This window comes from Passer montanus, unplaced genomic scaffold (assembly GCF_014805655.1).
Source record: "Passer montanus isolate IOZ18808 unplaced genomic scaffold, ASM1480565v1 scaffold94, whole genome shotgun sequence".
NCBI classification, from domain to species: domain Eukaryota; kingdom Metazoa; phylum Chordata; class Aves; order Passeriformes; family Passeridae; genus Passer; species Passer montanus.
The window spans coordinates 1,199,121-1,309,129 of NW_024374812.1; the positions used below are offsets into that span (position 1 = coordinate 1,199,121).

The 110,009-nt window shown below is 39.6% G+C and overlaps 3 protein-coding genes across 3 annotated transcripts; all 3 read left to right on the forward strand.

Annotated features, from left to right (window-relative positions):
• Positions 1-46,057: 46,057 nt before the first annotated feature.
• On the forward strand, positions 46,058-56,705 carry LOC120496018 (cysteine-rich venom protein TEL1-like; the record flags this gene model as incomplete). Its single annotated transcript, XM_039696048.1, is given in 9 exon segments — positions 46,058-46,106; positions 46,109-46,225; positions 49,206-49,267; positions 50,593-50,712; positions 51,180-51,267; positions 52,403-52,548; positions 53,314-53,408; positions 55,004-55,092; positions 55,775-56,705. Coding segments are annotated over 9 exon segments (777 nt in total), but the record flags the coding sequence as incomplete, so codon positions are not given.
• A 19,176-nt stretch (positions 56,706-75,881) lies between these two features.
• CRISP2 (cysteine rich secretory protein 2) lies at positions 75,882-80,486 on the forward strand. The gene is made up of 7 exons (XM_039696017.1): positions 75,882-75,941; positions 76,748-76,879; positions 78,074-78,164; positions 78,566-78,711; positions 79,296-79,390; positions 80,077-80,165; positions 80,359-80,486. Exons 1-7 carry the CDS (start codon positions 75,882-75,884, stop codon positions 80,484-80,486), a joined length of 741 nt encoding a protein of 246 aa, XP_039551951.1.
• Positions 80,487-93,025: 12,539 nt separating this feature from the next.
• On the forward strand, positions 93,026-108,217 carry RHAG (Rh associated glycoprotein). Its single transcript, XM_039696003.1, has 10 exons — positions 93,026-93,235; positions 97,813-97,996; positions 99,755-99,905; positions 100,093-100,240; positions 101,091-101,248; positions 102,070-102,207; positions 102,432-102,553; positions 103,274-103,359; positions 104,212-104,285; positions 104,955-108,217. Exons 1-10 carry the CDS (start codon positions 93,103-93,105, stop codon positions 105,030-105,032), a joined length of 1,272 nt encoding a protein of 423 aa, XP_039551937.1. The 5' UTR covers positions 93,026-93,102; the 3' UTR covers positions 105,033-108,217.
• The last annotated feature ends 1,792 nt before the right edge of the window (positions 108,218-110,009 follow it).

Sequence of the window (110,009 nt, forward strand, 5' to 3'; positions counted from 1 at the left end):
TGTATGTTGTTACAAGTGAAAACTTGTAGCACCCACCCCCCCCACTCCCAAGGATGTGGATTCTCTTTCTAGGTTTTGCAGCAAACCCACACGAGTTTTCACCCAAATGAATAAGATCAAGATGATATTTATTTGAACTTTAATAGTAATTCGCATCCCTTCTACTGATGTTAGTCTAGAACAACTCCATTTTCCTGTCATGTTCCACAGAACAGATATTTTCCTTTCTACCTTGGCTGGCTGTCTTTGAACTCTTTTTTTTCCCCCTTCTTTTCTTTTTTATTTTTTATTCTTTTTTTCCCTTTTTTTTCATATTACAAGTTCCCACACCTTTGAGACCTTAGCAACTTCAGGAAAGTTTTATTTATTTATTGAATAAAAAATTCAGTGGGAAAAGAACACACACTCACACGTACCTGGATGGTGGGAAGGGGAGGGGGTGCAGAATCTAGGGCACAGCTTGCTGTGATGAAAAAGATGACAGGTGCCCCCCACTGCAAGCGTGGGACTGAGAGACCGTGGCTTGAATTTAAGGAGGATTCGAGTGACTTCAGGGAGAAATCTTCTACCTGCAACATTTCCTTGTAGTTAAAATACACAGCACACTGCTGCAGCTAGTTATAGAGACAGGCAAGTGTGAAAATTAATTTAAGAGGCAGTTACACAGATTTTGGGTGAAGGTCTGAATAATGAAAATAGCACTGCTAGGGACATATTTTTGGCTGATTCCAGTGCTGAAATACACTGTAATGTTGGCTGATCTCAATTTAATACAATCCTGCAAGCAGGTGTCCTTGATGGTGCTTCAAGACTTCTTGCAAATAACTCCTTATGTCGCCACTTTTAAAATATGTGGGCAGTATTGTTGGACAGAGCTCATAAAATACAAAATAAATGAAAAGAAAAAAAAAAAAGACATGGCATTTGCACTGAGGAGTGAAGAATATGAAATAACTGGGTTATGCTCTAACAAAGAGCATGGTGGGAAATGTAGCTCAGCAAATGTATCAGGGAAACTGAAATAAGAGTTAAATTAAAACTTTCTAGGTTGATAAATATGCTCTGGGTCACACAGCAGTGATCAGAATAAAAGGTTGGATGCATAGAGAGAGTTACTGACTCATTGTTATTTCCCTGCAGTCCCTTGTATATAAAATATTGCTATTTGCCCTCTGTGTCTTCTGTTCCTATTTTTTAAATTTTCCTGTAAATATTTGGGTGCTACTGCCTTTGGCTCTGCAACTGCCTCCATCCTCATAGCAATTTGGGACACAGTTTAATTGAATAGGCACATCAAATTGCCATGCTCAGAACCTGAAACCTGAAAAACATAACTATAAAGGAAGATTTCTGAAAATCAGACATATTAGGCACCATTACCAAAAGACAGGATGAATCCTTATTGCTTCAGCTCAGTAAATCCAGTCACATTGGAATTTTCACATCCATGTTTATTTTTCTAATACTTGTGTGCTCACTATAAGCTAATCATCAATATTTCCTCACTTTTAATAAAATGGGACAGCTTCAGAGGAATAGTCTACATTAGATATTATATATTATGGTATGATGAATAACTCACTTAGGATGGCTTTTATTTTTCCCCATTGACAACCTCCTCGTTCTGCTTAGCTTTCAGACCACTATGTTATCAATGTACTTTGAATTAGTAACATTCCTGCATATCTGAATTTCAGTTAATTAAAAACACACAGATAAACCCTACCATTCTACCACCTTCAGCAACAGATTTAAAGCTTTTCTTCCTTTATTTATCAATCTCTATTATTTTTTATGGTAGCAAATACCAGGTTTGCAAAAGAAGCAGAATTGAATGCAGTCCTAAGCCTTGATTTTTCCCAGAAAGAATACGTGGAATTTTGCTGCAGCAGATGCCACAGTTGACCATTGAGTTAAAATCTTTCTGCTTTATGGATCTAGTGCAAAATTGAATCCAATCTGTTTGATTAGCAAAATCCAAGCAGTTTAAAAGCACAATCACCTGATCTTGGAGTATTATAATAGAAAGGATTTTAGTGTCTGGAGGAGCAGAGCTTTCCAGGAGCCACCAGGGATATCTGTACTTGTGACAATGGAGAGTAGATAATCTCATACCATGAAAATTTCTTCTGTTACAATTGGTGGAAAAGCAGGAGTGGAAGAGATGGAAGCCTTCACAAGATTTTTGCCCAGCCTAGTGCTTTACCCCAAAGAATATTTCTTCTGCATCGACAGCTGCACAGCAAAAGCAGCTCCGTCTGTTAAAATATGCAAATGACCAGCAAGCATCTTTCCTCCCTCTCCTACTGGGCAGGGAATTCTGAATCTAAATTTATGGTGGAAAAAAATCCCAGAGAATCAGAGTGAAGTGAATCTCAAACTGGGGGACTGCAGCGCATTTGGTTGGATAATGATTTCAGCAGAGGGAAACAAAAATGAACAGGGACAGGCATACTGCTTCTAGTAAAGAAATGCCTCAGTTTAGACTGGCAGAATCAGTGGACAAGACAAAAGATCACTAAATTTGGGGCAAATTAACAAGTAAGTCAGAACACTGAGAGCTCATTGAAAGAAAATTTAATTTTGCATTCTCAATAAAAGTACAATGAAAGGGAATAAACATAAACTGGTGAAATGGTCTAAGCTGAACAAGAAAATTCAATTTGCCCTAGAAGACAAAAGATTTTATTTCTTAATTTATTCATTTATCAAAGAAGAGATCTACATTGACTCCACTCTCTGTTGTGTGTTCATTCATTTTGCCTTTTGGTCTATTTGATTACAGTTGATGTAAGAAATGGTTTAAGCAAGGTAAGGGTACCTGGTCATGGCAGTTCAAGACACCCAGTGCTGGTCTGTCCTTACAGCCACTAACTGTGGTGTCTAACCTCAGCATTTATCCAAAACCTTTATTCAAAGTCTTAGCTATAAATTTTAATATTTTCTGAAAGAGGAGAAGGTTAAAGATTAACACATTACAACTATGAGGAACGTTTGGTCTCTCTCTAATTCAGATCGTTGTGGTACTTAGCATTACAAATTCACATCTTTATTCAAAGAATAACAAATTAACAAGCTGGAACATGTTAATGATACATCTGACCACTCAGTGTAAAGTTATATCACACTTGACTTCATAATAAAGAAGTTTATTTTTCACTGTTCTTTATTGTACCATTCAGAATTTACTCATAAACCCTCCACTAAATTAATTTGGATCTTGTTATTAACCTCATTAGTCATATCTCAAAAACTGCTTTCCAGAGTCATATTTTTGACTCTTTTTGGAAAGCTGACAAAGAAAATCCAAAATGTTTTTCTTGAAATCTGGTTATACTCTATTGTCTGTAGTTGTCTTGTCCCAGTTTCTTCCAGTCCCTCTAAACTTTCCCTTACCATGATTTTTAGAATATTTTTGTCTTTGCACCCTAGGTCTCAGCAGGTGAAGGGGGAAATGCCAGAGGATTCTGTCTTTGTTTCCATGGTCACTTAGACACTTTGGTTAGAAGAAATAGAAAGGAAAAGAATATTTTTATAGTAATATTTGGTACTTTCCTAAAACAGTGATCTTAGGCATTTATTGCACCCTGGATATGTCACTCCCTGAGAGAGCTTTTCTTAGTTCCTTAGAATACTGAACACACTCTAGTTCATTCTCTGGTTTCATGGCATTTTTTTGCATGTCTCAGTAAAGTTCTAGATCAGGACAGAATTTTCTGATCCCTATAGTAATAGGTAAACTAATGTTACTAGTTTACGCTTTATTGGATTTGTATAAAAAAGAAAACAGTGAAGGTAACTTGACAAAAATAATGTTTAGGCTCTTGTTTCAAGATATAGGTAATGTCCTTTATCCCCAACAAATTCCTTTTCAACCTTAGTTTAGTCATGAAGAATTGGATTTGTGGCCCTGTTTTACTGATGGAAAAGCAATGGCACATAATCTATACAGCTGTGCATGCAGTATCTGGCAGAGGCTCAGCAGTTTTTCACTTGCCAGCAAGCCACAGTTTTGGCTGGAAGAGCCAAAGTTGTCCCAACTTTATTGGCCTTAATCACACCAATAATTCTGCATTGCAGTGAGTGGTGCCAAAGTCATTTCACTCCCTAGCAATGACTTTGTGATCTAAATTTGTTGTCCTTAGAAATGATTATGTTCATAATGCTGACAAAAAACCTTTGCTGACATACAGCATTTTATGTCAGCAGATCTCAAGGTTCTTTGCAAAAGAGGTCAGGAATTTTATGGCCATTCGCAAACAGGGAAACAGACATAAGCAGGTGGAGTGTGTTTACTGAGGTTTTATTTCTTTGTAAAATATATATTAAAAAAATAGAAGAGAACAGAACCCAATTGCCCAGACTACATCTATACAAACAAGCAAACCAGCTCCATGACACAGATTTGAGCTGGGTCCCACAGCCTTCCCACCATTTGTTAGCAGATTCCTGAGCAAAGCTTTGTCTGGAAGCAACAACCATTCCATAATGCCATGTCCCTCTGGTGAAAGGTCCATTTTATTTGCTGGTACTGATTTATCCCTTAATGTAAATCCACACCTCTCCTTATAATGATCCCTATTTTCTCTACACAATCAATGGATTTTTTTTTTTTTTTGCTTGGCTTGAAATACGCACAAGAATTTTTACAACTCTCCAATTCACAGAATCACAGCATGGTTTGGGTTGGAAGGAACCCAAAAGATCATCCATTCCCAATATCCCTGTTTGTCTTTCATAAACATGGTTGTCTTTGCCAATGTTGTCACACCTTTTTTTTTTTTTTTTTTTTTTTTTTTTAGCTCAGATTTTAATCCAGAACAATGAATTTCAGGATAAAAATACCAAAATGAAATAAAATAAAACTAATGTTCAGGCCCAATGTGGAAAGCAAGAATAAAAGACATCAGACCTGAAGAGGTGAGATCCCATGAGAATTCAGGTCCCTGTTTTGCTGAGAAAGCAAGAAGCATGTGTGAATAAATCTTCCATGTGGGAAGAAGGCAGCAGGTAGTTCGAGAAAAGGAGGTGGAATGCCTGAAAACAAGAGCTAAACTGACAAAGTGTCCTTTCATCAAGAGTGACCAAACTAAAACTGGGTTAAAAAAACAAGAGGAAACATAAGCTGCCATCCAAACCTTTCCTGCCCCCTTTCCTAACAGCCATATATTTTTAGTGATTATGTTCAGAAATTTTCCAATTGAAGCTTTTAATTGTTTCCCCTCAGCAGAATATTAGAATATGCCAATTTCACAGAAGCATATTTTTCAGTGCATGAGAAAGTATAATTTTCAAGGATTTTTCTATCTCAAAAGCATTCCAAACTGTGAGTTAACTTGCCACTTAAGAATGTGTAAAAAAAACCTGCTTTGGAAACAAAATGCTTTAAAAAGATGAAAACAAACATTGTTTTTGACCTGATCAAAAATAGCATCTATTTTGTTTTATTTTGTCTAGTAAAAAATCTTTGCTGCTTCACTGTCTCATTTTGTACCAGAATTGGGAAAAAAGTGTGATAATTTAAAATTATCATGGTTTAGAGGCACTTTTCTGCCAATTCTGATTTTGAGTTATTCACCTCTGTCTCACTGCCATCAGAGAGAACATAACAAATCCCCATTGCAGTCTTAAATATTCAATTTATTTTATATGGATTAAATAAATTTTATATGGAATTAGGTAAGTACAGGCCAATTCCACCTGCTGGGGACAATTTCTCCTGGGTTCTCCATGGAAGAGTCACTTCATAAACTGGGAGCAAAGTCCACTGAAGTTGAAGCTCTGCTCATGCCATCATCAAAATAACCCCTGAGTAGGGGAGATAAATAATCCTGAATTGCTTCTTCAAGATGCTGGGGTATCTACATATTCAATTTCTTTGAATATCTAATTCATTTTTTTCCCCTACAGAACTGTATTGGATGTAAAATTCATCTCTAAATCTGAACGATGAGTCCAATTTGTGATACTTCCTAGCCCTGATTTTTTAGATAGAAAAGGTGACAGTTCCTTGACCTTACCTGGAGCTGATATTTTCTATTCTAAGAAAAATGCTGTCATCACAGCTGACCTTCAATAATTTCCCAGTCTCAAGAACAACAATACAAATACAGAAGTGTTTAATTATATCTATTATAAAGCCCATAATGCAAACTTAAAATGACAACAGTAAAATATTTTACCAGCTCAGCATTAAACCAAGATTATCAAGTTTGCTTGATTAAAGTTATACATTTAAGTCTACAGAAAAATTTCTTTCAAAACATCCCTTCCATCCCTAGAAATGTTCAGGACTATGTTGGACAGGGCTTGGAGCAACCTGGGATAGTGGAAGGTGTCCCAGCCCAGGGCAGGGAGGTGAAACTGGAGGACTTTAAGGGCCTTTCCAACCCTTACCATTCAGTGATTCTACAGTTCTATGATCCCTCAGTTTAGCAGCACTTTTCAAGATTCCATGGATGGTGAATAGTTTTCTGTACAACACTTCTATTTTGTTTTTGAGCTATTTTGGCTGAATAAAGTAAAATGTAAGCATTGTAAATTGTTTGGCTAGTATAAAAGTTTAAATGCTTGAGCTTAAACATCCAGATGCCAGCAGAAATAAATCCTGGTGTTACCCCTAGCTTTTTATGCTACCTCAGCTTTTTGCCAACTTTGTTCACAATTACTGGATTAAATAAAATTCAGTTTTAGAGACTTTAAAAAAGATTAAAATCTCAATAATAGAAAAAGAACTTTCTTTTATACGTTAATAAATACTGATTTGCATAAATCAGACACATATTTGTACCTTAGATCTAGGGCTGACACCTATTCCTATTCCTCATCAGAGACATTTATTTTAGATGGGTGTGGAATGTGTGTCTAATCCTGAATCATGTCATTTCTACTTTCTAAATCACATCAAGATCCAGATCCTTAGGCATACAATATACTGTGGTTTTTTTTTAATTATTGTTGTTGATTTAATCTCAATTCTTTGCTATCAGTGGGCATTTTGCCATTGAATTCCTTGAGCACTGGACAAACCCCTCAAGGAATGGGAGTGTGTGAAGTCTTTACTGAAGTTAACCCAAGCCTTCCATTTCTATGGCCTATTAACCACAGGAGACATAAACAAAAATACAAATCCGTCTTATAATTCAAGGACCTGCTTACGCAGGGGTGACTTTCCAGTCTCAGTTGTAGCTAAATGCACCATGAGATTAAGAAAAGGCTTTTCCCAAGCAGTTGCTGTGCAGGTACTTCATCCAACTGTGACGTGGCAAACTTTGCTGTTGGTTTACACAGTCCATGGTTTTAAGTATTTCTCAAATACTGCGCGACAATAATTAGCAGCCAGAGGCAAAATAATCATTGCTAGATTCATTTAATGCTAAATCCAAAACTAAAATATTTTGTGTTGGTTGAAATGTCAGACCTTATCTGCATTATTGTAAGATCAGATGGAAAAATAGGAGTGCTTTTAAACATGGCTTAGAATAAGCCTCCAGTTTGTAAATACATTAATCAGAATGTAAGGTGTGCCTTCTAGTGGATAGAGAGGGACAGCTGAAATGAGCAGGTTGAGCTAATATGTCAGCATTACTGATTTATGAGGGAGAGTTAATAAATAAATCAGAATTAAAATTAATAAATTGAATCAATATTGAAATAATTTGGGTAAACATGAATATTTTAGCTCGATTACAGTCATGGGAATTTTTTCAGCAGAAAGTGGTTGATAATGCTTCTGGTCAAAATTTCTAATAGAGCAAAAATAAACCAGAGGAGATCTTTTCTTAAGGCCCATGATTTCCCTGAACAATTTCACTTTCTAAAGATTTCTAAACTTTAAGCCATCTTTTTGCATCTAAAAAGTTTTAAAAAGTTGCTTGCAACTGTTTTATGAATCTTGAAGTCTCATCCACACATGTTAGAGAAGCTACATAGGAGAGGAAATCTTCCCCCAGGTGGGTCCAAAAATGTGCATGACTGGTTTTCCTGGCCATTACACCACTGGAGGAATTTCATAGAATTACAGGATCTTAGAATGATTTGGTTTGGAAGACACTTTAAAATTCATCCAATTCAACCCCCTTGCCATGGGCAGGGACACCTTCCACTAGAATTTGTCATGTTCTACCTGCCAAGAAGGTTCTCCACTGAATTATGGTAAAGGACACTGAAGGATGTCAAACAGCCAACTTCTGCTTCATTGCTTTTCTTGTTGGTAGATTCGGAGCATTAGAAGTGGCTGAACAGATCTGATTTTTTTCTTTAAATTTTGAAAAAAAAAAAAAAAGACATGTTCATCTCAGACCTTGTATGCCATGTTTCAACAAGGAGTGAATTTTTACGGTCAAATTACAAGCCCCTGAAAATAGGAGTTTATAATGGAAAGCCTGATACAACCATAACTATGGTATTGCAACTGCATCACTATAAGAAAATTGGTTTAGATAATATACCCTTCTGGAATGACTGCAGTTCTAAATGATCCTGCATCTCCATAAATCTAAGCTAACTCAGTAATTCAAAATTACTAAAATTTAAGTTTAGTACCAATAAGCAATAAACTTATGGCTATTGCTATAATAACCACTGGTCTGTGCTCCTTTATTTCACAGCAGGTGGTCTTTGGGCTGGTTTGCAGCCAGAATGAAAACACTTCCAACTAATTGAAAACTAATTCCTAAAGTTGAGCAGAGGCACATTTCCAAACTTTCACACAATTCCCTTTCACTAACAAAGAGCTTGGTTGTTTGGAGGTTTTTTTCCCCTTTCCCCTTTTCTCTTTAATCAGTGCCTAAGCATATTGTCCCTTTTTGCACTGTTTTATACTAATATATTATATGATGACAGCTGACTCACTGTATTTCTGCAAACTGTCAAGGGAAATGCACTGAGGAACATGTAAGTTCCTCTAAATACACTGGGTGCCTTTACATCATCCTGCTCACCCCCCAGTCTCTTATACACCTAAAACTCCAAATGCTAAAATCTCATGCCTGAGCCTCCTGTCAGACTGATCAGCTTCATGCAGGCACGACTTTAGTGACTGATTCAGGCCACCAGCAAATCAGAAGAAATGAGGTTAACAAAGTCTAATTCCACAATTTAGTAAAGTTTGAAATCTCATTTCTCTTCCTCTGAAAGACATTGAGGGGATGGAGCATGTCCAGGGAAGGGAATGGAACTAGCAAAGGGTCTGGAGCACAGGTCTGATGAGGAGCAGCTGAGGGAGCTGGGAAAGGGGCTCAGCCTGGAGAAAAGGAGGCTCAGGGGGATCTTCTCATTTTCTTCAACTCCCTGACAGCAGGGGGAAGTCACGTGGGGGTCAATCTCTTCTCCCAGGTAACAAGTACCAGAAAGAGAGGAAAAGGCCTCAAGTTGTGACAGGGGAGTTTTAGGTTGGATTAGGAAAAAAAACATTTATAGAAAGTGTCGTAAAGCACTGGAGCAGAGTGCCCAGAGAAGCTGGGGAGTTGCCATTCCTGAAAGTGTTCAAACAATATGTGGATATAGCACTTAAGGACATGGTTTCATGGTGAACATGGTGGTGGTCCAGTTGGGCGGTTGGACTGCGTGATCTTAAAGTTCTTTTCCAAGCTTAATTAGAATGATTCTATGATAGAAGCAATACCCAGACTTTCATAACAGGGAGAGACACAGAATCATAGAATGGTTTGGGCTGAAAGGGCCCCTAAAGATCATCTCATTCCAACATCCTGCCATGAGCTGGGACACCTTGCTCAAAGCCAGATTGCTCAGAGCCACATCCAGCCTGGCCTTGAACACTTCCAGGGGTGGGGCTTCTTCTTGCTGGTATCCAGCAGCAAACTTTTGATAAATTGGCTCAGTTATTTAATCCTTCAAGATGCAACAATAAAAAAAAAATAAATAAATACATTTGGAACTGGTTCTTCCATTCTTTAAACTCATGTATGTTTGTTTTAAGTGCTTCTTGCTCCTTGCTCCTTGCTGCTCCTTGCAGCCACAATACAACCCCCCAGGAAGCAAAATGTGAATCAGTAATCTTGCCAAAAAATAATTTAAAAATGGGTTTTATTTGCTGCCAACATTGCATGAGACTCTGTGAAATACACTTAAGAAAAACCTGTTAGCTGTGTCCCATCAGGCTGAGGAAGGTGATCCTGCCCCTCTGCTCAGCCCTGGGAGGCACATCTGGGGTGCTGTGTGCAGTTCTGGGCTCACTGGGACAAGAGAGACATGGAGCTCCTGGAGTGGGTCCAGCGCTGGGTGGCAAAGATGATGGAGGGCCTGGAGCATCTCCCTGAGGAGGAAAGGCTGAGGGAGCTGGGGCTGTTCAGCCTGGAGAGGAGACACAGCTGAGAGGGGCCCTCAGCCCTGGGTGTCCCTGTGTGCAGGGAGGGCTCCGAGCAGGGCACTGAACAGATTGTCCAGAGAGGCTGTGGAGTCTCCCTCACTGGAGATATTCCAGAACTGTCTGGACACAATCCTGTGCCTGGGTAATTCTGCTTCCAAGCAGGGGCTTGGACCAGATCAGCCACTGTGGTCCCTTCCAGCCTGACCCATCCTGTGTTGGGATAAGCCAGCAATGACTCCTGCCAGAGTTCTGCCTCTCAGACTGACTAGCTAGAAACACTACAGGGTCATTTTTATTTCATAAAATCATAGATTTATAAAATGTGCTGAGTTGGAAGGGACCCACAAGGATCATTGATTCCCACTCCTGGCCTAGTACAGAACACTCCAAATCCCACCCTGTGCCTGAGAACGTTGTAAAAACACTTCTTGAGCTCTGGCAGCCTTGGGCTGTGACCACTGCCCTGAAGAGCCTATTCCAGTGCCCAGCCATCCCCTGGGTGAAGAACTTCTTCCTAATATTGAACTTAAACCTCCCCTCACAAAATTTTCAAGCTACTCTCCACTCATCCTGGTTATTATCCTCATTATTTTGTTCTGTGGTTTCCGGAGGAAAAGAGCTGCTGCAGTTTGACTCTAGTTTACAATTTATTGCCCATCACACATATGTTGGCATGAGGGAGGGTGGGAGTGTAAAAGGCTGGGGTAAGGATGTTCTGGCAGCAGCACTGTGCTGTGTAAATGAAAGTGATCACTTTTTTCAGGGGACCTTTCTAAAAAAATCTTGCATGAGAACTTATGAGAATCTTATGGATAGCTGGGAATGCTCCAGGTAGTTATTTTCTGAATTCAAAGATATAGAATTTTCTTGTTTGTTACAGAATAAGGCTTAATCCCATACTCAGAAGTCAAAATATAAGGACATTTTCAGACATTTTCAAAGCCTCTGAAGGCCTGGCTCTGAACCTCAACCCTACAAGTGAGTAAACTGTGTGGTTTGACCTCCATGGAAGGAGTTCATAACAGTTACCATGGAATCATAGAATCACAGAATGGCTTAGGTTGGAAGGGACCTTAAGGATCATTTTGTTCCACCCCCCTGCCATGGGCAGGGACATCTTCCACAACCCCAGGTTGCTCCAAGCCCATGCAGCCTGGCCTTGGACATTTCCAGGGATGGGAGAGCCACAGCTGCTGTTGGCAGTCTGTGCCAGGCCCTCACCACCCTCACAGGGAAGAATTTCATCCTGCTATCTAATCCAAACCTGCCTTCTCTCACCTTAAAGCTATTTGCTCTTGTCCTGTCACTCCAGGCCCTTGCAAAAAGTCCCTATCCAGTTCTCATGGAGCCCTTTCAGGCACAGGAAAGGGCTTTAAGTTCTCTCCACAGCCTTCTCTTCTCTAGGCTGAACAACCCCAACTCTCTCAACCTGTCCCCACAGCAGAAACAGCTCTTTGATCACAGGGGTGGCCTCCTCTGGCCTTGTTCCTGCAAGTGAGCATCTTTCTTGTGCATGGCCCCAGAACTGGATGCAGTATTCCAGGTGGGGTTTCACAAGAGCAGAGCAGAAGGGAAGAACTGTTGGGCATTAAATGGAAAACCTTATCAAACTGGGCTCATTCTCTGTGAAGTCTTCCCTTGTTGATGAACCACAGTAAGACTTTATCCTTCTCTCAGAGCCTCTTTTCCCCTCCTCTAGCAGGATGAAAATCTGGGGAGGAGGAGTTTAAATAGAGAAAACTCTACATAATTTAGAAGACAAGTACAAAAACACAAGTAGGAGATTCGTGTAGCCACAGAAATAAGAGTCTCCATAAGAGCCAAGGTGAATGGCAAAGAAAGCCCTAGGCTGGTGAATCATCTTCCTGTTCTTAAATTGAAGACATTTGCAAAACCCAACTGTCGGTGCCTGGTTGGTGAGCAAAGGAGTCTGAATTCATCAAATGTAAGGACAAATTTTCTACCAATGGAAAACCACCATGTTGTTGACTTCAAGTCAAACTGTGCCAACTTGTGAATTCATCCCAAACTGGTAGCTCAGTTCTCTTTGGTAATGACCTTGAATAGATTCAGATTGGTGTGAAATAGATGGAAAATGGTCTGTAGCCTGTTATCAGTGCATTTCCCTACTTCCAGCCTTTAATCCCAGGAGAGTAGCAGAAGCAAAAAGGTTTCAAACTTCTTATGAAAATATTTTTCCACCATGCCTGTTCCCTAGCCCTGTCTGTTCTCCTTTCTCTCTGCATAAGCAGTTTTAGACTTTATTTAAGTGTCGCATTTCCAAGCGTTCACGACTCTGTACAAAGCTCGTCACACATCACTCATGCCTTATTTCACGGGTTGAGCTGGTAATTAGCATATTTCACAATTAGCCAGTGTATTTGCTTTGCTAATTTCATTCCATGATGAAGGTGCTAACTTGGCGTGAAGCTGTAATGTACTGGTTGATTTATTAAGCTTCCTCTGATGGATGAAAATCACATGCTGTGCCTTTACTGTCGGGGAAAGTTAACAACATCCATTTGTAAGAGATGGTATTTGAAAAGTGATGTTGGTGTGATTGAATGTGTGAATCTGTAATGAAGCCAAGTCAGATAGCTCCTTCCCCATAAAATAGTATTCTACTTCTGTGGTGGCTCCTTTTTGAAACTGGGCTTTTCTGCCCAGATTCCTCCCCTGAACTATGCACGTACCTAATACTCAGCAGGTGTTTAGCACTCAGGTTTGTTTCCAGCTCCTGTTTTCCAACAGCTGTAGAGAAGTCAAGTGCCTAAACCCTCTAAGAGTCACAATCCTAGAATGAGAGCTGACAGGACAAAGCATTTGCTGTTCTTTTCCTAACAAAGCTGCACATAAAATGAATAATTGACTAATCAGTCAATTTATCAATCAGTTCTCAGATTTTCAAGACATCTTTTTGAGAGAGAACTCCCTTGTCCATGGTCTTTAGTTGTGAAACCTGGTGCAGTTACGTCCTTCACTTTCTAAAGAAAAAAATTATTTTGTAGATTTAACTATAATGTTAAATTAATTTTGGTGAGTCAACTCTTTCTCCACAGAGCCCACGGATAGACAACACAGGAGAGGGCTGGCATAGGGAAAGCTGCTGTGTTTTCATGACCAGTGTGTGATGTGATGTAGGAATACACGTGATGCTGGGCAGTGATGATGGGAGGAGCAGCTGAAGTGATTTTTTTCTCTGCTAATTCTGCATTTTGCTTTTTTAGGATTAAAAGGATCTTTTCTACTCCAACCTGCACAGTTAGCCAGTCTGTATGTCATAATTTTTTTTTATCCATACTTTAAATATTCCTGATTTTAGCACATTCCAGAGAGGATCCACACTCACCTGAAGTGATGATTCTTGTAGAAGGATCCCAAATCACTTCATACTATTCTGTGGCTTATGGCTGAGCTATATTAAGTCCATTCTCCTTTTAGTTTCCCAATATTTTTCTTGATTATTTTAGCACCTCTAAAGATTATGTGTTGTCTGAAGAAATGTTTTTGAAAGAGCACTTTGAAACTTCATATGTCTGTACACCCAGACGGAACAGATTAAGTTCAATCTTTCTCTTAAGCCATCACATTTTATCTTCTATCTGCGTTTTCTCCGTGCATCAGATATGAGCTATTTACAAATCAGTATTAACCTCTCTTGTCAGCAGAATTTAGGGTTTCAAAGAAATCAGATTGCTCTGTATCAGAATTTGCATGTTTCACTACAATGGGAAAGCAGAATGAAAAAGGAAAGAAAGGGTTGCTAAGGCGAAGATCACAAGAATTAAGCTACCCCAGAATGAGAATTAATTTCATTTAAATGTTAAGTAAAATTCAGCAGATGAAGTCAGCATGAACTGATGATCTTCATGTTTTGCTCTGATTTTTCTGCCTCTCCATTCTCTCTGTGCTGGGTTCATCTTTGCTTTGTAAAGCACACACATGCGATATTGTAACAGTACCAATAAAACCAAAAACTTGGATTCAGGAAAAATTCAAGCAAAATCTAAGATCTGTGTTTGCTTCTAAGGATGTGTGCACCTCCCTAGTCAAGAATGTGCTTAACTGATGGCACCTTCAGCAGCTTAAAGACAAACATAGATTCAGAACAGGTTGTTTTACTGGATAACATGTTTGCTCCTTCCTGAATTATATTAGCAGGTTTGGGACCAGGGTACTGCTCCCCTGCACAATTGAAAGCAGTTCAGTGGGGACATATCCAATCTTTCCCAGTGAAAAGCAAGGGAAATGTATTGTATCAGGACTATTACTGTCCTTATTGACTCTGGAATGTCCTTCCACCAAAATGCTTTCCTGAGTCCCTTGCTCCCCTTACTCCTGTCTCACCATCCCATCCTTACCCCTTCAAGCTCCTTTTATTCCCTGGCTCAAGCTGATTCTGTAACTCAGCAGAAGGCAGGAGCTGCTGTTTCACACAAATGTCGCCTCAGTTCACACTTCCAGCTGGGCTTAGAGACCACAGTCATTAATTACTGTTACTCATGTTGTTGTTTATGCTCCAAGACCTGCTTTTTCACCCCAAAAAGAGTTACAAGAAGCTTAAGAGATGTCACTTGGCCAAGCTTGTATTGCCAAGGAGTGTGTGTGTCTCAGTATATTAAAGGTACCTTGACTGTTTTTTTGACTGATTTTTTGCACTGCTGATTAGATTTAATTGGCCAGAAACCTAACCCACATACCAGATATGAAGTATTACGGAGAAAGAAGGAAATAATTTTCTCTAGGTTATGGTAAATGCAACTTTAAAAAAAATATATAACCAGGAGTTGCTTAATTAAGTTAATCTGTCCAAGTGTTAACTATGTGCTGTTGTAATTATATAACAGTCATATGGACAGAAATATTTTATTTAAATATTTTTAGATTTAAGACAACCTTAAATATTTTTCTGTAATTAGCAGGTAAGCAAGGTATATTCCTCCTGCATTTTATATGAAAAATAAGGACTGTTTATGTTCTTAACTTTCTTAACTTTCTTACAACTTATTTCTTTATAACAATTTCAAATCACATCTCCATAAAGAAACTGACCTATCCCTGGGGCAGCCAACAGGCAAGGATCAAAATTCATGGGTTGTCAGGTCTGAAGGGCATCACTACCCTTCTTAATTTTTCTTAGTCCATTAGCTGGACATGTATTACAGAATACATGTAGAAGCAGAAGTTCCCTGGACTGGCAAGACCAATGATTTCCATGAGATTTTGACATCTTTTGCTGAAGAAACGAAGCCCAAGCCATTGAAATGAAGCTGAATCCAAACTGCTTTGTGTGATCAGGAGAGGAATGTGCTGGATCTCTTACTGAGACACAAAATAACTGGGAGAAAAACTAGAATTACCCCATAGCCAATACTTTTGTTAGAAGAAGGACTTCACTATCAGCATTCCAGTACCAAGCAGAAATCCTTTTGCATTTCTCCTGCACAGAACACAATAATACAGTACTTGAAAATGCATCAGAGAACATGGCGGGGGGGGGAGGGAATTTCTGAGACCTCACAAGTTTAATAATGATCCCAATTGCAGGTTTGTTAATGATCCAACATTTGAAGCTGCCCCTTGATGTTTGCAATCAGCAGGAAGCAAGGCTGGTAATAACAGGTGATAGGGGCAATGCATGATACAATATCTAAGGAACTGAATAAAGGCAGAGAGATGGATCAGATGTGTAGATAGGGATGCCTGCTTGATAGAAATTTTAATGCATGTGCCTTCAAGTCTGACCAAGCAGTGTGCATAAACTGAGGTGGTGAAGGCCTGGCCTCTGGTTCCTGATCTTCTTTTCCATCATTAATCTACTACCCAATTGCATGGTTTCATCATTCCAGTATTAATCTCTAAGTGCCTTAGGCCTGCACCATTTTAGAAGCAGGGATGGGAAATGGATGGGAAATGCTAGACAATAGAACTGACACCATGACAGGACAGATACAGTGATATAGCAATAGGACAAGGGGGGATGGCTTTAAGCTGAAGAAAGAGAGATTTGGATTAGATATTAGGAAGAAATTCTTCCCTGTGAGGGTGGTGAGGGCCTGTCACAGGTTGCCAAGAGAAGCTGTGGCTGCCCTGTCTCTGGAAGAGCTCAAGAGCAGCTTGGACGGGGCTTGGAGCAAGGTGGTCTAGTGGAAAATGTCCCCGGCCATGGCAGGGGCTTGGAACTGGATGAGCAACTTTATTTAAGGTCCTTTCCAAACCAAGCCATTCCATACGTGTTTCTAGAGAGTGAATCTCCTGTAAGACAGGTGAATCCATAAGTCTGTTGGGGTAGAAGTAAAGGGGTTTGGTCAGTCAGGCTGCCAGCTGGGGAAAGGTGCAGACCAAAGCTGAGTGCTGTGTCTGAAGATGTGTATTGCCACCAATATTAACATATCCAGTTGTGAACCCTAAAATGAAGGTTGGACTTTATGATCTTGGAAGCTTTTTTGTCCTGAATTATTTTGATTTTAGGTTTTATGATCCTATGACTGACTGAATCTTGGGGCATGGGAGAAGGAGGGGTCAGGCAGTGGTGAGTGGGCAAAAAGGACATTTCCTGTAGCTTGAAACCTTTCTGCAGTACCTCAGTTCTGGCTGAAGCTTTTACTGGCAGGTTCTGGGACAAAAGCATGAAATTGTCACTGTCCTGTTTGTGAGGAGGCAAAAGAGTACTGTGGGGGACAGCAAGGTATAGAATCTGCAATGAAGCAGGGTTTGCTCTTCTCTGCATCTTGCAAGCTTGTCCTTCATGAAGGAAGCATCTTTCAGCAGCAGCCATGGAGAGAAATGTCAGAGGTAGGTGATGAAACTTCTGCTGGCTCTGACTTCAGTTTATCAACTCCAAATTGCATGAGGTCCAACTGGGAGAAGTGCCAGGTTCTATTTTTGGGTCACAACAACCCCTGAAGTGCTACAGGCTGGGCCAGAGTGGTTGGAAAGCTGGAAAAGGACCTGGGGGTGCTGGTGACAGCAGCTGAACACGACCCAGCTGTGCCCAGGTGGCCAAGAAGGCCAAAGGCACCTGGGCTGTACCAGCCATGGTGTGGCAGCAGGGCCAGGGCAGGGACTGTCCCCTGTGCTGGGCCTGGCTGAGGCCACACCTCAAATCCTGGGTTCAGTTCTGGACCCCTCATGACAAGACAGACATTGAGGGGCTGGAGCGTGTCCAGGGAAGGGAACTGAGCTGGGGAAGGGTCTGGAGCACAGGTCTGGTGAGGAGCAGCTGAGGGAGCTGGGGCTGTGAGAAACAAAGACTTCAGGATCTTCTTGTTCTGTACAACTCCCTGACAGGAGGGTGCAGCCAGGTGGGGGTCGGGTTCCCTTCCCAAAGAACAGGAGAGAGGACAAGAGCAAATGGCCTCAAATAATGCCAGGGATATTTAGATTGGATATTGGAAACAATTTCTTCATTAACAGGGTGGTTAAGCATTGGAACTGCCTGCCAGGGGAAGCGTTGGAGTCACCGTTTCTGGAAGTGTTTAAAAAAACTTATGGATGTGGCACTCGATGATCTTAGAGGCCTTTTCAAACTTTGACGATTTTATGTTTCCAAACAAACCAGAATTGTTCCGTTTCCCGTAAGCTCCCCCGGCGCCACTAGATGGTGCTTTTAGCTGCTAAAACCCACATGGAACATAATCACACAGGAACTCCACAGCTTTGGGGAACAGGGATTTTTACAGGACAGAAAACTTATCCCGCATGAAGACAGCCAGCCAGAAACGCGGATATATGAATAAAATAAAGTAAAAAATTGAAATGAAATGAAATAATAAAATAAAATAAAATAAAATAAAATAAAATAAAATAAAATAAAATAATGGAGTTCTCCAGGTACCCTGACAGCTGCTGCCAGCGGGGGATAATCTGGTCTGTCACAGCAGCGCCTTTGGGTGGTGGCACTGGCCGGGGCTCCACTGGAGCTGCTCAGGCTGGAGAGGCTTGGATCAGCCCTGGAAAAGCTGCATCAACACAGATTGCCCTGGAAGAGCCCGACCTCGTGTATTTGCAGCCTCCCAGCCCATCTGGCTCCCAGCTTGGACAGCATCCAGCGGGATGCAGGGGCTGGGCAGCCTGGTGTCCTGCAGCTCTGGGGCCCAGAATGTCCCAGAACCACCATGGAACCACCAGGTATCCTGAGCAGCACAGCCATACCGGGGGATGAATGTGCATTAGGAAAAGTCTTCAGTGCTCCTGTTTACTCAATAGTTGGCAAGGAATATGTAAAAGCATCACTGGTTTCTCAGCTCTCACTTCTTCTCTCAGGTTGTGTCCCGGCCTGGCTGATGCTGCTTCTCTCCAGTCTCACTGGGCTGGACAGAAGATAAAATTGCAAAGTTTAGATCAGGAGGCTGGTGTTTCCTACAGTGTGCATCCATCAGTTTTTATTTCCATGGGCAGTTCAATATCAGAAGAAAATATGACACCTTTCTTGAGAGCCATCCCTCTGCAGAGAAGTATGGACTTGTCCCACACTGGGGAAAGTTCAATAAAACTGTTTATTTCACTGCTGCTGGTTGTAAAAGAGGGGAAGCAGATACTGTAGTCAGAATGGCTGGAACTGTCAACTTAATCTGATTAAGATTTCTCTGGAGAGAATAAGGAGTTTATGCTGTAACAGGATGGGGCTGCCCTGATGTAAGAACAGCTGCTTAAATGCTCCATCCTTCTCAGCTGACTCTGTCTAGTATCAGGTTAGCTCTGTCACACCCAGGTAAATTCTATTAAATGATACACAGCATTGCACTGGAAGCTGGGTCTGCCCATGCCTGGAAGTGTTCAAGGCCAGGCTGGAGGGTGCTTGGAGCATCCTGGCCTAATGAAAGGTATCCCTGCCCATGGCAGAGGGTTTGGAAATAGATGATCCTTAATGTCCCTTCCAACCCAAACCATTCTCAGTTTCTGTGATTTTGAGATTCAAATGAATCACAATGGTATACAGTGGGTAATTAAATTACTGTATTTTGAAGATAATTTTAATTTCCTTTCTCAAGAGTAATACAAAAAAATTCTCTTGATGTTCAGAACAGTACACCAGTGTCTTTTTTATTTCAAACAGAGGAAACAACTCCTTTTATGGAAGCAACATTTCTGTTGTAGTGATATGTTGCTCTCCATTTCATATCACTTTTCTCCTTTCATAAAACCTTCCAAGATAAAATATGGAGAAAAATAACATTTATATCATGAGGTCACAAATAATCAGAAAGTATTGCTATTTTACAGATGTCCTGAGCATAATCCCAACAAATTAAGACTTTTACTGTTGACTTTGGAATTTTATAGATTTATAAAGGGATGGTTACAATTTCTGACATCTTTTGTGCAGTACAGCAATAATATCTCAATATTAATATGCCACTGTATTATCCTAAACCCCCCTGAAGTTGAATGAGAATAGGTATCCAATAAGGACAGCCTGATTTAAAGGCACCAAGATGAAATATTAGGGATGTTCTGTGTTAATGTGCAGTGCTCTGCTGTTATTAGTCTGGCTTTGTCATGGACCCTTTATTCATTGTTCTCCCTTGCTCAGCTGAAGAGAAAATAAATTCCATAAAGGAACATGGAACATTAATTTATTATTTATTTTATAACTGGGTTATAGACCTCACAACATATTCAAGCCAACTTGCTAGGACAGCAACAAAGGAAGCCTGAAGGAGATAGATATTTTCTCATGTTAGACTTTTCTACAACAGTAGAAACATTTACATGGTAAAGACAAAGCCACCATTTACATTCCAAATTCAAATAACAGTAATAATATTTTCTGGCTCCAGATTTATGTTTCCATCTGGCTGAAGTGACTTGGCAACCAAAAGCATAAGCTTTGTTTCAATTCTTGGTATCAACAAGTACCCTTAAGGCATATTAGGGAGGTATGACAAAAATCTAGTGAATGCCAAAAGCAGTGAAGCTTATAAATTGGCTTGCCAGCATGAGAGAAATATAATCTGCATTTTGTAAGTATGAATATAGAACAAGCCCTGGCATTGCAAGCCGCTGTCAGTCAGGAGGAACTTCCTACTTCTTTTCAGAATATATTTTATTTTATGCCAATTTATTTTTGCAGCGTGATTTACTGAACAGAGGATTAAGCACAATGGTGTGGCATAAAACAACCTATGTGTAGTCTTTGTATACAGATTTTCTTATTCCACACCACTGCACTTAGCCCAGCATTCCTTGGGGAATGGATAACTAAGAATGAGTTAATCTCAGAGCTTTCTTGGGCATTAATTTTGTTATCCTAAAAGTGACTTAAGAGTATTTAAAAGCCTCAAGTAATTACAAGACCTTCATCCAGGGTGTCTGTGTATCAGAGGCCTTGGCCTTGGATAAAAAATCTTCATTGATGCCTTTGGCAGAATTTGAATCAAAATGTGATTCAAATAATAAATGGAACTCATTACTGTGAAGTGGACAATAATGAGTAGGGCATTGTGCTCTGGGATGACCCTGCTTGAGCAGGAAGGTTGGGTCAGATAAACCCACCAGTGGTCTCTTCCAACCTTACCCATTCTGTGATTTTGTGATTCCACACTGGATCTTCTCCCTTTGTTTGGGTGGGTGCGTTTCTTATGTAAGCTGTTCAGTTCAATTCTGCTTCCACAACTTTCTACACCATGTTTTCAGAGTGAAATGGCTGTGTCCTGATTTCTAATGGCTATGGAAGCAGGCAAGAGGATGAACCGAGGCTGGAAGGCATCAGTAGGTAGATGGAACCTGAAATATGGGTATTGCAACAAATTTTCTGAGGCTTTTTTAAGAAAAACCCATCAGCTGTTTGATCTGTCATTCTGTGTCTCCTGAGCAGTGCTGGATGAAGACATCACCTAATCTGCCATGGATTTGCGCTGGGTGAGCACTGCTGGTTAGTCTGGCTCTGCTGAAAGCAAATGAACCAGTGGAAGCTGATGGAACTACCACTGCCAAATAGTCCAGGAATTTGGCCACATATCCATGTTCTCATCCCATGATGTGAAGCTGGACACATGAATGCCTTGGTATGTGACATACTGGGTCTTGGAGCCTGGCCTCCTCCATTTAAAGGAGTCAGACATAAAATAGTTCCAGATGCTGATTTTTGTTTTATTGTTGTTTTTGTTGTTTTGTTTGTTGCGGGGGAGGGGGCGTGGTTTCTTTTTTGTTTGTTTTTAACTTTATCTTTCTCTGAGTTACAGGACTGATCTTCTGTTGAAGGCCTCCCTTTTCTCCTGTTATTTAATGTAAGTTTTCCATGCCTTTCATCCGAAGTCACAATGGAAAAAGCTTAACACAACCATCTTTCCCCTTTGACCAAGTTTTTATTTTTGTCAAGATTCACCTCAAAGGACAGTGATGTGGCTGAGATCACCTATTGCACCAGGAGCCTGAGCTATGCTTGCTGTCATTTCCAGGCTGTGGCCCTGAATGCAATGAAACTTTTGTGGGGGTATTATTTTCTTATTATGCAATTTATCAAATCCCACTGAACAGACAAACTGCAGCACATTTCTGAGTTCATCAGGTCCAAGTAGGCTTTCAGCCTTCTGAACTGTTTGGAGGTGGAGATTATGGAAGAAAAAAACCAGATTTTGAAGTCTGAGACAAATGTCTCTTTCCCTTTCTGCTGCCTTACAGTAGAACAAGTGTCTGGACACATTTCTGTGTCCCTCTCAGCAGTGCTATTGTCATTGCTGTGCCTTCTCCTGGTCTGAGCCCAGTTTCCAGGGCTGTCCCAGGCTTTGCCTACAACCCTTCTCCCCATTCCATTGTTCTAAGGCAGAACCAGGCAGATCCTTTCCCAGTCTTCCCCAGAGTGATGGAAAATCAAGAGTCCCAAGGAGTCAGTCCTGGGAAATTGCCTTCTGGGCTACACCACAAGAAGAGTGGCCAGAGAGTCAAGGGAGGGGATGCTCACCCTCTACTCCACTCTTGTGAGAGCCACACCTGGAGCACTGCACCCACATCTGGGTTCCCAGGTACAGGAAAGACATGGACCTGTTGGAGTGGGTCCAGAGGTCCTTTTCCTATAAGAAAGGCAGAGAGAGTCTTTTCCTGAGGGCCTCTAGTGACAGGAAAAGGAGCAATGGACAAGGAGCAATTGTTTTAAACTGAAAGAGGAAAGCGTTAGATGAAATATGAAAAAGACATATTTAAAAATTAGGGGCTTGAGGCCCTGGCACAGGTTGCCCAGAGAAGCTGTGGCTTCCCCATCCCTGAAAGAGTTCAAGGCCAGGCTGGCTGGGGCTTGGAGCAACCTGGGATAGTGGAAGTTGTCCCTGCCCATGGCACAGGGGTTGTTACTTAATGGTCTTTAAGGTCCCTTCCAGTCTAAATCATACTATGAGTCTACATGCCTATAAAGGAATGTTAGAGATAGAAAGTGCTTTTTGGAGACAAAGAGACTGCCAGCCTCCTGAGTGTTCTATGGTCCCACTGCAACTTCACAGTGTGATCAGCTGTCAAGGGGAAGTTAAGGAAAGGAAAGGAAGGGGGAAAGGCAGTTTCGACCATGAAATAACTTCCTGAAGTCATTCACTGCTCTTCAAGTGTTCATCATAACTTATTGATCTCACCCCTAAGCCCCCCTTCACGTCCCTGAAACTTCCTGCAAACCCACATCTTCCTTCAGAACCCCACTGATGCTTCTTGTCACCCATCATCACATCGATCTCCATAAAAACCTCCACACTTCTGTCACAGCCACAAAATGCGATTTTTTTTGCCTAAGACATGTCAAATCAGCTGCGTACAAGGCGTAGGAAAAAGATTTAAGATGCCACAACAGCCTTGGAGAAATCACTAACAGTTGCAAACACGGGATATCAAGTGAGTACAAGTGCTCCTGAACATCTGTATTTGTATGAGTGCATGCACAGTGGGGTGCATCGTACAGCCTCTGTGGTAGAGACTGATACTGCTCCAAGACTTGCCTTACCTTTCTAATTAAGTATTGAGTAGTACAAGAATTAAATTGTGATGGTTTCTGCACCTGTTTGACTTTCTTCTTTATGACAAAACCCAGATCAGTGCATGTGGGTTCATTGAAAAAGGGACTGGTCTCAGTTTGGAAGAAAATATGGTTGGTAAAATCAAAGTTTCTTCATTCCCTTTGTTTTCAGTCTTCCAGATGTATTTTCTGCAGCTGGACAGAGAAATACAGGAAAAAAATCAGATGTGCTCCAGGAAATATCCCTTTCACAGTGATTCTGCAGCCAGTGTACAGGAGCTCTTTTCTGAACACTGACTGAACTAAAACTGAGAGAAAATTTAATTTGATGTATAAATAAATGATGTGTAAATAAAATTTATTAGCCATCCAATTAGGATTATATTAATTGAAACCAAGAGTTCTCTCTCCCTGACTGCACAAAGAGTCGAGATTAAGAACTTAAAAGAGCTTTACAGTCCATGTCTAAAGTACAGGAAATGGATCCTGCCTTCAATGACTCTCCAGATGTTCAGTTCACAGCCACTGAACCAGCAATATATGCTTAAAAATACGCTCAAAAGAATATGAGTTGAAATTTAACTATAGCATAGATATGTTAAAATGAGAGAAAAATGGGAGGGTGGAAGAAATATCACCAAAGTCATAGGATATGAGGATTTTCATTGACTATTTTTTCTAAAATTTAATCACGATTGAACTGCTAATATTCTGGTTTTATTACAACAAAATATATTGTTTACTTTTTTTTCTTTTAGAGGCTCAGGTGTTCTAGAAGGATTTAACATGAAAAACCATTCATCCAGACTTCATCATGCTGAAGAAATAGTTGAGTTAATTCTAGTCAAATACTCCCAAATGCTCCCTCTCTCTTGCTCTCCCTCTTTCTCTGTGTATATATATATATTTATATTTATTTATTTATTCATCTATTTATTTATTTATTTATACAAAGTAGTTTGCTGCTATAGGGAGTGATACAGCCACAGAGTATAGTATGGCTACACGGAAGTAAAATGACATTAAAATAAAGCAGCTTTTCCAGAAAGGAGAAGGTCATTACAGATTAACCAAAATTTACAATTAAATGGGAAGCCCTGGTCAATGTTCCATGTTTCCCTCTCTTTTCTAACATCCACCCACTCTGCTGAGCACCTTACTAATGTTAATTTATTCATCCTCACTGCAATACTGAATCCCTTTCATTTGAGTTGGGCACTGAGCAAGCAAAGGGACAAGTTTCTACAGGGACACCAGGATGAAAATGAAATCAGGAGTCAAAAGCAGAAATTGTTTGTACTGGAGTTGAAAATATCAAACATTTAACCTTCCATTTAGGGGGAAGAGAAACACAGCCCTTTCCCTACGCATCTTTTTTTTCAATATATTTTAGTCACTGAAGTGCCATGGGGAAGTGGAACATTGCCAGCAGCATCCAGGGGCTTCTGTTGCTGATATTTATTACTTTAATTACACTTAATTTCATTAAAATAGCACCCAGGATTCCCTGTGGACTACAGTCTCTGTGTTGCACATAAAGCACATTCAGAGGATGATGACGAGGTCTGCTTCCTTAAATGACAGGGCAAAGGAATGGCATATTTATGAGTCAAACCTGAACTAGTCAGGAATTCCAACACTAACTCTTCTGTGATTCTATGAAATGGCCATTTATCTGTTTGTTTGTTTTATGGTGTACCAGCCTCTGGGGAATTTGATTGTTACAAAACAGAGACAGCTCTGAAATTATTTTAGGTTAACTAGAGAGGTTGGAAAAAAGAATTTTTAAAATATAACCAGTGATTCTTTGTAAGTTCCAATTTATAAATGTAAAATAGTTTCTCATTTAAACAAAGTGTGTGCCAACACCCACTGGCTTTGTTTAAAACACAAATGAGATTTTGTTATCTGTGAACCAAGATGTTAAAATGGACCAATTCCTTAAAACATCTCCTAGTTCTAATTATAGAAGAGGATCACAGAATCATTAAGGCTGGAAAAAACCTCCAAGATCATGAAGTCCAGCCTTTGTCTGAGTATCACCATGAACCATATCACATCTGCTCATTTTCTGAACACTCCCAGGAATGGTGACTCCACCACTTCCCTGGGCAGCCTGTTCCAATCCCTAACCACTCTTTCAGCGAAGAAGTTCCAAATATAAAAAAACATCATATAAATCTGGAGATTTATATCTGGAGAGGTTTATCCAAGCAGTTTTCTTGTGTGATTAAGCAAGAAAAGACTCAGTTTTCCTTGCACTGACTTTAAAGAAACGAAGTTGATACTTAAAAATAGGCAGAATTTATATTTTCCTGTCTCATGAAGAAATTCCTAATATATATAAAGAAAAATCATATAAGTCTGCAGCTGGAGAGGTTTATACAAGCAGGTTTTTTGTGTGTGATTAAGCAAGAAAAGACTCAGTTTTCCTTGCACTGACTTTAAAGAAACGAAGTTGATACTTAAAAATAGGCAGAATTTATATTTTCCTGTCTCAAAGTCATTGACTGGTCAAGGTTAAAATCATGGTCAACATTGAGGTGAGCTAAATTCAATGGCCAAGATAACAAGAGTTTTAGCATTTTCATAATTTCTATGTAGGTTGGAACACACTTATCCAAGTAGTAAAAGCTGCTAGTTTTGAACATAGAATAATAGGATGGTTTGGGTGGAAAAAGAACTTTTAAAAGTAATTTAGTTTAGCTCCTAACATTACTGCTCTTGTTATCAAACCTTGATCTCAACCATATTTCATTTTCTACATAAAATAACCTTATAATATCTTTAGGATCTTCAGGTATCAAATATGTGGGTGATATTTCAATGTATATAGAAACAGGAATTTATTAAAGTTATTTTAAAGTTTTTTTAAAGCCTTATTAGAGTCAAGGACACCAAGAGTTGGGTCAGAGACTAACTTTTCTCATTGAGAAAATTCCTGCTCAATTCCACAATTAGTAGGAGGTTGGAGTGTATGACTCCAGAATTCTTTGTGTCAATACCTCCAGAGAACATTCATCCAAACAAACAAGACGTCAGCCAGGATATCTGATGTTCCTTTTCCACCTCAGTGATTTAGTCACTGCTCCTACCTCACACTTGTTCCTATGTCCTAGGAGCACCACATTGCTGACACAGATGATAGCATCTCCTTTTAAATTATGTTTTCTTGGGCTTTTTTAAAGAGTGGCACTGGTAGTTATAGAATACATCAGTTAGTGGGGGTTTGAATATTTTTTTTCTTTCATCCTAGTAGCACAATTAAAAAAAAAATTAAAATCAAGTCTAAATCATGGTGCTCGTTCATCCAGAAATTTCCCACATCAGAAAAGTTTCTTGCGATGAGGGTGAACAGCCTTCTGCTACATGTCTCATTGCAATGATTACATCCCAATTCCAAAAAAAAAAAAAAAAGTTTGAGGAGGAACTATTCTCCACATTAAGGCAATGAAGAACAATGTTGTATATAAGAAAGGAAAGAAAGGAAGGAAAGGAAAGAAAGGAAGGAAGAAGAAAGAAAGAGAAAAAGCAAGAGAAAGAAAGAAAGAAAGAAAGAAAGAAAGAAAGAAAGAAAGAAAGAAAGAAAGAAAGAAAGAAAGAAAGAAAGAAAGAAAGAAAGAAAGAAAGAAAGAAAGAAAGAAAGAAAGAAAGAAAGAAAGAAAGAAAGAAAGAAAGAAAGAAAGAAAGAAAGAAAGAAAGAAAGAAAGAAAGAAAGAAAGAAAGAAAGAAAGAACCTACCAAAAATGATCTTGAAAATGTGGTTTGAGGAGTTTGTGGTTTGTTTTTGGTTTTTGGTTTTGTGGGGGTTTTTTTTGTTTGTTTTTTTTTTTAGTCGGGATGGAGGGTTGTAAACTTTTGTGGTTACATTTTATAAAAAAAGTAATGTTTGAGCTTAAAGATTTGAAATTAAAAGGATAAAAACTCCCCTTTAAAATGTCAGTAAAGAGGAAACTGTAAAGTCCATGTATGTGTATATACTTGAGTGTATATATATGAACACACATAGACATACTGGTGACTATATTTAATTTATAATTAGCAGGCTGATGTTTCTCTTACAGAAAAAAATTTCTCTTACAGAAAAAAAAAGAACAGCTAGTTCTTTAAATTTCTGTCTTTTTGCTACGTGATTCAGAGGGAAGCAGAAGAGAATAATTGCTCTGTACTTAGATGCTACTCTTCAAGTAATTTGCTTGCACAGTAGCCCATTGAAGTCAACTCTGAAGGTGCAGCTCCTGCAGTTCTGGAAAAAAGCAAAGTGAAAATCCCTTTGGAAGCCTCGTAATCTTCCTGTTGTGGTCAAAAGAAGAAATTGGTATTTCTAGATTTTAGTTCATCTCATCCTTCAGGAAGCACATGTCCAGTAAGAATTAGGCCATGACACCTTTTCCCCATTCACTTCTAAGAGAAATCAAGCAACTGATGCAGGGATCTGTATTAACAGGAATGTCATAACAGAACTTCGGTTGTGAGCTCTGTTGTTGTGTTCTGCTCCAATTCAAGTGATTTTATCCCACTCCTTTTATTTGTGATGATGTCAATGTTTTTGATGAAGTCTGCAATATTTACACAGATAAATCACAGAAGTGCAGAATGAGTAGGGTTGGCACAGGGTGCCCAGAGAAGCTGGGGCTGCCTCTTCCCTGGAAGGGTTCAAGGCCAGGTTGGATGGGGCTTGGAGCAGCCTGGGACAGTGGAAGGGGTCCCTGTCCATGGCACAAGTGGTGGTCTAGGTGACCTTTAAAGGTTTCTTCCTACACAAACTATTCTATTATTCTATTCTAAAATGACATATAGGTGTCTTTATGTGCCAGCTAAATCCCACCCGCTACTTCAGCTCCACTGCTCCCAAAATTGTTGTTTAGGAGTGAAAGTGCTGCAAGACAAAGTTGTCAGCTAGAAATATCACTCTCAGTTATGAGAGATATTACAAAGGTGAAAAAAAAAACCCTTCAGTTGTCAATACAGTGTTTTCCTGCCCAACCACACAAGCTCCATGCCAAACAGGAGCTACAAAAATGTAGTTGTGCTATTGCCTCATTCAGCACTAAAGCTGCAATTGATAAATCTAATTTTTCTATTTAGGATGCGTTTGCAATAATCAGCATAGTAGACTGAGATTATAATTAAGCACATTCAGTTTTGCAGGATCCAGGAGCTGTTGGTTAATGAAGTTCAATGTGATACTGTCAGTAACCAACATGATAATTGGTTACAGAGAAAAGGCAATTTCAACAAATGCTCCTCATGCAGGTGGCTGGGAGAAATTGCTTTCACTCAATTATCTCTTCAATTATTTTGCATGAATGAGGCAGGATTCTTTAGCTCATTATAAGCCCACTTCCACAATAAGTAAGTAAATATTTTGACACAGTGTTGAAACTTCTGCAAAAGCATCTATAATATTTATAAGCATTGGAGAGGTCACATATTGTATTATCATCATTTGGTGCATTCAGTGCCAACTAAAAGAAATTAATGGTTTCAGTAGCCAATATCACTGGAGTAATACTGTAAGTAGTCAGTAGTTTTCTGGAATATTGTCAGAGATTTTATGGCTTATAAATACCCATGTCTAGTATCATCTCTAAGAATGGAGCATTAAGCAATAGGACACATTTGCACTGGTTATGGACTAAACTATATGTTATCATACACTGTGTTAAAAAAGCCACACCTATCAAATTAGGAGTAGAATTTGATATTAATTTACATCAAAGACAAGACTATATAAAAATATAAGAAAATATGAAATATCAGATGATTTATTTGATATGGTTGAGGTCCAAACATTGTCATCTTCTCTTCACATCCCTGTTCATCCTGAAGGAAGAACAGATTTCCACCACTCTGCTGGCTGCCCAAAAAGCCAAATGTAACATTTGACTGGAGCATTTCAGAATGAACATCCACAGTCAAAAATTATTGCCAAGATTTAGGTAATCCCTTCCTGCATTTGCATATGTTTTTTTTTTTTATTAGTCACTCAATAAGATCACACTCTTTGATGCATTAATTATATTACTTTGTCAGAGGGTCTTATGGAAGCTGTCCAGGTGATGCAACTTGCAACACTTCATGGAATTACATTTTTTTTTTCTTTTCAGAGATGAGTCTACCACCTCTGTTCATCTAGCGAGGTCCTGGATCTCTTCTACCTCACACATGTATAAAATTTAAATTTGAGGTACCCCTCAGACAGCTAAGACTTCCTTAGAAGATTTTTGAAGAGGCCCTACATGTGGCTACAAGAAACACTTGTACCAGACACGGAAAATTTCAAGTATTGCTGGCAAACATCTCTCCCAGGCTGGCACCAGGAACCATGACCTGCTGATATTCAAAATCCATCTGTCCACCTGGGAAACTGGCTTTGGATAGTTCTGCTTGAGCAGGGAGGGTGGACAAAGGGACCTCCAGAAGTCCTTTCCAACCCCAACTGTTCTAAGATTCTGCATCTTCCAGACCCCCAAACTACATGGCTGCTCATTTTCCTTGCATTCTTGTATAATATTTATAATATTATAACGCCTGTTGAATTATAAAACAATTCCTAAAATTGATCTCAAAAGGAGAACCAAAGAGGGATCAATATGACAATGGACTGTCTCATGGAGTCTGGAATTCATGAGATATCCCTGTTGAGAATCCATGGGAAAGGGAAAGGGAAAGGGAAGGGGAAGGGGAAGGGGAAGGGGAAGGGGAAGGGGAAAGGGAAGGGGATGGGGGAATGGAAAGAAACAGAGGCTCCAATTTAGATAAAAATTAAATCCTTTTTATAACACAGAGACATAAGAAAGCACAGGACATCACCACTACAAGGAGCCAATGAATGTTTTTAATTTAAATTTTTCACCTGAACCAGCAAATAGATGATGATAATTTTGGTTCTTTCAGACCATGATCATGTCCCCAAACTGTTTCCAGTTTTTCAGCTGATATACGGCTGTTACAATTTCTTGTGCTTCTCAGGATATCTCTGGCTTCTGGGAACCCCAGCTGTACTTTAAGGAGGCCAGATGCAGTTGTCAGGGATGTTTGTAGTATGAAAGTTCCCAGGCTCACAGCTGCCAGGCTGGCTGGGAATATCTCTGCCAGTATTTTCCAGCAGACATTTTCTTCTGCTCCGTAATTTTCCCTCTCTAACCAGGCCACCTTTAAGGCTGCTCACACTGAAGCCTCTGCAGAGAAGATCCATTTTCATTATCCCACCTGCTTTCCTTTGCCAGTTGGAAATTCAGTCCCTCCTGAAAGGATGGAGTTGCCTTAGTGCAATATCTACCTCAAAAAAATCTAAGCTATTACACAAATTTAAGCAGGATTTAGGCTGGCTATACTACATATGCATGCATGATGTTGTGGAGCTGAAAGAGGTCAAGAAGGCAGAGGTTATAAGTCATCATTGGTCCTTTTCATAAGAAGAATAAAAGTAGTGATGATGATGATGAGAAATGCAGAAAATCTGGAGGAAAAAAAAAAAGGAGAGGAACTGCAGAAAACAAGGTCTGAAACTACTGTTAGCCACTGAACAAAATGTCAAGAGTAGCACCAAAAAATAATTTTAAAAAATAATTAAAAGAAAGAAAGAAAGAAAGAAAGAAAGAAAGAAAGAAAGAAAGAAAGAAAGAAAGAAAGAAAGAAAGAAAGAAAGAAAGAAAAAGCCTTTCTTTGGACTCAATAAAACCAATCTGCTTTCTGAATGGTCTGAAGAATTCCAGCATTCCTTGAGTTTTGAAGACTATTAACCTGAAAATATCTTTCTTCAATATGTATTGCACATGCACACAAGGCTCAATTTGCTCTTAGGTGCTTGTATAACAAAAGCAAGATCCTTGCAAAAAGCCTTGGAAAAATCCGTGCATAAAACAAGTTTCTAAGGTAAATTTTATTTTATCCTGTTAAATGTTTTGCCTCTGCCATGAGGTGCCTTGAAGCACTGTCCTCATGATGCACAAGGGAAATCTTACTCGATATTTATAGCAAATTTTGCATTATCCACAGCGAACCTGACTGCTTCCCCCACATTCCCAAGGATTATAAACTATGGATCTGCTGCTTCATATTGCTTGACTGAATGTTTAGGTGAATCAGTTTCCTTTATAGAATGTGAAAATGTGCTTTTTTAGCAGCCGATTGTGAATTTTCTGGGTTTTTTTCTGAGATTGTCTGTGCTTATGGGTGACAAAAGGAAAAGAAAGGATATGTGGGAACTGCAAGAAGTCAGAAACAAGGACTTGTGGGACTGCAGCAGATCGATTTATAGTGCTTACAGATTGTGTGCCCAGATAATTTCAAAGCACATGGTATGAAGGGGTCAGATCAGCCTCGTGCCAACATTTTTTGCAGCATCAGGCAAGACTGTCACTTAAGACCCAGCCAAGAGATTTACAATGTAAAATGGTTAGTGCATATGGGCATGAGATTGCCTAAAGTCCCCAGCTGCCAGCGTAGACAAAGCCTTAATTAGCCAATAATGCTGGAAATTTGTGCTTCTGTGGAAGTTTTCTTTATTCAATAAGCAGTTCCCCAAATAGTACTGAATTGAAAACAACAACCAGTTTGACAAGGAACCGAGGAATGTGGCTTAGGTCAGTATATATTAACTAAAAATTCAATCAGCTAGCTAAAGGTAAAAGCTTATCATTATATCTCCTGAGACATTTGGTACACTAAGTGACTGAGAACATGTTTCTTTTCAAAGATTAGATATATCTACATTTGGGGATCTAATTCCTTAGTGAGAAACTTGATTACATGGCCAGTTTTACAGATTCAGAGAAATGTAGTTTCCATGAGGCATATAGAAACTGTAAGCACTTTTTCTTCAGACAAGAACTGTCTGTCCACATATCTGGGCAAAGAAATGCAACAGGTTCCAGGGATTTAGACTCAGTTCTCAGCAGATATCAAAAATAACAGCTTTTATATCAACTTTAGGTAAAGCCACTAAATAAGACAAAATCCCTTCAGTGGCTTCTTTTATTGTTTGAATTAATAGTATTTGTTACCCTTTATTTTCTTGATGTATCAAATGATGCTGCTGCAAACAATGTTCAACCTTAAGCAGAGAAGTGCACTTTGGTTTGTAGTTTTAAATATGCATTATTTACAGTACAAATACGTTTGTTTGCTAGTCTTCCTTAAGTACTCCCTAACTTGACTCAGGTTCTTGACCTTCTTTTGCATGTAGGGAAAAGAAGAGCAGAAGTATAACGACATTATTTCAAAAAATACAAGAATTCTGGATTACTTGCTGTGCTGGTGCAGAGTCAAAGTGTATAAAGCATGCAAAACCAATCAGCCTAATGCTGATAAGAATTATTGAGATGTGTCCAAATTGGTACTTTGAAGCACTTGCTCGGTCTCATTTGTATCCTATGCTCTTTAATTCTCAATAAGGTCTCAATTGTTAACAATTTTCCTTGACAAAAGCGAGAAAACTCACATAATATATATCATCTGTATTTTTCATGTGGCTAATAATCCTTAATTGCAAGTGGGCACACCTCATGATCTTCTTCAATCCTGGACTGGTTTGGTAAAACTCAAACCTTCATGTTTAATGGACCAGCAACATCCAGGACAGTAGTGAGAAATCAATCCAAGGTGTTGTTTGAATTACAAAAAATATTCTGCACTGGGAGAAAAAACCTTTTGCTGTACCAAACCTTTTTGACTTTGCAACAGCTGTGTGCTACTAAGTACTATTAATACCTAAACATGGTTTCAGAACTTGGTGAATTATATTATAGTTAAGCTCTCCCTACAACAGATAAGGCATGGAAATGAGTGAGACCAGCATTTCTCTTCCAGCCCTAACACTTTATGGAAGTTAGAATTCAACTGTCTGAAAATTAGATAAGTACTAGATATTAGTTTCTCTCTTTGGGTCACAGCTGCAGTACGAGAGAAAAAGATTCCTTGTCTTCTTTGGAACAGATATAAAGAAAAGATTTTATTCCATTTTACGTCGCTTCAAAATTTGAAAGGGTAACTAATGAACTATGTTTACACTCCTTGTCCCAGAAGAACCACCAGCAGAAACTGTCCTCACGTTTGCAACAATGGACTAAGCAATAAGTGAGGAGTTGATAGGAATTTTTGTGGATGTTTGATGTGGCTTTAGCAGTGTTGACCTTGTGAATACATTACAGGTCCAGGGCAGGGGATTTGTCTTCCTGTTTGCTTTAAAAACAAGTGTTTGTATTACCAAATATCCTCATATTCAGTGCATAAAGAACTACCTGATATATCAACAGAGATGGGGTGTACTGTTATGGCCTTTTAAATGCAGAAGATATGTGAGTTTATATCTCTTTAAGGAATAAAACTGTTAAGTGGTAAATTATATGTCTGGAAGTGCAATAACTTCCCACTGCCCAAATGTGATGGCTCCTGTAGGCTTACACCACTGGTACAAAAGTAGGGTCAAACTGCTACAAAAGCAGTGTCAAATGAGCCAATTTCAGTGGAGCAAGTTATCTTGTCAGAACAGAACTTTGTGAAGTAAAATCTCATGTGTGTCTAAAAACCTGTACTGGTTCCTGTAAGGGCATCACTGATAGAAAACCACTTGTTTTAAGAGTGCTATGCAATTGGCATACAGGGGCTTAGTTCCTGTGGTACAATGCAAATTATCTGTATTAAAAATCTATAAAAACTATGTCTGCTTTCCTCTATAGTTACACTATGGCTATATTATAATCTTCCAGTTGGCCTTTCTTTGCTATTAAGTTTTTCTGCCTATTAACTACAAATATATCCCTTTCAAACCTCCTTGCCCATCTAATTCCTTACTGAAATGGCTAGACCCTCATAATCTTTTTTTTCCTCAATGTTATTTGCCTTGATACCACTTGAGAGAGCTGAAGAAAGATGCTCCTATTACAAAGCTGCTTCCAGCTTTTAATCACCATTGAATTCTCAGAGAATCTGCAATGTCTTGTTTTTCAGGTTTCTGAACACCTAAAGAAAATTCAAGGTATATTGCCTAACTGCAGATTTCTGGAGATGATCTAGTGTAGCCTTTTCATTTTCCCTGGATAAAAAGAATCTCTTGCAGAGAATATTTTATCCTACTTTTCAGACATCTGCAGAGAAGTGATGTGGAGCCTTCTTGCAGTTGTCCATCTCTCTTCATCTACTACATGGGGAGCCTACAGAACCTGTTAAATTGGTCATTTAATGTGAGAAGATTAATTTGGGTCTGATCAATTCTACCCTCTGCTGAACTACTGTATATTTGCATTTCAGTGAAGTAATTATGAATCAGATGAAAACCAGAACAAAGAAATGTGATCCAATTTCTGCAAAAATGTCTTTAAATATATATAAAATATCCTAATTTTAATTCTGGTGGAGTCAAATTAAGGAATTTTTGTACCATATAGACAAATGTTGCACAAGAGCACTCTCCAAACTTTTGCTCAGGCACAAATTCAAAGACTTGAAGAGCAGGGAAAAAAAGGAAGCCTGGAATTTAAGCAAACTGACATCTGTTTCATTAACAGACAACCTGGATAACTCGGGTTTGTGTATAAGAGGTTTTCATTTGTCACAATTCTTCAAACTGGAGGAACTGTTTAATCAGCTTCAGCAGAGCATAATCCCTTACCTTTGATACTTTCCCCTCACAGCACTTAGCAATGTAAGCAATGTTATGAATACCTGGAAGCATTGCAGCAGATTCATAATAGCAACCTGTCTTCGTCTGCCCAAGTTAAATTGTTTCTGGGACAAAAACAAACAACAACAACAAAAGTAAAAATAAAACTACCAAGAGAAAACGGCTGTCATTTGGGAAACTCATATTAATTGCCTACAGTCATAGTCAATGTGAACCCACTCAGCAAGGAATATTTAACATTATGATTTGAGCAGTTCCCAGAAAATCAGCTTCTCTGCTTTAAGTGAGCTGCACGCTTTAACAACTGGCAGAAGAGGATTTTCACTAAGACAGTTGCTCCATTGATCTGGAAATGACAAGATTTAGGACATGCATTTACATAGAACAGAGGTGGGGACAGCTTGAAAAGTTAACAGAGTATGGAAATTTTCAAGAATGTAAACCTGAGGTTTCCATCATGGACCATATGTGTGCCCCCAACAGGCACTGCCAAATAGGTTATCCTGGGTAACTAAAGCTGTTTCAGACTGGCAGTAACAAAGTCAGAAAAATGAAAAGTAGAAAGTGTTGAGAAGAAATGCAGGAATTATTCAAGCAGATAAAGTTTTAAACAAAATAAAACAACAAACAAAAGCAGAAGATCTCATCCTCTGTGAACATCTCTAGACTGCAAAAGAATCAAGTGAATCAATCTCTCGTCAAGATATCTGGAGGAAGGAGAGGGGTGGAAAAAAGGCAGAATAGCCCAAATCCTTCATATCAGCCAATGTGATCTCTGTGATTGTCATGGTGCTCTAGTTTCCTTAGGAAAACCAATATATGACCAATATATGACCCATGTGCTTCTGTTGCTACTGAAGCTTTCCCTTATCAGTGCATGGAATTACTCTCTTCCACAATATTAATGCTGATGAAGATCTCATTTTCCTTCCTCATAAGCTTCACATGATATATAAACCATGAGATGGGACTTTTTTTCCTCCACATCTCTTTGTCCCACCTCGATTTACAACACCTTTCCCTTGTGTATTTTTTCCTGTGTACCTGCAAGAGTCAAAGGTATTGAGGTAATCAATGCAGAATCAATGGCAATTCCTGAGCTTTTGCTGGGTATTTAAGAAATCAGTCATCTGGAAAAATTGTAACACCAAGTGAGCTCCCCTTGACATATCAAATCTCATGGAGATTTATCTCACTGAAACTATGAACTATTTCTGAGCATACCCACTGATTCCTAAAATAATTCACTGTTACATTGCAGCTGAATGACACAAGGTTGTGCAACTAATTAAGTGCAGAAAGTGTCAAGAACCTCAGAAGAAAATAGGGCATTTATCAGTGCTGGCATGACTGGCATGGAAATGGTACAAAAAGTGATTAGAAAAATGGTAAAAGTGGTTCATTCTACCTGTAAATAACTGTAAAAATTGTTGACTATTTAATATGAATGTGATTTTTCCTTGTTTCTCTGTTTACAGAGTCTTTCATAACCTTGTTCAAAGTTTTAATAAATTACTCAGGAAAAAAATTTATAAAAAGGACTTTCATCTGAGTTTAACAAAAACAAACAAAAGTACAAACAAACAAACAAACAAACAAAACCTCTCCAAACCTAAGTAGAAGGAAAAAATTTCATTCAAAAGTCAAAATTTTGAGAATTCAGGAGAAATTATGGTCTTTTACTTCAGTGATTTTTAAGACAGACATTTGTGTCCAAGAGCTCTGCCATCAATGTAGCAATGCAAGCATTTCCAAAAGCAGTAGGTCTGGTCTTTAGTTGTCCAAGTGGGTTAAATCCTGCTCTAATGGTGTCTTTTTCAGTCTAATCACTACAGGACATCTATATGATTATCTTAGACCAGACACCAGGCTTTAAAATAAGAAAACTCTGTTGAAAAATTATCTCACCATTCCTACCTAAATATGGTTATGCTATCCTTTGATACAAAAAAGAAAAATACCATCTGTTTTGCATAACTCTGATCAGTAATAAACCCTTGTTCTTTTCTAAATGGAGTGAAAATTAATATGAAGAAACATTTTTCAGTGCAACTGTAACTTATTTTGAGTAAGGAAATTTTGGGCTGCATGTGCAGGTCTGGTGAATACAAAGAACCTATTGAATGGTGAGACAACAGCAAGCAAGACTACAAAAAAAATTAATAGTGAAAGAGCTCACCTTTGTCTATAATTTAAGTCCCAAATACACAGTTATGTAGCAACATTAGGGCACAGTGAATGTGCTCTGTTATTTGCTTCACGGTGGGCTTTGAGCCAGGGAGTCATTCTGCCCGAGAGACAAAAGACACTCTGTCTGCACAGAGATCCTGCATCTTCCTGACACGTTTCCTCATACATTTTGTGAACTGTCTTTCCCCTCCCCTCTCCCTCTGTTATGTGAGCTGTGAACTGCACTGAAAATCTGTCTGTGACAGACACTTTCAGTATTTGGTCAGCTGTCAGACAAGCATGAGGTGAAAGACTTCAAATATGGCATTGGGCTCACAAACACACACGCACACACATAGAGAGAGAAACAGCCATCACTGGCTACTGCTCATGTCCAAGCATGGAAAAAACAACAGAACACACCAACCCCCCCCAAAAAAACCCAAGGGAGAGAGTGCTTCTATATAAGTCTGAGATCTTGCAAACAAAGAAAGCATATTTTATGGTTTTCACAGAATCACAGACACAATGGGTCAGGTTGGAAAGGGGCACAATGGGTCACCTGCTCCAACTTCTCCAATCAAGCAAGGTCATTCAAGATCACTTTTTAGTTTGTGCTCCAAGTGAAATATCCTCTCTGGGCCCTGTACAATAACAAAAGGATGTTGTCTTCTCCTACAGCAACCTGCAAACACAAGGCAATACTTAGGGAAACCAAAGTAAACATACCAGGTAGATCTAGTCTGAGACCAGATCCTGAAGAGCTTTCTTTGTTAAAAATCTCACCAAATAAAGCATCTGGTCTGGACTACACAGATGACACAAACTTCTTGATTTCTTTTTGACTCTGAGAGTGATATTTTTGGTCCCCTGGGACCCTGCAGGACTCTTTCAGTGTAATTTGTAAATCTAAACAAAAACCATGGCCCACATGAGTATGTCTAATATTCAAAGGTATTCCTAATGTCTCTGGATGCCTGTAGAAAACTGAATTTTGCTTCCAGAGATTACAGAAGTCAGGACATGCTGCTCAAGTGTAGACATTTACAATTAGGTGTGTGAATTTGAATCCTGCCATTGGCTCACTCCCTGCCACTGCAGAGATATAGGCACCAGCAGTGGGTGGCTCATCCTTTTTTAAGATTGAGAAAAAAAACATGTCAAATATAAATTTGATAGAAGTGTTCTGAATTTCATCTTCACTGAGCCCTAAAGTGAACTAAATGGCTACCATTTAGACAGCTGAGTGTCCATTCCTCTCCCTGAGGGTTATTCTTGGCTCTCTGAGATGCCCTGTCAAGTCTGAGACAGCCACCCAGGGCTGTCAGATATTGCAAAACATCAATGGGAAGCTCAAACTTTCTGTACCAGCAGCTAATGTTGAGGCAGAGTATTTTACAGCATCTCAAGACAGTGCCAGGCACTGGAGACAAATGAAATCAAATTTGAAGGAAAGTGACTGAATAAGACAGTGGGCTAAACTCAGCTGCCCAAACTTTCTTGTTTAGTATCATGTACCCCAAAAAAAGAGGAAGGCAGACAAAAATACCAGAACAACTAGCTCCTGAATATACTCAAACAGAAAAAGGAAGCAATTGGCAGACAATGCCTGGTAAATCCCCAGAGCTGGAAGCATAGCTGAGGCCAGGCAATTTGACTTACCACACACGAAATAATGGGAATGTGATTCATTTACCTCCATGTAGACATTTAGGGTTATTTTAAGTACTGCAGAATGTCCTACCTTGCCTCCATCTGACACTCCAGAAGGGGAGTCTCCCATACGTGCTGTGTAATACCTGTTAGTACCGTGCATATGTCTCAAATATGCTACAGCAAAATTGGCAACAGACGTCCATGTTTCAGCAACAAAATCCTCTCTTGCGCCTGCACTTCCAACTTCCCTGAGCATTTGGAGACCCCCACCTTGCAAGTTGTCACCCAAATAGCACAGAGGAGTGTCAGCCAGTGATGGCACAGAGCAGTGCAGTCTGGTGTGCAATCCAAGATACCCTCATTCCCAGGCACTGGGAGCACATGGCTCCATGAATGGAGACATTTGTTCCTTCTTTTCCAGCCATGAGGGGGTCGGTTTCTTCTCCCAAGTAACCAGCAACAGGACAACAGCACATGGCTTCAAATTGTGCCAGGAGAGGTTAGAACTGGATATTAGGAAAAACTTCTTCATCGGAAGGGTGGTCAGGCATTGGGACAGGCTGGTCAGAGAAGGATTGGATTTTAGGAAAACCTTCATTGGAAGGGTGGTCAGGCATTGGGACAGGCTGGTCAGAGAAGCTGTGGGGTCACCAGGCCCAGAGGAGTTTAACAGATGTGCAGATGTGGCACTGAGGGACATGGTTCTGTGATAGCCTTGGCAGTGCTAGTTGTTGATCTGAGAGGTCTTTTCCAACTAACATCACATCAATTCTGTGATTCTATGATTCTTGCAAATAATCCAAGCTTATTCAGAGCTCTCTACAGTTAATGCTGAGGACCTATCCAGAGAGGATGCTCAGACCCTTCTGATGCATGTTCAGCATACAGATCTACATCATGCAGTTCCCCATAATGACATTTTTTTCAAGAAAAGGTGAAAGAAAATCCTGGTTTTGTGTGCAGAAGTTGAGTTCCATCTGTGACTGAGCCACAACCTTCTTGCATGTGACAACCAACTCTTTTCCTCTTATTTCCTTCCTCTCATCCTGTAATCAACATTACTTCCTCTTTTCTGAGATTACTTGAGTGGGCACATCCATTGATTCTTATCAAATACGTCCAGAAATATCTTTATCACTGAAATTTTTAGAATCCTTGGGGGTTCTTGACAGAGAGATCATAATCAGTTTCCTCCTGACAGTGCTGAACTTTCTCACTTCTCTCCACCTCTGTTCCTTCTTATTTTTGTTTGTGATGAGCACCATGAATGCCCAGTTCATCTCCACAAATTCAACCTTCATGTAATTATAGAGTTTGCTTTCTTTTCCACAATTTAGCATTTAGTATTCTTTTCTCCTTGCTCTGACTGAATTTTATCTTTTCTCAGTCTGACTTTAAAAGTGTGTCTTTCCCCAGCATGACAAACCACACAAACCAGAGGGGAGCTGCAGAATTTCTCTGTGAAGAGAACAGAAAAGATGAATTCTCCGGGGATGTTCATAACTTATTCCCTTCCTTCACCAAAATTTCCTCAGCTTCTGCTGCATGTTAAGCCCAAGAAAGTGAACTTTTTGTATCCTTTTCATTAATAGGTTAAATGCAAATAATTAAAATAAAAATAATGAAAAATATATGAGACTTTAATAAGGCCATTCAATAATAATAATATTATCATTACAAGTGTGTCTAGGACAACATAAGACTTTGTTTAGACACTAACTTTGGGATAAAAAAAAACATGTCCCAAAAATGCCTATTAATTTTCAAAGTCTGTGAAAGGAGTCTTCCTCAAATGTAAATGCCTATGGTTATTTAAATTAAATCCATTTCAGGTGCATAAATGACCTTTACAAAGTGGTCTTGATGGTCTTTGCAAGATTCTTTCCTTCAGAATGCCTTGTCATCTTTCCCAGTAAAATTTGATTTTAGGTGGATTTAACAGGGATGTGATTATATAAGCTATCAATGTAGGATATGGCCACAGATATAAAGTATAGATTACAAATACTTCTTAAAAAAATCAAAATGCACAATTTGGTAGAATTATCTCTATTTCTTCCTTACACTGTAATCACAACTTAATTTTGACACAGAAGTTCTTTAGAACTGTATGTTGATAATGTTTATTGCACTTTGTTTGTCTATTAACATAGAATACCTGACCAAGAAGGTTTATCTTTTATTATCTTTATATGCATAGGATTCAGTGTGACAATATTAGTTCAAAGCCATTTGGGATTATGTCCAGGTACTTGATAGCAGGATATGATTTCAAACTTAGAAGAAAAAGGAATTAGTCCCAAATACTTTGGGGTTTCTCAATAAAACTGGAAGTACATTATTCACAGAAATCATTGGTAAGCTCCCCAACAGTTGCAAACTTGTTCTTGAACATTTTCTGTGCATGGTGTTAAGACAAGGCCTTTTTGTGGGAGGCAGATCAAAAAGATTTTATGGGTTTCCCTTCCTGTGACAGGCTACAAGGTGTCATTCTGCACTGCCATTAAGGAGGACCTAAATGTGTTCAGAAGAGGACTGGAGTAGCCTGGAGAACTACAAGTACTGGGGAAAAACAGATTTTCACTGCGAACAAAATTCCCCCTGTTCAGTGCATTTTCTTCTCCAAGTCAAGGAGAGTTAAATAAACACACACAGGGATAAAGAAAAACAGAAATACAGCTTGGCAACAAAATTTTCTGCCACTTAGATATCTTAACAGAGTAAATTTTAAAAATCTAATCCTATTTTCTTTATAAGGTACATCACTACTCTTAAACACAAGACACTGCTGCTCCTGTAAGGACTCTTGTTTTAGACTACCCCAGGGTTTGATGAGGCTAAAGACCTAAAAAATCACACTGGAAGGAAGAGAAACAAGGACTCCACTAGTCCAGTGCAGCAATCAATGATGAAACTGAATTTTGGAACTTTTCCATGGATGCACTTCAATGATCCATGCTCAAAAAAGGGTATGAAATGTGTATCAGACATTTATAAAAATCCACAGAATGCTTCCATTCTATTTTTTTTTCCAGGCACAAAATGCTTATCATAAACCTTGCCTTCCATGACATCTAACATTTTCTTCTTGACATTTTAAAACTAGAATTGGTAACAGCAGGCATGCTGGGAATTGACTGTACCAAAGATCTAAAGGAGACATTATAGAAAAGTGTGGTATGGTATAAGTATGTTACACAGCCTTGCTATACTGCTAAGATAGTGGCAAACAACATCTCACCCTAAACACAGAGACACTTCTTTCAGATAAATTATGCAAATTTAATTACAGTTTTATCTGCATTTCTCTTGTGATTGCCTGGTCGAGTCAATCTTTGAAACAGGATCGTTCTAAATAAATGCACTGTTGCTAAATGCATTTGCTATGGCAGAAATCTGAAAATATTAAAAAATTAATCTTCTTCAGAGTCCTGCTGGCTTAGAGTTACTGGCTCTGGGAAGAGCTACAGAAGAGCCTGGGGTCTGTGTCCTCAGTGGAAGTCAGGGATGAAAGAGCCATTGACTCTTGAAAGAACCAGTGTAATTTTTAGGCTGGAAGTACCAATCCTCAGTGATTGACTTTGCAGTCTGTCTATTCCTAGAGATACACTAGATACACTAGATAGAGAGTGGAGCCTCCTGGCTGCTGTTTTACAAAGGTTGTGCTTATGTCACAGTGTGTCCATCAGTTTTCTTGGAGACTTAAAGCCATGGGAAACACAAAACTGAGGTAGAAATAAAAGCCAAGGCATTAAGTTTCTTTAAGGATTATTAATATAGTTTGGAATTTCTGTAATGGACTTAAAATATTTATCAAGCCATGTAATCTGAGGCTGCACTGAATTACTTCCCTGAGATAAATGCAGATGATACATAGGAAAAAACCACACTTTTGTTCAAGCTAATAAAAAAATGATATGCTCTAATAATTGAGAAAATTCTTATCATATGGAATATGAGAAAAGAATGTGGCTGATTATATCTCAAATTCCAGTGGGAAAACTGCCAAGAAAGTCTATAAGAGCAATAAATGTATTGACCATTCCATTTGTGTAACAGGAATGGAACTCCAGCTGAGCATCTGAGTTTTCAGTTTGTGGTGGACAGAAAATGAGAAAACTCCACCTATTTAGGACTGAGAAACAGAAAGGACACAGGTAAAATATCTCAAATGTTTTGTGAAGGTAAAATATCTCAGATGTTTTGACATCTTTAATTCAGGTCTCTGCTTTATTCAGTGAACAGGGATGTCACCCAAGGTTAGTCTCTAAGATGAACCTGGATGTTACCCACCACTTTAAGGACTTAAAAATAATTTTTAGATTGATGGATTTAGTTTAGCTTAATCCTAACGTATTGTAACAATTATTTTTTTCTCCACTGGAAAAAAGCTAATTTCTTCCACCTCTAATTCTCTCCCTTCAAACATGAAGCAGAAATTACCAGGAGCATCTAGATATCTGGAAAGTGCCTCCCACATACAAAAATAACTAAGCAGAGTGGAGTTTCAGAGGCTTTTGTGACATTTATTCTAAGTCAGGGTCCCTGTGTGGCCAACAAGAACAGAACAATACTTTGAGAAGTTAATTTACTAAGATGGGAGTCTAAGACAGGAAAAAAAGAAAAGTTTTCTGTCTACTGAATATTGAGAGAATTTGCACACCAATATTGTGTTAGATATGTATCATTTGGAAAGCTAAAGATAGAGGAATCTAAATTCTTTATATAGTTTATTAGTGCTTTTTGTTCTTGCTGTGATAGGCTCTGGGAACCTGCTCTGGGAACTCTAGAAGATGCTGTAGAAATAAGAAGGAGCAGATGCTTTTTCTCCTACATATTGGATGGCTGGGTACAAAATAAAAGAGGAGTACAAATAAATAGGAATAGTAAATGGTGAAAATTTGAAAAAAATAGGTTTGATCTGTATATAAGACAATACCCACAGACTAGATCTAGTTTACTGCATTGAAATATTTTGTAGGCATCAAAACAAAGAAAATACAGAAGAAACTGCAAATGTTTATTAATCACTTTCCCATTAAAAAAACTAATGTTGAAGATTAACAGGTTAAATGCATCACGAGGTGCTGAAGGAGTCATGGTCAAAATGTGTAAACTGGGTGAAAGATGAATGCCAGGAGACAAAGAGGGGCTCTACATATCTGAAAAATGGAAACAGTAGCTTATGACTAATGAGATGGAGCTGGCATGAAAATTTAAAGACAAGGAATTGTATTCTTATTAGCAATGCCAGGCATAAAGAGTCACTACAAATGGCTGAGACTTAATGGGATTTGCTGGAGAAGAGAGGATTAATAATCAGCCAATTTGCAGGTGATGCAAACCTGGAAGGAGGGGCTCCTATAGCAGGTGGTTGAGCTGCTCTTCATAGGGACCTCAACAGGCTGGTGGAATGATCTTTAGAGGTCCCTTCCAACCTGAGATGTTCTGTGATTCTATGAAAATAAACTATGGGAACAACTTATGAGGTGTCATGACAGAATATTCGCAGAAATGTTGTTGGGGATAGGTTGTTGTTCTGAATCGTTTTCTCGGGTTTATAGGCAGCTCTTACACTTGAGTGGGGAGCTGATTCACAGGGTCTCAGTGTATGTCAGGCAGAGAGATGAATGACAAACATAACAGGATATATTCTTTACCTTATGATCCATTGCTCACTGATCTCATGCGTAGAGCTTTTCATTAGTAATGGTTATAATGATTATGCTAATAATGCTTGTTTTCTCATACAGCAATTAGAGGTTCCCACTGTAATGTGTTGAACTGTTGTATCTGTCAACAAATAAAAGAAGACAAGTCTCACTTTGTTCTTCTCCAGTGTAAGCAACATAAAAATCACACAACCTTAGAACAGTTTTGGTTGCACAGGATCTCTGAAGCTCATCTGGCCCAAAACCATGTTCAACCTCAAGTCTGTGTTGTAAAAGAATCAATCTCTACCTTATCCCTTTCCTTTGCTGGGATTACTCTGCTAAAGCCTTTCTTGTACTGGGGACTCTAAAACTGGGCACAGCAGTCCCAACACTATTTCAGAATTGCTCAAAATTGGGCTTAATCACTATTTTCAGTTCATGCACCATGCAGTGGTCAATCCAGTGCAGTTCATTGTTCGTGATGACTCTTGTGCAACTTCTCATAGAACCATTTACGTTGTGAAAGACCTCTCAGATCATCCCTGCCCATGGTGGAAGGCTTGGAAGTAAATGATCTCTAAGGTCTCTTCCAACCCAAACCACTCTATGATCAAGTCCAACCCATAATGTATTTTTGTAGAGCTGTTCCCTTGACAATTGTTGTCTCTCAATTGTTTGCTGTCAGATATTTTCTGTTAAATCACAGCTCCAGCTTTCTGAGATTCATCTGAATGACAGCCTTTTTATCCAGCATGTGGACTGCTCCCTGCAGTTTGGTGTCAGCCCCAAACTTGCTGACAGTGTGTTTCTCTCCGCATAATTACAAACCATCAACCACCCCACAGTCATTTCATCTGGCAGAGCCAAGGTGCTGCTTTCCCAGGTGTGGAAAAGCAAGGGCCTGTTCTGAAGGCACAACATGAGCTCTCAGGAAGGAGCTGAGTAACCAGGAGGAGGGGAGATCTGAATTTAAACAGAAAACCAGCAACATTTGATATAAAAACAGACAATGACAGCTGTTCTGGTCAGCAATTACTGGAGACTGAACATGGACAGAAGCAGTCAATGCACACACAAAAGCCCTTCTGATCTGGCAGTGCTCCCATCCATTCCATCTCACCCCATGTACCCCTAAATGCAAGAACAAATACGTGTTTTAATGTTAGTGCACATGGTAATCTTGCAATCTTTATCCAATACTGATTAAAAATATACATTACAGAATTGTCTTCATTTTTGGCTTTTACACTATAGGACCAATACAAAGAAGCCACAGCATGAACAGGATCTTGGCCCAAGGATTTTTAAACTCCCATGGAAAAATCAATGGGCAAGATTCCATCTTGGTAACAACAATGTCAGTCTGGAGGCAATGTTAAATAATAATAATAATAATAATAATAATAATAATAATAATAATAAACAACTCAGTAGCTAGTTGAGTGTACTTGCATTGCTGGAGATTAGGATCAAATGTTACTATAATTGGATGTGTCAATCATTAGCAGAGAGTGTTGTACCTGGCCTCCCCGCTGACTGCAAATTTCAAGTTTAAGATGTAATACATCCAAAAATCATTTCGGAGTATTCCATCTATTCCAGTACAAGAAGTAAGAGGAAATTAAAATGGAAGACAAGCAAACAACCTCTTTTGTGGATGAATTTAAGCTTGAAAAATATGCTGTTCTATCTGGTCACTAAGTGAATTTTGTAATACCTGTGACGTTGAATCACCTGTCCTATCAGGAAACAGGAGAGCTATAAATCAACCTCCAGTAAAGAATTCCAGCCAATTCCACAACTACCTGATGAAGGACAGAAGAAACTTCTGATCTTGGTGGACACAAAAGGTAGGATTCACCTTGATTCATTGGCTTAAATTATTGTGATTTTTTTTCATGCATTTAAATACGACCTATCATCAGAAGACTTCTTGAAAAATTTAGGACAGTCACAGAAGAGGATTTTATTCAGTGAAAAATAAGGATTAAATAGGGAATAGTGTAACACAAGCTAAAACAAAAAGGTAGAGAAAATAGATGAACAATCAAAAATACCAGAAAATCCACCTGTATCAAGAAAGCAGCATCTTAGCAAATTATTTGTCCATAGAGAAAGGGACAGAGAGACAGTCAAACACATTGAATACATTCAGCTTAGTAAGTTCTATTGGTTCGTGTTTCTATCACCACCTATTTTCAGAGTGGGAAAATTACCACCTTGTTTAATTGACTCCTCTTCTGCAAAGTGGCTGCTAAGTAACCTTTGTGCAGTAATGCTGTACAAGTGCAATGACAGAAACTTTATTCTATTTCAGGTCTTTTTCAAGGATAATAAAAAATAATTAAGATTTTTTTTTTTTGTAATGGTTATCCAATTAAATGAATAATTCAGGATACACCTTTTTATTTTTTATTTTAGAAGGAGAGATGGGAAAAACATATTCTTATGAGTTTGCCAAACTCATACAAACTAGGGATGCTAAAGCACCATCTTTCAGTGGCAGATCCCGGTATACAGATGGATTTGCAGGAAAGTCAGTAAGACTTGGCACATGTCCTGATTTATGTTTGATTGAGGGGGAGCAGGGAGGGGGAGAGAGAGACTGATTTTAGGACCGGTGCCTAGAAATTAATGCAGAGCAATTAAATTTACATCTCATAAACTGTAAGCATTTGGTTGAAATCAGTGGGATTGCCAAAAGTATGTTAATATCTTGGAGTGGGAAACCCACTGGGTCTTAAAAATCATTCCAATGGCATTTTGAAACTTGTATCATGTATTAAATTACCAATTATATTTAATTATAAGTTAATTCATAGAAAATATTACCGTGAATGAATACTTTGCCCATGTCTCTAAGTCAGCTTCTCCAGCTTGGTTTGCAAACTAGAAAGCTTCATCATTTCAGTGAAGAGTTTTTTCCTTTAATATATGCTTTATGCACAAAAAGGGCTGCTTTATACTTGGATCTCATCATATTTTGCACTCAAAAGACATATTTTTGCTTGTAACTTGAGTACAGCTAAAAATAGCCCAAATTCTATGTAGTTTCTAGTTGGTAAATAAGTGAAAAGCATATTTTCTATGATATTGGGAGTATAACCTTTTGTTGCTAAACACCTAAGTCAGACAAAGTGCAAGTTTTGTAATGGCTCTCAGAAATATGAGATAGAGAAGTTAATAAGAAAAACATTCTGTGATTCTAAAGCACTTCAAAGAGACAGAGGTGATGTTTAAATTTAAAGTAAGGGACATAAAGCAATACTAAGAGCAGGAGATCAATTACTTATTCTGTTAATTATCCATATGTTTTCCCCTGGATCAACTAGATCTTCCCTCAAATACAAGTGCTTGGAATAAGCCACCCTGTTTTGAAGGCTGTGAGAGTTTAATTGGACAGATGTGACCAGTCTTTCCAGCTTTTTGGCCTCTGAGCTCCAGCTGCCCATAGTCACAGTCCATGGGCTTTGTTGTTTAGCAGAGCTGGAGCAGCATCCCTGCCTAAGGCTGGGCCCTGTGGGTCACCCCCAGACAAGGTGAGAGGCTGGTGAAGAACTGGGACCTTCCTGTAACACCTGGAAAAGAATAGTTTTTCTTAACCACTTGTTCTCCACAAGTACCAGTGTTCTCCAGAGCACTGTGTTTTATATAAACTGGTTGCCTCGAGGCAAAGGGGCTTTGCTGAATATGAAAGGAGCAGCAAACCCAACTGGCCTCTCCCCAAGAATAATTTAAAACTAAAATCAGCAACCTCTCAAAACCAAACAAGGTAAGCTAATAATGTACCTCTGTGGTAACATGCCCATAAACTCCCTCGGAGTGGGAGGCTGGGAAAATTGCCAGAACAAGTAAATTCCACTGCAGTCACCTGCTTGCCTGCCAGAGGTAGGTGAGCAGAAACAAGCTAAATGTAACTCGTGTGACTGAATGCAGATACCTGAACTTTGTAGTGACCTCCTTGGTCACTGGAGTGGTATTTGAGCCTCCCAGGCAAGTTCAGGGTCTGGTGGATGCTTCTTCAATTAGAATCAGATATTTGTAGGATAACCTGAGTTGGATGGGACCCACAAGGATCATCAAAGTCCTACTCCTGACCCTGCATAGGAAATACCAAGAATCACAATGTTAGAGAGGGCTCTAATTTCTGTTGGCATTTCTTATTACTTGAAATATAATCAAGACTTGTCTTAAAACAAATTGAAAAAAAAATAAATTTCTGAAACAGGTCTTTCCCAGTTCTGCCCCAGCTCACATGCAAGATTTCATAGTGCTGGTCACCAAGCTTTGAGCAGGTTTTGGATTTTGACTCCTACACCCAACTGTAGAGATTAGATGGACTCAGTGTCTAATTCCCCTTTCAACCAAAGCACTCCAGTCAGAGCAGGCAAAGGGGAGCAGGGGAGTTTCCAGATTCACTTAGACACAGGAACAGGCTAAGAGCAGCAGCCCATCCCATTCTGCAGTTTGAAAATGAGCAATAGGCTTCCTGCTGGAAGGGCAGCAAAAATACCTGTGAATAGCTGTGGAGATATTCCATCAGGACTACAGCAGGAAGTATAAGATTAAAAAGCAGCTGATTCATAGAAATTTGGAAATTAAAATGAAGACAGAGAATTAATTTTATTATTTTAGTTCTAAAAATGAATGGGAAGGAAGGAAGGAAGGAAGGAAGGAAGGAAGGAAGGAAGGAAGGAAGGAAGGAAGGAAGGGAGGGAGGGAGGGAGTTGAAAAAATGCCAGCAAACACACAGGAGAAAGATGTATTTTGTATTCAGAGAAATGAAAGCTCTGTAAAAAGAAAATTAATTCCTCATTCTCACCTTTTCAGAGATGATTCTGCCAGTGGTGTTCCTGTGTCTCACAGCTGTGCTGCCTCCATCCACTGGACAGGTAAAATACCTATCTCTTGTTTGTAAAATTTGGGTGGGCCCTGAGGCACTTGTATACCAACTGAATATGGCTTTTCCCATGCACACTAAACATATGCAGAAAGAGTCTGATGAGATATTTAGGATCTGGAATGCATTTATTCTTGAAGTAATAGATATAGGATCTGGAAAGTGTTTATCCTTGAAGTCTGCTTCATTTCAAAGCAGTTGTCTGGTTCCACATTTGCACAAAAAAACCATCTAAAGATTCAGCATTACTTGTAAGTTGGGTCAGAGATAACTGTATTTTCCAGAAGTTTCCATACACAAATGCAATAATCTGGACCTCCTAAAGATTTAGCACTTTTCCCATTAATTCCACATAGGTTTACATATAATTTACTTACCTCACTTCCTTTCTTAATCTCAGGTCCTATTGCCTCTCTCTTTCCTCACAGTCCCATCCACTCAGCCCATATCCCTGATTTCCCTCAAACAGCTAAATTAACACCCTGAATTCACACACAGAGTGGTTCCTCCCAACCCAAACTTAGGCTGAAATCTGTAGTTTGCTACTTCTGCATCATGTGACCTATAGCTTGACTGCATTTCCCCCTAATTCTTCAATTTCTCCTCTCAATGCTGCAGTCTAGACTAGTTGGGAATGGATGTAAAGAGGAGGCTGAGTTCCTCACATGGCTATTTTTTAATGAGAGAATATGTGAAAAGCATGAGAAATTTTATCAGTTGTGACAGAATTGGAAGAAAATCTATGGCAGGAAAGGTATAAACATTTTCTGTTCAGTGGGATGTCCAGATGAAGTACTACAAGAGGCCTGAGATTAAACAACAGATTTCTTCAATAGAAAAACATGGATAGGAAAGTTTAAAACTAGACAGAAGAGAAACACATCATAAACACAATTCATACATTCTGATGATTTTTAGATCCTTTTTCCACAAAACCTCATTAGGAAATTATAATATTGGCAAATAACTCTGGTTCTGTTGCTTAAATGTACGAGTCTACAGGCACAGAGGCATTCCAGGATATCTCAGTCCTCCACAGAGGATTGGGAGATACAATCCAGGAATCTGGGTTATTACTGCTGAGCTCTGCACTGTGGAACCAGTGAAATGTTGCTCCACATGGCAGCATCCCTGGACACACTTAGGAGACAAAGAGGACCAAAGTCCTTCCTCCCTCACTGAGATTATCTCCTTGGTTGATAATAAAATTTTGCTATTTTAATATTTCCTACACAGGATGCAGGATTTCATAACATTCAAATAAAACAGAAATACAGCTTTTTTTTTCTTCTTCTTTTCATTTTTTTTTCATTTTAGGAATCTGCAGCTCTCAGTGCTCTGTCAAGCAGCAGAGCAGAGCAGCAAAAGTTGATTGTTGACAGACATAATGCCCTCAGGAGAGGAGTAAAACCAACTGCCAGCAACATGATGAAGATGGTAAGTTGTGTGCTGTAAATCTATTTTTAATGAGTGGTGGACTCTATGAGAGATACAGGACTGTATGCAGGGTCACATTATTTTACTTAGCCACAAATTCCTTCTTCAGACCTTTCCTAAGGATTGAGCACAGCCAACACCAAGAGAAATATAAGGCTGGGCAGGTGGAAGGGGGAAAAAAAATGGAAAATTTGGTGGTGTATCAACAGTAATGTTTCTTGTGAAGTAAAATTAAAAGGAGAAGAAATATCCATAGCATAATTAATTTCTTTCTGATGCATTCTTCATCAGGCTTTTCTTCCCTTGGTGCACAGTAACTTTGCTCCTACCTCCCTCTCCCCTCAAAAAATGGGATGAAAAGTGTTTTGTGTTTGACATTTTTCTTATTTAAATGTAATTTCTGTATGCTGCTCCTTTGTGAGGGGTTATTCATGAGTATGTGACAGACATTTTCTTCTTTTCTTAAGGAATGGTGTCCTGCAGCTGCAGAGAATGCCCAAGATTGGGCCAATCAATGTACTTTAAGGCACAGTCCTCCTAATCTGAGGAGAACCAGTAAGTGCAGCGTGAGTGGAACTGAACAATATCACGGATTATTGATGTGGCCACTTGGGGGTTTTGCTTGTTGGGGGAAAATGAGATGAAATTTTAATTCCATATTGACTGTTTTTTTGTGTAACAAAGGGAAATTTCTAGGTAGAAATCTACCAGCGAGTGAGAAAAGTTCCCATTCCCATCCCAGTTTTACATAGGTATATCCCATTTCTACAGCAGATGAAAAAATTAAATCATACTGATAAAGCATATTCTCCTAAAATATCCATCAGAAAAAAAACCAAATCTAGAGATCTAGAGCCAGCTAAGTGCAGAAACCAGCTTACATGTGCTGGTTTGAAATGTCTGGGAAGAAAGGGGCAAAAGGCAAAGGTGTAAAACTAGCTGCTGGTGCTAAGCATAGTTTCTCAGACCAGACTTAGAGTTTTTAAATCCCCGGGCAAATTGCAACCTAAAACTGTCTTTGAGGTTCAGATTAACACTTCAGTCAGTCACTGGATATTGAATTTACAGCTGTACCATGTTAACATCCCAGTGTGTTGTTGATGACTTCTACCCACACCATATCTAAGATGTGGACAGTCTTGTCAATATATTTTCCTAAAATCCAAATCCTCTGTTTTTTGCCAGGGTGAATCCCATTTGAGGACCAATGCAGTGGGGTTAGACCTGAATAAAAGCAGTAGATAAGAGCAATATAGGCATTTTCTTGTGTGCCAGGAGTAAAATTTGGGTTATTGGGATATTCCCAAGATTACTGGGCTGTGACCTGGGTAATGATTGTGTTGGCAACTTCCAAATAGCAAAATTACAGCCATGAACCTGTGATGCACCTGTGCAGGTGTTCCTGCAGTCATGCAGAATGTCTGCAACAACCAACCACCAGCCAAACAGGCCATGCTGCAAACTGGCCAAGTGACACCTTCAGTATTTACAGAGGGTCATGTCACTCAACTGGAAAAAAAACCCAACATCCTGCTGCCCCATTTAGAATGAGAATTTCTATGGGAATCATCCCGCCTTTTGCTGGTTTGTTTTGTTGTTGTTTGTTGGTTTTTTGGTTTTTTTTTTTTTTTTTTTTTTTTTTCTCATGTGTATATTAGCTATGCATTTCTCAGCACCATTCTCTTTTCAGATGTACTATGTGGTGAAAATCTCTTCATGTCCTCTGCCCCGTTCTCATGGTCAGATGTTCTTCAGGCCTGGTACAATGAGGAGAAAAATTTTGAATATGGAACTGGGGCAAAACCAAAAGGTGCTATGTTTGGCCACTACACTCAGGTAGATGCATTTTTTAATAAATATATATATATTTATTTATTTATTTATATTTCAAGCTGAACAAATATATGTTAGCTAAGCAAGTTGTACATCTTTAAAGGAATCTCATCTTTAAAGGAATCAAATACAATGGAGACATGAGAGTTATTCTGACAAAACAAGATGAAAACTTTAAAAGGAACAGAATTAGAATGACAATAATAGGTAAAGTCACAAAATTAAAATTAAAATAATGGTCTAAGTGTATGCAGGAGTAAAGAGTAAAGATACTGGTATTTCAAGATTTCAGGAAGCAACAACTTATATGTTTAGCACCTGAGAATTGCCTACATGCTGGAATAACAGGGTTATTACGGTGTCAGCAAGGAAATATAAATAGGTTTGTTGCAGTCAACAGAGTTCTTTTGACTCAGAGGAGCTGGAAAATGGCTTATCCTAAACTTCTCCAGTACCTGCATAAAACACAGGATACAGAATTTTACATCATCATTCCTACATTAACAGTTTCAATTGAATGCAGGCATAAAGACAAAATTAAAAGTTTTATAAACATGTGTCTTGAATTATTATTGTTATATTCCCAATATTCTTTGGTTGAATAAGGGTGAAAGCAGATTTTCAGTAACATGGGGCTCATATTTTTACCATAAAATGTAAATAAAGTGACTTAACATCATTGCACATTTCTGTGATGCATATTGTATTTAAATGACTTTTAAATGCATATTTTTCATACTCCCATGATATTTATTCTTATACCTACAGATGGTTTGGCACAATTCTTACAAGGTTGGATGTGGTTTCTCCTTCTGCAGCAACACAACGTACAGTTACTTTTATGTCTGCCAGTACTGCCCCGCGTGCGTATTGATTCTGATTTTGGTACTTGTTACATTATCAAAATTAGTCAGGAGTTGGTGAAATTTGTATCAGGGCACATTACTAATAACTGGGAAACAGGTTGGAAGACTGTATTAGGAATATGGAAGGACAGAAACACACTCATGAAAAGAGTTGTCAAACAAAGAAAGGCATCAAATATATAAAAGGGACACCAATTTTCAGATTAAATATCACTTGCCTAAAAATCCTAATTTTCATAATAGTTAATGAGAAATAAATATTTTGCACATTCTACTTGGAATGTCAGTTCAGAAAGGCATACCAATATGTACAGTACAGTACAGTGAAGACTATAGTTAATACCAAAATACTTTAATGGGAATGTTAAGGTAAAGTGATTATTTCAAATTGTGCCTAAAATTAATTTCTACATTCACAAGACCTTGTTGTGGGTTGAACTTGACTGACCCTCAGTAGCTCACTCAGCCTCTCTGACACTTCTCAACAGGATGGAGTAATTAAAAAATATGGCAAAAAGTTCATGAGTGAGGATGAGGTCAGGGGATTTCATTACCAAATACTGTCATGGAAAAAAGAGACTCATCTTGCGAAAATTAACTTCATTTGTGACTAATAAAATCAGACTAGGATAATAATAAGTAAAACCAAACCTTAAGTGCCTTCTACCAGCCATGACCTTCTTCCCAAGCTCAGCTGGACTCCTGATTTTCTCTGCCTCCTCCCCCTCAGCAGCACAATGGGATGGGACTGGGGCCTCTGGTCAGTTCATCATGTGCCATTTCTCCCACTCCTTCCTCCCCTTGCTCTTCCCCCTCTCCATTGTGGGTCCTTCTCACTGGAGAGAGACCTCCATGAACTTCAGTGTGGGTCCTTCCCACAGGCTGCAGTTCCTCCTAAACTGCTCCAGCATGGATTCCTTCCATGCTTCCATTCCCTCAGGACTGGACTGCTGCAATGTGTGTCCCCCACAGGGTCACAAGTCCAGTCAGGAGCCTGATCCAGTGATGGCTTCCCATGGGATCACAGCCTCCTTCAGGCATCCTCCACAGGTTGCAGGTGGATCTTTGCATCCCCATGGGCATCCATGGGCTGCAGGGGCACAGCTGCCTCTCCATGGGCTGCACCAGGAAACCTCAGCTCAGGTGCCTGGGGCACCTCCTGCCTCTCCTTCACTGACCTGGGTGTCTGCAGAGTGATTGCTCTCATGTATTCTCAATCCTTTCTTCTGGTTGCTGTTGCATGCAGAATTTACCCTCCATTGAATGTGTTACCACAGAGCCACAATCACCATCACATGGGTCCAGCTTGGAGCTGGCCAACACTGGCCCTGTCTGGAGCAGAGACAGCCTCTGGTGTCTTCCCACAAAAGCCACCCTTGAAAATTCCTCCCCCTCTCTGCCCATTGCCAAAGCATTTCCAAATAAACCCAGCACACATGAAAAAATTTACATATAACCAAGGACCAAGCATAAATGTAACCTTGAGTAACATAGGTAACTGAGTGTAAATCTAAACATCTTTATAATTTAATTTTCCTCTCAGATATGGTGTAGTGACATCATAGCTGATGTTGGTTACATTGATGTTTCAGGGGAAACCTAATAAGATCAATGAAGACACCCTACAAGGAAGGAGAGCCCTGTGGGGATTGCCCCAATGCTTGTGAGGATGGATTATGCAGTAAGTTCCAAGCATTTTAATTGTGACATGGGTAAAGTTGATGCTTAAAAAAACCCTAAACAACAATTAATTTCTGCATACTGATTTTTAAAATTATTTCCTGAAACACTAGGCCAGAAGCACTAACAAAGAATCACATTTCACCATGCTGTCTGCTTTACCTAGGTGAAATAACACTTTTCCATGCCCGGGAGAGATAAATCTCATCCTTGAACCTAAGAAATCCTAGGGAAGGAGGGGACTTCTTTACTTTTTTTTTTTTTCTTCTTCATCCTTTAAACAATGGTGGCAGATCAAATGGAAGTAGCAACACTCTTGATAACAGCAAGTGGCAAACCTGACTTTTTAGAATTCTGATAGGAAATAAAAACATATGGGCTAAGTCTCACAATGCAAGATTTAATTCATATCTTCTGTTATTGAATCAACCAAATTCTCATCACAGGCTGTAGGATAAAGAAAGCTTTAAAACACCTTTTTGGGTATGTAAGAATTCTCCTTGAGAAAGCCATTTATTTTCTACATGTGGTCATATTAGTGGTTTGGATGCTTCTGGGGAGTAAATGGCAACAGAGAAGAAAACATTACAGAGAAAATATTGTTCAAAAATTATTCTGAAAGGACATGATGCGGGTTTTCACTTCCCACTCATGATTAATTTTGTGTTTCAAATCATTTTCAGCCAAGCCTTGAAAGTTTGAAGATGCTTTTTTCCCACATTCCTGGCACAGTGTCCAGGATGTGCCCAGAGCTTCGTGAAGTCCACTGCTCTGCTCCTGTCAATGCAAAACTGGGATAAAAGAACAGGCTCAGTTTTTACCTTCCTGGACATCCATCTCCTTAATGAATTCTTCCACCAACACTGATTCCATCCTGCCTCTCCAACATATGCAGAAGGACTGGCTTCAGTACAGTGACTCACACCAGAAAGATCTGTAGGATGATGTACATATTCTATTTATATAATGGTCTAGACCATGGTAGAAATCTTTATTTAAATTTGTTGTTTGTTTGCCAGATATATTTAATTATTAGCTTTTCTCATCTTTCTTTTCCCAAAATGTTATCAAATAAACATTTTTTTAAAGGTCTGTGGTTCCATATGTTTATTATGTTCTTGGCATAGATGGATAGTGCTTGGTCATGTAACTACTTTTAACTTGATTGAAATTTTAAACTATTGTACTGTTAACAGGACCAGAAGATAAACAGGATTGCTTGAAATATGTAATTCTTAAAAGAAATTAGGAGAGCAGAGCAGTTTCCTGTAGATCTATTCTGGTTTAGAATCTGTTGCTGACATATGTTCTACTGTAAAATGCTCAGTTGTGAAAAAACACAAAAAATACCCCCAAAAAACCACACCAAATATAGTTAATTTAAATTAAAAATCCTGTTTATAGTGTAAGATTGCATTTAAATACAGGTAACCAAACTTGCCTTGTAAAGAAAAAGACTGTCTGAGAAAAAGGCTTAATTCACAATAACAGATAGTCAAAAGGCGAAGGTCCCTGCATTTGGAAAATTTATTTTTCATAACAAGTAGACATGTGTTTCAATTTTTTTAATATGTTCTTTCGCGGTATCAGTCATTAAATTACTCATTCTTCACTGACCAGTTCATCATAATTTTCATTCTTATTACCATGAAATAAAATGTTCTAAACTTCACCAAAGTTGTGACTTTATTAGCATTAGGTGTTGAAGGGAGCCTAAATATTTAGCAGCATGAGCAGAATCAGGTTATGTGAGAAGATTTCCTAAGCAAAAGCAGAAGTCAGGCAAGCAAACCTCCATCAGACTCCCCTTCAGAGAGAAATAACAATTTTCATAAATAACCTTCAATCCCCACTCGGTGACCTTTGGGATACAGGTGTTTTTCTGTGCAGTTAACAATAGGGTTAAATATTATTTCAGTCTCACCTTAAAGAGGTTGCACATTCCAGTCCCCTTTTAGTAAGGAAGCTGCTGTCATAATTAAGATTGCAAGTCCCAGAGCCCTTGGCACAGAATAATTTCATCACACATTTGACTCTTTCATTCCAGTGGCGTTTCTTCTAGTGTGAAAGACAAGTATTAAGTTAAAAGTTCAATTTCACAACTTAAAGTGCTTATTATTTGGGTTGGGATTTTTCCTCATTCATCTCCATCACTTTTCCCCTCCATGACACACTGCCCTCTCAGCTGGAGACAGCTCTAAAATTAAATTAAGCAATGCCAGGACAGAGGTGGGAGTCCTGGAACATGACTTAATACACTCTGAAATAATTAGCACAAGTCCAAGTAAGAATGATTATGTTGCAATAATTAATCCAGTGTTGTTATCAACAAGAAAGTGGGCAGAGCTATTACCCTCACTCACAAAAGACTCCTTTACCAAGAATAATGGGTCAAGAAATCATAGAATCATTAAGGCTGGAAAAGACCTCTTAAGAGCATCGAGTCCAAACATTTACCTGTCACTAAACCATCACTAAACCATGTCCCTAAGAACCAGAACTGCATATTTCTTGAGCACTTCCAGGGGTGGTGACTCCAACACTTCCCTGAGTAGCCTGTTCCAATGCTTGACAACCCCTTCTGTGAAGAAATTTTTTGCCAATGTCCAATCTAAACCTCCCTTGGCACAGCTTGAAGCCATTTCCTCTTGTCCTGTTTGTTACCTGGAAGCAGAGACTGACCTCCACATGGCTACAACCTCTTTATAGGAAGTTGTGGAGAGCCAGAAAATCACCCCTGAGCCTCCTTTTCTCCAGGCTGAGCCTCCCCAGCTCCCTCAGCTGCTCCTCATCAGACCTGTGCTCCAGCCCTTCCCCAGCTCTGTTCCCTCCTCTGGATACACTCCAGCCACAAGAATTCATTTCTCAGTCATTCATAAGAGGAAAAAAGTAGTGTAATAAGGTAAAAATTAATCATCACACATCTGACCCAGGGCATAAAGGTCCATAAGCCTAATTCAGATCTCCAGGAAGATAATGGAACAAAGTTTTTACCTGTCATTTTGTAACCATATCAGCATGGATCCTTCAGATGTACTGATCTTGCCAAAACAAACTCTCTTCAGTGAGTCACTCAGATGAGATGTTGTGATGGTTTAAGTAACAAATTTGGTGGTTCAGATGAAAGTACTAAAACACGCCACATCCATGCAGCTGAACTCACACAACCATGGATGCTTCTGAGCTGGGGAGGAAACAGAGACCTCTGGCATCTCAGGGTCCTGGTGGATGACAAGATGTCCATAACCCAGGAGTGTGCCCTGTGAACAAGAAGACCTGATGAAACACATCTGGAGTGCTGTGTCCAGTTCTGGGCTCACTGGGACAAGAGAGACATGGAGCTCCTGGAGTGGGTTTGGTGGAGGGTGATGAAGGAACTGGAGCCTATCCCTGACAGGGAAAGGCTGAGGGAGCTGGGGCTGTTCAGCCTGGAGAGGAGACACAGCTGAGAGGGGCCCTCAGCCCTGGGTGTCCCTGTGTGCAGGGAGGGCTCCGAGCAGGGCCCAGGCTCTGCTCCAGGGCCCAGCAATGGCACCAGAGCCACGGGCAGGGACTGATCCCAGTGAGTTCCACCTGGACACGAGGAAGAACTTCTTTCTTGTGCAGTGACAGGGCAGTGAACAGATTGTCCAGAGAGGGGTAGAATCTCCCTCACTGGAGATATTCCAGAAATATACGGAAACACAGTCTTGTGCTCTGTGCTCTAAGACCACTACTTTATGTGAGGCCCAGCTATCGATGTTTCTAGAGCATGAGAAATATTTAGTGACTGACTATGATAACAAAGTGCCATGTTGCAATCAATGCTGGTAAAAGACTTAAAAGTCACTATAATATGGCTAACATATTGCAAGGCAGTTTGCCTTGCCCCTGACAGCTCCTGTCATCACTGAGATCCCCACAGCAGAGCAGCTTTCCTCCAGCACATCCTGTTCCTGCTTCCTTCCACCTTTCAAGGAGATACCCTCGACACTCTGCCTACCTTTAGCAAGGATCCAGAGCAAACAAGGAGATTCCATGAAAAGGCCTGTGGAAAGGGATTATTTCCCATTCCCCCTTCTCACCTATTCCTGAGGGAGTTCCTTGCAGAGAGCTGGCTGCTCTGGGACAGGGCCTGAATTATGTCCCACATGATGGACTTCCTGGTTCACTGTGGAAAAGTACACAAGATGGATAGGATAGGATAGGATAGGACAAATTCAGTTAGAGGGGACCTACCTTGTGCAACTTCCTGACGGATTAATTTGGAATAAGTTCTGCTCTGAGTGCAAGAATCATCTCACTTGTGCAGTGGTTTAAGAGGAACATGTTGATGTGGACAATTCAGCCAAGGCAGTGTCCTGTTTCCTGCCATTACAAAGAGAATGTCTCTTAATGGCAGCTGGAAAATTTTTGTGGCAAGCAGAACTGAATTTCTTCTTCCTCTAGATTTGATGTCCTTTATAATGACCTTAAAAAAATGGGACTGTTACACTTGAAATATTAATCATCTGAGCAGAAAGGTGCTGCCTTTTCTCCTTGTATGGAGATAATCCTTATTGATTTTCTCTGCAACATTTAGCCACAGATAAGCTTTTTAGACAAGTGTTATACAGTTAAGAAATTAACATTGTACTAATTCTAACTGGGCCATTTTCAGATGGATTTTCTGACTCTATGTCACTGTCCATCTGCTCTGCTGTATCAGATTGCTGAACATGTAAGAAAGATAAAATTAAAAAAAAAAAAAAAAAAACAGAAATAATCTATAGATAGTTTTATATGTTTGTAGCTTATAATTTTATCATTTTGTAGCTGGAAAAGAAATCGTCAGGTTTCTCAGGAGAAGCATTTTGAGATCATAGAGGGGCCTGAGAACATCTGTGCCCCAGCTGATTTAAGAAATGCTCCAGAATCTGATGGTTTGCACCCTGAAATCCTCTGTGTGGCACCCAGGCTGCCCACACAGTGATTTACACAAGAGGAAAGTATCTCCAAATTAGATGCTAATTGCAACAAATGACTGAGCAAGAAGTGACCTATTTCAATTTAATAAGAATCAAAGTTTTAATCCTTCTCCTCCCTCCATGCTGGGGTATACACAAGGGTTAAAGATTCCCTAGGCATGGCAGAGTGCTATCAGAGGCAGTTAGGACCACACATTTGGATTTAAGCAGCTGTATTTCTCCCTGAGCTGTCTGTAGGGATCCTTTAATCTCAGTCTCAGCCTGTCCACAAACCAGCTCTTGCTGTAATATGTTAATAAAAAACTTCTTACTTTCTCAGCTTAAAGTGTCAAGCACTGCCTGTTTATTACTCTGCCAATAATGCATTTGCCCATAGTTTGCTGGGATTATCATTTAGTATCAAAAAATTGGTCTCAATTTTCCCATAAGTTTTGCTGTTAATGCTCACCACAGAAGTGAAGTTACCTGAGGTGGGTTACACAGGTTGGAAGAGGAAGACCATCCCCAGTGCCACCAAATTTCCTCCTTACTGAACTGATCTCACTTCTTAACCTGGCAGAAAATGATCCACAGCCTGGCTGGTACTGACACAGCCAGCCACAGAAAGAAATAATGCAGGACAATTCAGGACAAGAGGAAATGTCAAGTTTTGCCAGGGTAGGTTTAGATTAGATATTGGCAAAAATTTATTAACTGAAAGAATGATCAAGCATTGGAACAAACTACCCAGGGAAATTATGAAATCACAAAAAATGTGAAGATGTGGTGCTTAGGGCCATGGTTTGGTGGTGAACATAGAGCTCCCAGAAGCAGGTGCAGCCTTGGAATGAGGGACAGACCTTGAGTCTTTGGTCACACAAGACTCACACCATTGCCACCAACACTAAGAAGATGCTACCTTTCCCTAATCCATCCCTTTTCTCCCCCTCACCAAATCCATATCTGGTTGGGATAAGTAACCAAGGCAGTTTTATCTGTCTTCAAGAAAAGTGTCCTTGTGCCTGATTAACTCTTGCTGACATAAACCAGGACACTAACCCAACAGAAAAATATTCCTCTGGTTAGTTTCCTCTTAGAGGGAGTAACTGCTGTCCTCTAATCACAGCATCAAAGCTAAAAGCAGGACCTTAGGCAACTGGATGTGCTTGGCTTCCCTGTACCATGTAGCTGCTGGAATTAAACCCACATTCACACAAAGACACAACACTTCCTGAGGTACAGGTAGCAGCTAAACAAGATTGTGTTTCTGGTTTAAACGTGCCTTAAGGTCTGCAGCTGCAATGCTCGAACAAAAGAGAAAACAGGTCAAAAAAGCACTCGTTAGATGAAGCCCCTCTAGAGAGCTACTGCTAGGATTTTAGTGCCAGAGGAATACATTGCAAGGTCTGTCATGAGTTTATCTCCCATTTTATCAGAGGAGGGTGTCAAAGGAAACAATAAGTAAAAGATAAGCTAGTTTGAGACTGACAAGACCATGTTGTCTAGGTTGCCTGAACAGCGACGCAGCAAAGCGTTAACCAGCATCGTTAGCAAAATCAGGGATGGGAATTGCATGTCTGATGGCACTTGTGAGGAGCAGCCACCATCTAATGAGTGCCACGGGTCTCTGGTTAGTGCTGTGTACTGCTGGCTACATCTGTGAAACAAGGTGGAGATGAAAGATAAGGAATAATAAAGTGGGATGTCATTAATCGGCTTCTACAGAAGGAGTGTATCAGTAGATAGCATTTAATAATGCATCGCCCCAAGCAGCTCGGTGTCTGAGCCTGATCTTATCCTCTGCATAAAGCATCTCCCCTGAGCCCCTGCTGTCTTTGTTCACTTCATGAACTGCAGCATCAGACCTGCTTTGCAGGAAGTGGGTGGGAGCAAGAGGCTCATCCTGCCAGGAGGTGATACACAATGCATAGGATACCTTTCTGCTCAGTTTAAGGAAATAGCAGCAAATAACAAGGCCATTTAGGCTAAACCATAATAACTAGCTAGCCCACCCATTACCACTTAACAAGAATGAAACAAGATTGTACAGGTTGAGCACTGAAGGCTCTGCTTAGCCAAGATGGACCACACAGCTGCTGGGTTCAACAAAGCAAATGAGTTTGCCCATGAAAACCTCAGGAATATCAAAATGAATGAGTGTCTCCACACATTTCTGGGGAAGCAGTAGGCGTGTTTCAAAGATAAAACAGCAATTGTGGAGCATGCGTGAATATTCCACATATATGGAACATACATGGTGTGTGCAGCATGCCTGAATATTCTACATATATGGAATACCTATGGTATGTGCACTATTGTCCCTCTTCATGACCAGGAAACACATCGACACTGCAGTGCACACTCAAAACAGCCCTGAGATCCAGGCAGGAATGGGAGTTGTGTGTACACAAGTCTGCACATGTGCATGAGGGAGCTGTGAGTAGTTAAGAGCTGAAGAAGTGGAGAGATGTGATTTTGCATTGCTTCTCACAGAGGAAACACAGCCCATTTTAATCATTCCTGCAGACCCTGTGGAGACACCATCAAACAGGCTCCAAAGGGAACACTCTGATGAGAAGATGAATCATGTGTCCATTGCAGTTTAACACCTTCCCTGTGTATTCCAGAGGATACCTACACACTGTTGGTACATCACTGATGGCATTCTACAGCAGGACAAGTAAATCCTTTCTCCACTGCATGACCTGAATCAATTCTTAATTTCAGGAGTTTTAAAATAGATTTTCCTCTTAAACCGTTCAATCTATTCTTTTTTTCATGTCTGTCTGTTGTGACAGGTTACACAGAGTCAGAACACAGGTCTGAGCACTAAAAAGGTTTCTTTGCCTTTATAATCTTAATCCTTGACACCATTTTGTCTTAGACCAAACAGCATTACCTTTCAGAAAAGCCTTGGTATGTTTGACAGGTTAATAATTCCAAAGGACCTTCAGTATCTTGGAAGACATGGTTCAAGAAGCAGAGTTCAGTTCTCCTGACCAGAGCAAAACCAATGGCCTTAAGACCCAAAAAGTTATCACAGACAAATTATACCATGCATATTATTACATCTCCCCCAAACAATTGTTTTCCTCAACCTTACCTGAAAAGAGATATAGAACAGTGACTTACTTGACTCATACAGTGCTTTAAAAAAAAATCTTGGTGATGCCAAGGCAATTATTTGCCTTATCTGCTCATCCAGCCTGTTTTGGGCACCTGCTCTAAGAAGAAAAGGTGAAATACAGACCTACAGGTGTAGAAGTACCTCTATTACCTCTAAAGGCAGCATAAGGAGAATGGCTTTGAAGCAGAGACCTGATGAGTAAAATGCCACTCTAGCAGTCTGGATCATGCTCTGGCAGGGACAGGTTTTCCTCACCATCTACAGGCTCAAGAGACCTGTAGCTGTAGTGAGATTGATTTGGATGACAGCAGGCCTGGCTGGGGTGGAGCTGGAAGGTGAGGGGTCTGCAGAGAAAAAGGGTTCTGGATCAAAAACCAGGAAGAGAATAGTGGAGATGCAATCAGTTAAGCACTGAGACATTTTCTGCAGTGCGTCAAAAGAAGTTTAAAAAGTATTTAAGATAAGTAGTAGCAAAACACTGCAGAGGATTGAAATGACTGGTCCTATTAGATGAAACAGTTTCCCCACGTTCAAATCCTGAAGGCACAGAGGTCATCTGCTACACCACACATTCATAGGAGTTCCATACTCTCGATCTCTGATTACATTAGGAATGATGGATTTGGCCAGAGAAGACAGTGCCTGATGAATTTGCTGGAGCACAGGGGAGAGGAATCACCACATAACCAGGCAGCCAAAGTCACCTTTATACAGCCATGGAATGCAGACCTATAATCAGCTGGAGGGGAAAAACACTGTGGCAGACAGAAACCATGCCAAAGGTGTCCATAGGAAAAATACAAGTGAGAAGGAAGGATTGAAAAAATAACACATGCTTACACCTGAGTTAGCTCAGCCTGGTTCTGCCCTGAGTTCTCTCATCTGGGTGCAGTTTAACAGAGATGTTTCCTTGGAACAGAGCTGAGTGTGACAGTCTGATTCCAGGCTGTTCCTCCTCTCTGACTTAAGAGGAAGGGAAAAGTATTTACCTGATCAGTTTATGAGCAGCTGCAAGAATCTGTCACTTTTCACATGATGCTAGAACCTCTAAACTGCTCAATGCATCATAATCCCAATCTCTGGTTACCCTGTTCATCTATATTTTGGTCTAATTACCAGAAAATCTTATTTCCTCCTTAAACTGCCTTTCCCAACTATTTCAGTAACTAAAGAATGAACTTGATTAAATATATATTTAGGAAGTAATTCAGACTTGAGAGAGACTATTCAGAAATTTAGTTTACTCTTGTATACATAAATAAAGCAAACTACTAATTTTCTGAAACATTTTATTCAGAGCCTTGGCTTCTTAAATTTTTATCTCCACAAAATCATGCTTTCTCTTCTTTCATCAGTGAGAAAGAGATTTCTTTTCTTTTGTCAGTAAACAAAGTGCCTGGGTTTTCTTCATTCAAGTATATTACTTTAATTACTGAAAATCATTCTAAGAGCTAAAAAAGGGGTTTAAAAGCCCTGTAATATATGATAGGGATATATATACACACACATATGGGTATACATATAATATACATCTCTAACAGGAATGCAGTCCAGCTAAGCCAACAGATTCTTCAGTGTTTACAGATTTGACTGCAGATAGCTTTTCACTTTGTGTTTTGATGTAAACTGCTGAGTACCAAAACTACAAAATCAACCCAAGCTGCATCAACTGTGGCAGTGGCTTAATTTTTATAACAATGTGGATTTTTATGAGTGAAGATAAAACCACAGGACTGTGCATGGGATGGAATATTCCACTGAAAATACTGAAATCTGGTAACAGTTCTGGCGACACAAGTGGCCTTGTTGCTCCTCAGGAGGAAGGCACAGATCCCTTAATTAAACCGGGCCATACCAAACACCGTGTGTATGAACTGGTTATTTATTTTGTGTGCATCAGCCTCACATGGGGTTCAGAAGCCTGGCTGTGCCCCATCAGGTGGCAGTGGAGGGTCCCAGATGATGGACAGTGCTGCCAGATGTGCAACAAGGTCATTCTGCTCCTGCATTTTTCCCTCTCACAGATGAAATTGTACTGCAGGCACAAAACTGCTCAGTCTTGTTCCCAAACTTGCCTTCATTGAAAATATAGGAGTGCCCTCTGGTGGAAAACTGAGCAGCTGAAGCGCCAGGGTCACTAAAAATGAGCATTTTTCCTCAAATGAAAATACCAATTTCTTGCTGGTAAACCAAAACACTGACTATTTCTAGGCCAGTTTCATCACTCTGTGCTTTGTCATTCTGCAAAGAAGCTTCAGAGCCCCGAGGCTCCAGGTTCCAACCAGGGGCTGAGGTCCAGTGAAAATATCAGAGGAAGGATTTGGGTTGGAAGGGGCCTGAAAGATCACCTGGTTACAAACCCCTGCATTGCAGGGACACCTTCCACTGTCCCAGGCTCCTCCAAGCCCTGTCCAACCTGGCCTTGGACACTGCCGGGGATGGGGCAGCCACAGCTGCCACCCTGTGCCACCTGTGCCAGCTTGGAGTTTTCCTCTAAGGATGAGTTTAATCCCATTGCTCTGCAATCTGGAGCTCCATCCAGATGTGAGCCAGGGCTTGGCTGCCTCTGTCCCTGATACCCAGGGCTCAGGCACTCACACTTGACTCCTGCTACTGGGAAGGAGCAGATGGAAAGTTCGCAGAGGGTCAGAAAAGTAAAAGCAAAGAAATTAAGTACTGTTGAGATTTGTGTATTAGTTTCTCAATGATTTAAAAAAGAAAACATCTACATTTAAATGTAGAAAGGAAAAAAATACTTTAAAAAGCCATGGAATTGGATTAGGTGATAACTGGGAATCCCCAGGTTTTTGGGTGTGCTATCACAGCCAACGGTGTCCACAGAGCTGGTGGAAATTGGTATCATAGCAGTGCTGCGAGAAAGAGAGAGAGGGAGAGAAAGGAAGGGAAGGGAAGGGAAGGGAAGGGAAGGGAAGGGAAGGGAAGGAGTAGTAATTTGCTAAAAAACTCAGGCACTCAGATGATGACGTTCTTTCAAGGTAAATATACATTAACTTGATTATTTGATAACCTGAAGAGAGCTTTTGATTTGTTGCTTGGCACTAACAGTATCCTTGGAGCTGATGAAAAAATGGCCTGCTTTTGCAATATGGGATATTAAAGAAAAATTACTTTGGCAAATGGCAAGTTTCCTGGTAAACACTCTACACTCTCTGGCTCTGTGGGAGTGGTACTTCAGTGACCCAAAGTCTTTGCTTTCCACAGAGCAAAGGACAAGCAAGATGAAGGTCTTTGAGACTGGAATCTGCAGGTCTGTCATATGGCAATGTCACATGTAAAACTTTTTTTTATATTTATCTTCTAAAGCCACACAGACATGGAGATAATCCAGGCAGAGAAAATTAAATTTATACACAGGGAAATGCAATAAACCTCCACGTAAATGGTTTTCACTACAATAGAACAATGGGATGACAGAAGGGGAGTCAAGGCTGATGAAATTCTCCACCAATACCTAAAGAAATAATTGAACAAATCTTTGAACCATGATCAATGCTCAAGAAAAGGTTGGATGAGGTTCTAAGCGGCCTGTTCTTGTGGGTCTCATCCCTGCCTATTGCAGCTACATGGTCTTTAATATCCCTTGCAGTTCTGTGATTTTAACATCCAACTTCATGAAGACAATCATCACCCAAAAGTAATTTAGAGAATTGGCATGATGGATATGGAACTACATGGTCTTTAATGTCCCTTGCAATTCTGTGATTCTGTGATTTTTAACACCCAACTTCATGAAGATAATCATCACACAAAAGTCATTAAGAGAATTGGGATGATGGATATGGAACTTCTGCCCATAAAGGGAACCAAGGGAGCATTTGATTACTGACCTCATTGGATCCAGGGAAAAACTGTGAATCAAATTATTGAAAAAGCAATTCATAAATCCATGGAAGCTGTGCTGATGGCAAAACACATCTAATATTTCAAACTTCCATCAAGTAAGCCTGTGAGATGAAAAGGCCTCGTGGCAGCAAAGTCCTTAAAAGGGAACTTTTACATTTCTCTTTACATACCCAAAGCAGAAATGTGAAACTGTTACTCTGCTGCTCTGGTATGCAACCTTCTGGCAAACTTCTTGTGTTCAGCTGAAAGAATCCAGGCAAAAATAGAATTACATCAAGTGGCTGGGTATGGTAAAGTAAATACAATAAATATGGTATGCAACCTTCTGGCAACCTTCTTGTGTTCAGCTGAAAGAATCCAGACCAAATAGGTGGCTGGGTATGGTAAAGTAAATACAATAAATATGGTATGCAACCTTCTGGCAAACTTCTTGTGTTCAGCTGAAAGAATCCAGACAAAATAGGTGGCTGGGTATGGTAAAGTAAATACAATAAATATGGCATGGAAATGGCAGAGAGGTTTGGGTTGCAGTGACTCACACTTACTGTGTCAGTAATGCCATATATGGACAAGATTGCCACAGGAACACTCAGAAATATCTTGGTTTGGATAGACTAGGGGCAAAACTAAGTTCAGAGGGGGATATGGAATTAGGAAAGGAGATAATGAGGTGAAAGGGAAGAGAGGAGATGGGCTCTAAGAAAATAGGAGAATGAAGAATACAAATCAAAGAACATTAGGAAGTGGATCTTCTGGAAACAAGGACAGGGACATGTACAGACATCAATGATGCCAACCTGTGGACAGCTGAGGGCCACCACTGAGAATCCAATGTCCTTTTCATGAGGTCAATGTCTGAGTGAGTGGAATAAAACTGGGTCACAGTATTTATAAATTTGAAAGTGGATCTAGATCTCAATTTACATTTCAGAGATGTAATTAATAGCTTCATGGTTGCACATAAATGCCTGTATAGCAGTGAATTATTATACAAAGAATCACAGAATTGCTACACCACAGAATGGTTTGGAAAGGACCTGAAAGATCATCTCATTCCACCCCCAGCCATGGGCAGGGACACCTTCCCCTATCCCAGATTGCTCCAGCCCTGTCCCACCAGGCCTTGGACACTTCCAGGGATGGGGCAGCCACAGCTTCTCTGGGCAATCTGTGCCAGGGCCTCACCACACTCTGAGTAAAGAATTTCTTCCTAACATCTAACCTAACCCTGCCCTCAATCAGTTTGAAGTCATCCCCCCTTGTCCTGTCACTCCATGACCTTGCCAAAAGTCCCTCTCCAGCTCCCTTGGCTCCCCTTTAGGTGCTGAAAGGTCTAAGGTATCCCTGGAGCTTTCTGTTCTCCAGAGTGAACAATCCCAATTCTCTTAGCTTTTCATATTCCTCAAAGCATTAATTCAGTTGTGAGTCTGCAGCTTCCTGACATTCCTCAGGGTGTCCTGCCAGGGCTCCAGATAAAATCTGGAAAGGCAGAAGTCTTCCATATGCACTTGCAACATCCTTAGCACTGCAAAGGTGTCTTGGTTTATATGAGATGGTGCCAAGTGTCTCTTTATGGGCTGCTACATTGAGATTTAGGTCCTCACTAAACTGCAAGATCTCTCTCCTTCTGGTGGGAGAACTTATTTAGATGTAAGTAGAAAATGTAGTAGAAAGCTACTAGTTTCAGGTACCCTCTTTTAGTAAGAAAGCTGTATAATTGAACTGTATTTTATGACTTACCTCAGAATAGTTTGTTCATTGATTCATTAAGAACTGCATTGTATTTGCTTATCCCTGACTTGGCCATAGAAAAGCAGCAACATAAGCATGCATACTGAGATAACATTGATACTCATGTGAACAGCTGGATACTTTCCAAAAGCAGAAGGCTGTAAAAGTTGTGTATCAGTTTCAATCTGGAAATACTTTTTTCCTTAGCAATCATTTTCTATTGGTTATTACAGAACAATGTGTTCTAGGTTCATCTTTCTGGACTCTGTATACATTTTCTGTCACATCACATCTTTCTAAAGGGAAAAGTATTGTAGGACGCAGAACACAGCAATCTGTGTCTGCCTTTGCAGCACTTTTTCTCAGGGCCTTTCCTAGCAAATAAATGCCCTTTCTTCCCTTTCTCCCCATCCAGCAGCTCTGTGGCTCCTGGAAGCTTCAGCAAAGTGTATGGAAAGCCCTCTCAGTCAAGATATGCTTTGAATGGCTATTTAAAATACCCTCTGGTTATGTAGCCTCTATTCATCTTCTATCAAGTAATTTCCAGTTTCAGACTGTAAAAAAAGGTGAGAAGTCACTCCACAAAGCAGCTTGGCTGGGGTCAAATGTAGCTGGTTCAGGAGCTATTATGAGTCAAAATGCATTTAATCAGCAATATAATTTCCAAATGACTCTTCAAGCTAGGATTTTAAGTAGAGTTTCTATAAATACTTCTTTTCACAGCTCCAGATATTTCTCATTTCCTTACTGCAGCCAGTCCAATAGAATGCTCTGTGTGAGACTGACTGACTTGGAAATCAGGTTTCCCTGATTTCCCTGTTTCCTAACACATTTTAACATTACTTTTTGTTGCAAGAAGTTCAAGGTATTTTTTACCAACTGGACACCATTACAAGGAGATCAACCTTCTTTCTGCCCCCTCTACAACTCTGGTTTACTTTTATGCCACATACATGAAAAGACTAAAATTCTCATATATAAGCATTTAAGGAATATAAGCATTTTAAGGAACTAATTTCACACACACACTTTTTGAAATATTTCACAGTAAAAGGCCCCACATTGTCACTACTGCTAAATTATAGAAAATCTTCTTCCAGCAGCAAACAAAGGGGTGTTCATTACAGGTTCATACAGGTGTAGCCTGTATTTCTCAGACAAGTATGTCTGAAGTTATTAACCATGTAAATGGAACATAAAAACTGTTTTATCTATGAGTCATAAACAAATGCCTCCAGATGATCATTACATTTGGGCTTTCTGTGATAGTTTGAGTCTGCATTGCTTTGTGTCTTTCACTATTAGCTAGAGAGGAAGGGGTGTATTCTCACTTCCTTTAAATAACAATAAAAATTCATAAATCACCTATATCAAAATTCAGCTTAAATTCTTAGAAAAGTCATTATGGTTTGTTTGCTCTGTTTCCTGTTGGCCAGATTTAGTTCAAATAAGGGATTTGTTCTAGATGATCAGCTGGGCTTTGGTTTGGTTATGCCTGACTCTCACCAAGAAAGAAATATGTGAAAAAAAATAATGTTATCCTAATGGTTTCCACACAGAATTCTTCCCTGTTCACTTGCTGTATATCCCTTCACACTGTTATAATTCACTTACAACAGGCATTGGTTTATTTGGTTTATGAGAACAATATGATTGAAGGAATGAAGCTCATCTCTCTCGTTGACCTGTATTTGATATTTTCTTTTATTCTAATATAACATTTTCAATATATTAGATATGTTGCTCCCCAAAGGTGGCTTCAGAGGTGTGTTTTATGTATTTACAAGAAAAACTCAAGATAAAATGCAGGTGCTTTCACTATTGGGTTGTCACAGGAGATGGAATGCATTTTACCCCAAATTTATTTTCTGGAGTCAGATTCTTGTGTTCCATAGCAGAGATTTAGAAAATGTTCCTATTGACTTCCTAGATCTAAAGTGAAGCTATATTAACAATCCCTATATGCTTAAAAAAATGACAATTATGCATTTTTACAGTGCTCAGCTTTGCCCCATTTCAGCAAAGATTGAAAAGAGCATGAACACAGGCACATATTGAACTTTGATATGAGAAGTGTATGATTGTTCTGATTGAATTATTTGCTAATCCATTTTGGGCTTCATGAGAATGACTTTCACACACATGCACAAAATCCCTCCTGCAATTTTGTATGTTAGACCTTAAAAACTTTCTGGAATAATAGAACTGCAAAAGAATGATATTCATCACCCAAGGAAACCATGAAATCTCCTTGTTGCAAACTTTCTATAAATATATGGAAAATCATATCTAAGGAACAGCTTATTTTTTACAGATCACTTTCTGGGAGCACAAGAGAAGGACTAGAAGGACTCCTTTAAAAGTTTCTGGACAACACTTTTTATTTCATTATTCCATTATACTGTGCTTATGTACAGTTACTCTTACAGGAACTATTTGATTTATTGACTCTGCTGCTTTTCTCTCTAATAATAATAATAATGATAATCTGGAGTGGAAGAAATCAATAATGTTTCTTTTTGCCAAACGAAGTTAGATCTGCAAGGTGTTCTGACAGCCAAGAAAAAGATCTGTGCAATGTTCTGAACCACCCAGAACTGCATGGATTTTAAAGTGCTGCTTTTATTGTCATTGACTTCAGTGGAAATAAAGAATTGAAGGAAGCGGATTTTTGTCTTCATTCATTGAAATAAATCAGATTCCTGCAGTTCAGGTTTACACAAGGCCTGGAGGAGAACAGTCACAGTCAAATCACTCAAGCTGATCTTTTTTTAAGAACTTTCCATAGATTTATCTTTTAAAATATACATACGTTTGCAGAACTCCATTGAATAAATTCTTAATTAATTTTTTAATTAAATTACCTCACCCCTTCAGGTAACTCACATGAGGAAGTGGGAATTGCTATGCTAAATTGTTCTTTGTACCATGGCTCCGGATGTCAGTTTTATTAATCTTTTCTTTCTTCCCAACTATTTCAGCCACAGAGCATGAAATGTAGCATATCTGACAGTCATCCTTTAAAGAACAAATTGTTTTCACTATTCAAACAGGTGGGGCACGCTTTAAAGAAATACCTGTAGTAGCATAATTTCATTTTAACAGTACAAATAAAGCTCAGGTGACTGTTGTGAATGAATGAAAATTGTTGAGTTGGGTGGATGGGGTAAAAGAATGGAAATATCTCCCAGGGAATCTGGAGCTGCTGGACTGCCTCCCCTTACAGTCTACAGAAATGCAGTCAATAACTATGGTAGCTGTCTCATGAGGCTTTCTTATGGTCATAACCCTCGTCTCATCAAAATTGTCACAAGCACTTCAGATAAAAAAGTAACCGTGCCCTTATCTCAGAACATGGAAGGATATGGGAGACCTTATCAGAGGCAACTTCCCGTGAGTGCTGCCCGCTGTACAAAGGAAGAACAAAGGCAGCTGTGTTTTCCAACACGGGTTATAATACAATATTGGAATTCTGGCAACAGCAGACAGCTGCAGGAATTCTGCAGAAATCTGGAAACAGTGAGGCAATATTGACTTGCAGCATGGGCAGCAAGCTGCACCCAGTGTGGTGGAAAGGGTGCTCAGTGTGCAACACACCACAGCAAAGGCAAGGATGAGGAAGTGAACCAAGAAAGGAATAAGGAGATGTGCAGATGCTTTATGCCTTCTGACAGCAAACAGATTGCATGGAAGGAGGCAAGAAAGGTTGTGTTTGAGCAGTGAGGGTCTGTTGAAGCTGCCTTTGTGATATTTAACCTTATAAGAGAGTGCAAACAAAGATTCTGCAAGAAGGAAGGATGAGCAGAGTGATGCCAGGTTGGACAGGGCTTGGAGCAACCTGGACTAGTGGAAGGTGTCCCTGCTCATGGCAGGGGAGTGGAACTCGGAGGGTCTTTTCAACCCTGACCATTTTATGCTAGATCAGAGCACATGCCACACATCTCCCCGGACTGAAGATGTGAAATATCTGCAGCTGTTCTGCAGTAACTTAATCTTGAGCAACATCTGGGGTGAGTTATGTGTACAAGAATCACAGAATGGTTTGGGTTGGAAGGGACCTTAAAGATTACCCCGTGTTTGGGCAGAGACACCTTCCACTGGACCAGATTACTCAGAGACCCATCCAACCTTGTTTTGAGCATTTCCAGGGATGAGGTAGCCGGAGCTTCTCTGGGCAACCTCTTCCAGAGTCTCAGCACAATCATAGTCCAGAATTTCTTCCTAATATCTATTCTGCCCCCTTTCAGTTTAAAGCCATCCCCCTTTGTCCTATCACTACATGTGCTGGTAAAAAGTGATGCCCAGTGTCACAGCCTCAGTGAGCTAATGGAATATAAGTTTTATTCAGCAAATGGAAGTTCAGGAACAACTTGGAAGAACACATCACTGTGTTGCCCACAGTACAGGTCATTCTGTGTACAGCTAAGATGCTCACTTATGTCTCTGCTTCCAAATATTTATCCCATACTTTTGCCAGAAATAGGAAAGACAACTGTAAAAGAACCAGCTCAGAACTTAAGATTTTATCTTGTGAACACATTAGCACTGTAGCTTGCTGATCAGACTAGACCCTGAAGTTCTGCAAAAGGAGAGGTCTTCTGTCTTCTCTTTTTCCTTACCCTGGAGACAAGGAAAAAAAATCCAGAACAATGCAGCTGGATTGGTTCACTTTCAGTCACCTGTTCCTTAAGAAAATTTCTTCTTTGCGCAATGGGCAGCCCCAAAGCTGATGTCATTTATCAGCAATAAATATTGACAAGGAAAAAAAAAAGGGGAAATGTATATATATATAACCCTGGACTAGGGAGAGCCTCTCCTGCCACTTCCTCAGGTACAGAAGGATTCTGGTGGATGAAGGTAATGTATGCAGAACTGAATTTCAGCCTTAGAGATTTTATCCATGCAGTCTCTTGTTCGTTGTGGTACAAATTTTAGTGGAATTAATAGCTGAGTTGTACCAATAATTGATAATGTGATAATTGAAAGAAAATTTATACTTATAATATCTTAGAGAAAGACTGTAAAATAAAACATATCTTCTCTGAAACCACAATTTTCATGAGTATGAATGAAAAATTGCTTCAGTGGAGTCTAATTTCTGTATTTCTTTAGATCAAAATGTAACACTTGGACCCACTTGCTTCTTCCTTCAAATGTGAACATAAAATAATCCATTTTGCATGGGATTGTCAGTCATAGGAAATATTTTTCTAATGTCTTTTGAATTATTTTGGTGTTAAATTTATTTCATGTGACTATTGGGATACACCAGTACAGCTGAACTCAGAATTTTGTCATCTCTAAATGTTAACTATCCAAACTTTCAGGTACATATGCTGCTGAAATGTCTAATATATATTGTAGTATCTAATAAGCTGATTACCTTTTCTTAATGGACAGTAAATTACTCTAATGAAATTTAAAGAAGTTCAGAGAAGGTAGAGGAAAAATATATTAAAATAAATGAAAAGCAAATATTCCCACTCTGCCAAACTTTCATACTTGCAATGCCCTGAAAGCTGTATCAGATGGCAGGAGAAAGGTTATACTGAGGAATGAAATACCAGGATTAAATATAAAGACCATATTTTTCAAATAGAAATTTGTTTACAGTTTTGAAGCTCTCAATTTATTTTATTTGTTTCTACACTCAATCAAATTTTCATAAAACCTCAGGTTTTCAAGTAGAGCTGCCTAAAAGTGTGTTGCTGGCATTTGTTTTTCAGAAGCATAGAAGTGATTTAGTGGATTGAGCACTACTGAAAGGGAAGGAAAATTCTATCTGGGAACATCATCATTTGGCTTTAAAAGTAAAACCCAACAGATTTCATCCAAGAGATAGATTTGATGGTAGACTGTGGCAGATGTGCAGTAGTATTTAATCAACTTTAACTCCAGATCTAGAAATATTTTATGTTTCCTGTTGCAGTATTTAATCTGGGATGTCCCAAAAATCTTTTGTTTCTGTGTGTACAGAAGGGCAGGACAGCTCCTCAGTGTCTAAAAATATCCCTGAAGTTTAAGAATTTATTCTTAGTTGATATCACTGAGATCCCTTCCTCTACCACATGCAAATGATTTCCTTATGAAATCACAGCAAAACAAGATAAAGACGATATCTGAATGACATGATAGGACAAGGGATAGCGATTCTAAAGTAAATGGGGGGACAATTTTTTTTTTACAATGATAGTTTCCCTATCAAGCAGAATTTCCTAGATTTCTGTTGACCAGTCCTGCTCACACTCTGGATTTTTCTGAGAGGCCAGCTCTAAGGCATTTTGTATTTGTTGGGATTTGTTATCTCTATTTCCCTCTTGCCTGTCTGGTTTAAGGCAGCCTGCTGAGCTCAAAGCTAGTCTTCCTTGGGATTTTGCCACATATTTTTAATAACCAAAAAGACCTTTCCCCCCACATATCCTAATCAATACAAAGATATATAACTTCTGATTCTTTTAATGTGCAGAAAAAGCATCCTGCTTATATGATTTGGTTTCAGAGTGTCTGTACACCTGCATGAGGTGCCTCAGGAGTCAGAGTGCAGTAGCCAACATTATTTGTTAATAACATCATATTTGAAGGTTTTCTTTATGTCTAGGTGTTAGATGAAACATGAGGTGATCACCACAATTTGCTTGAGCCTTTATGATGGTGATTTAATGAGGAAATAGGGAGTGGGAAAGAAATGGAGACTATAGTCCATATGGTCAATGCTCCACTCCAAAGCACCAAATCTCACAATGGATGGGGCTTGAGAAGCACTCATGTGACAGTACTAAACACATTTATGGGCGTTTTTATATACAGGGAGGCAGACATGAAGAAAATGCTGCAAATTCAAGATATCTTGAATAAAGGAGTCAAAAGGGACTGAGCCATCTATTCCAAATACCACACAACTTTATGCTACTTACAGCCCCTGCTTCCATGCAAGGTGGAGTCTTCTCTCTGTAGGAGGCAGTGGTGCCTATGCACAGTTTCAGCACATCCATATTCAGGATCAACTAAAATAAACTTCTTTGTGCAGTCTTTACTTTGCAACAGTTTCGTATCTTGCTCACTTATCACATTATGCCATAAAATGTATGCAAAAGAGACTAACGGATTTTGGGGGTTATTTTTTGGGTTTTTTCCCCTGTAGAAATGGATCTACTAACTGCAATTATTCTCCTGGCTGCTTTGTTACACCAATCTGATGGACAGGTAGGAACATTCATCTCTGCAAGACACCCATATTTGGCTCCTTTGTATAGAAATCTGAGCTGATACATTCTGTGGTCTCTGGAGAATTATAGTTATGGGGTTCAAGTATTGTTAATGTGTTAATGTAACATATTGAAGATGAACTTTCATTTTGTACAGATTTTTGCATTATTATTATTATCATTATTATTATCATAATTATTATCATTATTATCATATCATAGTAGTAATGTACTGGTTGAGCACCCTGTTCTAGTGGAAGGTGTCCCTGTATAAGACAGGGACTTCAGAGCTACTGGCCCTGTGAGCTTCCAACCCAAATCATTCTGTGGTCTTGCCTATCAAAATTCTCTTCCCTTCACGGGGCTAATTTTAAAAAGACATTTTTCATAAATAAACTAATAATTTAAGATTCAGAAATCTGATTCATAAATCTCCTAGAGAGAATTAGGTTTGTAAGATATCTGCTATGCAGGTACTTGCATGAGAGGTATTTATCAAGATCTTCTTATTAATGAATGAAAAGAAACAAATACTTTAGGAAAGAAAATTATAATTTTCTTCAATAAATCTGACATTAACCATGTGATAAGTTGATACTTTTCTTTACCTGAGTATAGCTGCAGCCTAAAACTACTGGCTGAGATGTTATTTCTACCACCATAGATGTCTTAAGTTAAACAAGATTTATGAGACCGGTTATTGGTGTAGATTCCGTTGACCAAAAAAAAGTGACAAGAAGATCATAATTTATCTTGTTTATTATATTTCTGTTAAATGAGACCTTCACTGTTATTTTTTTCCAGGGTTTTCCATATAAAAGCGTGAAAGGTTTCACCTTTCCTCATTTTAAGTCTCAAAATGAAAAACAGATCCTTGAACTACACAATGAAATACGGAGATCTGTAATTCCCACAGCCAGGAACATGCTGAAGATGGTGAGCTATGAATTACAGCTAGCCTGCTTTTCTCTTAAAAGAAATGGTGGGGCAAACCCAGCATCAAAGGAAGGTGTGGGATGAAGGGATTAAGAGCAGCCTGATGAGAAGGACTTGGAGATGTTCATGGATGAGAAATTCAACATGAGCCAGCAAGATACTCCAAGGGCACTCCTGCTCTGGAGCCAGGCTGGGAGAGCTGGGGGTACTCAGCCTGGGGAAGAGAAGGATCCAAAGGGACCTTAGAGCACCTTCCAGTACTTAAAGGGTGTCTATAAGAATGAGGAAAAATACTTTATCAGGGCCTCTTGCAATAGCACAAGGGCTAATTGTTTTTGGTTAAAAGCAGGTAGATTAAAATAAGATATAGAAAGCAGATTTTTATGATGAGGGTGGGGAGGCCCTGGCAGAGGTTGCCCAGAGAAGCTGTGGCTGCCCCATTCCTGGGTGTGTCAAGACCAGGCTGGATGGGGCTCTGAGAAACCTGGTCTGGTTGAAGATGCCCCTGCTCATTGCACAGGGTTTAGACTAGATGATCCTTCAAGGTCCATTCCAACCCAAACTATCCCTGATTCTCTGAATCTAAGAAGAGAAGCAAACTCTGGATGAAGGAAAGAGCATGCAAAGCAAAGGGGGAGATGCAGCTTCTGAATCTCACACTGTCAGGAGGACAAAAGAAACCTAGATCTGCAAAACTTCTCCCATCCCTGTCACCCTTGATATCCTTGTTATCCCTGTCCCACGAGCAGATGATCTGGTCAGTGTTTTGTGGTTAATCCTGCGTTACAAGACCTGAAACATTCTCCAGGTTCAAAGCCCAGCTGATATTAATCACCACAACTCAGCTGCACCTGGGCTGAAAATCAGATTTATGCCACTTAGTCCAGTGCACCCTGCCAGTGTTCATTCAGAACAAAGATGAAGGAAAGCAGTAGTATGTTATAAAAATCAGTACCATCTGAAGATCAAGACTGTGTGATAGAACTCTGCAGGATAACCATCTTTGAAACTTTTAAGAGTTGAAGAAATGTGGTTTCTGTGCCCCAGGAGAGTAATCAGCACAACTCCTTTCTGTTGAGGGTCATAGGAGCATTCAGTGCTCAACACCCAAGCCATTTCCTATTTTTTTTTTTTTCCTCATGGGCTGCACTAACCTATCTGTGACCTGGATTCTTCTTCCTTTGTGTCTTTCAGGTTTGGAGTGACAAAACTGCCAAAAATGCTCAAAAATGGGCAAATCAGTGTGGGATGAAAATCAGTCCAAGAGACAGGAGAGTTATTAATGGTACTGATAAGCATGGAGCCTGAGCTGCTGGGTTGATGACAGATTGCAGATGACCCCTGTGAAAGTGAAATAGAAATAAGCACGACTTTAATCTGTTGTAGAATAGCTTTTTAGGATCATTAGATGGAAGGTGGCCCTGTACATGGAAGGAAGGTTGGAACAAAATGATCTTTAGGTCCCTTCCAACCTAAACCATTCTGTGATTCTGTGATTATTAAACAAAACCATATTTTTTGTCAGATAAACACTCTGAAAGACAATTTTTGCAAGTCCTTAAAAATCACAGGGGAAAGTGAATGGCATCATAGGCATTTTTTAGCATATAGCTACAGACTCTCTGTCCCACCTCCTGCCCTGTCTTTTGCTTCTCTCCTAATAAAATAGATTTACTTCTACTCCAGGTGTCACCTGTGGTGAGAATGTGTTACTGTCAACCTACCCAAGGACGTGGGCTGATGCAATTCAAGTGTGGTACAGTCAGTCCTCCAATTTCAAGTATGGATATGGACCAATCTCAAAAAATGTCAATGTTGAGAGCTACACTCAGGTAAGGAGACTTGAAACAAACTACAGGGATACACCAGAACCATAGGAGTACACTTAAGCCAGCTGGGAGCTATTTATAATCAGGAAAAAAATATCAATGTCATCAAACTACTATCTATAATTCATACTCTGATCCAAAGATGAATGATAAGCTAAAATTCTTTTCTATCTAATTACGAGGTGATGGAACCAGTATTTTGAAAGAGCTGTCCAAAAAGAAAATATTAGTCTGTAGAAAAACCTTTAATTTAGAAATGAATATTTTCTATACAGGAATTGAAATACGTGATTAAGAAGCGTCAAAGCCAAATACCTATGATGAAAATATTTGAATTTCAACTTCAGTGTCCTTCCAGAAACTGTGTTCAAAAACATTTGGAAATTGGAGGAAACTCTTTTTTATGTAAAATACAGAAGAATGTAAACTCATGTATTCTTTATAACAGCTAAACTTTAAATTTAAAAGCTGACTAGAAAAGAAATGAAAGGAAAAGAAAATATTTTCTTGTTCTGTTACGTTATGAAGTTTTGGGTTGTTTTACAAGAATTCACTCTGAAATAATGTGTTTGTTTTTTAATCTACAGCTAGTCTGGTACAACAGTTACAAGGTGGGATGTGCAGTTTCCTACTGTCCCACAGGCCCATACAAATACTTTTACGTTTGCCAATACTGCCCTGCGTACGTACTCCCTTCTTACTCAGTCGTGGTGATTATGGATATGTTTCCAAAACATCAATGGCTATAGGATAAATTAATTGCAATCTACTTTAACCATTTATACTGTTGAAAATACCAATGTAAATTGTGGGTTTAGCTGCATGCTGAATGTCAATATCTGGTTTATTTTGCATTGAAAGAGATATTAAGGAAATTTTAGCAGATGAACAAGGGTTTATCTCTGTCAGAATCAGGCCTCAGGCACAAATCATGCTGTAATTTTGACCACAAAGGAGAAAATCAGATGTAAAGTGGAAGCCAACAGCAAATGAATACTCACAGAGGTAACAACTTCATTTCAAAAGAGTTTTGCTGGGGTTTGGAACAACCTGGTCTGGTGGGAGGTGTCCCTGCCCATGGCAGGGTGTTGGAACTAAGTGATCTCTTACAGAGGTAAAAACTTCATTTCAGAAGGGTTTTGCTGGGGTTTGGAGCAACCTGCCCATGGCAGGGTGTTGGAGCTAAGTGATCTCTAAGACCTCCTCCAGCACAAAGCAGTCTGTGATTCTGTGATTTTATGATTACCTCAACCAGTTGAAATCTATTAGAGAAGCAGAGCTAGGAAGCACATACACTTTTTAATAGATGATGCTATACATCTACAATCAATCAATTAATTTTGTTCCTCTAATTCTTTCAAATTTCAGAGGAAATAACCCAATGCAAATAGCTATGCCTTACAGAAGTGGACCAAAATGTGCTGACTGTCCTGGCCACTGTGACAAAGGACTTTGCAGTAAGTTACTCCATTCTCCTTAAAAAAAACAAACCACATTCTACAATATTCAAGCCATTTTAATAGCAGAGCAAAAGTACAAAGTTTATATCGACATGGACAGCTGGAATTTCTGGAAAATGCAGAATCATCAAACCAGAGCTCAGTTTCCACATAATATTTCATGAGTTTGCTTCTCTCTCTTTTATTTTAGCCAACCCTTGCAAGTATCAAGACCTCCTTGGAAACTGCAAAAATCTGAAAATGCTGTTTGGCTGCAGCCATTCACTGGTGAAGAAGAAGTGTCCTGCAAGCTGCAAATGTACCACTCAAATCATCTAAAGTCCTGCTGGGTGTCATTACAGCTGCAGAGAGATTTTAAGGAAAGAGTAGGACCCACAGTAAAGTGTATTCACTCTCAGTGCATCTGCTCAGATTCACCTGTAGCTAATAATTTTATCTGAAATCTGACCATTACTTCAGTCTTAAATTAGACTAGTAGCTCAAAATAACCTCTGATGTTATTTTAGGTTTTGTAGAAATCATGTTTTAAGCTACTAATGTGTTACTTTCTTTGTGTTGTTCTTTGTGTTGTGTTACTTTCTAATGTGTTGTCTTTCTTTGAAGTGGATCTGCCAATGATTTATTTCTTTTTTAATGGGAAACCCACTTTTAAAACACTTCAGGTTTTTTGGCATCATTCATTAGATGCCACTAAATTTTCTTCTGTTAACTTTTTTTTCATTGTTAATGGAATGTCTTCCTGCTAAATAAACACATGATCTACCACCAGTTCACAAACAGAGCTTGTAATTAAACTTATTTATAAACAAAGGGGTGGTTTTTGTTTTTTTTTTTTAATTTGGAAAATTGCTTATGGAATTTTGAGGTTTTTTTATATTTCATGTGAGTGTGGATGAGAAAGGAAAATAAGTACAAAGCAAAAAGGGAGGCACACATTGTATCTGGAGCTTTTCCTCTGACCTAATCACAAAAAGTCTGCTACATCTGCCTGCAGGTGATAAATGATGACTTTATTCCTGTGGCTCTTTCCCACTAACCTTGCACCACATTGGGTGTCCCACCAGACCTCCAGCTGCTCCTGAAAGGGTCCTGGTTTTCCATAGCCCTTTTATCAGATAAACCAGCCTTGAGCAGGGCAGAACTCACCACTTTCCCTTCTTATTTCAGGCCAGTATAAATAATTTTCTCCACAAGACTGCAATTCTAGATAAAGACACAAGAGGGTGAGCCATACCCAGACATGAACCTGCATTACTTTTTCATTTTCTACCTGTATAGAGGATATCCCCTTTTGATAGATATTAAAGTTTTGGGCCTAGTCTGGCCTGGATATCTCCTTTTATTAGATATTAAAATTCTGGGCCTAGTCTTGCTCACACAAAGTTTCTTAGCTAATACTGGCTCAATAAATAATTAAAACATAAAGAAACATATAGTTTAGCAGTGGTTTCCTCCCCTCTATTCTTTCATCCTGTTTCTGCTGGTCAAATTACCATCATATTAAACAATTGAGAGTGTCAAATTACGGAAATTAATGGTTTCCAGGATATAAATTACTTCTGGTAGCCTTGATTTTGTACCTTCCTGCAGCTGAGTTTCACCCTCATGACCACTGGCACTGTTCAAGGCTCCAGAGAAGCTGGAGAGAGACTTTTAACAATGGCATGGAGCAGCAGGACAAGGGTGAATGGCTTCAAACTAAGAGGGGGCAGGGTTAGGCCGGATATTTAGGAAGAAATTCTCTCTTTTGAGTGTGGTGAGACCGTGGCACAGGTTGCCCTGAGAAGGTGTGGTTCTCCCATCCCTGGCAGTGTCCAAGGCCAGGTTGGATGGGGTTTGGAGTAACCTGAGACAGTGGAAATTGTCCATGCCCATGGGAGGAGGTGGAACAAGAAGATCTTTCAGCTCCCTTCCAACCTAAACCTTGATTCTATGATTTTTAGGGACTGTAATTCAAACTAAAGCTGGTGAAAATTTCCTAAAAAAGCTGTGTTTTCCTCAGAAAACACTAACCTGTAAAACCCCAATTCTATTATGGAGGGATGCATAATTTTGGCAAAACTCTCAGGTGTTTTCTGGGTTATTTTCCAAGTTTTTCCTCTTTCCTCCCCCTTTATCTGGGCCAATAAATGTTTAACAAGGAATTAGTTTATTATCAGAGATTTCCAATACAGCTCCCTTCCCAAAGAGCCAAGTTGCATGCTCTGGATATCCAGCTATGATGTTTGAGCATGGCAACAGCAGGAGCTGGAAGGGATCTCCTACAGCTTGAGGTGCCACCCTGGAACACATCTGGGTTACTGCAAGGTATCCAGGCACAGCCTTTGTGCTTTTGTAGGAGATTTCAAAAGGTTCTGCTTCCCTACTGATGTGGAACAGAACAAATAGGAGGCGAGATGAAATGCTGGAAATGCTGCCTGGATGTTCCTGTTTCCCAGAGCTGACATCAAGGAGTGCTTGGGATACTTCCCTTTGCTGTTCCCATCTCTGTGAAAGCTGAGATGCTGCTGAATATGGAGTCATCACACTCAGATGGGGCAAAAGCAATACGACATTTGCTGAGATCCAGCATGTCAAATGACTTTTTTCCCTGTTACTTGCCTGTATTGTCACAAAGTTATTTTTCATACTGATGTCTTGACAGTGCCTTCATTTTTAACACTAGGATGTGCTTTTTGGTTTCTGCTGTATTGTGCTACCTTTTAGGTGTTAGTCCAGGCAAGAAGCAAATAACAGCAGGAATTTCTTACATTTTCTATTCTGGTTCACAAGAAGAACACGTGCTGAGAGATGATAAGAGCAACTACTTCAGAACAAGTCCAAGCCTTATCTGTGGAGAGGGGTGTAAGAGCTCTTCAGCTGCTAACTCACATGAAGGGCCTTAAACACAGTTTTGAACAAAGGTTATGAAGTAACTTAACAGTCAGACATTTTCTGAAGAAAGAATATTTTTTTATATTTAAAATGCACCAATGGCAGCAGTTTCATGGCCAGATTTGGCCTCTGGGCTAAACCAAAGGGGAGGTCAACACTTCCAGTATCCCAATGTCTTGCTGAGTGCCATGGGCCAGTATCTCCCCTGTTTTTCTCCATCCATTGATATTTTAGAACAAATCTTCCACAAAACTAGCAGTCAGACAGTTTCTGAAGAAAGAATATTTTTGATATTTAAAATGCACTAACAGCAGCAGTTTCATGAACAGATTTGGCCTCTGGGCTAAACCAAAGGGGAGATCCACGCTTCCAGTATCCCAATGTTCTGCTGAGTGCCCTGTTTTTCTCCATCCATTGATATTTTAGAACAAATCTTCCACAAAACTAGTTTCACTCTTGCTCTTGACAAATCTCACCAACAGGTTAACATGAAATGACAGAATCATTAAGGTTGGAAAAGACCTTCACAATTGAACCATGGCCCCATGTGCCACTTCCCCATGCCTTTTAAACACCTCCTGGATTGGTGACTTCACCACTTCCCAGTACAGCCTATTCCAATGTTTGACAACCCCTACCATGAAAAAATTTTCCCTAATACCCTATCTAAATCTTCCCTGGCACAGCTTGAGGCTACTCCCTCAAAACCTAATACTAAATAGGAAGCAAGGGTTGGAAAACTTCACATGACATTAGAAATTTGTCTTGTCAGAATATCCAATTTATTCCCATAAAATAAATTAATGACAAGATGTTTGAGCCAGCCCAAGCAGAAAAGGTCCATCAGAGCAGGGACAGAAGAGGATGTTCCCCACCCCTGGGCTGCTCCCATCACCCCAGGCCAAGCTGCCAAAAATGTGATTTCTCTAATGTAAAGGCCATGGTTAAACTGTGAAAAACAGCAGATGGAGTCTCTGATTAAGAACTTTCTTGACAGCTCCTGTCTCCACTCTAGGCTGTGAGCAAGACTTTTAACCCCCAAGCCAGACATTTGACCTGCAAGCTTCAGCCTCACCGACTGCAAGGCAGAGATAAACTCACACAGTCAGGGCAAGGAAGATTAGTGAAAGCTGAGAAAGAGCCACAAAGCACTAGGCCCTGTAAATTATAATATCACATTTGATAGCCACACCTCCAGCATAATTATATCTCAGTGTAACCACAAGGCAAAGGGGACAGGGGGCAGTGGGAGATAGAAGCAAGGACGTGACACTCCCTCCTGACCCACCGGTGACGTCTGAGGTTCATGGGTTGGTCACTGGGCTCAGCCCTCTGCCCTGGGCTCTGTGAAATGCCAGCCTCAGACTGCTCACCAGGACTGACAGATACTCCAGCACCAGCTCTGAAAGAAAGGCAAATTTTAGGAAAAGTTGAGATAGCAAACTGGCATGGAAAAGAGCCGTGTTAAATATTCATTCAGTCACTGATGGAGAGCCCAAGGCTCAACACATGTAAATGGAAATTACTCTTTAAAATCATTATCATCACATTCTTGGGGTTTTCTACACAGAAATGACCATTTGAAATCAAATTATATTTTTCATTTGATGTTTTGCATCATTAACACTCCTCTGCTTTCTTCTCTTTTCCCACTGCTCCATGACATGCTGAAAGTAAAAGAGAAAAGTCCCGGATGCCACACTAAAATCAAATTATGGCTTTTATTTATTTTGTTGAATAAACCAGAAGATTTTTTATTTCAAGCACTGACTTTAAACCACCAGGGTTTTTTTTAGGACACTCAAAACCATTCATCTATCTTCTTTAAAAAGTCTTTTCCCAATGTAAACAAATTCCAGAAAATGACACTAAAGATAACAAAGGAAGTGTTAAATGTGTTATTTTTATTTAGTGACATACAGCATTCTTTGTGCAGGCACATATGATAAGTTTCCCACAAAGTGATTGCTGAAGGGTCATAAGAGGCTTATTTTGACAAAAATTGAATGGTAGCCCTTGTGATTTTTGACAGGACTGACACACTGAGGAGAAAGGGACATTTTCTGAGCACTACTGCTTCTGAAGCACAGAAATTACAGAATTTCTGTATATTCAAACCAAGAATGTATTGACCTCTTATGTAAATGTGGCTGTGCAACTCCATTCAGATGATGGAGGTGATTTTCCACACTCACCCAACAACATATCAGAAAATGTCTCCTAAAAAAGACTCTTTAAGTTGATGCTTTTTTCCTAGCAGTGGCTCCTGTGCAGGTGCCACTATTCCTTAGGGCAGGAGATATTTCTCAACATTCATTCATTAAATAATTCATTCATTCTCAACATTTCTCAATGTTTTATTCTTTATTTTCTGCACAAAACCAAGATATATATACATATATGTATGTATACAAAATTCATATACAAATTACAGATAGTTATATATGTTATATATTGTACAATAATATATATTATAATTATATATATTATATATTCTATTATATAATTATATATAATTAATAAAGATATATGTACATATATGTGTGTGTACATATACACATATATATATATATAATTCATTAAGAAATTTAGTGAAGAAAATGAATTTCTAAGCATTAAAACTGGAAAGGTCAGCAGCAGCCTTCCATCTGAATGAAGAAAGACATACAAATTTTACAGAGAGCAAAATATTTCTTGAAGTTATTATGTGGCAACCTACCTACAAGTGCAGGAAAAGTCCTCAATGACCTGAAAATTCCATGCTCCTGAAGAGACAAATGCTGGCTGATTGAAGAGGTAAAAAATGTCAGTTACAATAAATTAGGTGTTGGAAGACAGTGATCATGCTTCTTCCAGAGATAGCAGTGGCTCAGTGTTCTTGAGGAAATCAGCTTATAAATGGGAAAGGAGAAAAATGGCAAAGGAAAAGAAATGTGTAAAGAACCTGGAAGGGAAAGATGAAATGAAAATGAGTGGTAGAGTGTGGAAAAAAGATTTCCACAAAGATGTGGAAATTTGCTGGGCAGGTAAAAATAGCCAGAAATATCAACAATGATCCAAGCCTAGTATTTAATAATGAGCACTGAGGAGGTTTTAGCCTCCTTGAAGCCTCTCCTATCACCTGCCCATGGCCCAGGAGCATCATTTTGGCTTAACCTGTCTCTGCTCTTGCTTTCTGACCTGCCTCCTAGATGAGCCTTTAACTATCTTTTCTGTGATCAATAAACATAAGGAAATGTACATTGGAAACATAGAACCAATCCAGACCATTTTGATATAGTATTAACCATAACATGTCATAAACCAAACTTAAATCTTTGGCTCTTAGGTTATTCCAGTAGCCTTGCACTAAGAGTCATTGCAGATCTATACAGATCAGTTGTGCAAACCAGTAAAAAGATTTTTATCCAGCTTTATATGAGTTATTTAACACTCCATGCATGTTTTAGAGGGAAATGAGAGGTATCTAAGGAGAATGTAGCATCTAATGAGCTACAGCATACAAATTTGTACCTCTCACAGCTTGGTATGAACATTTCAGAGGCTGGATTTTTCCACTGAGGTAATTTTTCCTTCAATACTCCTATTTATTTGCTCCCAATTTATTTTAGTACCTCCTGTGTTGGTTTGTCCCGGAAGGGGTGTTGTATTTTAGATAGTAAGTTGAGTTGTAGTTGTTCATTGAATTTGTCCTTGGCCCGTTGTGAGGAAATAATAAATTCATCTTGTCAGTTCAATAGCAGAGGACTACTTTGGGATATTCAGTGATTTAGCACTTACTTCCTGACAATTAAAAAACAGTCATGTAAACTAATTATGAAGGTGACAAATCATGTCTTCCATCAGGTCAGCATTCAAGCTGCAAACAAAGAAGTCCCCATTTGCCTAACCTCCTCAGCCAGCTGGAGGAGACGTTAGCTGTACACAGGAAAAACAAACAATATGGGAGTTTCTTATAAGACTTTGTTATGTACTAATTGTTCTACTCACATCTACAATTTGTGCCAAGGTCAAAATTATTAGAATTTGTGGGTCAGTGTGAACACATGGACAAAAGGCACAGTTTATATTGGGGTTTCACTTGTGCTGTGCCTCAGCACTCACTGAGTCATAAAAATTTATATTTACTGTCTCTCTCTGGTTTGATCCTTACGTGGATAAGACCAACTACTTCATGGTACCACTGAACCACACCTTGATGCTGTACCACTGAGAAACAGCTCAGCCTCCAGAGGCTGATGGTTGTACAAATTATGGAAGAGCCACACTTAGCAGGAGGTTCTCTGGGATTGCTGGGATTCATCTGTGCTTGTGTCTGCTCATTTAAATAAGGAATGCATCATGAAAGGTCACTGAGGAACAAAAGACTTATGGAATCATAGAATCACAGAATGGTGTGGATTGGGAGGGACCTAAAATAACACCCATTTCCAACCCCTTCCCATGGACAGGGACGCCTTCCAATATCCCAGGGTGCTCCAAACCCCATCCAACCTGGTCTTGGACACTTCCAGGGATGGAGCAACCACAGCTTCTCTGGGCAAGCTGTGCCAGGGCCACAGCACCCTCATAGGGAAGAATTTCTTCTTAAAATCCAAGAATCAATGCAATTCTCTTCACCTTCTTTCACAAGTGTCCTTTCCTAGTGCTCTTCTGGCGTGATGCAAAGAGAGAACCCAAATCCAGGTGTAATCACAGCTACGGAGTGGATTTTGAAACCTAGAGGTTTCCACATTCAGACAGTCCTCTGTAAGGAAAGTCAACTGAGATGATTCCCTGCCATGTTTGAAGTCATCTCCTTGTGCTTTTTCAGAAGCTTAAGACCTGCTTGCCTTTAGAACCAGACCCTGTAAGGGATTTCACATGGGCAGGAGCAACCACACCAAGTGCCCTGTTAGAAGTAAGAACAGGGGACTGATAGGGAGCAGGAGAAACACATTAACATAAGAAAAGTCAATAAAAATAAATGATTCATCACTCACACCATCTGAGACTGAAACACAGACATCTAATTTTTATTATTTCTTATTGCTTTCATAAAATAATAGGTAGAGCTCCTAGGTGTTACGCAAAGCATCCATCTTAGCTGAGGTTCCTTTTTTATCACAAGAGCAGTTCAGACAGGCCCACTGGCCCTTGCAGAAGGGAGCAGAACCCTGTTATCTCTAGTAAACAGACTTTGGGATACACCTCCACCAAAAGTTTCTGTTTCAGCATTTAACCCCTGCTTTGCAATACTCATGCAATAAAAGCAGACATGAAAGAGTGAAGTTTTTAAGTGAAACATGCTCCTCTTCAACAAGTCATGCTTTAACTGAACATAGCCTAACTGGATGTAATTATTTGGACTATTCTATTTAGAGGAAAGAAAAAAAGGTCATTCCTTCTAGTGTTACCTTCTATTGATGTTCTTTGTGTACTGGAAAGATTAAAAATACTGCCTGGTAATCAAGTAAGGTCTTAGAGAACAAAGTCGCAATACTCATGCAATAAAAGCAGACATGAAAGAGTGAAGTTTTTAAGTGAAACATGCTCCTCTTCAACAAGTCATGCTTTAGCTGAACATAGCCTTACTGGATGTAATTATTTGGCCTATTCTATTTAGAGGAAAGAAAAAAGGTCATTCCTTCTAGTGTTACCGTCTATTGATGTTCTTTTTGTACTGGAAATATTAAAAATACTGCCTGGTAATCAAGTAAGGTCTTAGAGAACAAAGTCTGTGAGATTTCAAATGGAAAAATAAAACACATTTATTTTAGAAAAAGACACTGCAGTATCAACCCACATTTACAAGAAATCAGCTAAGAGGCTGGTGGGGGTGATTTGGATGCAGTCAAGACAAAGGGGCAATGGGCAGAAACTGATGCACAGAAAGTTCCACCTGAACAGGAGGCAGAACTCCTTCCCTGTGCAGTGACCAAGACCTGGAATGGATTGTCCAGAGAGGCTGTGGAGTGTCCCTCACTGGGGATATTCCAGAACTGCCTGGACACAATCCTGTGCCCTGTGCTTGAGAACAGAGGTGGGACCAGATGAGCCTCTCTGGTCCCTTCCAGCCTGACCCAATCCGTGATCTTATTGTTGCTATCCAATGAGTCAGAAAATCCACTGAATGTTACGTCTCTCTTTAAGGTGAAGGAAGCTGTTTAAGGACTGCATGGACAAACTGCATTTTCTTGACTTATTGTTGCTATCTAAGGAGTCAGAAAATCCACTGAATGTTACTTCTCTCTTTAAGGTGAAGGAAGCTGTTTAAGGACTGCATGGACAAACTGCATTTTCTTGAATGAGCTTTCAACTTGAGGAGATATAGGGGTCTGTTGACTCAAAGAATTGAGTCAATTAGTGAAAAAAATTGAGTCAATTAGTGAAAAAAAAGTTTCTTCTGCAACACCGCAGAAATGGAATAAATGTCAATGTTCTCAAAAAAAACTTAGCTCAAAGTTCAGGAGATGTAAGAAATGTTTCTGTCCCAGTGTGGAGGAAAGATGCACCTTATTCCACCTCCCTGGTCTCCACAGCTCTGTCTACAAGAAGAGCACAGCAAACTGTATTTTCTTGAATGAACTTTCAACTTGAGGAGAGATAGGGGTCTGTTGACTCAAAGAATTGAGGTTAATGTTTAGTGAAAAAAATGTTTCTTCTGCAACACTGCATAAATGGGATAAATGTCAATGTTCTCAAAAAAATTTAGCTCAAAGTTCAGGAGATCTAAGAAATATTTCTATCCCAGTGTGGAGGAAAGATGCACCTTATTCCACCTCCCTGGTCTCCACAGCTCTGTCTACAAGAAGAGCACACACAGAATAAAATGGAAGATTAATGTGCACCCAAGTCATGCTTTGTAAATCCACTTTGACTGAGGAATCCTTGTAGCTCAGACTTCAGTGAACTGACCTCAGAGTCTTAAATAACCTCAGCCTCTTGTAGGAGACATCCTGGACCTGATTTAACCCGTGTTGGCCAACAAACATGACCAAAAAGGGCACTTCCATTCACCTGTTCTATTTTGCCAGGTATTTTAGGCAACTTCTTTTACCATGAAAACAATTGCTCTTGGAAGTTTCTATTTCTTCTGGAATATAAATAGAAAACACTCATAGATATGGTGCTGAGGGAGTATAGTTGGTGGTGCTGGTCTAGTGGTGAACCTGGCAGTGCTGGGTTAATGGTAGGACTTCACAGTCTTAGAGGTCTTTTCCAACCTTAATGATTCCATGAGTCCATGATTTAAAAGGAAAACACTGCAGGTTAGATCAGGTACAGAAATGCACAGTGTGTGTCTGGTCAGTTGGATGCTACTCCCAATGATACTGGAGGACATTCTGTAAGAATATTATTAAATGCATGTTCTTTCTCATTCTTTAGGTAAGATACTGCCCAAGCTACTTTTATTTCTTATTTTTATCATTCCAGAAGCTCAAAATTCTGCCATAACTGTTCCCATTTATTTACATAAAGTTTGTGATATGTCACCAACATCCCATTTAGATGGAAAGCTGGATTAAAAAACAAAAATCCAACAGCTATTTAAATGACAAATATGTAAAGTTATTTAGTAGATCCAGGTGTGCAACAATATTTGTCAAACATCCTCACTCCTTCCTTTGCATTAATAGCCACCAGGACTGGGATAAAGCAAATAAGGAGACATAAGAAAATTTTCTAAAGAGGAACAGTTCAAGAAGTGTGCATTTCGATTGGCCTGTGCAGCAGCTGGTTGGACACACAAAGGCATTTGACAGGAGATGTTGGAGGTGGCTGCTCCCCATGACTTGGAAAGCCTGTGTCAGAAACAAGGCAATCAGGAAAAAGTGGGAATGACAGACAGACATGGCAATTGCTTCTGCTGGAAAATACATCAGAGCAAAACGTAGGACCTTCTATGTTAAAGTTTCCACTGTGATGTAGGACTGAAAGATCCAGACCTTGTTTTCCTGATTTAACAGGACAGACATGCTGTACTCTCCACAGATGGTGTGACTGGATGTGTGTGTACCCACGGTATGGATATTCAACATTCTTCCCTTGGAAAGCCTTGAGGAGAATATCCAAAGCACCTGTCATTTCCTGAAGCAATGCCCAGACCAAATATGACACAGGCCAAAGCCCATCTCAGCAAGCAAAAACTAAGGCAGTAAGTCAGGCCAAACTGCGTTTTCCCAAAAAGCCCAGTGAGGAAAATAATCCAGTTCCACCCCTTGGATAAAGCATCCTCTTCCTGGCAGTTTGTGTTGTCAATCCTTTTAGCTTAAAGGTGGCGATATCTGAAGATAATTTGTGACAGATTCAGCCTTATTAGTGGTCAGAGGGAAATGTTTCATTCATTTAGAAAAACAAATACTAGAGTCCATAAATATTGGAATATAATTACTTCAGTATTCCTATTTGTGTGTAAATCACCTGTACATGTCTAGGGCCATTCTGTGGCTGCTGGACATTAGTTCACCTCTCTGGGAAAGCTAAGTTATTCTTCCTGGCTAAGGAAAAAGGAAAAAGACATGGATGAATACTCTTCCAATACAGATTGTGTGCATCTGTGTGTACATACCCACATGAGATTTAAGACATAAAATAATAACCTCAGAAAAAGCCCTGATGTAATGGACTTGACCCATTTTAAATTCTAAACACCATTAAAAGGCTCTTTTCCTGCTAAAATTTCAGCAGGGAATTTTTTCTGCACCCCTTAAACATCTTAAGGTGCAATAAGGATTACATGTATGTCATGTGAGATCTTCACTAGGAAAAACTTCATGCAATGAATACACAGGATATTCATGGCTGAGCAATGAGTAAAAAAAAAATCCAATGAACTTTGCTCATGAGTTTGTCCTTTTTTAATCACCTCCTGAGCAAATGGAGGAGCTCACAAGTCCTCACAATCAAAGCTGGCTGTGTGTCCTATCCTGTGGTGCAGTAAGGATGAGTGATAGCTTCTTAACAAAGCTCTGCTTCCTCTCTTTGAGCTGCTCAAATGAAATACAGTTGCTATGAAGGAAAAAACACACATGTGCTTATTTTAGCTTTGCCACTTGCAGGCTTGATTATGTGATAGACAAGAATTTTCTTGCTAAATACCTTGGTTTCCCTTCCAAATGCACAGACCCACTTTCAGGGAGAAAAAGCTGTGAGAACTTTGAACTTAGTTTGGGTAATGATCTAACTCTACCTTTATATTAGAGAAGCAATTAGACTCAAGAGCAAGAGATCATCCAACAGTAAACTATGTGAAATTTAATTTTCTCCTCTATTTGTGAAAAAGTTTACAAACTAAGCTTTTTAAATCATGTAATAGATTTGGTTTCTGACCTATTTCCATTGTCTGAGATAAGGGGAATGTTAAAAAAAACAATCATTAGAAATAAAAAATGTAGTTGCTCTCTTCAAATTCCTCTTTTTAGTAACTGCAGCTTTCCTTTATAAGAATAATGAATATCCTTTTTACATTTAAATAAGTACAATAATTTCCTTTTTAAATAAAAGTTTACAATGGGAACTTGTGCTCTGAGAATGAGTACTTCACTGTAAAATAAAAAAAAAAAAAGTCTTCTGGTTGTTGAAAGAGATTCTCTTTGCTTATAGCAGCCTATATGAAGAGAGGTGATTTTCCATGTTTTATTTGCAATGCAAAATTATTTACTTTTTGGAAGAAGAGCTACAACTTGAAAATATTATTGACTACAGGCAACAAAGTTGAAAGTCACTGCTCCTTACTATGTGCAGCAAACCAGGCTCTGTGAGATTTTCTTAAAGGCTAATTCCTTTTAAAAATACATATAGGCAGTGAGAAGTATGTCTGTGCCTGAATGAGCTGGTTTGTATTACAAACTGGAAAAAAAACCCACATGCAAGCCAGTATTTCAGACACAGAAGTACCCTGGGAAATTGAAATCACTATATTGACCCATACTTTTTCCCTCCCATGGTGGGTGGGACGGTGTGTTCACATTTCTGTTTCTTTTTTTTTTTACTATATCACCCAGATCCACGGAATTAGCCAGCTCCTCTGAAGGCAAACACCCATTATCAAGCTGTCACAGCCACCTTCTCTCCAGCAATGCCTCCAGACTTTGACACCAACATGAAGTTCAAGTTCTCGATCCTGGCGCTTCTTCTGGAAGTGATTGTCATTATTTTGTTTGGGATATTTGTGGATTATGACTCAGATCCTTCTGAAAGGTTATACCCATGTAAGTATTTCTGTCTAAGATTTATAGAAGCTGAAATTTCTTTAAACTGATGCTAAGCAAGATTTCTGAATAACTTATGAGACATACTAATAGAGCTGGAAAAGAAAGTTGAGTTTTGGAGCAAAAACATTTTTCTGAGATGTGAAAGCAGCAGACTTCAAAGACAAATCCAAATTGACCAGATACAAAATTCTGCAAGAACCTCCCGGCTGAGAAGTTTACTGTTTTGGGAGAGAAGAGTCTGGGATATAGTACTAGTGTTTGCACAGCAGGTTAAGACTTGGAGAACTGTGCATTGCTCTGAAAGTGTCCAGCATTTTCCAGAGACAGATGGGGGTGTTTCTTGCCAGACCTTCTATCCTGATTAATGTATTAAATAATTAAAGTTAATAGAATGTTTCATTACTACCATCCAAGTTTGGAAAAGGTGTCTTATGAGAACATGGAAATTGAGATGCATATGCATATTGCTATAAAATGTTTGTGAAACCGGGACTCCAAAAAGGGCCATAGTTTTGGTGACAAGGTGGATAACACCCCTGCTATCTTCCAAAGCAGTGGTTCCATTAGGCAGTAATGGTTTAGCCTGAAAATGTTTCTGTTGATTTGTTGCTCTGCAAATACTTGGTGAAGATCAGAAAAAGTTCTTGGCCTGAGAAGTAGTTATTCACTTCTTTCATGCATAGATATGACTATTGTGAATTAATAGAAAACAAAGTTTGCAGAGCTGCAAACTGTGTTTTCCTGGCAGTGTTGAAGGTTGGTTGTTCAGTTTTTCAGCTCTGAGGCTTCAATGACTTGTAGCCCTGTAGATTCCCTGTAGGAATTGTAGACTGCAATGTGCTTGATGAGGATCACAGAGTACACAACTCCCTGCCTGCAGGTGACACCTGTGTAATTTTGAATGTAATTCTGTAAGTTTGAACCCTCTTTTTCTCCCATCCTAACTGTCCTTTCAATGGCTGTTACAGGGGCATGTGAAATCAGGTTGGAGTAATTGTGTGTTGTGTATTCTCACAGAGAGCATTGTGTAGGTCAGAGAACAGCAAATGAGGGCATTGTTCAGCTCCAGATGCAAGTCTGCTGATGGACATCAGGGGCTAATTACTCACATTTAGGTTAGCTCCACTGAGATGTGGCAGTATCCCTGAGATGTGGTACCTTGGGCTGTGTCCACTGTCTGTAAGAGTTTGGCCATGCCACTGATGTTCATAGAGGCAAAGGAAAGTTTGGGTTGGAAGGGACCTTAAAGATACTCTCATTCCACCCCCCTGCCATGGGCAGGGACACCTTCCACTACCCCAGGGTGCTCCAAGCCCCTTCAAACCTGGTCTTGGACACTTCCAGGGATGGAGCAACCACAGCTTCTCTGGGCACCCTGTGCCAGGGCCTCCCCACGCTCACAGAGAAGAATTTCTTCCTATTAAACAATATAAATCTCTCCTCTTTTAATTTAAAACTGTTCCCTCTTGTCCTATCTTTATCTGACCATTTAAGAAGTCACTCTCCCACTTTTTATAAGCCCCTTCAAGTACTAGAAGGTGCTTCAAGGACTCCCCAGAGCTTTCTCTTCTCCAGGCTGAACAAATGCAGCTGTCTTAGCTGGTGTCATATTAAATTATCCCAATTGTATTGAACTATCCAATTTCCTAAATTTGGTGGCTTTATCTGGACAGTGCATTGGGAATTATTCTTAGTCCACTGTCACCCAGGAGGTGATTGTTGGCCTAGGCAAAAGTTATGCCCAAACCCACAGGAATAATTTGACAGCACAGGTAATTGTACTAACACAAAAATACAAATCTTCAAATGTAACCTACCCAGTTAAATATCACCTATGCTTGTTTCTTCATTAATATCAGTGTCTCCAAAGTGTGGGAGGAATTTCCTGCTGCCTCTCATGTCTCCCTGCACAGGCAGTGTATGACTGTGTTATTCCTGCACACTTGTCCCTCAGCTGCCCACGCTATTGGCCTGTGAGCAGCCCTCTGGAATGGTTTGGGCTCATGCAAACTGGCCCCTTCACCTCCTGCCAGGCATGGCTTTAGGCACAGCATGGATAAGGGACTACTCTAAGGTGGGAACAGTGTTTTAGGAGAGAAGAGGATATATTTCTTTTGGCTAGGTTGTTCAGGTTACCAATAGAGACATAAACCAAGCAAACACCACCAATGCCATGTTGAAATTTTAGATGTTGGCCTCACAGAGGTCATTCCCAATAAAGAATGGGTATAAAAGTACATTATAACAATACCTAGATTTTCACTTTTAGGACCCCTTACTCTCAAATTTACGTATACAAAGTGGAAACAAAAGTATTTGCTGAGGCAAACTGAGGTTCTGCCTCAGTTTCTCTGAGGACTTTGCAGAAATTTAATGCAATGGTTGTATAGGTGTATAAGGAAGTATCTTGAGCCAGGACTTCCCTTGAGTCCCTAAAATGATGGGTTCAAACTGCTTCCCATCCTATGCCTCAGGATGTTAACCCATGTGTACCTCAGAGATTTAGTTCTTTCACCCAGGAGGCAATTTATATTCTCAGGACTGCAGTTGATTTTGTATGCCTTAGACACCTCAGCACCATGAATTCAAGCTGTTTCAGTGGTTTTGGGTAGAAGAAAACTAAAAATAATAGTGGAGGATCAGCATAGCTTTGCACTCAGGTAAGGAGGGCTAAGCTGAGGTCATTCCCAAAGCGTAGCTTTGCATTGTATCTATTTTTGGTGGGTACAAATACAGGCATGGCAAATTGGAATGGAAAATTTCAGTTGTGTTGTGCCACTGGAATGGGAGAACAAGGGGGTGGGGTGGTTCTTCAAGCACTGCAAGAGGATTTCTTTCGTGTTAGCAACCTGTTTGCATTGTCCTGTGAGCATCCATGACTCATGGCTTAGGAAAACTTACGCATCCCTCTTGTTCAGGGTTCTATGGTTGACAACTCTAGGCCAAGCAAGATCAGTTCTAGAGTATGTCACAAGCATCTTTGTGTTGAGACTGACCACCTTGCAGTGGAGGTAATATGATGGTCTTGCAGAATTCTGTGTAGTGGCTTTATCCAGGATCTGCTGGAGTGTTTTTCCCAGTCTTTATTTTCCTCTCTCCCAGAAGTGCTGTGCTTTGTCAAACACAACTAGTCACTGAAACAGTTCAGTTCAAACCATGTGGTTTTCTTTATCATTTAAAGTCACTCCAGACCTACTCTTTAAAATCATGCATAAAAGATAGTTAAAGTTCAAGTACAGGCTAAACTAGAAGGAATTTGTCCTCAAGTCCCATGAATTAACCTAGTTTTAAACAGGGCTTTAAACCATTTGTGTGAATAAGTTCAGACAGCTTTTAAATGTCCAGCCTGAACAGGAAGCAAAAGGGTTGGAGGTGTTTGTGAACCACCTGCATTTCTATAGAATCAGAGAATGGCCTGGGTTGGAAGGGACCTTAAAGTTCATCATCTAATCCCAAACCAACCCACGATGCTGTTTCTTAAATGCAAAGCAAAGGCTCTTATTGCTATTTCAGTGCTAGGGCGGGGTTGGAATATGACACTGCAAATATCAAAGAGTTTATTAGGAATCCCCAGTAAATTCTTATACTTCTGGGCCCTCTTTTGGCCAAACTTGGTAATGAAAAACTGATGAATACAAGTAATAGGAATTGCAACTTCAAGCCAAAAGTTACACTAACCAGCTCAAGTTTTTCATGCTTATTGGCATGCAAGAGCAATGAAATAAAAATTTTTAAAAACAATCTCTCTGTACTGGAGGTTCTTACCAACAGTGAAATCAGAAAAAAAAAAATTGCAGTTACAGGACTCAAACCTGTCTGGTTTAGAGTCAATTAAATCAAATAAAGCTTTAAAGTAAAAAAAAAATATTTTAAAATATAAAGTATCCATGTTGTGGTGATAGACTCATTTTCTGTTAAAACCATAAAAAAGAAAATTAAAGTCAAAACTCTAAAAAGTAGAAAAATAAATAACCATATTTTAACAAAATTCATATTTCAAAAACCAACCAAATATTTGAAGAAAGACTAATGGTTTGCAGATTAACTATATGAATTTTAAAATTTAAACTCTGCCTTAAAATTAACTTTTATTCATGTAAAAAGATCAATGTCTTGGACAGTAATTTTTAGGGATCCCAAGGATTCCTTTGCACTGGGACACCTAGCACTCATCCAAACAAATCCCATGTACAATTTTGGAGTTAGTCAGAACACACTGGCTCTGACCACCTTTATTGGAAGGGGAACTTAACTTTTTTGTAAGGACGTGAAGCTGGGATGATGTTCCAGGTAGCTTCACAAAGGGAGGACAGTGCCAGACACAAGTAAATTTGCAAGCATAGAGATCCAGTGGCTTTCCATAATGATATAGGAATCAATATAATCAATAATTGGGTGTGGCATTTTCCAGACATTCTGTTTTCAGCTGGTAGACTGGTCATGAAATGGGAAAAAAGGATCATATGCATGAATGGAGTTTGGAACTCTTCTCTACTCAAACTGTCTTTGTCCCCAGATTTTCACCCTTCTCAGTCATTCTTCACAGTCTCTACATAGATGTGTTTTCCCTTCAGATTTTCAGGATGTCCATGTGATGATATTTGTTGGATTTGGTTTCCTGATGACTTTTCTGAAGAAATATGGATTCAGCAGTGTTGGTTTCAACATGCTCATTGCTGCCTTTGGTCTCCAGTGGGGAATTCTGATGCAAGGATTTTGGCATATGGAAAGTGGGAAAATTCATGTTAACATCGAAAGGTATTTGTGAATTCACAAAAATTGATATTTCTATGCCTAAAGATATCAGGAGAAGCCATAAACCTCAACACCTGTGGGGTCAGACTTGAACTAAATTTGATTAAGCCTTACTGTCCTTTTATCCACATCCTTCTGCCTTTCACCTCTGAGGGGGCCACTCCTGGTGCACTGGGCCAAAGTTTGTGAAGAAATTTGAGGTGCTACGTTATAAGTGGGAGGTGTGGGTCCTGTAGAGTGATTACCTTGAATCTCTGATGCTGTGGAAGCTGGAAGATTTCCAGCAGTAGCACAGCACATCCTGCCCCCAGCAGGCATGGAAGGATCTGTCTTTCCACAACACGTGGGGTCACAGAAGAAAGGCTGCAGCAGCATGTCTCTGCACTCACAAGTGTTTTCTCACAAGGTTTTCTCTTACTTCTCAAGGAATGATTTCCATGAGCATCATTCTCCAGCAGGGTCTGAACACCAATCACAGAATAAGAGACCTCATGGGCAACTTCTCTAAGCACATTTAATGCCCCTCCTCCTCACCTGTCCTGCCTCTACCGAGGTCTCAGAGTGTTTTCCACATCTGCAGTTCTGTTTTATGAGAAAACTTGTAAACACTTTTGAAATGAACAGCATCAGAACATTACTGAGGAGAAAGCAGAAATGATACAAGTAGCTCCCTAATGCTTACAGGCAGGCATCTTTAGAGGGACCCACAGGCTAGTGCCTCTCTGTGCTCTAAGTTTTTGATCAATTTCTGGTTTATTTACCTTTGCAAATCCCCAAAACATATAAACAGTGGTCCTACCTGACAGCTCTTGCAAAGATGGTGCACAGAGAGAGGTATGCAAGGCTTCCAGGATTATATAAACCATCTGACCAAAGACACACTGTCATCTTTGAAGCCTAGGTGGCAGTCAGGGCTGGAAATTGAGGGGCTGGAGCATGTCCAGAGGACAGAGGAGCTGGAGAAGAGTCTGAAGCACAGGGGAGGAGCAGCTGAAGGAGCTAGGAAGGCTTGACCTGGAGAAAAGGAGGCTCAGGGAGGACCTTCTGGCTCTGCACAACTCCTTACAGGAGGGGACATCCAGGGGGGAGTCAGGCTCTGCTCCCAGGGAATGAGTGACAGGACAAGAAAAAATGGCCTGAAGTGACAAGAAGAAATCACACCAAGGGAGGTTTAGTTGGATATTAGGACAAATCTCTTCACAGAAAGGGTGGTCAGGCATTGGAACTGGCTGCCCAGGGAAGCTGTGGAGTCACCTGCCCTGGAAGTGTTTTAAAAAACCTGCAGATGTGGCACTGAGGGACATGGTTTAGTAGTGGACTTGGCAGTGCTGGGTAAAATAGTCTTAGAGACCTTTTCCAATCTAAATGACTCTGTGATTGGACTCAGTGGTCTCAGAGACCTTTTCCAAACTAAATGATTCTCTGATTCCATGGATCCCTGCATATCCCCATACACCTCTATTTGCCTTTTCATCATAATTCCAACCTATGCATATGTATGGTGTAAGCAGGAGGAAACCTTCTACACTTACTCTTCACTAGGTGGTAAGATCCTTACAAATCCATCTGGAAAGGTTTGATTTAATTTTTATCCATGAAGATCAACTTGATAATTTTGAATCTGAATAGTTAAAGCTCTATAATTTTAATGATATTATTTTAATGGCATGTTGAGTATTACAGCTTTTTAACTGCTTTTCTTTTATTTTTGGGGTTTTTTTGTGTTTTTGCTTTTGTTTTCTTTTTTTTTTTTAACTTCAGCATGATAAATGCAGACTTCAGTACAGCAACTGCTTTGATTTCATTTGGAGCACTCCTGGGGAAAACAAGTCCCATTCAGATGCTGATCCTGACTCTTCTGGAGATCACCATGTTTGCATGCAATGAACACCTAGTTACCAAAGTATTCAAGGTACAACTATTTAGCAGTCATTGTTTTCTCTTTATAACAAATGCTTTCCCTTTGAAATACTTGCTTACTCTAGGCTCTGGTTTCTACCACAGAATTAAACCATTAAGTCCTCCAGACTTCTCATTCATCAGACCCTTGTCTTCATGCTGTATAAAATCTCAGGCATTATTTTGGGTCCCTGTTACAGGCCACAGATGTTGGAGCTTCGATGACTATCCATGCTTTTGGAGCTTATTTTGGTTTGGCTGCAGCTTTTGTCTTGTACCGTCCTGGTCTGACAAACAAACATGATAATGATGAATCCACCTACCACTCAGACATGTTTGCCATGATTGGTAAGTGATGTAATATTGAGAGCTGATCTGCTGTTCATCCCTCTCTTATCCCTATTTTTTCTGATTACCTATTATTTTGCTACATTATAAGTACACTTCTGGAGGCAAATTCCTTTTACTCTCATGCATGCACCATAATTTCAGTGGCACACATATTTTTACAGTTTTTCCTTGCTTCCCATCCCTATTTTTTCTGATTACCTATTATTATGCTACATTAATTTTCCTAAGTACATTTCTGGAGGCAAATTCCTTTTACTCTCATGCATGCACCATAATTTCAGTGGCACACATATTTTTACAGTTTTTCCTTGCTTCCAAGGATGGAAAGATCAAATAAAATATGTGTTATCACTATGCATTAGTGGTAACTTCCTTTCAGTTAAATCTTGTGCTTTTCAGCAGTACTTCCAAAGCAATTGTGCATAATTAAAAGGATTGAGTTGTGCCTGTCATGGTAATAAATGTCAGAAACCATATAGCTATCTGTCCATGAGAACTCTTCATAGACCAATTCACCAGCTAAAACTTTCAGTTGTATTGACAGACGATAAAGGATTTGCGTGTGAATTGTGCTGCCTGTGCCTCCTGTTCTGGCTGGGGTTTCACAGTGGTGGTGAGCTCTGACAGTGAGTGGGGCAAGACAAGGGGTCATTAAAGCCTTCCAGTAAGATTTGACAAGAGACCATGTGTCAAAATCCCAGCTGCCAGTGTCAAAAGCTTCTGCATATTCTATTATTTCTTCCAGAATTTTGGCCATTCCATGTTTCTCATTAATAATTGTCCTAATTTCACTCTTTGGCCCTTGTGAATAATAGCCTTGGCTTTGTTTTGACTTCTATTCCTGCAGGTACCCTGTTTCTTTGGCTTTTTTGGCCCAGTTTTAACTCTGCCATTGCAGAAGAGCAGGTAACAGCCATTATCAATACTTACTACTCCTTGGCTGCCTGTACCGTCGTAACATTCGCCCTCTCCAGCTTGGTGGATAAAAGAGGCAAATTCAGTATGGTAAGAATCACATCATAACCCTTTTTCAATCGAGGCAACCCTCTCCAATAAGGATGAGTAGGCAGATTCCCAGTGTCCATCTGTCTGTCCAGGCTCTCTGGAGCCTTTCCCCATACTATGGCCAGAATTAGAGCTATTATACTTGTAAAACCTGTAAAGTCTGATGAGAAGTGGCTGAGGGAGCTGGGGGAGGGGCTCAGAAGAAAAGGAGGCTCAGGGAGGATCTTTTCATTTTCTACAAGTCCCTGAGGAGGAAAGGTTCAACCAGGTGGGGCTTGGTCTCTTCAAATACCAAGTGACAGAATGAGAGGAAACAGCCTCAAGTTGCATCAGGGCAGATTTAGACTGGATATTAGGAGAAATTTCTTCACAGAAAAGGTTGGAAAGCAGTGTAGTGGACTGGAAACATGGTGGTTGTGCTGGTTTGATGGTTGGAATTTTTAATCTCAAAGGTCTCTTCAAGCCTTAATGATTCTGTGATTATTCTCCCTCATTCACAGAACCTGCTGGACCATAGAGACATTAGTCCAGGGTTCAGGTGGACTTTTGAATCTTATTCCAAAAATGTTCCTACTTGAGTTTCCTTATTATAACAGCCAAAATAGGTGTCTCAAGGAAATGACCCATTCCCTGGAAATTTCAGTGCAGTTGCACAACAGACAAAACCAAACCAGCTTCTATCCCCTCGCCCTAAAATCCAGCAGCTGCAGTTATTTGTCTGAGCCCAGCATGTGCAAGAGAGCCTTGAGGAGCACTCAGCCCTAAAACATGCCACTGGCTCTCATGTGCCACCTCTGCCTCACCGTGTGTCCCCTCTGCAGGTTCTCATTCAAAATGCCACCCTGGCAGGAGGAGTGGCCGTGGGTACCTGTGCTGACCTGGAAATCCACCCTTTTTCTGCCATGTTCATTGGGGTCATTGCTGGAATTGTCTCTGTCCTTGGGTTCCAGTTCCTGACTGTAAGTACTGGGGACCCAGTTCTGCTCCCATTTTTTATTTCTCTTTGGCTTTCCTGGAGGTCCCTTGGTTTGCTACAAAGGGAGGATAGATACAGTAAATCCATGTAATGGTGATTTTAATAATGATTTGATTCTTGTACTTATGGTCTTTCTTTTGCACATCCATCTAGAGTTCATGGAAAATTATAAGCTCACTCTAAACTTCCTATTTCTCCTCATTTCAGCCTGTGATGGCATCCAAGTTGAAAATTCAAGACACTTGTGGAGTTCACAATTTACATGGTTTACCTGGAATTCTGGGTGGTATTGCTGGCATTATAGTGACTGCGATAAAAATGGAAAGTAGGTGAGTTACAGAGAGATGAGAGAAAAAAGTTTTTTGATTTTGGAAGGTCTATTGTAATTTGCTACCATCTTTAGATCTAATTGGGGGGGGAGGTTTTCAGAAATGCATAATTGATTTGATGTCAGGTACTGTATTCTCATTTAACTTGGGTTCTTCCTAATCTCCTGCCTTTAAGACACTGCTTAAATGCCAAGTTTGTTACAGATTAAAAGATCAAATAAAAATAAGTAAATTAAAACATCATAGAGAAACAGCACACTGAACCATTTAAACATAGAAAAACCTTTATTATGATTCTACAATTATAATGTTGGTATTTGTAAGATTAAAAAAAAAAAAAAGAATAAGAAAAAAAGGCAAAATGGCTTTTTTCCACTGTCTCATAAGACTCCAAAAAGATGAAATGCTGGTTGTTTTGATAACAGGGACTATTCTCTAATGGCTTACAGGACATTAATAACCTTCTCAAATAACTTGTTTTCATCTGTAGCCTAAAACAAAGTTAAATTAAAGTCATGAGTTCCTTCTAGTACACAGCAATGGCAGGATTTGTTGGACTCAATGTTCTTGGAGATCTTTTCCAACCATAAAGATTCTACGATATTTTCCTATCAGTCACCTTGTCCAGCATGCAGCAACTACAAGTTGTAAGAATGATCATCAGTCTCAAAGTGTAACAATTTTTTGATAGGCAATGGTTTGGTTTTTTACCCTTTCCAGGAATGGTCACCTGCTTACTCCTGCCATGCAGGCTGCTGCCCTGGGAAGTACACTTGGAATTGCAATTGTGGGAGGAGCACTCACAGGTCAGTGTGATGCTTATATGACTAAAAACGTATGTGAATTTAGAGGTTTCTCCATGGAGAACTTAAATGTATCAGCAATTTTCTGTGAATAATACAAAATTGAAATAATGGGTCCCAACGCCAGAAACTCAAATATGGGAAAACAGTTTTCCAATGTTTTTGTCTTCAAATGAAGTTCAGGTTTGCCAGGAAGAATTTCTTCACTGAAAGGGTGGTCAGGCATTGGAAGGGGCTTCCCTGGGAAGTGGTGGAGTCCCTGTCCCTGGAAGTGCCCAGGGAGTGACTGGATATGGCACTCAGGGCTCTGGTCTGGTTGACAAAGATGGTGTTTGGTCCACCATTGGACCTGATAATCTTGGAGGTTTTTTCCAACCTAAATGTTTCTATGATTCTGTGATTGCATATATCTCACTGAATACATGCTCCAAAGATACTGAGTTTTACATCTATAAGAATAATTAGGTGTTGTTCTGGAAGGAATTCTCCAGATTCAGACACTTCAAATTCTGAACAGAAACTAGTTTGAGACCTACTCAATGAGGTGTCATGCATTTCCATGAGTTTGTGAATACTTCCAAACAAACAAACAAAAAATCAGGCTGAAAGAGAAAATTTTGGTCTGAAATCTGGTCAATTAAAAGCAAGCTGTTTTTTATGTTCTTATTTAAGTTTGTATGAAGAAATCTGCATCGCTCTCAGAATAATTGGCCTGATGTCCCCAGGATGGTTGGGCATTTCTGTAGATGAGGAAATCAGGCAGAAAACTTAGCTGGATGTCGAAGGCACAGCTGATGGACATTCATTTGGTCATTTCCTTCATTTTTTAAACCTCTGATGCTGGTTTTCCTGCAGGTGCTATTCTAAAGATCCCCTTCTTGGGACAAGTATCTGACCAGAACTGCTTTGATGACTCTGCTTATTGGGAGGTAAGACACAACCTCCTTTTATTTTCATTATATTGGAGTATGTACAGTCACTGCAGCCCTGCTCTCCTGGGCTTTGTTGTTTGCACACATGAGTCAAAACCACTGCCTCTTCAAAATTCAAAAATCCTGCTCTACTTTAGGCTGTGAATTTATCAAGGCCAGGCCACCTTCAGGATAATTTTTGGCCCTCTTAGGTAATCATGCCTTTTTCATTGGACTCACCTTGAACAAAAAGCAGAAAGAGAGACAACAAATTCATATCACAGTGGAGGCCTTTATCTCTCTCTTACATGCTCACTGTATCAGGTATCCTCTTCCTTATCAGAGATTGATGACATATTGCTAATTTAGGCAATCTGAATTTTATCATTTTATGCCAGGACAAACCCAAAAAGAATATATAATATACTTCCTTGTAAATAAAGAGTGAAGTTAAAGGAAATTTTATTAGTTTTTTCAATAAATTAAACTCCTTCTTCTATGACAAAAACCCTGAGTTCATTCCTCAGTGTCCAGAATTGATGGCTCATGTCAGGTTGTGTCAATGTTAATAAACAGACATATAATATATACAAATAGAATTACATTCTCAGCACATTTTAGTCTTTTTTTGTGGCAAAAGCAAATCTATGTATCCTTAACTGAGCCCCATTTTGTTTTTTATGGCAGGTTCCAGAGGAGGAACTAGTACCTGAAATTCACTCCAGCCACCGTGATGAGCACAGCAGATTTGAAGCTGCCATGTAGAAAAATAACTAAGCTGTAGAATTTCTCCTAATGATGCCCTTTTCTGTTTCTAATGCTAAGAAAAAATGAAACAATATCTAAGTATTGTCCCAACCACACCAGGTTTTCAAGAAAAGGCTGAAGATATTTTTGCAGAAGAAAACAAGTTTGATTTTAGATTACTTAGTCATTATGCCAAGCTCAGGTGGATAAATTAGGTCCTTCTAATATATTTTTTCATCAGAAAAAGGCACCACAAATCACTCTTTGAAATTATGTATATCTTTTGTTGTCACTGACAGTAATATAGCTGTTGTAATAAACTTTGGATTTCAAGATTATTACAGGACAATATATTTAATTGTGGGATTTCTGAGTGACATCCTTCAACTGTATAGGGGTAATCAAGAAGAAATTAATTGATTTTTTATATGAATTCAAACAAACTTTTCACCAGAGTATTCCAGCTTAAATTTTTGAAAAAGTGAGTTGTCCTGTTTTCCAGTGGAGGAGAAAGCATGCTGTATTTTGAAGCTTGATTATGACAGGAAGCAAAATGTTGAAATAATTCTTATGGCAAAGCACAGAATACAGTGATTGATAAGGCAATATGAGTATCAAGATTCATTGTTAATATGTTTATTGAAAGGGAAAAGAAAGTGAAATTGTAAAAAGAGTTTATTATTGTCATAGATGTATTTATTTATTGACATAGATTTAGTTAGTTTCAAGGACATAATAAGGGAACTGAGTAGGAGCTAAGAAAACCAAGTGATTGCGTGATAGGTCTTATTCTATTCAACAGTAATAAGTGGATTGTAGCAGTATTAATAGCAAGAAATATAACATGAACTAATGCCAGCTCCAGAAAAACACGAATTGTTTGGAATTGATTGGGAAGCAATTATGTTCAACCTACAGAAGACTCAGCAGAGAATTTCCATGGGGTGAGCCACTGACTCAGAAGTCACTTTCTCCTAAAAGAAGTGAAAGCCAAAAGAAGAAAACTGAAGCTAAATTAAGGAAAATTAACTTCCTCGGAGAAGTGGTGACAGAGGCTGCTCAGTGCAGAGACCAAAATTGAGGTAGCTGAAGGAATTCCATGAGGTGCCTTCGTGCATGGGACAATCCATTGAGAGACAATGGATGGGAAGTGGAGATCAAGCAGAAGGAACACAGTGCCTCAGTCCATCATTCATGCAAAACTACTGCTGATGTCTGAATAACAGGCCAAAGAGGGTGAACTTTCAACCTTTTTTTTAATACTAGGATCTTATTTCAAGTCTTACTTATCAGACTTAAGGGGAAAACTCCTCTCATATAAAATAGCACATGCATTTTCATTTCTGCTGATGTATTTTTCCTTGAAAATCTTTAGAAAGATACTAGGTAAGGCTGTCCCATATGTTGTACCTGCTGTATACTGCTACATATGTCAGATTTCTATGAATAAAAATACACTTTTGTATCACACTTTAGTTCAGATAAACTCTTTTGCAGATGTGCGATGGCTGACTCTCTTCTACCTTGTTGGCTGTAAGATGACCTTTATCCTCTCAGAGCTGTCACACATTCATTTTTGTAAAAACTGGGGAAGCGTTTAACAATGTAAATATTGCATTTGTAAAAATTTTAGAAGTATTTTGTGCATAATGTATGGAGTATTGAAGTACTTGAAAAAGATTCCATCTCTGATCAGCCTGTAAAAAGCTTATATTCCATACATGATTTTCACCCCTCAAATTCCTGCTTGGGAGTTCAGAGGGTCTTTCATTCACCTTAAAGGGGTGTGAGGTAATTTCACTAGTTTTGAGTGCTGACCACAGGAATTCCTGATTTAGGAAGCACCACCTACTGGCAGCAAACTAATTATTTGAATTATAGAGTCCTTAAGGTTGGAAAATACTTCCAAGATCATGAAGTCCAACCTTGGATGGATTATAATCATGGACAGTAAATCACATTGAGAATTCCATGTCTACTCACTTATTGAACATTTCCAGGGATGGTGGCTCCCCTGCTTCCCTGGGAAGCCTGTTCCAGTGTTTAACCACTCTTCCGGTGAAGAATTTTCCAAATATCCAACGTAAACCTTCCTTGGTGATGGATGCCCTCAATAGTAACATTTAGGGGTTCTTTTAAAATCCAAAAGGGAAAAAAATGAACTATACAATTTTGTTATCCAGTTCTCCTTATAATCTTTCCATTGTAATCCATACCCTCATCCTCTCAGTACTCATTGTACCCAAACTTCTTTTTCAGAAGATTCCTCCACCAGAGAAACCAGTCCCTTAGGTTCTGTCAAAAAACAGAGTAGAGAGATGAATCCCTTTGTCTTACTAGAGCTTTAAATGGTTTTTTTTCCATGTGGCTTTTTACCCTAATTGTTCACATCCACATTGCGGATGCCAGTGTCATTTGGTTTTCTGGCTTAGGGCATTTTTTTGGTTGGTTATTTCCCAATTAATCAAAGCTTTGATTAGCTTGGATCAGCAGAGCTTCATTAATAATTAGTTACAACTTCTGTGAAATACATGACTGGATGTTTAAAAGACAGAAGCTGAAAATTTTACTAAAAACCCTTTTGTTCTTCCATGAGAAAGCCTTACACTGGCAAGAAAAGAAAGTAAGGAGTTAAATAAGACATGGAGTGGAGGATGAGCTTAAAGGATGGGACTGAAAATTAAACAAAAGTTAAAGTACAACTACTCTAAATTTGAGGCTCGCAATATCAGCATTTCTTGTCTTTCTCATAAAAGACTGGCAATGTTTTATCCCTTCCAACAACAACTCAGCACTCTTCCTCTCTTACCTTTGTTCTCACTTTGAATTTTTTTACATTTAGAGAGCTTAAATAATGCGTTGTGGGGTGGGTATTTTTGTTTGTTGGTTTGGTTTTTGGGTTTTTTTAAATGAGTAAAACTTAAATGATATCTTCTTTAAACTAACTAAAGGTCAAGCTTACTTTAAACTAACTAAAGGTCAAGCTTATTTGTCAGCCTTTTTCAGAATACCAGTGGGTGATCATAGCTTTGAAGGCTGTTATATAGTTCTCCATTCCTACCTCAGAGCAGTATCTTTATATTTTATTACTGAAAAGGAAATGTATTTAAAAGCCATTGACTGAATATTTGCTTACAAAATTTCTTTTAACATTTGTGCTCAAATCTGCTGCTGAATAAATGCATTAATTGAATGATCAGATGACCAGCTGTATTTGTTTGACATTTCTTGGGGATGTCTTCTTTCTCTTACTGGGATCAATTTTTCTCAAAATATATTAACAAAATATGTCTCTTCTTGCCAAAGGAGAGCTCTCCCTATTCTTCTCCTCCTGCAAAATGTTCACCTTTCAGCTCCCTCTCAATTCCTTGCTGTTAGTTGAATTCTAGATACATGTGACAATTTCAGTGTCTTTTACCCACTCGGGAAAAGTGAAGTAGAATCAGGCAAACTGGAGCACAGCTGGACACTGGCCCTGGACTTCTTCCAGGACATCTTCCAGGTAGGTGAAATGTCCTGGTCTCTCCTCCAGAGCCCCTGGGTCAGCAGCAGGCTCAGGGTGAGCCAGGTCAAGAGCAGCTTTGCTCAGACCCCTCTCCAAGGCTTGCTTAAGCCCCTCTCCCAGCCTTGCTCAGATCCCTCTCCCAGCCCTGCTCAAGCCCCTCTCCCAGACTCCCAGCCATGTGCCAGGGCTCTTTTCCCCTAGGTCTCTGCACCCCCATTCCCTGGGGAATTCCCCCATTCCCTCCTCTCCTCTGCCTCTGGCCATGTCTCTGCAGGGACCCTGGGAGAGAAGGACAAGGGGCTCAGCCTTGAGGCACTTCACCTCACACAACCTTCAGGTTCTGGCCTCTACACCACATGCAACTTAGTGTTCAAGATTTCTGCTGGAAAACTCTTCCAAACACTGTTCTGTGGGCTGTGACTCAACGTTTCTGTCCAGTCTTCCCCATGGCTTGTTCTTTCAACACCTCTTCCTCTGCTGTTCACTTTCTGAGACACCTGAGTTAGGCTGTACCTCAGCCCCCTGTCCTCAGCCAACAGAGGATGATTTTTCCCAGTGCTGTGTCCAGTTCTGGGATTCCCAGTACCAAAGAGATATGGACAGACTGGAGAGAGTCCAGCAAAGGGCCACAAAGATGCTGGAGTGATTGCAACATCTCTTATGTGAGGAAACACAGAGAGGTGGGAGTTCAGCCTAGAGGAGAGAAGGCTCAGCAGGATCTTATCAGTACAAACACCTGGGGGAGGATCAAATAAGTCAGAGCCAAACTCTCCTCAGTGTCTGCCCAGTGCCAGGGCCAGAGGCCATGGGCACACACTGAAACACAGGAGGTTCCCTCTGAACATCAGGAAACACTTTTATATTGTGAGAGTGACTAAGAACTGGCACAGGTTGCCCAGGAGATGTTGAGTCTCCCTTCTTAGGGTCATATAATTGTTTAGGTCCTTGGAGATGTTCAAAACCGGTCTGGATATAGGCTGGGGCAAGTGGCTCTTGGTGACCCAGCTTGAAAGGGGGATTGAACCAGACAAATTCCAGAGTCCCCTCCAGCCTCAATAATCCTGTGATTCTGTGAGTTCAAATTCCCAATGAATTCAATGGAATCAAAGTTATGCCACCCATAAAGAGTTTTGTGAGGAAACAGCCATGAAAATCAGTGAGAAGCATGGGAGAATGCAATTACACATAATCTAAAAACAGGAAAGGCATCCTGTTTCCTCAAACATGCAAACCTTGAGAAAAAACTGTAATGACTGATATGATTTGTTAGAAGCCTGAATTAATTTAGAGGGTTGCAGGGCCGGAAACTGAGATTGTCTTGTGAAGTGTATATCTACAACCTCAGTCCGCAGCAACTATTTCTGTAGGAATGAGTCAGCTTGTAAGAATTCATACACTAAGCTTACATCACTTATACTAAGACTAGGAAGCCTGAATTAATGTAGACAGTGTTGGGTGGGTGGGGAAACTGAACAGAGATTCTCTTCCCA

Coding starts and splice junctions, on each gene's coding strand:
- CRISP2 (XM_039696017.1), top strand. CDS start 75,882: ATGGATCTACTAACTGCAATTATTCTCCTGGCTGCTTTGTTACACCAA. Junction 75,942..76,747: donor TACACCAATCTGATGGACAG/GTAGGAACATTC, acceptor ATTTTTTTCCAG/GGTTTTCCATATAAAAGCGT. Junction 78,712..79,295: donor ATGTTGAGAGCTACACTCAG/GTAAGGAGACTT, acceptor TTTAATCTACAG/CTAGTCTGGTACAACAGTTA.
- RHAG (XM_039696003.1), top strand. CDS start 93,103: ATGCCTCCAGACTTTGACACCAACATGAAGTTCAAGTTCTCGATCCTG. Junction 99,906..100,092: donor TAGTTACCAAAGTATTCAAG/GTACAACTATTT, acceptor TCCCTGTTACAG/GCCACAGATGTTGGAGCTTC. Junction 100,241..101,090: donor AGACATGTTTGCCATGATTG/GTAAGTGATGTA, acceptor CTATTCCTGCAG/GTACCCTGTTTCTTTGGCTT.